This window comes from Pinus tabuliformis, chromosome X (assembly GCF_031772625.1).
Source record: "Pinus tabuliformis cultivar Carrire ecotype Pingquan chromosome X, CPIR1, whole genome shotgun sequence".
NCBI lineage: Eukaryota > Viridiplantae > Streptophyta > Pinopsida > Pinales > Pinaceae > Pinus > Pinus tabuliformis.
The window spans coordinates 454,043,831-454,188,009 of NC_142308.1; positions in this window are offsets into that span (position 1 = coordinate 454,043,831).

Below are 144,179 nucleotides of genomic sequence, written 5' to 3' on the forward strand. Positions count from 1 at the left end.
AAAAGGAAAAAATGAGGAGGATAGGCTTAGGTGGCTTGCTAAAGCTTCCTTGGCTCATTAGGACACTTGATGATGGTTCTTCTCATCAATTTTGGGCAATTTGGGAAGAATTTTTGTTACTTGCAAATTTTGAAATTTTACACACAGGAAATCTGCCTCCTAGTGGCGCTGCGCTTTTCCTAGGGGCACCCAATGGAGAAATGGTTTGAATTTTTGGATTTAGAGTGATGAGGACATGCACCATATGGATTTTCTAAGTTTTGGGGGCAGAATTGGTTCACCAAAAGGTCAAAAAAACACCTTAAAATGACATTTCTGCTATTTTTTGGACACACAGAAGCAGTCTTGGGAGCATCAAGGTTTGAGGGGTCAAATGAGCTTCAAATGCAGAAATTCTAGGTGTTTTGGAAACTAGACTTGAAGACCTTTCCAATGAGCTATCATGAGATCAATTGTGATGGCGGGAAGGCCTCCAAAAGGGACCTGAAAGTGGCATTTCATGTAGGGCAGTTTTTGCAGAGGATTGCTAGTTTTCCATTTTTTTGACTGTGTTCATGGATTTTCTCTCATGGAGGATGTTTTACCATTGTAAATGATGACTTGGCATGTAACTATGATGGATAAATAGTAGTTGAGGGTAGATTCATTACATTAGAAGTCAATTTGAGCTCAAATGAATAAGTTTTTCACTTTTAGAGGCAAGTTGTTAAGATGCTTATATTCTTGTTTCTTATTCAGTGTTGTTTATATTAGCTCCTCATCTTAGGGATTCAACCCCTGAGGATGGGAGGAGATTGAAGCCATGCCTATGTCTTCTTATTCTTTCTCATTGTGAAGGGTTGGACTCAACTGGATGCTCAGACTTTGATTGTACATCATTTTGTAGTAGTTTAGCAGGAGATTAATCAGAATTGCAGCTATTTTTATGGGATCCATGTGGTATGGAGTTTTAGTACAGTTTTTCCTTTTGTGATCATATGTTAGTATGTTTTGTGTATTCCATTAATCATTTCATTGCTTATAAGTGAATGCTTTCAAGTTTGATAGGCAGAATTCATTACATCAGTGCTCTGCTTTGGGAAAACATTCACCATTTCATGTTTTCTGCAGCCTAGGAAGGATCCATCATTTTCACATGCTCTTCTTAGCTTCTCACCAGTCTTAAACATCTCACCCCATCAAGCCCTAGAGTGCTAAAGCCTATTCCTACCTTGCCCCATTGAACACCCTGCAATTTCGACCTAATTCCCTAGACCTAAACTGTCCAGGTCCTCCTAATCCAGCAAAACCCTTTCAAAATTAAACCAAAAATTCATGCTACTATAACTAGCTTAAAATCCTTTTCCCGATCTAGTCATCTTGGCTGAGATCCTTACGGAGAGAGCCCTCTCTCAGCCTAGTAGGGCTAGCTACTTGGCTAAGCGTGGTTTGTGGTTACCCTGGCATTACCTTCCTTCAGCCTGAGGTTCAATCCAAGTGATAATAGGGTCACTGCCCGGTCAAGATCTCTGGTTGACCAATTGGAGGCTCGGTTGATGTGCTTGCGGGAAATCCATATTGAAATGAATTGTTGAGAAACTTTTGCATTGTTATGGGTAACAGTTAGTCGAGTCGATTTCAGGGTTGCGCAGTGCAGACTACCTAGGAGGCAGCCTCAAGATCTACACAATTCAGGGTAGCAGTACATAATCACTGAGAGATGAAACTATGCAATGCAACTCAGAGGATGTGTGGTTGTTGGAGGATGGTCCGGTCGACAAAACTTCAACAAAATGACCAAGTGTGTGAACAAGTGAACTTGTGCATGCATGACCTTGTGAACACACACTCGACATGACTCGATGACAAGACACCTCGAACCATCAAGACAAAAACACTTAGTGTGACTGACCGACAGTGCGAGCGACAAACACGACCCTTTCGATAGTTCGTTGAATGACTGTGATGACGCTTGCGCGAAAGTTCATACACCATCATGTGTGAGTGTGATAGATGTGTGCATAATGAACACAACTCAAACACAACCTTCTTCATCACGAGAATGAGGTGGAAAGCATGACATAGCAATCAACATGCCGAAGATGATAATTCGTCAAACAAGTGAAAAGGAAGCAAGACATGTAGAATAAATAGATGAGATGACTTTTAGTGTTTTTGCCCATGAATTTTACTGAGGACATGATTATATGATAGTGACAAGCAGTCCTGCAAACTCAACTAAGATATGTAATTCGAAATGTGTTCTTTACTTACCATACTTACCCTCAAGATGATCATGCATCCGACGGAGTTTGCATGTGGTCCCGATCTTTTCCATTGATTGGTTCGTTGGTCCCTCTCCTCAAATCCTTGGAAGTGGTTTCAGCATGTCACCCTTTGTTTTAGTCACTGAGAGGTAGATCTACACAATTTCAGCGAATAGTGACTGCTGCCGGAATGAGGCCCTAGGAGGCCTGTCTGCGTAGTTTCTGCATGCAATACAAACAAGAAAACTTGAACAACACTACGTAGTTTTGAGGCTTAGGGCACTACTATGAGACAAGTTTCCTGGGAGGACACCTCTCTGCAATTTCTATGTGAAGTGTAGCTAGACTGCTCTGCGCATTTCTGGAGAGAAGTGATGGCTACTTGACTGCTTTGTAGATATTTGGAGATCAGTGTTGGTTGCGGTCTCTGTGAGCTGTGGGGTTTCAACAGGCAAGGGAGGTTGGTGTCTCTATGCACTACGGGGTTTCAACATGCAAGGGAGGAAGCTTGATGTTTGCAAAAGCAAAGCACATAGTTCCAGGAAGCTAGATGACGCTAGTTTGCTTGGGAAAATGGCTAAGTGTGAAATCAATGAAACATATGTAAACATTGATAGGACTCAACTGTGATAACACACGGACACTTAGTGACACAACGTAGACCATCCACAATACATAAGGCATACTTTTCTTGATGAAACAACCTTTGTGATGTGAGTGTGTGTGAGGTGAGTGTGAAACATGTCTATGTGATGAAAACCACTCATATGCACAGAGTTCCCTTGAGGCAAGATGACATTCTCTCTACATGGCAAACAACAACTGATATGCCAAAATATGACACATGCTGCATGAAGATGTGAACACAGACAACTCTTAAGATCAAGGAGGGGAGCTTGAGATCATCAGCTTACCAACAAGTGACCAAGGATAATCAATCGCAAGATTCGAGGTAGGCTCTGAAATTTGCATGCGAGCCAAAATTTTGGAGGGTGGTTGTAGCCACTACAACAAGTTGTAACTCCTACAATCATGGTATGTTGGTCATATGGTTGAGTCTTTAAAGGTTAATCTGCTTTGACTTGGTATGCTCGCTACATTCAAGCATTTAAAAATCTACTATGCATTCATGTATAATGCTATGGGCTCATGTATAATGTTATGCGTTGGTCATTTTATTTAAATGTGTTGAATTGAAGAATTATATATACGTTGTATCAGTTTGGTCTCTGTTTGTCTCCATTCAAATTTGTTGAAGAAATTTGGGCTCAAATTATATATATGCAACATTTATTCATTGCATTTGTTGGTTCATATTCGAAGCATTGCTTTTGAGTTATTTTGAAGACAAGTTGTATAAAATTTTCAAAAGAAATGCATTCACTCATCTCCATAGTTTGAGTAGTTCTCTCTGGTAAAGAGAACTACCATGAATGGTCTAAAAAGATAAAGAAGACCCTTGATTTTAATGAACTTTGGAAATGATTTTGTGAAGGAGAAGTTGGGAATCCACCTGAATATCCCACATTAGACAAAGAGCTCACCATATGGGAGAACAAGAAAAGAAAGGCCTATGCCTTAATTGTATCATAAATCAATGAAGAAGCAAGTCATCATATTACGCCATTTATAAATGCCTCTGAATAAATAAAGAAGCTAAAATACTTATATGAATCACACTCTGAACTTGAAGTATTCCAATTAATGATCAAACTCTTAAATGTAGAATTGAAAGATGATGATTACATTTCCTTAACCTTTGAAATAAGAGCTATTATACATGATATAGAAGCTACTAGAGTTAAAATAGATGTTCCTCTCACAACTTTCATCAAGGCACTAGATCCCACATATTCTATTTATCTTGAGTCATTACAAGTCTATGGCAAACTTAAGGATATTTCCTTGGACTCTCTTGTGGAGAAGTATGCAGAAAGAGAGAAATCCTTTGAGAAGAAGAAGACAACTACTCATTTTTTTGAAGAAGTTGTGTGCCTTGCACAGAAAGAGAAGAACCAAGCACATGGTTCTTCTAAACGAAGAGGTGACCAAAGAGGACATGTACGGAAGAATAATAGAGGCAAGGGGGGTAAACATTACCTAGGAGAAAGACCTTATCTTCATTGTATACGGTGCAATAGGAATGGACATGATGCTTCCACATGCAAGCTCTCTTGGGACATAATCAAACATGAAAGGAATAAAGATAAAGGAAAATCACTAGATCAAGGGAAAGGTAAAGCACCTGAATCCGCTCATTATATAGTGGCACATTACAATATTGGAGTAACTGAAAACTTGTTTAATGCTTCACTTGCTTCATTGAAGGATTCATGGTTTCTTTATTTAGGAGTAACCTGCCACATGAACTTTCAAAGAGATTTATTTGAAGAATTCAATGACAATGTTGATGAAGTAGTCTACTTTGCAAACAAGTCAAAACTCAAGCCATATGGGCTTGGCACCATCAGGCTCAAACTGCATGGTCTCTCTGACATTCTTCAACATGATTTTCTCTACCTCCTAAACTTGTAGAGAAACTTGTTGTCCTTGGTTCACATCCGCCAGTAAGGAGACTCCATTCACATGTTTCATGGCAAGGTGGAGGTGAGAAAATCATAAGAAAACTCACTTGTCATGACTGGGATAGAAGACAAAAGACTCTTGACGCTGCAAGGACTCTGCTCATACAAAAAAAATTGCACACAATTCTTAATATGATGAAGCTACACTATCACCCAATATCTTATGGCATGCTATATTTGAGCATATGAACTATGATAGGTTTGCGTCTATTAAAGAGAAATGGTGTTACTAGTTTGCTCACAATTCTTAGGAAACTTAAGCAATGTGATGCTTGTATCTTAGGAAAACATGGAAAATAATATTTTCATGTTTCTCATTCCAAAGCACATAAAAAGCTTGAACTGAATCATTTTGAATTGTGTGGCATTATGCTTATTCCTTCTGTAAATGGTAATAAATACATGATGAATTTTATTGATGACTACACTAAAATGTGTTGGGTATATCTATTAAAGAACAAATATGAAGCTTTTGAAACTTTCAAAAACTTTCATGCATGGATTGAAAATGATACACAATCTCATATTGGCTCTATTCGTACTAATATTCGAAAAGAATATAATTCAAATGAATTTGAAAATTGTCTTCACCGGCATGGGATCAAACATAAAACAACAATTCCTTATAATCCTCAACAAAATAGTGTAGCTAAAAGAATGAAAAGGAAAATCTTAAATATGGTACATTCAGTGATGTTTTTCAAAACTGTTAAGTTGATGTTCTAGGCTGATGCAGTTCTATGTGCAATGTATATTAAGAATAGGTGTCCATCTCATCCTCTCAAAAACAATACTCCCTATGAAATGTGGTATGGCCACACTCCTTTGGTGAGGCATCTTAGGGTTTTTGGTTCCACTTGTTATGCCTTGATACCTAAGGAACAAAGAAACAAACTTGGTGTAAGGAGTTGAAAATGTATCTTCTTGGGGTACTTTAATACCTCCAAAGATATCGTCTCTATGATTAAGTAAATAAGAAGTTTATATTGTCTAGAGATGTAATTTTTCTTAAATCTTCCAAGACTGACAGTATTGTTGAGTAGCATCTTGATCACTTAGATATATTCAAACATGAAAAATATTTTCAAAAACTATATAATGAGATTCCACATATTAAATTGGGGATCCCTATCTTGGATAAATCTATGGAATCTCCTTTTGAAGCACTCTCTCCCCCTCATGAAGCTCCAACCACTGATCAAAAAGGCCAGAAATTTCTCTTATCTGATTTCTACCAAAAGACTTTGCTTAAGAACATTTGAGTGATGTGAATGAGAGAATTGAAAGGCTAAATATTGATTCAGCCCCATCTTAGTACACTGAACAACCTGGGACATCTTATAAAGGTCCTCCAAAATGGCTCTCCACGACACTTGAAAGTGTTCGTCTTGATGAAGTTGGAAAGACAAGAACAAGAAGATATACTAGAAAAAATGGGGGTGATGTGGACAATTTTGATTCACTTGTTGATCTGAATGTTTCTTATGATTTTATACAGATTTTGAACCAAGTTCCTTCAAATCAGTTTCTTCTCATAATGAAGGGAAAGAAGCAATGTAGAAAGAGTATGATGCTCTAATAAAGAATGGGTCCTGGAATTTGGTGGATCCTCCATTGGGAACCAAACCAAGTGGATGCAAGTAGGTATCAAGAACAGGTATAAAGAATATGTCTCACTTGAGAAGCATAAAGCTAGGCTTGTGGAAAAATGTTTTGCATAGAAGGAATGGGTCTATTATGAGGATACTTTTGACCCCCACAACAAAATGGGCTACCATCCGCACTCTCTTGTCCTTGGCAGCTCTGAACCATTGGAAATTCCAGCAAATGGATGTGAAAATTGCTTTCTCGAATGGATATCTGAAAGATAATGTTTTTATGTCTCAACCAGAAGGATCTGTTGTGAAGGGATAGGAGAGCAAAGTATGCAAGCCTGTCAAATCCTTGTATTGCCTCAAACAAGCACAGTGAGCCTGGTATGCGAAATTGACTGAGCATCTTCCAAAACTAAATTTCAAACACTATGATCTTGATGATGAAACTTGATTTGGCAAGAATGTTGGAAAAAATATTGTATATATTGTGGTGTATGTAGCTTATATACCAATGATAGGGAACAATGAAAATTACATTGCATCCATCAAGAAATAACTGAGGAAAGGTTTTGAAATGACAAATTTTGGATATGTTCACTACTATCTGGGCATTGAAATAACCTAACATCTGAAGTTTATATTCCTGTCTCAAAAGAAGTACATTAGAGATTTATTGAACAAATTTGGCATGGCTAAGTGAAATCTTTTGACCACTCTAATGGAACAAAATTTAAATCTCACATCCATGGAATGAATGAATTGTAGGATGAAACAAAGTACAAACAACACATAGGAAGTCTTAACTACTTGACTACTATTAGAACAAACAATTCATTTGTTGTTGGAATCCTCTCCAAGTTTATGCAAAAGTGTCATGAGGGTTATTGGTCTGCTGCAAAAAGAGTTCTAAGGTACTTGAAGGGAACTCAAGACTTTAGAATCAAGTATTGTAGTATACCTAGGGGTGATAATATGGGGTACAGAGGGAGGTACCTAAGGAAATAATGGAATAATGTGATATAATAATAAATGGACCATCTTTAATAAATAATGTGGTTAACCCACATTATGGAAGGGACCACAACAAGTTAGGGAATAATGTGATAAGCCCATTGTAATGGATGTATGGTATTGAGAGACCCATAGTATTGTATGTATGAAGCCTATATAGAGGCTAGAGACTCCCCATTGAGAGATGTCAAGGATTATTATATTGGCAATCTTATGTCTTGTGGAGTGATCTCCTTCCTTAAGGAGTAGTCCTATGGTGTTACCCTACCTTAAGGGTTTTTCTAAAGATATCAATAAGGAAAGCATTTTCATTCTAGCGATATCTTGTATTGGCTCTTGGGTTTATTTTATCAAAGAATTTATTATAATTGCAGGTCAGTTATAATAAATTATTTGATAAAATAAACCTAAGAGCCAATACAAGTTATTGCTGGAATGAAATTATTCTATATTGATATCTTTAGAAAAACCCTTGAGGTAGGGTAACACCATACGACTACTCCTTAAGGAAGGATATCACTCCACAAGCCATATGCTTGTCAATACAATAATCCTTGACATCTCTCAATGGGGACTCTCTAGCCTCTATATAGGCTTCATACATACAATACCATGGGTCTCTCAATACCATACATCCATTACAATGGGCTTATCACATTATTCCCTAACTACCTGTGGTCCCTTACATAATGTGGGTTAACCACTTTATTTATTAAATATGGCCCATTATATTATTACATTATTTCCTTAGGTACCTCCCTCTATACCCCATATTATCACCCCTAGGTATACTACAAGTATACATACGCGGATAACTTCAACTTGATTAGATACTCTGATTCAAATTTTGATGGAGATAAAGAAAACGAAGTATCTACTTCATTTTATTTTATGAGCCTTTGATCAGGAGCTATCTTCTAAAGACCATGCAAAAAATCAGCGCTAGTAGATTCCACAATAGAGGAAAAATATGTGGAAGCTACAAAAGCAAAGAAGAAAATTATGTGGCAGGGAAAATGATTGAAGATTTGCAGGACAAACAAATGCATTCCACTCCTCTTTTGATTGACAATACTTCTACAATAAAATTGGACAAGAACCCAAGTTCCCTGATCGAACGAAGCATATCAATACAAAGTATCATTTGATTTGACATCATGTTGAGGCCAAGACTATTCACCTACGACATTGTTCTAAAAATGAGGCAACTGCAGACATCTTCACCAAATAGCTTGGAAGAGAAAAGTTTGAAATATTCAGAATCATGCTCAGACTCACCAACATCCCTTCAAATTAAGGGGGGAATGTCGACACATAATCTTTGGGATTGGGAAAATTATAAATATTGTAAATAACAAAATGAGAAGGTGAAGAGACATTGGAATATGATTCCAAGTGTCTCCCTCTCAATGTATATATCAACAATTTATCTTAATGCAAATAATTCATTCGTGGAGTTACTTAAGACTGGATTGGAAAGGCAAACAAGGAAAATTATAGAATGACTACCATCAAAAGTGGTCCACATACTTGTAAAAGTTTCATCTCAATATCAAATATAAAACATGAAACGCGAATCATGTCATTGGTTGCCACAATCGACCTCTAGTTGCAACACTAACCACAATGCTCCACTCCTGTGGACATGCGTACTTCAGGTGGCGCCAACTTTATGAGAGTGATCCTGGCTTCCCTAGCACCTATAGTATGATTATCACATGAACAACTATCACTGAATTTCATGTTCAGAAAGGATTGTTATGCCATCTGGGCTATATTTGTGTTCCTTCAATTAAGTGTGCAAAGCTGATTTGGGAAGCTCACTACAATCAAATGGCAAGATCAATTGACATGGAAAATAAAGTGGCCATTCTACAAAAGTATTTCCATTGGCTAAAACTTTGACAGGATGTCTACAAGTATATCAGGTCATGCACTTATGTCATTACCAAACCAACCATTAAGAAGCAAGGTTTGCACACCCCTCTGCCTACACTTGATAGCCCATGGGAATCCATCTTGATGGACTACATGTCCAGTCTTCTTTGAACCAAGCAGGGAAATGATTGTGTCTTCATGGTTGTTGATCATTTTTTTAAGATGGTCATTCTAATAGCTTATAAGAAGAATATCAAAGTGAAGGTCATTTTAAAACTCTTCTTTGAATGGGTGTGGGTACCTTTTAGGATACCATAAACCATCGTATTAGATTTGGATGGTATATTCTTAAGAAAATTCTGGTCAATCCTTTTGTCACTGTCAGACACCAATATCACCAAATCCCCTACCTTCCACCCCCAAACTAATGGTCAGATAGAGGTCATCAATAAGATGATCATTCATATATTGTGCATTTACAACTCCAAGCATCCACACACATGGGATGAAAGTCTCCCTTATGTTAGGCACAACTACAACATAAACCTCCATAGTTTGACTGGCCATCATCATTTTTAAGTGGAATTAGGATTTCTACCATTGGGTCCTATTGATATAGCACTACTCCTTGCATCCACATGAGTGGAATCTTCCCATGCTCACTCTAAGGTCTAAAAAGCCACTAAATTCATTGAATTGTTTCAACACATTCATTAATAGGTCCATCATATTTTATAAAATTCCAGTACTAAGTATAAGAAACACCATGATAACATCAGGTGCCACATAAATTTAGGGTGGGAGACAAGGTTTGGTTGCATTTGCAGCAACATAACCTTATAGTACCCCATTAAAAGCTTCATCCACTTAGCTATGGAACTTACATCATCACTAAGTTTGTGTTATCTCCCCCTTCCTTGGCTTATACCTAATGTTCAACGTGAACCTCTTTTAACCATACTTTCCACCATTATTGGACACATCAGAGATAACAAAGCAATTGAAACCAATAGAGACTAACCCTGACTACATGGAATAAGAAATCATTAATCAGATCATGGACACATAGGTTAAGGGAACTTATCAACATATGATCCAATTTTATCGAGTTTTCAAAGCAGGAAAGCTCTTGCACCAAGGAAAGTGGTTCACCCAGGGCCAAGCTCAACAAAAGTTTCCCCATATGATGGGGGAACTCAATGTAATGGATACAATTCCTCCCTAGGGGGAAGGACTGATCCTAGTGGATATCGGTGGCCACCCACCTATTCCACTGGCTCAAAGCACAATTCTCCATCTTGGAAGTTTTTCTATAGTTCTGTGAGTCCTAAAAATTTTGGGATGTTTTGAGGCCTTAAATAGCATTTTTTTGATGTGGTGGGGCTAAAGTGATAGCCATAGACTCTTTTTAGGATTACTTGGAATGTGTACTTCTTGGCTAGACCTTTCCAATAGGGCATTAAGTGTGCCAAAGAGAGGTTATATGCAAAATTTACGACCCCAAGAAGTTAATGTACCAACTAAGCCCAATGGGTCCCACAAACCTTTTGATGTTTCATTTCCTAAGGTTAGGTTTTTGGATGTTTAGGGTTTCATCATTGCTAATTTATGTTAATAATGCTATTTAAACTTCATTGTAATGTGCTTTGGTGAATGCACGTGACCATCATATCTCTTCTCGAAGATAAACTACCATCATTTGAGTGAGTGTGTTACATTCCACATTTTTACAATTTTAGTACATTCCATTTATTAATAGAAGACGAATTTTATCGTATCTTTATGTTTTTGTTATAAATATGTATTTTGTTTACTTCCCTTCATAAATTCGGATCATATAGCTAATAAATGTGTCAGTCGTACCTAATCCATGGTTTTCCTAAGATCAGTGGGTGTTCGCCCAAATTTGTTTTAGGGACTAAAACCATAAAATAAACTAGGTATTCCCAAGAATCTAAGGAAACTAAAATATCTTCTAACCCTCCTTCTCGTTTAATTGTAGATCTATCCACCAATTGTAAAATAATAGGTGTGTAATGAAGATCATGGTGGCAGTATGGTTCAGGTTTGGCGCTATGGCACAGGTGTTGTACTTGATGGCAACTCACTCAAGTGGCAGATCTCTGTTCAGGCTCTCAAAATCATAGAAAATGAGATACCTGCAGGTGATATTAAGAGAAGTTGCGGACCTGCAGGTACGCCGACCAAGAAGTGCGGACATATCCGCAGGTGCTCCGTTCAGAAGGTGCGGACCCAAGTTCACTCACTCCAATGCAGAGAAGCGCACACACGTGGGGTTTCTTATGTTTGGCCCTTGGTATTTAGCCCGTCGATCATGATCCTATGGTTTTGGTCCGTGGTATAGGATCTAAAGTATTGAACCCTGGTTTGGATCCCTTGTATTGGTTTTTGATGGTTTTGTCCCATGGTGTGAATAAGGGCTTGCCTATAAAAAGGAAAGGAGATCACTTGGCTATAAACTTGTGAAAATTGAATATCTTAAGATCTGAAATTTTGGGTGATCGGTTTTAAAAGCTAGATCTAAATCAAGGTGAATTTTACGACGAATCTATTGATAGGTCGTGATCTCTCGAGCGCATGATCATATATGTGGATATGACTGTTTGTGGCACATTGGAGGACTATTAATTTGGTTCTATTCAAAGGTCCGCAGGTGATCGACAGCACAGGTGCGGAGGTCCGCAACGCAACAGAAGGCATAGGTGTGGGGATCCGTAGCGTAGCAGAAGGCGCAGGTGCGAGGTACGCAGCACAGAAGAAGGCACAGTGTGGAGGTACGTAGGGGAACAAAAGGACTAGATGCGGAGGTACGTTGTCTGGCAGACAGTGCAATTGCAAATCTGAGCAGAGGTATGCAGGGCAGCAGAAGGAGTAGGTGCGGGGGTACACAGAGCAGAAGAAGGACCAGGTGCGGATCTGTGCAGTTTAGACACAGAAGAGCTGCGGATATTCGCAGGCCTCTATTAGTGAAGTTGCGGAGCTTTCTTGAAACATTTGTTGGCTGTCTTTTATCTATTGCTGAATAGTTCTGGGTTTAGATTACTGGTATTGTTGATCTGGTCACTGCATTCTGAGAAGTTATTGGTTGATTCATTGGTTGATTGAAAAATTTGATTGGGTGAGTTACATGTACTTGATGATTATTTGATGTTCATGGATCTAGTTTGAAAATTTATGAAAAGTGGTCCTTGGAAGAAAAGAAGCAAGGGGGTTGTAGCTCCCTTCCAGGAGAGACTGGAAAACGAGAGAGGGTTGTAGCTCTCTGCAGGTTGCAGCCTGCGTACTAGTAAAGGACTGCACCAGTACAAAATCATTTTAAAAGAAGTTTCTAATTGAAAGAAGATAGAGACATATTGCAGTAGGTGGTTTTCACCCACATTGGGTTTCCACCTTATATCTGGTGTTCTTTGGTGTGATTATCTGTTTTTCCTGTTCTTGCTCATTATTATATGGTACTGACATACAAACTAATGATCAATATTTGAAGAATAACTTAAAGTATAAATCTGGATGATATATTGAAAAGAATTTGATAATACTGATTCACCCCCCCCCCCTCTCAGTATTATTTTCAACAATTGTTATTAGAGCAGATCCTTCGGAAGAAGCTTGATCGCTTAGAGGAAGATCCATCAGCATGAGAAACTACGAGAGAGAAGCATCTATTAGGCTACCGATTTTTGATGGGACAAACTTTGTATATTGGAAGGTAAGAGTTACTACCTATCTTCAATCACTTGGTACAGAAGTCTGGGATATCATAGATACAGGGTACACTTTTCCTTCAGCAACTCCTACAGATCCGGCTGAGAAGAAGAAATATGAAACAAATGCAAAAGCAGTCAATACTCTATTAGGATGCCTATCTCAATCAGAATTTGTCAAGGTAATGCAGTATAAATCCGCAAAAGAAATATGGGACAAGATTGTTCTGAGCTATGAAGGAGATGAACAGGTAAAACGAGCAAAACTTCAAACCCTCAGGATTCAGTATGAAAATCTCAGAATGCACAATGATGAAAGTGTGGCTAACTATTTCCTTCGTGTAGATGAGATTGTTAATTGTATGAAAAATTTGGGTGAAGAAATAAGAGAGGTTGTTGTGGTTGAAAAGGTTTTAAGATCTTTGTCCCCTAGGTTTGAATCTAAAATAGAAGAAAAGGAGAATCTTCGAAACCTTACCATGTCACAGCTACACGGGATTCTAATTACTTATGAAATGAGAAAGGGAGGACCATCAGACAGGAGAGAAGCAGCTTTCAAGGCTTCAGGCAAAGGAGACTACTATGAGTTAGGACATGCGTCAGAAGAGGAAGAAGAATCAAATTTTGTCAAAAACCTTCAACGGGGTACTGGAAGATTCAGAGGTAAGTTACCTTTCAGATGTTTTACTTGTGGAAGAGTCGGCCACTATGCTTCCGAATGTCCTCATAAGGATAAAACTGACAAAGGGAAGGAACCTGTTAGATGGAACAAGAAATAGAATGTAACTAAGAAAAGTTACTATACTCATGAAGATAGTGATGGTCTTTCAAATAGTGATGAAGATGAATGAGGTAATGACTATAAAATTTTAATGGCTTTTGAAGATGATGATTACATGGATGCTATAGATATGGATGGCTTTTATGAAGAGATTTCTAGACTCAAAACATGTTTAGAAGAAAAGAATGTGATCATTGATACTCTGCAATTACAACTTGATGAAAAAGAAAAATTTCTTGAGAAGTTAGAATGCGAAATTGTTGGCCTTAGAAAAGAAATTGAGAAAACAAAGGCTCTTAATCTTAAATTTGTTAAAGGATCTGAAACTCTGGATGAGATTATCAATGTACAGCGTTCTCCACTAATCAAGACAGGTCTGGGATATAATGGAGAAGCATCTCAAGCATCCACCTCAAAGAGTTATCTCGATGCAGCAAGGAGGAATGAGCAAAAGCCCAATGGAGATCACCAGGTAAAATAGGGACGAATTACATCAAGAATAAACAAAGAATACCAGGTAAATCAGGGGCAATCCACCTTAAGGATGAACAAAAGCTACAACCAACCACAGGTGAAATCTTCTCAATTTGCCTCAAGAATGGATGACAATAGAAACTACAATCATTTGGCCGGTAGATTTTATAATCGCAGAAGTTTCTTCAATGGCTAATGTTTCTCTTGCCATAACTTTGGCCACAAAGCAGCTAAATGTGTTGCCTATAAAACAATCATGACTAGAGAAGCTCAAAAACAAAGAAGTGTGACTGGGATCACGAAAAGGACCTATAACAACTTTTCGGCCCTTGAAAATGGAATTGAATGTTCTATTTGTAATAACTTTGGTCATGAAGATTCTGAATGCAAGAGCAGGTTTTGGCAGAAAAAGGAACAAGCCTCAAGTACCAGAACATGGAGAATAAAGGAACCACAACCAGAAAGATGTGGGATAGCTTTTTATGCAAAAGGACAGGAAAATCAATGGTACATCGACAACGGATGTTCGAAGCATATGACAGGTGATAAAGAAAAACTTGAACCATATAGTGTTTTAGAAAAAGGAAAGAAAGTTTCTTTTGGAAATGATACCCCTACAGTCATAAGAGGAAAAGGCACTGCTCAGTTGAAAGAAAAGGTCAAAGCTGGAAATGTTTTGTATGTTGATGGCTTGAAGCATAACCTTCTTAGTGTCAGTCAGATGTGCGATCAAGGAACCGAGGTAATATTTCGATAAAATGGATGTAGTGTTCGTGATCTTGATACAGGAAAAACAATGATCAAAGGCAGAAGAACTCCAAATAACTTATACATATTTGAAGAAGGACAACAACAATGCTATTTGAGCAAGGATGATGAACACTGGTTATGGCACCGTAGGTTGGGGCATCTAAGCTTTTCACAAATAAGGAAAGCATGCAAATACCAGGCAGTTCGTGGTCTTACAGATATCAAAATTCCAGACAACACCATATGCAAATCATGTCAGTTTGGTAAGCAAACCAGAACCAACTTCCCTAAGAAGGAAGGATCAGCCAGCAGGCCTCTTGAACTAGTCCATACAGATGTATGTGGTCCATTTAGGACAAGGTCACCTCGAGGAGAAGAATACATTATATTATTCATTGACGACTTCTCCAGGATGGTTTGGTTAGGACTTATGAAACACATGGACGAAGCATTCGAAAAATTCAAATCTTTCAAAGCCTTGGCTGAAAATGAATCAAATCACAAAATTAAGTGCCTCAGGTCTGATAGAGGTGGGGAGTTTACCTCAAATGAATTTTTCAATTTCTGTGAAGAACATGGAATAAAAAGGGAATCCTCTACAGCTAGGACTCCTCAGCAAAATGGAGTGGTGGAAAGGATGAACAGAACGGTTCAACAAATGGCTTGTGCTATGCTTGATGAGTCTGGAACTCCCGCAACCTTCTGGGGTGAAGCTGCATTTGTTGCGGTTGTTATTCTCAACAAAACAGATGTCTGAATGAACAGCACTCAAACTCCTCATGAGCTCTGGTATGGTGAGACTCCTTCGGTAAAGCATTTCAAAATTTTTGGAAGCAAATGCTATATTAAGAATAACGATGAGCAGCTTGGCAAACTTGAACCTAGAGCAGATGAAGGCATTCTCCTTGGTTATTCTCCTCACAGCAAAGCATATAAGTATTACAATAAAAGACTTGAAAGAATTGTTGACAGCATTGATGTGGTGGTTGATGAAAAAGGAAACATTCCTAGGCAAGTAAATCATGAAAATATCGAAGAGGATGAAGACTACCCTCCAAATCAGACTGAAGATGAAGAAGAACCTCAAGAGGCACAAGAGGAATAGACAAGGATAGAAGAGAAGACTCCATCCAGGTATTTTCAAAAGAATCATCCAGAATCTCAAATCTTGGGGCAAAAGGAGGCAGGCGTACAAACAAGAAGAACAATTGCAGAAGCTTCAAGCTATTTGGCATTACTCTCCTCCACTGAACCACAAAATGTAAGAGAGGCATGCAAAGATGAATGCTGGGTCAAGGCAATGGATGAAGAAATTGAGCAGATCGAAAAGAACAATACTTGGGAATTGGTTCCTAGACCAAAAGATAAGAATGTCATAGGGACAAAATGGGTCTTCAAAAATAAGTTGAATGAAAATGGGGAAGTAATTAGAAACAAGGCCAGACTTGTTTGTAAAGGGTATGCTCAACAAGAAGGAATAGACTTTGAAGAAACTTTTGCTCCTGTTACAAGACTTGAGGCCATCCGAATGTTCCTTGCTCTCTCAAGCTTTCAAAAGTTCAAAGTATTTCAAATGGACGTGAAATCAGCCTTTCTGAATGGAGACTTAGAAGAAGAAGTATACATTGAGCAGCCAGATGGTTTCATTCTTGGGAATGATGCAGACTGAAAAAGGCTCTCTATGGTCTTAAACAGGCTCCAAGGGCTTGGTACTACCATTTGGACAAATATCTTCATCAACAAGGTTTTTCAAAAGGATCAGCAAATAGCAATCTTTATATAAAAATTGAAAATGACAAATTGCTAATACTTGTTGTGTATGTAGATGATATTATCTTTGGTAGCAATGAAGAAGCTATGAGTCAAAGCTTTGCCTTGGTGATGCAGAAAGAATTCGAAATGTCTTTTCTTGGAGAACTGACATATTTTCTTGGTTTGCAAATCCAACAAAACGAAGATGGTATCTTTTTGTCTCAAACCAAGTATCTCAAGCAGATCTTGAAGAAATATGGCATGGAAGATGAAAAACTAGTATGTACCCCCATGGTTACAGGATGCAACCTCAGTGCAAATGATGAATCAGCAGCAGTGCATCAGCCAACCTATAGATCTATGATTGGAAGTCTACTTTATTTGAAAGGTACTCGACCAAACATCATGGATGTAGTGGGAATAGTTGGAAGATTTCAGGCAAATCCAAAGGAAACTCATCTTTAGGCAGTGAAGAGAATTTTCAAGTATCTTCAAGGAACTCAAAACTATGGCTTATGGTATCCTAGAAATACCGATCTCACTCTTCATGCTTATACAAATGCAGATTGGGCTGGAAGCGTGGATGACAGAAAGAGCACAAGTGGTGGTGCGTTCTTTATGGGTTCCAGATTAGTATCTTGGTTCAGCAAGAAACAGAGTTCGATTGCTTTATCTACAGCTGAAGTAGAATATGTGGCTGCGACATCTTGCTGCACTCAACTTCTTTGGATGATGCAGACCTTGCAGGATTTTCAAATCACTTGTAAACCACCTATCTCCATCTTATGTGATAATACAAGTGCAATCAGCATTTCAAAGAACCCAGTCATGCATTCAAAGACCAAGCACATACCGATCAAGTATCACTTTCTCCGGGAACAAGTGTTGGAACAAAAGGTCAAATTGGAGTATGTTCCTTCTAAGGAACAAGTTGCTGACATACTCACCAAACCATTGCCCAGGGAGACCTTTGAATACCTCAGGCAAAAGGTGGGGGTAGTTGGTGTATCATCTTGTTGTTGAATCTCATCTATTTCAGAGAGTGTTGGTTGTACGCGAGTTTCATATGGGGTATACGCGTACATTTGCTAGGTTATGGATTGGTCAAAGATCGAATGGCACAGGCTCAGGGGGAGCATATATTCTTCTAATAATGCATTGTTGGCATTATGGTAGAAGATCTTGGAGGAGAAAGTACAGAAGGAGAACATGGATGCTGATCTGAATTTTGCTACTAATATGTCTCTATCTCTTTTGTCAAAGTCATGTATGGTGTATGGTAGTTTATGGTTCTTCTTGAAGAATTTTTCTTTTGCAGATCTGGTCTATTGTCAGGGGGAGCTCATTCAGAAATTTCAGCAGGCACTCAGGGGGAGTATGGACAGCAAGGAAGAAAATATCTTGGTCTGCCCTTTGCCCTTGATGTCAAAGGGGGAGAATGACTTTGAGGATCCTGGGGTTGCCATCAAGTCCAAAGGGGGAGATTGTTGGCAGTATGGTTTAGGTTTGGCGCTATGGCACAGATGTTGTACTTGATGGCAACTCACTCAAGTGGCAGATCTCTATTCAGGCTCTCAAAATCATAGAAAATGAGATACCCGCAGGTGATCCTAAGAGAAGCTGCGGACCCGCAGGTACATCGACCAAGAAGTGTGGACATATCCGCAGGTGCTCCGTTCAGAAGGTGCGAACCCTAGTTCACTCACTCCAATGCAGAGAAGCGCACACACGTGGGGTTTCTTATGTTTGGCCCTTGGTATTTAGCCCGTCGATCATGATCCTATGGTTTTGGTCCGTGGTATAGGATCTAAAGTATTGAACCCCAGATTGGATCCCTTGTATTGGTTTTTGATGGTTTTTTCCCATGGTGTGAATAAGGGCTTGCCTATAAAAAGGAAAGGAGATCACTTGGCTATACACTTGTGAAAATTGAATATCTTAAGATCTGAAATTTTGGGTGATCAGATTTAAAATCTAGATCTAAATCAAGGTGAATTTTAAGGCGAATCTATTAATAGGTCGTGATCTCTCGGGCGCATGATCAGATCTGTGGATCTGACTGTCTGTGGCACATTGGAGGACTGTTAATTTGGCTCTATTCATATGTCCGCAGGTGATTGACAGCACAGGTGCGGAGGTCCGCGGCATAGCAGAAGGCGCAGGTGCGGGGATCCGCAACGCAGCAGAAGGTGCAGGTGCGAGGTACGTAGCACAGAAGAAGGCACAGTGCGGAGGTATGCAGGGGAACAGAAGGACCGGGTGCAGAGGTATGCTGTCTGGCAGACAGTGCAGTTGCGGATCTGAGCAGAGGTACGCAGGGCAGCAGAAGGAGTAGGTGCGGGGGTATGCAGAGAAAAAGAAGGACCAGGTGCAGATCTGCGTAGTTTAGACACAGAAGAGCTGCGGATATTCGCAGGCCTCTATTGGTGAAGTTGCGGACCTTTCTTGAAACATTTGTTGGCTGTCTTTTATCTATTGCTGAAGAGTTCTGGGTTTAGATTACTGGTATTGCTGATCTGGTTACTGCATTCTGAGAAGTTATTGGTTGATTCATTGGTTGATTGAAAAAGTTGATTGGGTGAGTTACATGTACTTGATGATTATTTGATGTTCATGGATCCAGTTTGAAAATTTATGAAAAGTGGTCCTTGGAAGAAAAGAAGTAGGGGGTTGTAGCTCCCTTCCAGGAGAGACTGGAAAACGAGAGAGGGTTGTAGCTCTCTGCAGGTTGCAGCCTGCGTACTAGTAAAGGACTGCACCAGTACAAAATCATTGTAAAAGAAGTTTCTAATTGAAAGAAGATAGAGACATATTGCAGCAGGTGGTTTTCACCCACATTGGGTTTCCACCTTATATCTGGTGTTCTTTGGTGTGATTATCTGTTTTTCATGTTCTTGCTCATTATTATATGGTACTGACATACAAACTAATGATCAATATTTGAATAATAACTTAAAGTATAAATTTGGATGATATATTGAAAAGAATTTGATAATACTGATTCACCCCCCCCCCCCCCCTCTCAGTATTATTTTCAACAGATCATTAATTATACCTTTTGTCACAATGTTTATTACTCGTCATAAACCTATAAGAGTATTAGAAATTGCAATATTGTTAATGTAAATTTTAACTATGGGACTTCCTCAATAAAGATATTTTTCAATACATGTTCTTCCCATTAATTTCATTTTCCCAATAAGGTGTACCATTGGTGGATATTTCTTCTTTCTTCCCGGTTTCTTTAAACGTAACTCCCTTACTATTTTTGCGTAAACTAGAATGTCCTTAATTGCTTGTAGTAAAGGAATTCAAATACATACATTCTTCATTCATATAATAAATCATAATGGCTTGGTACCATTTGCTTTTCGACATCCAACTTTTCTGGGAATGGAGGATTTGAGATGTGGATGGTTGATCTATTGAAGGAATAGAAGAAGTTTGTTTTATTATTGTATCATCAGTTGTTGGACTAGGACTTTCCTCCTCATATTATTCTTCAATCATAATAGGAGAATATTTAGGAAGTAATCTACATGATCTAATATGAATATCATTTAAATCAAGTAGAGTAATCATATAGGATATTTTTTTTATAACTCAGTATTATAAGTGGGCTGAGATAAATTATATTGGGATTTAGAATGGGTCATGCAGGTAATTTTGTATGCTTTTGAAGAGGTTGGGTGGAAGGTAATTGTAATTGTTGTGATCGTGGAATTAGTGGTTTTGGAGGAGGACGTTGATTAAGATAAGTTTGTTGGGATTGAGACAGATACTATGGAAATTGTTGTGGATATTAGGGAAATTATTATGGATATTGGGGTATTGTTAAGAATATTGAGGAAAATTTGGCATACCTCCATGGCTTTCCCCTCTCCATCCTTGTTGCCAAGGTTGGTTTTGGGTTTGTTGTGGATGCCATGTTTTCCAAGGTAAAGGTGTATTTCAAGTATGTTGTGGGTATTGTTGAAAAGGATTAAATTGTTCTGTGGGATCTCAAGCAATACACATTGTTGAGGTTTCCAAGGCCTCCTTGATACAACATAAGAAATTTGTTCTATAGCTTCATTATCTCCTTGAAAATTTGCTTTTAGTCCTAGGAAAGATGGGAAATCTCTTGTTGCATGATTTTCTGTGGATATAGCACAAGATTCAATTTAAAGGAAATTTATGCAAAGGATACTTCTTCCTACGCTTTAGACAAAAAAATTAATAATGTTGCATTTTCTGCTTTTTGCTTTTGAATTTGAATTTGATATATATATATATATATATATATATATATATATATATATATATATACATATATATATATATATATATATATATATACATATACATATACATATACATATACATATACATATACATATACATATATAATTTTCTCACTAAAATACCAAGAATATATATTTTAAAATTTCAAGAATATTTAAGAGTATTTGGAGTTATATTGTGTTGTTTATATCTATTAACATTATAAGAAACTTTTTTAAATATTCCTCAAAGGGTTCATCCTCTCTTTGAGACATCTTAAATATTTCTTCTCTAAGATCATGATTTATGCAATAATATTTATATTTATCAAGAAGATTTTCACGCATTTCATCCCAAGCTATTACAAAATGTGTACCTAACCCCATAAACCATCATAAATCTCCATTATTAAGTGTGGATGGAAACAAATTTAATTTTTCAGCATCAGGAGAATGATCATAACTACAACATAATACTTCAAATTCAAAAAGAAAGCTTCCAGGGTCTTTTGTTCTTAAACCATGGAAATTTGGCATTATTGATGGTGATATTTTTCATATTAACGTTTATTGTTGGATCTTGAATAATAAAACCAAATTTTTCTTCTTCTTCAAAATTCCATGCCTTCCTCCTTGCCTTGTTGTTCATGTTTCTCATCTTCCTTCATAGCTTTCAGTCCTAGCCATTGATTCTACTAATGGATGAGAATATTTTGGTTCTTCAAATAGATCTTCAATTGGATTATCAATAAATGGTACCTCCAAATCTTCTCCATTGAATTCGTCCCTTGTTTGATGAGAATAAAATATGACTACGTGTTGTGAAGGTTCCACAATTTCTTCTTCCTCTTCTTTAGCTTTCCCCCTGCAACATAGAAAATCCTCTAAATAACTTCTTCTACCTAGAAATGGTGCAGGAATTTGTGATGACATGGCTCTTACCGTACCATAAGTTGAAGTAGATGGAGTGATTGGTGGATGAATTCTACTTCTAATATATCTACCCCTAGAATCTATTTATCTATACATGCATCCCACTTACCAAGATTTTACCTATAATGCATTTATTTTCCTATATGCTTTGTAAACTAAATCCCTTTAATACTTCCCTGATAACAACGCCAAAATTGTCAATAAAGTCAATAGCTTTTAAATTCCAATATTTAATTATTGATTAGGGTTTGTACCCTTGTGAAGCATGCATACAATATATGTAGGAACTAGCAACTAAACTTAATATTAATTATATAAGAAAATATTTTGCATAAGTTGATTGAGTGGTTCATTAATTGGTTCAATGTCTCCAATCACAGTTTAACTTGAGCATGAAAATGCTAGTGTCTATAATTTGTGTGAAGAAATTACATAAAACTATGAGGACATATCTTAATTCCTAGAGCTCATCTACAACATCCAAGACAAAATGAAATTAACAATCTGCATAAATTAAACACACAAATAAAATAAAGGAAATGAAATTGTAATTGTAAATGACAATAAAAGTAAATAAATTCGAACATCTATAAAAATGAAATATGATTACTAAACAAAATGGTAACAAGTTATTGTGCAGTGGGGCCTTATTTCTCAGGTTCTAGTCACCGAGAAGAGTTGTAGTATCGTGATTAAGTTAAAACTAAATGAAATATAGGCAATCCAAATAAACTACATTGAATTGATTAAAGGCACATAACAAATACAATTACTCTATAATCATATAATAATTACATTAAGTCCCCAATACTTCTACTCAACCTATTTATATAAGAGAAATACATATAACAAATGCACTGAATCTATGGCTACAATATTGGATCTCAAAACAAGGTTCCCAAATTTGAAATCAAAGTATTTGTGTTTAATCAGAGGATCTGAGACTTCTAAATATAGAATCTCAATATCCCTCATTTGTTTCTTTCTTCTAAGTCATATTTTGATGAAAATACATATCGGAAGCAAATCCATGGTGGTTTCTGACTCAGCCACATCTCGCCACACATGGAACCTTAATCATTTACTTCTACGTTGATTGTGTATGCCACATGTCCTTCTTATGTAGTTTTGTATTTTGATGAACATGAAACCATCTCCATCAAGATGGCCACCTTCTCTAACTTGCACTTTTCCCCTTAGTTGACCGCAACCATCTCAATCAATGGCCCTTGTTTCTATTTAAGCTACAAATTTATGGTCACTATATAATCATATATTCTTGTATTGACCTATTAGAGAATAATTTTTAATGAAAATTGCTAATCTATAAATATAAAGAATACACAAAACTAACATTTTACCTTATAATTCACTTTGACATATGATCTTGAGATAATGGATTGTTTTTTACAAAGATTGTGTAGAATTTCTCAGAATGGATTTTTAGTGTAGGCTTCCCCTCTCTTTTTAAGGGGATTAAGAAACCATGTTTGGGTCCCCTACACATACCTTTTTAGAAAGGAGATGGGTCTCTGAAAAGTATTAGTGATTCCCAACATTATTTTCTATCTATGTAGTAATGTAAAGCACATATATTAAACATTTGTACCCAATTGACAAGTGTGATTTCATTGAAGGTTGAGAAGATGTGGTGGGAAGCTTTCTTGCTTGTGAGGAGTTCAATTTCTTTACTATCCCAACTGGAAGTTATCCTTCAAAAGGCTCCTTTGGGATGGATACATAGTCTTTTACTATTTCTCCATGGCATGCCGAGTCCTTTATTGTTTTTCCTTACCTTGTTTAGGATTGTAAGAAAACTTTCCTCTCTCACTTTTGTTTATAGGAGGAGAATTAGTGATTTTTTATTTCTAACTAAGGTGTAGATAATTTCCTATTTTTGTTTACTTCCCATCCCTTTGTAGTTATAGGACACCATTTTCATTTCTCGAATTGAGAGGGTTGACCATTGATACTAAAATCTTCTTAGAAGGTTACTTGGCTCCTAGAGATTTTGCTTTGTTTGCTTCTTATTAGTTTCTTTCCTTGTTATATTTCTTACTCGATTTCTTGGCACCCTTAGGATTTGTCTTCTCTTCTTATTTTGAGATTTGTTGGGCCATTTGGTGAGTGCTAATGGTTGGAAAATAAGGGGTGAGTTAGATTTTGAAGCGAATTCAAAGCATAAGGGGTCTATGGTAGCTACTATGAGGGTGATGGTTAATGTTTCCAATGCAAAAATGATGGTAGAGGAAGGTGGTCCATGCTATTATGTTGGGCATTGGGTGGGATTTTAAAGGTTAGATGGGTGGGATTTTGGGAGTTGGAAATTTCCCTAGCTTTTGAATAAGAGAGGATTGCATTACTATTTGGGAGGTGTTGGATTGAAATCGTATTGTTGGGGGCTATGCTTTGCTTTGTAACTATGGTTATTTGGCATTTGTTGAGCACTTATATTCAAATGCCTATAGGGAGACTATTTTTTCATTTTTTAATAGGCTTTCGCAAAAAGGTTGTATGCATGACAAGCATTACATTTAAACATGTAAGGTTTGGATGTATTACCAACTTGCTATATCAGCCTTTACTACTTCTAGAAGGCCTTTCTCAAGACCTACTTCTACACAAGCCATGGTACATGAGAACTATCCATCCTTCATTTTCACTCAATCTATGTATTTCCCAAAAGAGTCCATTTGTTGAGATACTAGTGGCCTCATGAAGTATGGCCAATTTCTAAAGATTAGGTATGTATCCTCCATTTGGAAGAGAAAACATAGAACCCTTTTCCATAGAAGAAGGTTCACATTTGTCCTTTAATCAAAGGGTACTAGTTCATTTGCAGTCATGTTTCCATTAAAAGGGGATGGGGGTATGCAACCATTACCCTTTTAGAGAAAAATATATCATGTGTTTTTTATTAGTTATGATATTAGAATTTGGCATACAAGATTTCATCAAATTTCTTAATAGATTGCATGGGGACTAATTCTAATGAGACAACCTTATTTGTTATAAGATTTGTGATAGATTTGAATACTCAAGCAGGAAAGGTGAAAGAAGAAAAAAATGAGAAAAAAGAAAAAAAGAAAAAAGAAAAAAAAGGAAAATGTTGATAATGCCCTATAATCTTATTGCAACCCTGCCATAACCTATAACATATTAGAAAAATCCGAAAGAGATTCTTAAAAATTCTAATAAATTAAAAAAAAAAAAATACAATATAATACTTTAATAATAATAATCTAATAATCTAAGTCCTTTATGAGACATAAATCGTTAATAATAATTATATTGCAATTTTAACATTTGCATTATTCGAAATAGACCAATAAAATATCCTTACCCATGATTCAAAAATCATGAATAATGTTTAAATTTGAAGTCCGATTTGGCTCCTGGAATGGTGATGGAGACCAGACAATGAGATCCTTGCCCTGATTCAAAAACCATGAATAATATATAAATTTTGAAGTCCGATTTGGGTTCTGGAATGATGATGGAGACAACACAATTTGATTGGGGTGTAGGCTGAGCCAGGTATCTCCATATCACGCCACACTATTCACGCAGCCTGTCCAGTCCATCATATTTCTCAGTCAACCCATAAATTTCAATCTCACCTCTTCTATAGGACGCGGAGAGTACAGTTCGTGCTTCTCGGGAGAAGAGAGAATGGGAAGAAGAGCACGGTGTCTGTAATTAATTCCTATCAAAGTCAGGGTCAGATTATATATCACTTTCCTTCAAAGCAAGCTGTATGATGTAATCTGGTCAGTAGCACATGGCGATGGGCACCAGCTCTCTTCTCGGTGCTGAACATCTGGATTTCATTTTCAACGTCCTGTGGGGGCAGTAGAGTACTTACAAGCTACACATTTACGGACTAATCAGCTCCTGGCAGCAGCCTTTCAATAATGGATGGCCTGGTCATTCCATGGCTACCACCAGCGCAGGCGTGCCGTGCACTTTAATAATGCTGACAAACTTTTCAACATAATGTCATGCAACCACTTAAAAACACAATATTGCAGTTTCCTGTTTGCACATGGAAACTAGAAATTACAAGAAATGAGAATTCTTGTGACTGGGTTGCTTCTGACTAGTGTTATTAAGAGGTCAATATCAAAGACCCCTTTACACATTGTTTCAAATTTGCTCTTAAAAATCTTGATTATGGGCAGGGCATCGTCTTGTGTTACTTGGATTCTTTTCGAGGCTTGAGATACTATGCTCTTGATCAACCAATATGTTTTAGCAATTTTAGAAATTCTTGTTTCGTGAGTTTAGTAATGTACGGGGCCAAAAACCAAATATTGAATTTCTCGAAGGATTTGGTCTTCCATCAATTTCTTTCTCTTTTCTTCCATCCTCCTTTTCCATCTATCTTCGAGCTCTCTCTAACCATTAGTTGTACTAATTTTTTCTTACTTCTAGCGAATTAGGAAGGATGATTAGGACGTTTAAAGGAGGCAACTTTATTGACTTAAATATTATTATTCTACTTCCTCCCTCGTCTAGTTCGCCTATCACCACTTGTTATTCTTCTATGTTAGCCAGAAACCTTTCTAGTGACAACACCCCAATTGCACAATTCCTCTACCATGATCAAAAACATATAGAGGAACCCATAAAATAAATGTAACCAAATAGCCTTAGGCTTTCCCAAACTAGAACCCTGGTTGTTGAGAGCCTTTTTTGTTTTCAGGCCTCTATCCCTCTCCAAAAAAACCACAAAGAGCTGAGAACTCACAAACAAGACAACATGTAGATTGTGCAAAAGAAAGATAGTGTAATAAAACAAACAAAGGACTAACAGAGGACAAGGAGAGTGTGTACCCTCATCAACATAACAACCTGCCTAGGAGAGAGTTTCCTCCTGATCCTTAAGGTCATCATAGCCTTTAGTCAATTGATACCCCTCACCTAGCTGTCATGCCTACCCCTAAGTGTGGTCATCATTCACCTTACTTTCCAAAGATCCCAATCTCTCATTATCAAGTGTTCGTAGGACATCATTCTAGAGACTTCCAGGATTATAATGGAGTTAAAACTAGTTGGGGAGGAGTTCACACTCTTCCCCATCATTTCCTCTTACATCAAGGTACAAATGTGTGACCTCCACTTGCCTCAACAATGTTGGCTTGGTGTTGTCATGCGGGGAGGAAAACACAAGGCACACGAGAGCGGTCATGCCCCGCTCCATGGACACACAATCTGGGTGATGATAATAACTTTATTAATAAAAAAACATACTTATTTTATTTCTTTAAAATTTAATTTTACCGTGTTTTGGTTTCACGAGATTTTGGGACATGGTGTATAATTTTTCCTTGGATGGTTTGTGATGGATTTGCACATTGAAAATAGCTTGCTCAGTGAAAATTTGACATTAATCGAGTGATTTCTTAGCTAGGTCATTAGAGTTCTATTGACAACTTGGGGACATCCTTCACAATGGCCACATGGAAAGGTTCACTTGCTTAGATAACACCCTAAATAGGAGGAGGAGTGTTATGCATCTTGGAGGAGGACATTAAGACTTAGATAGAACAAGATGGCTTGGATTCCTAACTCGATGCTTGAAGTTGGCTTGAGGATGCCTAAGCTATGTCAATGTTCATGTAGGGGGAGTGGACTCAACAGAGTGCATGGCTTAGGAAGATCAATGGAGGGGGGAGTGGACCCAATGGAGGACATGGCTTATAAGAAGTAATGGAATCTTGTGTTCTTGTGATAGAGGGGTATTGACATGCTTTGTGTAGCTACACCATTTTGGAGTCCTTATTGTGTATAATGTTACCTTGGGGTATGACATGTGTACCATTGGAGTAACGTGCTTCCCTTGTGTTAGCCTACAAGTGTTTATTATAAGTTTCTTGTTCGGGCCTAGGCTCACATTATATTGTTGGTCTTCATTGCTTCTAAAATATCTAGAGGAAGGAGGGAAGGAGAGAATTCTTTCATTCATCATCATTGTAATCTTTCATTTTGTATTTGAGCTTCTTGGAGGAAGTTTCCAAATTTTATAACGAAACCCTAGGAGGAATTATGAAGTCTAAATAAGATGGCTTGATTTGGAGCTTGATCCTTGTGAGATATTAGGATTCTTTTGTGAATAAAACATTGGAAATGATCACTCTACTCTCTCTCTCTCTCTCATGCCTTGATTTTCTCTGGGTCTCTTTCTTTCTTGGAGTTGCCAAGGTCTCATAATCTTATAAGAGCATCCTGAGTATAGGGATAATATTTCATCCTTGTAGGTTTTAGATTTAGGTTTTGTGGTCAAAATCTAAGGTATATTTGGTGAAGAAGAATAATAGAATATTTCCTTGGAGGGCTTGTTTTAGCTCATACATGTTGGAGCTCCTTGGTCGAGCTAGGGTTTTTAAGAGATAGTGGATTATCATATCCTTGTCATAAAGCTATGATATGCACAAGAACTTCATCTTGTATATATTATTGAAGTTTTTAGTTATCCATAACTTGTGTAAATTTCATATTTTAATCTCAACCATTATATTTTTCATGGATTGTTATGTACAACTATATGTGTTTTTTGATATTGCATATTAGTAAAGGACAATTATGTTAAGCTATTTAACATCATAATTGAAGAAGTTAATCCTTATTTTACTATTATTATAGCCACTATAAAAGTGATCGTTCAGATTTGGTTTAAACATGATATGGTTTCCCTAAAGGGTTGGAACTTCTCAAGTCGCTTTGATATATGTTGATCTCATTGGATTGCCTAGAAGATTGGATGGTTAAGAGTTGAAATAATGTTCACTTTCCATTGTTATTTTATTATATATTTCATAACAATAATATTATTCACTTTCCATCGTTTTTATTATTAGATATTTTGTAACAATAATATTGTTCCCTTCCCATTGTTGTTTTATTATATATTTCATAACAACCCCAACGCTAATAATTTGTAAGGTTAAGTTTTTGGAAACCTCTAGTTAAGATGTGAAATATTTGTTTTGCATTAGTCTTGAGCATTTGAGAAATTTATACACGGTTTCAGAGCTTTTATGGATAAAATCACTTTAGTTGTAAGAGGGAGCTTGGATTTTAGTTGAATATTGCTCAGGAGAGGTACTAGACCTTGTTTGAGGTTGTTAGATGTGAAACCATAATGTGCTTGAGATGAGCACTTACACATGTGAGAGGTTTTGATAGGTTTTCCTTATGATGAGAGGTGATGGTTATACTACATTTATTATTGTTGTGGGTGTATTTTTAGTATGGGATCTTGACTTAGTCAACCTGTGTCATAGCACCTACGTTCATGGGATATTAAAGAATACCACTTATCTCACTAGATATTAGTAAAAGACTCCCATAATTCTTTGTTAAACCCCTTCCCAATATAACTTTCTAAAAAAAATAACCCATGTTTTTACTGAATACCTATTTTTATGCCCCCTAATACATATAATTCCCCCCTACCGCATGATCCCACCCTAAATATCTATAATAGATTGACTTTATTTTTCATAATTTAAAACCCTCCTCTATGAATGAACATGGTAAGATATTGGTCAACAAGGTGAAGCCCCTGTTATCTTTAGTCGGTGTGAAGCCTAGAAGGACCTATGATAGGTGGATGATGTGTTCTAGGGTTATTAACATGTTTTCATCTATGATGGATGGTAGATAAATGTGATTATTGTCCAAAGGTTTTATTTTGAGTAAATGGGATGAGTAGGAGGAACTACAATAGGTGGTTTATTTATTCCAATAGATGCCATTTTTTTCACTTGATATAGGTGGAGGATCCTCGTCACATTATAGATTTTCTATGATAGATATGGCTACAATGTCTTTCTTGCATTTAATTTTGTCTCTAATATTGGAGAATATATGGACACTGGATATTGAAGAAATATGACATTCAATTGACTTTCTTGAGTTGGATCATGTTTTGTTTGTTCTTATATTTAGTAAGAATCTTCTTTCAATGTATTTTATGATATATGTATAATATATAGTTTCAATTGAGGGAAAATGGTGCACCGTTAATGATTGTAATCTAGCTAGTCTAAGGAGATTGACCAGAGGAGTAAGATAGGGTGGTGTTTTCAAGTTATGTGTAACCCAATGACACTTATCCATTACGATGGGAGTTTGGAAGGGACTTCTATCTTTGAGGTGGCATATGCATGGAGGGATGTCATGGAGATAAGTTTAAAACCTCTTACAGATGTTGTGATGGCATCTTGTGTTGATGGATATAGTGACATGTATAAGTCTACATGATTGAAATGCCAAAATAATGAGAGATTGTGGTGAGTAGAGATGTAATATTTGATGGGGATGTGAAATCTTGTAGTTCATAGGATTCTCCTTTGGTGATTGAAGAGAAAATGGAGGTTATGATTGAAGAGAACATGCAGGTTGTTGATCTAGAGACTAATTTGAAGACTTGAGATAAGTTACATTTAGAGTGAGATGATATGAGATTAGTGTTGGATAAGCCCTCACCTTCTAACTTAGCACACAAGAGGCCAATATGTATTACCTAGACATTACAAGAGCATATATGAATGCCTATATCTCCACTTAGGTCAAGTATACCTCCTAAAAGGGTATATCTTCATTCAGGTTGGGTATACCTCCTAGAAGATATGCTAGTCATGTTGCATAAGTTTCTTCCATCCATGAGTCTACTAATCATCTTAAGGAGGAGAGGTGTGATTACTTGATGCAATATGATTCTAGGATTGAGCTTTTTGGAGTATCATAAAGTACATAAACAATGTTGTTGGATTCTGTTAGATAAGGGAGTTGATCATGATGCTAGTCGTCCTTAAGGATTATCTTGGGATGAGGAATTTGATCTAACTATGATTGTTTTAATTGCTCGAGGATTGGAGGTACATGGAGAGATTATCATGTTCATAGGTTTTTGATGGGCTTACATAGGTTTTTACATATACCATGAGCTTTGTAATTTAGGATCGATGAGTTGACATGTGCATATTTTTATCTTTGTGACTTTGATATATATGATGCACTTCTCTTGATATTATAGGGATATATGATTATTTTTACAATATATATTGAACAACTAATGATGCAGTGTCCATTAATGTTGGCCAGTGATGTTGACTTGGAGGGTGATGAATTTTGGTAGGTTATTTTGGTTCTAGGGCTATGTTCCTTCATATTCACAAGTGGGGAAAAATATTTAAATTGATATGTTGTGATAGTATGGGTGACAAGTTCTTTATAGGAAATAATGGTTCATTTTTGGAATATAGTAAATGCATATTTTGAAGTAGCAATATTGGTGGAGATATGGAGGAATTTAACATGTGTAAGTTTAAATACTTTTCTCGTAGAAAGGGAGTGTTAGATTTTGGTTTGCTTTGAAAATGTTTATACCATGTTTGGGGGTGCTTCATGAGAATTGGCTACATGGTGTATATTTATTTCCTAGATGGCATGAGATTAATTGGCACATGTCAGATAGTCCATGATGGATTTATGCATAGGAAATAACTTTCTCAATTCTTGCTTGACCTTACTAGGGTGTTTTCTAACATTCTTCCCTAGGGTGTTTTCTTAATATCTTCATGATGTCAATCATGATAGCCAAATGGATAGGCTCACTTACTTGGAGAATATCCTAATTAGGAGGATCATTGTGAATCTTAGAGGAGGAAATTAGGCCCTAAACAACATGGTGTTGTTTGGATTCAAGGATGGAGGCTTCAAGTTGGCTTGGGGATTCCTAGGTTGCAATAATGTTCATATAAATCAAGTGGACTCAATGGAGCATATGTCTTATGAGGAGTGATGGAATCCATGTTGGCTTGTGATGTAGGGTTGTTGACATATATTGTATATGTATATCATATTGGAACCCTTATTGTGTATGCAATCACCTTTGAGCATGAGACGTGTATTGTTAGAGTGGGGAACTTCACTAGTGTTTATCGTAGATTTCCTATAAGGGCTCAACCCCACATTTGGAATCCTTTACCTCTCTCTCTCTCTCTCTCTCTCTCTCTCTCTCTATATATATATATATATATATAGAGAGAGAGAGAGAGAGAGAGAGAGAGAGTCCCTTCATTGACCATCATTATTGTATTATTTTCAATGTACTTAAGCTTCTTATACAAAATCACTAGGGTTCATGAGAAAACAATAGGAGGAGTTATGAAGTCTAGAAAGGAAATATTGGCTTCAAGCTTGATCCTTATGAGATACTCAAGCTTACTCGTGAAGAAGACATTGATGATGATCTCTCTCTATCTCTCTTTAAGTCATAGGGACTTCATGATCTCTTGAAGCATTTTTGGGTCTAAAGTTGGGGTTTTAGCTCTTGGAGGTTTGAAATTAGGGTTTTGTTATAAAACCACAGGGTTTATTTGATTAATAAGAGGACATCTTGCCTTAGCTGACTTGTTTGATTAATTCATGCATGGTGAAGCTATTTGGTTGAGTTAGGATTTTTCATTCTTTTCCCTATATAGGGTTTTGGAGAGTTGATCGATTGTACTAGCCTTGTCATTTAACGTTATGACATGTGACAACTCAGATCTTATGGATACTAATTAAGTTTTTAGTAGGCCATAACTTGTGTTAACTGTAGATTTGAATTTATGCCATGTTTATACTTAATGAATTATTATTTGTAGCTATGCATGTCATGTTGATTTTACATAAGTAAAATTCAATTTTGTTAAGTGATTTATCATCAACATTGGTGAAGTTAATGGTCGTTTCAATATTGTATAACTGCTATAAAAGTGAGTTTTTAAATCTAGTTTATGCATGCAATATTTTCATAAAGAGATGAACCTTATGAAGTCACTTTAGAATCTTTTCTCCTTCGGGGTGTCTGGAATATTGCATTGTTAAGAGTTAAACTATTTTTCACTTTCCACTATTATTTTATTCTATATTGGATAACAATTCATAGAGTTAAGATAGATTAAACCTTTAGTCAAAGGGGTGAACTTTATGTGTTTCATTAACCTTGAGAATCCACAAAATTTTCTTCACTTTTTAAATTCATTTACTACTTTTACTCTTTTTATTTTCTATATCTTTTTATTAATCCAAAACATATTAGATATGTGGTTGTCTAACATTTATATAAAAAAATCAAAAGAAATTGAAAATGAACATTTTGTTTTTTAGTGAACCAAGTTGGTTCAAAATTTTGTGTCAAATAGTAATTCTTAACTAAATTATTTTTTTAATTGGGGGGTTTATATTATATAAATTTCATCTTATATATATCATTTGGTAAAATACCCAGTACTTCATGTAGTTATACAATCTAAAGAAGACACTTAGTATTATAATAACTTTAAAGAACATAAACTTAATGAAACACATGACAATTGATACCCTCATCCAAGCCCACTTTTGATGAAATAGAGTCTTCCTTCCTTATCTCCATACCCTCAATCATTTGATATATCATGTCCTCTTCCTTTAACTACCAATGGGATGAATTCATTGACATTCTTTGATTGGAAGCCCATAACTAACCCCCTTTAACTCAAATTCACAACTAAATTTCTCAATAAGTTGCATTCTACTCCCGGGGTAGTTATCTATTACTTTTTTTGTACTAGAGTTCCCACAATTAATGTACATTGAGAAATGACTTGACGTTCATTCTCATGTGCATTTGTAATGGATTAAATGATGTAGGTTTCATTGCAATGGATTGACTCCTTATGATTTTCTGGCACATACCTAATTTCTTACAATTCCCAATAATCCATTACAATGAGGAAGAGACTAGGGTAAAAAAAAAATAGCATACTAGAACACCAAAATATAGCCAATATCAATCAATAAACTAAAACACCAAAATAGGGCTAAGAAAAAATAATATACCATAAACTAGAAAAGGAGCCTTTTGGCCGATAGAACCATCAATTAAAACTTTCTAAGATTTTTTTTTATCATCATTCCTTGATTAAATTGTATATATGGAAGTAAAAAATTTTGTCTATAATGTTTCAAATGATCCTCATGAATACCTAACAAGTCTAAGAATTTAAAATCAATTTTAATATTGCAGTATTTCCTCACACAAGGGAAACATGTATGGTTTCTCTTTTTAAAATAAAAAGGACACTAAAAATAAATAAATTAGCAATGTTCGTCCTCTCAAATGATATTCCTATGTGTCAGCTACATCTAACACACTACAAAATAAAAAATGAGGGTCATATGCTTGGGACTCCTCACTTCACTTCACCTCATCTCACCTCATCTCGACACCATTATTATAGACTTAGTTCACTTACTTTCCATACTTAGTATTACTTAGCCTCCTCACTTCACTTCACTTCACCTTATCAAATTCCATACTTGGCATTTCCACTCTCCATTTTCCACACCCTGAACACTTAGAGAACTTAGTAAATTTTATGTTGCCATGATTATGGGACTTCTCACTTCCTTTCACCTCAGCTCACCTCATCTCATCCTGACAACCTGACACCACATTTAGTCAACTTACTTTCCACACTTTCCATACTTAGTATTGCTTGGCCATTTCTTGAGATCATTTGCAATAATGGATTGGACATGAATGATTGGGAAATGAATTAGCATGATAACTAGGCATTGAGGCGGTGACCAAAATTTTATACCACACACAAACTACACAATGTTTCATTGTTCTTTCTACTTCAAACAAAAATAGTATGGGGAGTCTATTTATTTATAAATTGTTACAAATTACTTCCCAAAATGCAAGTGGGATAAATATGGTGAATTTATAAATAAAAGGCCAAGATTCATGTGGAGCATATCAACTATTTCCAAGTCACTAACTTCTAAAGGCCATTGCATGAGTTCTTGATGTTTGAATTGAGAAAATGGGAGCTCATTGGAAAGCTAGAGAAATGAGAGATCACTGGAAAGAAAAAGATGTGAAGAATAGCTTGGAAATTGTTTCTGTGGTTGAAATGGAATGTATAATGTCCAAAAAATTAAATTACATTCATGGCTATTTTTGACAAATTAATTTTAAAAATTGGTTTATAAAATATAATTTTTGAATGTCTAAAGTGAACCCAAATTTGGAGTAAAAATATCAAAGTTCGAAGGGATTAATTTGATCAACACAAGGACGTAGAAACCATAGCCATCAAACAATTGCAAGAATATGAAGAGGATATTATTAAAAAAGGAAAAATACATTCAGAAAGAAATAAGAAGAAAAAATTCCTTCCAACATAACAAGTAAAAAAATCCTTTGTGTTGAGTCTTATTTCATTTTCTTCTTAGTTAGTTGTCATCCAACATTTCATATCATAGTCTTTTGACTATTTAGAGCATATTCCTGCTTGTTGCTTCTCTTCACTTCCAAGTATTTTAATTTACATGGTTTGCAAGAGCCCAATCCTAGTCTATTCAGATGAATGCATTTTTTTTTGGAAACTAGATAAACTCTTAAATATTTATATTTTGAGGTTTCATAGAGAAATCCCAAGAACAAAAATTTACTAAGATATTAGGATTAGAGTTTTAAGCTAACGTTTCAATTGTTTGTTACCTTTTGAACCCTATGATTCTAATGAAATATCATTTTAAGCTCAAGCTACAAATGCGGTGTCATCTTCCCTTTCATTATGATCCAATGATATTGTTTATTTCACTTATTGGTATGCTAGAAAAAAATTATTTTGAAAACTTCTTCATTCTATTTTAGAATTATATGCTATAAATATCATTCTTCATACCATCTCCATTTTAGAAAATATTCTATTCATGTTTGCACATTTTTTTGTGCTTTTATATATTCTTATTTTCTCAATAAAGAGGAGTACCACATCTATAAAATAAAATGGTGAACACCTCTTTATTATTGTCATTCTGATGGTATTGACATTTTGAATATTCCATGTATCATATGTTGATTATTTTCCCTTGTCAGGAAAAGGTGATCAATAACATTCCTACTTAGGAACCCTAAACCCAACAAAATACTGGACCAACCATGAAAGAAAAGAATACCTCCTAAACATAATGGCGCAAAGAAAAAGATAAAATCCTCTACAAGTGGGTGGAATCCTAGTACATATTAAGGTTCAAAATCCCCATGCCTCCATATTATGTCTTCCTCTCCATGCCTCCATAATCCCACCTTGACAATGAAAAACTCTAGACATCAATTCAAATTTTTATCTTTCCTTCCAATCATGCAAGGGGTGTACTATAGTCCCATCAATTTACTTTTATTCTTTTATAATGAGGCATTTAGGTGCATGAAACAAGGATATTTAATTGATCGTTTCATGCCTTGGGATTTATTAATAATGGCACTCCTTCCTTTTCATGCTTCCATAATCACACCTTGACAATGATAATTATTAGACAATAATTCAAATTTCTCTGGGAGGTTTCATATGATAAAACTTGGATGATATTAAGGATACATATTTATTAATATTTTATTCAAAATTCAAATCTTGGTTCACTATAAACCCATATACATGGTCTAAGGAAGTTTGCATTCTTGAATGCTTCTGAAATTAATTTCAAACATGTCAGTTTGTAATTTTATTTATTTATTTTGTGATGTTTCAAACAAAAAGGCTTGGACCATATTAAGGAGAAAGCTTAGGGAACATCTGGTTCAAAATTTATAATTTGGTTTGCTACACTTTCATATTTATACCTTGTGGAAGTTAGGGTTTGTAAACAGTCCTGAAATAAATTTCAAATAGTTCAACTTGGTATTTTTTCTATATCTTCTTTTCTGGGAATTTTTAGACTGTAAATATTTAGGGATTTCAAGAGAAATGTAGAAGTACCCAGGTAAAAATTAAGGAATTATATTTGAATAATTGTACTTGTGGCACACAATACAAGTTTGTTTGTGGGAAGAGGCAAAAAATAAACAAGTTTTGGGAAAATTACCATAACTTTCACTTGGCACATAATATTCCTGTCACACCTATGGAATTGTAGAAAAGACATATGAGACTATTACAAAAAAAGTTTTAGATACTAAAGGACTCAAATATTAGAGATATATCAAATAAAAAAAATTATTCATTCAAATGTTCTCCAAATTAAGGTTTTAAAGGTATGTAACTTACAAGTGACCTAACTATTGATTAAGATGCAATTTTTTTTGTGACTAAAAGTTGTAATAAAGAGGATCACTATTATTATTTTCCAACATGCCTCCAAAGAAGGCCACTACACCAATTAAATCTATTGAAGGCTCATCCTTGACTCAAGAAGAAACTAAAGACTTAGAATTTATATTAATATTAATTAGAGAAGAAAGCTAATGAAATGGATGGCAATATGTTGAAAAAGGTGGATTTGTCGGGTTATCAAGAAAAACTTAAAATTTAAATGGAAAAGAAGATGAATGAAAATAAGGAAGGAATATAAAAGAATACGAATGAAAATAAGGAATCAATGCAAAACCCATGAATGCATGGAAAATCTTTTCTTGGAGAGGCTTCCTAAAAGAGATATTGAGATCCAAGGAAATAATGAAAACATGGAGAACCATTATGCTAAAAATCAATCACCTATGGGAAATATTTTATCACAATTAGAGATCACATATATTGAAACACAGAACTGTAATCTTGAATTTTCAATCCAAGATCCATACTATCAGGGCTTCAAGTCAGCACAAAGGAACTGTTGCATTTTGAAGATCGATATGAGGAAGTTTGATGGTAATGATCCTACAACATGATATTTCAAATAGAGTAATACTTTGATCTACACCAAGTAGCAACTTTACAAAAGGTAAATATTGCATCCATGTTTTTACAACAAAACCAACATGTATTGTATCAATGGCCTTGTGAAAAGAAAAAGGATTAAGTTACATCTTGGTCCATACTTATAGAGGAATTGATATATTATGGGGATATTAATAGAAATATATTCTTTAGTCAATTGGTAAATATTTGACAAAATGGTCCTATTATAGAACACATTCAACAATTACAAATAGTCTAAGGATAAGGAATATTTCAGAGGAAATTTTGTTAGACCTATTTATGGGGACATTAAAAGATATTATCCAACATGAGGTGTTTCTCTCTGAAACTAAATCTCTAGAGAATGCTTTTAGTCTAGCAAGAAAAATCGAAAGTAAAAATATAGTCACTAGTAAATTGGTCCCTAATAACTATAGAGAAAATCATGCCCCCTCTCCTAAACCAACATGGTTGACCCCTCAACAAATGGATGAAAGAAGAGAAAAAGGACTATGTTTCAACTATGTGAGCAAGTATAGTAACGAGTATAAATGTAGTGAGAAGAAATTATTCTACGTAGACTATGAATATTAAGGAAATCAAGAAGTGGAAAATTCACAAGAACTAGAGCTATAAGAGACTATTCCAACAACATCCTGTCATGCAATTTGGCCAACATTAGTATCCCACACACCCTCAAAATAAAAGGATGCGTCAAAAAGAAAAAGGTATCATACTTATTGATTTAGGTCTTACCTATAACTTCATCTATTTAAAATTGCATAACTTCTTAATTTGTTTGTATATCCAACACCATAATTCCAAGAAATTATTCTAGATGGAGGTACCACAAATTGTTCAAGGAAGTGCCATAATATTAAGTTGAATATGGAGGAGTATTTGTTGGTTATTCCCATTTTAAATCCAAATTTGTGGTGTTAATGTTATATTAGGGGTCCGATGGTTACAATAAATGGGAACAATGGCCCTTAATTTTCAAGATCCTTTCATAAGATTTTTCTTAGAAGGAAAGGAAATTTAGCTTAGATGTATCTAAGGGAAACCTAATAAAGTGATAAGCTCTAGTAGCATGACAAAATTACCAAAAAAATAATGCCAAGGTTTAATTTCACATTTGTGTTCACTAGATGTTCAAACATCTATATCCTTTCTCGAGTGGAAGTCCAAAAACTTATCAACAATCATCCTAAGGTATTTGGAAAGATGCCTAAGGGTCTTCCACCTATTCAATGTCATGATCATGCTATTCATTTACAACATGGAAATGTACCACCTAACAATAGGCCTTATAGGTATCAACATGCATAAAAGAGTGAGATTAAACATATGGTTCAAGAACTGTTAAAGGTGGGCATCCTTCAACCTAGCTAGAGAACTCCCTCTTCACCAATGGTGATGGTTATGAAAAAGGATGGTTCATGGATTGTGAGTTCACATTACAAAAAACTCAACAAAATGACAATTAAATAAAAGTTTCCTATTCCTATCATTAATGAATTATTAAATGAATTGCATGCAACAAATTTTTTTACTAGGTTGGATCTTCATTCTAAATATCATCAAATAAGAATATGCCAAGAATACATTCCCAAAACAACCTTTAGAACACATTAAGGTCATTATGAGCTTTTCGTTATGTGATTTGGACTTACAAATGGACCTTCAACATTCCAAAGTTTGATGAATTGTATTTTCAAACCCTTCCTTAGAAAACTCGTGTTAGTATTTTTTGATGACATACTAATCTACAAAAAATATTGGGAAGGTCACGAATAACATGTCTACAGGGTCTTAACACTATTGAGGAAGAAACAACTATATGAAAATCCTTACAAGTGTTCCTTTGGGGTTCAAAAATTGGAATATTTTGGTCATATTATATCACATGAGGGTGTCAATGTGGATCCCAAAAAAATAAAATATACAAGGGAATGGACCATCCCCATTACCACAAGTTTGTCAATCAGTATGGTCATAGTAGCACCTCTAAAAATATTATTGAATAAAGAAGCATTTTCTTGGACTAAAGAAGCAACCAAATATTTTGAACTAATTAAAGAGGCTATTTGTACAACTCTCGTCTTGGTGACACCTGACCTCACAAAAACCTTCATTGTGGAGTTTGATGCCTCAGGCCATGGCATTTGTGTAGTTTTGATACTAAGGAAGTTCCCTTTCCTTTGAAAGTAGTGAACTTAAAGGAAAGAAATTACTTAGACCCATATATGAAAAATAAATGTTGGCTATACTAAATGTAATTAAGAAATGGTATCCATGCCTAATAGGGAGACACTTCAAAGTAAAAACATATCATTATAGTATTATGTACTTCTTGAAGAAAAGACTATCTTAAGAAGAGAAAAAAAAATAGGTCACAAGCATGTTGTGTTATCAATTTGAAATTATCTTCAAAAAGGGAAAACAAAATATTATGGTATATGCACTCAAAGGAAATAGAAGACACCAATGGTTTAATATGTATTATTTCCATTCCACAATCTTATTGGGTAGAAGAAGAATGGGAGAAAGATGAGAAGATATGCTAGATCATTCAACAACTACAGGAGGAACCTGGTGTAGTAGACAAATTTATGTGGAAAAGTGACTTATTATGGTATCAAGATCAATCACTTATGTAAGAATTCTCATCTCAAATAGAAGGCCCTTTTAGAGCTACACACTTCTATAATAGGACATTCAAGGTTCTCGAAAACATACCATAGGATCAATATTTTTTTTTTTTCTAAAGGTCTTGAAGCTTATGTGTAAAATTTTGTGGTAGAATGTATGGTATGCCAAAAAAATAAGGGATAGACAATAAAGAACCTAGGGCTTCTTCAACCATTAGTCATACCAAGCTAGTGCTAGGAAGACATTTCAATGAACTTTATTATAGATTTACTGAAATTTGAAGGAAACAGTGTCATTATGGTAGTGGTAGATTGAATGACAAATTATGCCCAATTTTTCTCTCTTTCTCATCCTTTTAAAGAAATTGCAGTGGCAAGAGCATTTATGGAAATAGTCTAAAAGCTGCATGGAATACCACAAATTATTGTTAGTGATAAAGATCCAATTTAACTACAAATTCTTGGACTGAATCATTTTCTTGTTTGGGTACTCAATTGGATCTCAACTCATCTTACCATCCTCAATTTTATGGGAAAATTGAGATTGTTGATAAATGTTTAGAAGGATATCTTTGTTGATTTGCATATGATAAATAGATACAATGGGTCAAATGCTTTCCCTTAGTATAATGGTGGGACAATGCATCTTTTTGTACCTCATAAAAAATGTCACCATTTATGGAATTTTATGGATATCATCCTCCATCCACCACATCACCCTTGAAAGGGACAATAAAGGCTAAAGAAGTAGAGGACCACATATGGCACCAACAAGAGGATTATACTGACAATAGGTTCTCAAAATATTGAAGGACAACTTGGTTATGGCCTAAAATAGGATTAAACAAAAATAAAAGCAAATCAACATCATAATGAAAGAGAATTTGAAGTGGGGGATTGGGTATTTGTGAGACTACAACCATTTAAATAGATGCTTCTCAAGCAAGAAAAGAAGAAAAATAAATTAACACCAACGTATTATGGCCTTGTTGTCATTGTGACAACACCCTCCAAAATTTTGCCTACACTCGAATTTTGAAGCCTATTGTATATCTTACGATCAATCGTTCCATAGTCACTTGTTGGTTAGTTTATGCTTTTGAGCTCCCTTCTTGGATTAGAAGTGTCAAGGGTATTTTCTCACATATGCTCAGTCATCAACAAGTTCATGAACACATTCTTTTACGCAATCTTGAACAAGCATAACATGGCCCAGCAAGACTATGTTTGTGTAACGTCTAATCCATGTTGATAGTTAGTGCACACTGACATCAACAATTTATTCTATTTAGATGAGTTTTGCAAATTGTCACTTTCACGCACCTTTGTCTTCATGAGTGTCATTTTTATGTTTTCGGTTGTCACTTTTATTTGCTTTCACTCTAATTAGTGCCATTTTCATGTTATCTTTGCTCTGGCATGTGTTGCTTTCACTGTCATTCGCATATCGCAAGTGTCGTTTGCACTTTAGCACTTGTCATCTTCTGGCATGTTAAGTTTCGTACAATGTACATAAGCTTGTTTTGGTGGTTTCAACAGGTTCTCCTTGTGTAAATGAGTTGATCTGACCATGTAAACCTCTGTCGCACTCATTTATAATGTTTTAAGCATTGCTTCACAACTGACGTCACGGTCATCGTAAAGTGTATCTTTAGTATCGCACTTGTCATGAAGGTTATTGCATTGAGGGAAGTGTGTTTTTAATGTATTCCAGATGATCTATGTTGTGTTGTTAAGCACTCTAAGTGTGTGATCATAGTCAAGTCCTATCATTATTCAAATCAGTTACACTGATCCCACACTTAGCCAAATTTAAGAAAATTCCCAGCCACTTAGCCTCATTAGGCCTTCCTCAACTGTGCATTACGTAGCCCTAGCCCTCAAGCTAGAACCCTGCCTCTAGACACTGTGTAATGCATAGTTATTTCCTTCTAGGACTACGCACTGTGCAGTTTCAGTGCTTAAGCCCAAGCCTTGGTCTCTGAAATTGCGCAATTCATCCCTCCAGCCTGGCCCTAACTGCGCATTACGCAATCTCTAAGCTAAAGCCCAAAACTTGAGCTCCTGAACTATGAAACTACACAATCACAAGTCTGCTCTATCTCCCAGAACTACGTAGTTGAAAAAAAATGCAAAACCCTGCATCTTAATTCACTGAACCTCAAAACTGTGAAATTTTCCTACACAATCAAGCTTGAACTGTGTATTGTGTAGTATCAAGGCTCAAGCCTCAGCCTTGAGCTCTTGAACTACGTAATTGCACAATCACCTAGGCTCCTCGATCTTCTAGAACTGTACAATGGGAAAAATTAGTGTTCAAGCCCTTAGTCCGGTTCCCTGAGCTCCCCAAATGCACAATCTTTTTGCTTGGTCCAAGCTTGAACTGCGCGTTGTGAAGTTTAAAGGCTTAAGCTTGATCCTTGACTGCATGGGATGTGCAATTGTGAAATCACTGATCATCTCCCTCGGCCTGCCACCTAGTTCCAGCTAAGTCAGTGGATTATCATGCAACATCTTAAACTAGGGCTTTATCAGACTGATGTCATCTTGTCAGGAGTGGATTCTAGATGTAGCAAATCTATTATTCTATGGAAATATGATGAAGGAGGAGATTGAGAAGGAGGAAATGCTAGAAGACACTTATGGAGATAAAGATATAAGAATATCATCAGACAAGAATATGAAGGAACACTAGGCTACAACAGAAGATCAAATATTAGGTCCGCATGAAGACTCCATCTAGTTTATAACCCTTTGGAGGGTATGTTATAGACATATTTGGGCACTGCAACCCCAATCGCATATGTCGATAAACCAAGGGCTCTTAAACCCCTAAAAGTGTTGTTTCAAACCCTAAAGGATCATGGTCAACTGATTACATCATTTCCCAGAAGTTTTCCCTAAAAAAACCACTCAAAACTGGTCAAAACTGGACCATACAAACTGCTCAGTGCTAAGGGTGCGATGCATACTGGTTGTTACACTGGCTAGGTGCGATGCATACTGAAAGAGCCTTCTATAGGGTGTGATGGGTGAGAGTAGACAAATGGCAAAGACAGTTTGCTAAGTGGAACCCCAAAGAATCTTCTAGAAACTTCTCATATGACACTTGCCTCTCTGAATTCGCACAGGGATGAGTAAGAGATCATGAAATCTCCAAGTGAAACCAAGAAGTATCAGTGAAATGACACTAATCAAAAACCCAGAAGCTAACTCACCCCTCTACAAATATCTATATATGGATCCATCAGCTGAGAGATCTAGAGGTTGGAATTTTGTAATTTTTAAGGAAGTGTTGTTGGTTTCTCTTTGAGAAGAACATTGTATTTGTTGGGTGATCTTGCTTTTCATGAGGTGAAGAGGGCTTTCATGCTAGGAGGATGATGCTGGATTAGACAGCTAGGTTATAATCCTCTCTTCTACTTCTACTATCAATAATGTTATTTGAGTTTTCCTCCATATACTTGTGTATTTGTGAATCTTGTATTTATGAATGCAATTGTATGGTTAATGTACTTTTGATTCTGCATTGTTTATGGTATTATAGATCTCTATGCTTTGATGGTGTTTTGTTGCTTTGCCTCTACAGGTGTTCATTAAAGTGGGACGAGTGAGAAAGGAGTGGCAAATTCTATCAAAGGAGAGAGGAAACAAGCAAGGTGCCAAGCGAAAGATTAAAGTTGGTGCTCTCTGCTTCTCTCTTATCTATCATACATAAAGGAAAACACAAGTTACTTTGAATTGTTTGTTTCTAAGATAGCTACCCATCTTAGTGGGACTAGCAGATTGAATAGACACTAGTTTTCTGAAACAAAATGGCGAATCCGCTGGGGAGCGAATAGTTTGCTTATTTGTTACTGTTGTTTACTTTACAAACTACAGACGGAGCCTAAAGTTAAGCCAGCTAGCCTTCGAACTGCTTTTGCTATGCAACTGCAAAGTAGATCAATGCTGCTTAGTCAATCTCCGGGTTGGTTTATGAACTGAACATCTGACTTGCAAACATCCTAAGTGCCCTTGTGGTAGCTCATTAACCTCATAAGATCATAACCCCATACTTTATTTTTACTGTCTATCATAGCTCAGCCTAAATCACTAAACTTAGCTGCAAATTTTGAGTGAAAACCAAGCTCAGTTTCGATCTGTGGTCCATCGAACTATCTCTAACTGGAAATCTGGATGCATCGCACCTCCTGTGTGTTGCAGGTGAGATGCATCCCTGTTTCCCTTAAGGACAGGTGCGATGATTGAATGAGACTGTTTCCCTCTCTAGAATTTGGTTTTTTCTTCATTGTTTTCAGCTCTATTCAGTAGTTTTGCTGCATATGATCAGTATATCATTGTTGAAGCCTTCTTCCTTTACATTATTCAGCCTCCACCGATAAGGAATTGTGAATGTTTTTTTATGTATTTTTCATCATTTACAGTCCTCCTTTGCAAATAGTAGCTTAATCAAACTGTCGTATTTTGATTCAAAAGTGTCGCAACTGTCATTGTGAGTCGAAAAGAAGAGTGTCGTAAAGTCTTCCTCTTCTAGATAGTTGATTGTACTTTTGCCATTGTATTTGATTTTAATTGTCAATATTTGAAGTGTCGAAAGTGGTTTTCCATTCAAAATTGAAAGTGTCGTCTTACTCTTCCTTTCGTTTTGAAAATAAATTGCTAAAGTGTCGCTTTGAAGATAAGTAGTTCAGATATGTACTTAATTTTCCTTTTTGGCATTCTCACATTAAGGAAACGGAAAAAAAATACATGCACGTGCATTTGCATTTAGACTACATGCGGAAAATGATTTAGGAAAAGTTCATTTAGTGTGTGCTCTCTACTCTTTGTTGAAAGAATCGTACTCTTCTTTCCTTAGTAGCTAGGATTTTCATTGCTAAAAGAAAACAAACGACTGTTTATCATTTTAGATTGAATATTTAGGAATTTTACATCTACATCACGCGGTGAACCTTGAAAGGAAAACTTCTTAAAAAATATCAACTCTAAAATAAACCTCAATGAACATAAAAATGCTTTGGAACCTAACGCACAACATCTAGAAGTCTAGGCTAGAGACGTATTCCAATGTCGTAAAGCCTACTAACTATCATTTTCATTGAAGGTTGGGCGATTCCTCCTCTTTGATACGACAAGTGCCAGTACGAAATTGTGCTTCCTGTACCGTCGAGTATATATTGGGAGACCACAATAGGCTGATATCATTTATCCTTAGGAAGCCATGTCTGCCACCCTATCAATCGCAATGCACTGAACATAGCATTCAAGAAGATTGACTGCCGTACGTAAAGTCCTTGGTGATTTCTCATTAATTTACCACCAAGGTGTATATTGCAGTTTTGCAATTGGTTTGGCAATCCCTCTGTCTAGATTTCCAGAGTAGTCACTTTCGTTCCTTTTCAACTCCCTAAAAGAAAAGGTCCATCTGAGCACTTGTCACTTTAGCCTCATTAAAAATCGAAGGCAACTAGAGTCACCTTTAGCTTTTTCTCGACTCTTAAAAATTGAAAAATCAAGTTGTGTCAAAGCGTCATAAAATTTATTTAATTCGGAATAACATCCCTATTCCTTTGTTGATCTTAGGTTGAGGTAATGGAGTCCACCAATCAAGGATTTCCCCTTGGGGGGAATCCTAGTCCTTTCTCTTCTTGGGGAGATATTGGTGCTCCATACATGGCTACATTGTCCCTTCCAGGAATCACAATTGGCCTGCCGGTATGGCTATTCTCAACCTCTGTCGTTCAAAACACCGTAATTCCTCAGCAATCGAATCAGTAACCAGATGATACTGGAGTTGCTCCCTCACCTTCTACTTCATTTGTTTCTCCCTCTCCTTCTTCCTCTTCGCTTGGTGAAACTAGTGATACTGAAAACCAAGTAACTGAGAAGAAGAAGAAAGGGAAGGAGAAGAAGAAGAAGAAGTCAGTTAAGCAAGGGGGCAACCATGCATCGTCCAGCAAAAATCCGCACACCACACCTTCCAAACTCAAATCTCCATGCATAATTTGCAAATAAAACCACTTTCATTGAGATTGCCATTGCATTCTGCGGATCTTGAGAGACTAGTCTCCCCGCTTGCACCATCTGGTGTCATCAACCTCCATCGATCATGTTGAGTACTCACCATCGACTAGTGGAAGTGAAGTCAATGGACAAAAAGGAAGATCTAGATTTCCTTATAGATTGTGTGAAGGCGATCATGCCCTCCACCATTGTCCTTTTTTGGACGAAGCTAAAAGTGTCTTGGATAACCATCCTGCTTCACCACAGCGACTTCTGCCTGGATACAAGAAACTCTCGCCAAGTCCATCGCTAGTTGAAAATCCAACTGACACACCTCAGTTGTCGGTTGAAACGCCTATCATTGAAGATAAAACCTCTGAGTCCATACCAAACCAAAGTCAATAGGTTGAGATGGCAGTCGACCCAGTTTTGCCTTCAGAAGGGCCACCTTTAGATGATACAGTCTCCAAAGAGAATGAGAACGACACCGTTCAAATTATTTTTGTTAACACAGAGTCTGATGAACATGGGGGAAATCTACTCGTTCCTTTACCTCAAGAGGGTTCTCCCCATTTCAGGAGATTCATCTGGCCGTTTATTTGGTCCCTCCTCCAAGAAATCTAGTCGTTTCCTTTGATTGGAATCTACTAGTAGGACCCCGCCTTCCATCTAATGTACCATTCTGAATCATAGTACAAGTTTACAGAATGATCATGGTTGGCACTATCATAGATGAAGGGGCTTCCGTGATTATCATTTCCTCAACTACTTGGAAAGCGCTTGGTTCGCCATTTCTTCTGCCCGAGAATCGAAATTTTTCAAGGTTTAACAAATGAACCAGTTGACCGTTAGGGATCCTTCCAAATTTGCCTATAACTTTGAGAAGGAAAACCGTTCACTTGAACGTGATGGTAGTCCAAGGGCCACTAGATTACAATCTACTCCTTGGGCATGACTACGTTTACAGCATGGGAGCTATTGTTTCCTCACTCTTTCAGGTGATGTGTTTCCCGTATGAAGGAAGAATGGTACAGTTTGTTGACCAGCTTTCGTTTCCCGGTTCAAACACAACTACGAGTCAAACACCATCCTTAAATGGTCTCTTTGCTCAAGGAATGTCTCTTCAACCTCCAGTTCATCCACCTAATTACTGTGAGTGATTCGGTGAATGTAACGAAGCTTTGGGGGCATGCACCCTGGTCTGCTTCAGTAAGCAAACCCAGATGAAAAAACAGGTTTCCTTGTAGGTTATATGATTAGTATGAAATGCCATTTCTGCGTAGGATATGGGATCAATCTGAAATAGGATCTCCTCGCACATTATGTGATTAGAAGCTCACACCATTCACCTTTGTCTATTTCGATGGACAGAGCCAAGGAAGTGTTTTGTCTGCTCCGCAGACAAAATGATCCTGCTTAAATGCAGGAACTTTCACAAGGTAATTGGAAATTCTCAGTTTCTCAACACTTAGGGGCATGCAAACCTTTTTTATGCAAGTGAAAAGCGACCAGCGTAACTCTAACCCTATAGTTTTTAGCTTAACTTTTAGTTCAACTGCGTAGGTTAGGTGATTGGTATGATCCACCATTCACCTTTGTCGGCGGCCCCGACAAAGCAAAGGAAATGTTTTTTCTAAATTATCCTACCTAACCTTAGTAGTTCATTAACTCTTAGTGTAGTTAGTTCTGTAATTGGTCATTTCTAGCCTGCATACAAAAGGAAATGAGCAAAGTTTCGCATGGGGCAAGCTCACTAAAAAATTAACCTACTAATAAAGAGATATCTTTAAAAGACGACTGGAACGAGCAGTGTTACCGCAGGGTTCAAGCTCATTAAAAAATAAACCCGTCACTGAGTATAGTTTCTAAGGATTCAATCTCATTAAAAAATGAACCCACCCTCGGTAAATAACCTTTGTGATTGCATTGCTATCAGCCTTTTGAGCCTTGGTCATGTTCTTACCATCACCTCCACTCTTTTAGCCGATCATACACCTCCACTTAATTGTTTACCCTTTTGACGAACAGCTGCGATGAGTGATTCTATTAGCCACCCTCATCACACTGCCATGTTTGAGAAGTTCCAAACTTACTTGGAACCAGTTTCTACCCAGATACATCACTTGTTCCTCAAAACAAGTCTCTTTTAAGCTCTTTTTAGACTTGTAAAATATGAAAATATTGCCAAGCTATTGGCCTTTCCGGCTCGTTAAAGTAAAGGGAAGCACCGTCCCTCCTCTACATTTTAATCTTCTTGGACCTGAGGGATCATTACACAAAAAGATCGAGTTCTTGTCTTTTTCGGCTCGCTAAAACTATTGAAAAGTCATCCCTTTCGTATTATTTTATACTTTTTCGGACTTAAGGGATTATGCCACGAAAAAGGACTGCTAGAGTTTCCTTTCTGTCTCTTTTCAGATTCTCTAAATATGAAAAGGACCGAGTTATCTTTGTCATTAAACTTGTTAAAGCAATAGCAACAAACTTGTCCATCTGGACAAGAGCAAGTTTCACTGTCTCTAGGCTCACTAAAACATAGTGATGGGTTTGCCCGAAGGGAAAATTATAGACCAAGCATATGTTATCCTCCTCAAGCTTGACAAAAATAAAGAGGTACTGGTCAGCAATGACTGGGAAAAAAGGGAAAAAAACTTGAGGAACTTCATTGGTAGCAGGTCGCTCTTGAACATGACACTTTCACTGCATCACCATGATTGAGTCGGGTTGGGTTATTCCGTTCACCGGTCACATCACCATTGATCCTCCATACCATCCATTTTTGGGATTAACACTACCAACCCATCTAAGTGTCCCCGATATGTTAAAGAGAAGTCATTCAAAGAATTCACCAACCCAGCTAACGCCTCATCCACTGCAATACCTTCACTCTCCATTTTTCATGACCGCCATTCCTGAACCTTGTATCATCAGATCGTTTTCACCTCCAGAAAATCATTTGCTTCATTTTGTGTTTTAGATGTGCGATTCATTAAGGCCCTCCTATGACGGGTCACTTCTTGTCAACATTAGCTCATTATCCAAGAAGTTGACTTAGGAACAACCCTTTCATTACTTTGAAGCTTGCATGCCTCAATGGCAAGTTTCTCACTTCCAGCGACAGGTTTACATCAATGGCCTTCGACTGAAAGATTTCGTGTGGTGTTCGACATCGACTCATACATTCACACCACGTGAATTGTATTGTAGTACCTTGAGGGTCATTATCATTATCGGTGATTCCTCTCATGCCTGTTAATAAGTCACATCATTGGCTCGTAATCAGGTAATGTCTTTCCATGTTTGACTTCAGAATATCTTTTCACATGGATCGACTTCTACATCGGGCGAAGATTGAACAAGTTTGAAGACCCCGGATCTAGTTTCATCCATCTGAGCTGCGATATATTTAGGAAAAATAAAGACATCAAATGTACTCCATAGTTGCATAGATGATCATCCAAGCTAAGGGATGATGGCTCTACAAGAATCACTAGTCTGCAACACAAACGGTTGTCTGTCCTATGTACATGAAAATGAATTTATAAAGATGATCATGGGAATGCCCGCCTCAGCTCGATCATGGAAATAATATGAAGATAATGTATTGTATTGTATTTTATACAGGTCACCTTCTAGTTCGAGAGACCTCAGATCCTCATGATAAAGCATTTCACCCGACATCAGAAGATTTACGACCTCATGCTTTAGGGGGCAACTGTTATAGACATATTTGGGCACCACAATCCCAATCACATATGTTGATAAACCAAGGGCTCTTAAACCCATAAAAGTGTTTTTTCAAACCCTAAAGGATCATGGTCAACTGATTATATCATTTCCCAGAAGTTCTCCCTAAAAAAACCACTCAGAACTGGTCAAAACTGGACCATACACACTGCTCAGTGCTAAGGGTGCGATGCATACTGGTTGTTACACTGGCCAAGTGCGATGCATACTGAAAGAGCCTTCTGTAGGGTGTGATGGGCGAGAGTAGACAAATGGAAGAGACAGTTTGCTAAGTGGAAACCCAAAGAATCTTCTAGAAACTTCTCATATGACACTTGCCTCTTTAAATTCACCCAGGGATGAGTAAGAGAGCATGAAATCTCCAAGTGGAACCAAGAACTATCAGTGAAATCACACTAATCAAAAATCGAGAAGCTGACTCACCCCTCTGCAAATATCTATATATGGATCCCTCAGCTGAGAGATCTAGAGGCTGGAATTTTTTAATTTGTAAGGAACTGTTGTTGGTTTCTCTTTGAGAAGAACATTGTGTTTGTTGGGTGATCTTGCTTTTCATGAGGTGAAGAGGGCTTTCATGCTGGGATGATGATGTTGGATCAGACAGTTGGGTTGTAATCCTCTCTTCTACTTCTACTATCAATAAAGTTCTTTGAGTTTTCCTCCATATACTTGTGTATTTGTGAATCTTGTATTTGTGAATGCAATTGTATGGTTAATGTACTTCTGATTCTACATTGTTTATGGTATTATAGATCTCTATGCTTTGATGGTGTTTTGTTGCTTTTCCCTTACAGGTGTTCTATAAAGTGGGACGAGTGAGAAAGGAGTGGCAAATTCTATCAAAGGAGAGAGGAAACAAGCAAAGAACCAAGCGAAAGATTAAGGTTGGTGCTCTCTGCTTCTCTCTTATCTATCATACATAAAGGAAAACACAAGTTACTTTGAATTGTTTGTTTCTAAGATAGCTACTCATCTTAGTGGGACTAGCAGATCAAATAGACACTAGTTTTCCTAGAAACAGGGTAGATATGAAGAACAAAGCATATCTCTCATGAAGGTGAAGCATTGGACACATCTCTTATTAAAGACAGAAAGAAATAAGTAGCAAGAAGGACAGCTTGGCATAGCCACATCATGTCTGGATTATGTAATTCTATATTGGAAAAATTATTGTAAAGTGGAAGTCCAAGGGACACATTCAGAATATGAATAGTCATGTATGTTTCTTATAAATTATAGGATCTCAAGGTGATTGAGTATTTTGCATTTGTAATTTCATATTGTACATAATTTCAATATTCAAATGATTTCCAATGGAATAAAAAAAAAAACTAAAGAGGGTATGTTAAAAAATAAATAAATAAAAAAGGAAATAAGAACCCCACGAAAGAAAAAATAGAAAATAATACGGAAAGTGTTGCAAGTCTAAATGCCACTACTGATAAGTTAGTTCTTTTAGTTCGTTATCAAATGAGGTTGTGTGTAAGTTGTTTTTGAATGCCACAATGACTAAAGTTCTGTTCAAATCATAAAATTTAATCATGATTGAACTCATTTAAATTTCTGTTGAATAGGTTAGTGAATAAAGATTTACCAAACAGTTTTATCTTGGAAAATCAATAGCTAGGTAGAAATAAATTTGATTCAATAGTTTAATATGAATCAACAATGATATAAGTGATAGGATAAGGTATATTTTCATTAAAAAAAGTGATCTGGCTCTGCTAGTTTAAATGCACCCTTCAAAGCAAGAAGAAAAAGTGTTAGCTTAGAAAAAGAATTGAAATGAGAGGGTAGGTAGAAATAGAATGATGATTTCATAATAAGAATGAAAATTTTATCCTAAGTCAAATGTTAAAGATTATTTTCATGTGTAGGAGAAAAGCAAAGGGATAAAGGTTTTTTTCTAAGGTTCGGTATATCAAATGATATTTGGTACATTATCCCACTATTCCTAAGTTTCACCACCCGAAAATCACTCCTCCGCTTATATTTCATTCATTCACCTCCCTCACCACGTATCCAATCATATTCCATTAAATTCGTTTCCCTACCCCACCATACACCCATCATGTCACGATAAATCTTCCCCACCTTTCACCTCATTCAAACTCTGCATTTGATATCTAATGACTTATATTATGTTTCAGCCCTCCCCTCACCATTCGAACTTTACCATCAGGGGGCTGGGAGGTATTGAAGCCCGGACACACCGCGATGTGGTGCCATTCTATGTTTTCACACCCTCCTTTGCCAAAACGGTTAACCACCTCCCTCCCTCCAAAAATTGTTTTCTCCACCATACGAAACCACTGCTCTATCCATTACACTCCCGCCAATCCCCCTCGCCACCTCATCTATCCGTTGCTCCCTCCAATTACATCCTTTCCCTCCAAATCAACCCATTAAATAATTTAATTACTTAACCATTAATATAACGGATTTGTGCCATCATCGACGGGAAAGCACGAAATCTATAAAATCTCTCTTTTCGCCTATTCACAAGTTACCAACACCACACTCTGCTAATAATTTTTCCCTTGATAGGTTTGCCAATTCAATCTCTACGCCCTATAAACTGACATAATCAAGATTCCATCAGTGTTCTTAGCCTTATCCAATCATGCCTCCTAAAGATAAGGGATAGGAGCAACCTGTAAGTCCTCTGATCCACCCTTCGATTGATTTTCATCATATACCTTTGGCGAACAGGGACTACAAAATCCATGAAACCCTGTGTGAATTTGATTTATTTGAAATGTACTGTTGGCTTGAAGACAAATTCATTGATAAGTCTGACGATATTGGATTGTGGGAATCCAATTTTCCCCATTATATCTTTCCCCGTACCCACAATGCCCCTGAATTCATCAGGAAATGTCATTCTTGTTATCTACCCAGTGAAAGAGCGATTATTGCCCCTATAAGAGAAATTTCATTCACTATAAGTACCCAATCAATAGATCAAATGCTGCAAGAACCTATTACAGAGAATGCCACTCCTTTCTCTCATGAAGAACTCACTGAATTGTATCGAAAAGTGGACTTTACAAAAAGAGCCAAAACCCTTGAGCTTTTCTTGACTAAAGATGCCCCATTACCCAAGAAAAATCCTCCCTATCCATCCTCCATTTTCCCTGAGAGAGCCAAGAAAATCATTACAGTCATCTCCTACCTCCTTGGTTATTACTCAGATCAGTGGGTAGATGAGGCTATTGAGGTTTCCTTTCTATTTTCTCTGTAGATTCCAAGCCTTCCATCTTATTCAACTTCAACCAATTCCTTGCATATTCCATCCATGAACAGTTTGTCAAATTCCAAACTGAGGAAGTATTTAAATATGCTTCTGTGTTAGTATATATGTTTTTGTATTTTCAGGGAGACAACCTCAAGCTTGCATTACAAAAGTTGGATGAAGAGGGAAATCAACAATTAGTCATCTTCTGGACTACACTAGTAATGAAGGAGAAAAAAGAATACTCATACAAACAATTCATAGAAATGTTTGTACATCCAGCACTTAGTCTCCTAAGCAACAATCTAGAGCCAAGAATCAGTGAAGAAATTAGGAAATTTTTGCAGTTATCAGACCAAGTCAAAACAGGAGATTGGTATCTTTACCAAAATTACACAGAGCTAAGGATATATGGGTGTGAACTTGCTCCTTACAAACTGCCAAAATTCCTCCCAATGAGGATTTTTTCCCTAGAATACATCAGGAAAATGCTCAATGTTGATGAGATTCATTTTGTATCTGCCAAGAAGAAATCTCAATTCAAGATCAAAACCCAAATAGGACCTTTCATTTGTAACAATAGGGAAGTAGGGGAAGAAGTAGACAAATTGTTGAAAGAAATGCAATTCAGCCTCAGCTTCACATGGTCATATGATCCATTAGGGGTCATCTCCAAGTTAAGGGTAGAGAACAAATCTATAACTTATTTTCATACATCCAGACCAGAGATTGAGAGATACAAGAACCAGCTAGAATGGATTGAAAACAATCTACAAGAGGTAGAGGATCAATTGGTGTTAACTTCAACATTATAGACTATTGTTACATAGGAGAAAATAGGAAAAAGGAACAGAGAAGAAGAGTCACCTCTAGTGATTGATACTCCCAGTGAAGACTTCAAAATCATGTACAGGAAGAGGACCAAGCTCAATTCCAAACTGAGCCTAAGCAAGGATTCAGATCAAGAGGATATTATCACCACCAAAGAGACACTTGTTTCCTCACTAGTAGGTGATCAAACTACACTTTATCCTACCACCTCGACAACTTCACAGGATCAACAACAAGTTATGCAAACCAGTACATCTACCATAGAGGAGAAAGAAAAGAGCATATTTGATATATTCAAGGAAATTAAAGTGAGAAATGAATCTTTGAAGATCAACACTTATAATTAGTTCTAGAAGCAGACTTCCAGTTCTCAAAGTAGACTACTATCAGCCTTTGACTCAGAGAAAGGAAAAATGAAGGTGGACTTCCTCCAAGCACAGATCCCACAGCCTAAGGCAACATCAGATTACAAAAAGACTTCATTTGAATTTGATATAAAGGACACACATCCCATTGAAAAAATGGAGATGCACAAACAAACTGGTCATATGATTTCATCCATGCTCACTAACACTGCTATGAGTTTTTCCAAATTGTAGGTTACTTTAGCTAATGTTTAGTCACAATTAAATATGGAGAAAGTCTTTTCACTTGCTAAAGACACAAGAATCAAATCTTTGGAGGACTTGGTAATCAAGATAGGATATTATCATTCAATCATCAATGCAACATAAGAGATCATAAGAAAGAAGAATACCGACATAGCAACATTGAGAAAATAGTTGAAATTACTAGCCACAGAAGATCCTCTAGCCAAAGACATCGAAGAAACATAATCACAAAAGGTAGACATGATGAAGCTCATCATGGAACAAAATCTATAGTTGAAACAAATGGAAACAGAGTTGGAGAAAATAATCAGAGAAAAGGAGAAAGCTGCAAGAATGTCTATTGTCCCTTTGGGAGCTGTACCTCTTACAACAGTTCCTACATCTACATCTTCTATAGCAAACATATGGAATACTGCAGATCAACTGGTTAGTGCAGTGGAGAATATGTTTCTTCAAACACACGAAATTAAAATATTTCAGGCTCAAGTTAATATTCTGCAAGACCAGAAGGCAAAGACTAAGACTTTCCATGTAGTAGAGCTACAAAGAGCTCAAAAGAAGATAGAAGCATGGAGGAAACTTGCAATTAAATCCTCCATTAGCCACACAATGAGTCAAGTTAAGGAAATTATATGGAACAATATTATTGAAGCCATGGATGAAATCTGACCATGTATTTAGATTATATTTGAATAGAAAGAGTTGATTGAGAGAGCCAATCAAGCCATTTCCACTATTAACAATGAGTTTGGATATATGTTTGCCACAACTAATAACATCATCAAATTTCTCAATTCCAAAAACACATATGAGTTGGATGATTTGGGAGTGGATGATAGGACAGAAACAATCTTGGAAGTGAAGAAAGTTCTTACAAAGAAAAATTTGATTGTGCAGCTTACAAAAAAATGTCACAGTTTGGAAATAGCAGTCAACAGGTTTTTCAGCAAAATAGAGGCATTGAAAAAGAAGGGCTTGCCTTCTTTATTTTTTATTAATGACAAACTAATGACCAGGGAATATTATATGAAGAAGCTTAAAGACATTGCAAAGGATACTGCTAAATATTCCCACATTAAAGGTGCTATGACAGGGAGAGATTTTTTCGAAGCTATCAACAACATTATTTTCATTCAGCATGAGATAAAGCATATTTTCATGGTAAAGCCCACATTTTCTTGATATACCGAGGTAGATGAGATCTACCGCAAGGAAAAAAAAATCACCATCCTGGATGAAGAGCAGTGGGATAAATTATGCGAATTTCAAGAGTAAAGAAAGAGATCAGCTCCACTAGTGCAACACCCAAATCGTGGCAACTCAGCAACTGTTCTCCACAAAAATAGTGCCAGACATCCAGATCACTTCACCAAATTCACCTCTTTTGGTCACATTAGTCATTCTGTTATTTTTTAGTTAATAATAGATTGCCATGTCGATGTGGCATTCATTGTAATCTTTTTGGAAATTTTGTTTAAATACTTCATTCATTCAAAGTATTGGGGGTCGGTTCCTGATCATTGTAATTCTTCTTATTAAGCATTGTACTTTTCCACGCTGCTGGAGTGTCATTAATAAAAAAGCTTTTGTAGGATTCTTGTGCTGCAATTTACTGGTGATGTTTTTCTTATTGTAATTGTTGTTTTCACTGTTGTTCCCTGCATAATAACCATCTCAAAATCTAATTGTAAAACGTGAAATGTGAAAAATAAGATTTGGTAATCGAACACCTTATTTGGATTGTTTTTACAATCTGTATGTTTTTTTCTAAAGTATAATTGAAAAGTTAGTAAATTCTTTTCGGTCATTACTAAATACACCTATTCCCCATTTCATAATTCACTTTAAAGATCCAATAAATGCAACTATATTTCCCTGTGATTATTCTTTTAAACATTTGATGCAATATCCAACATTATTTGACTCCATATCCCAATGGAAAGTAAGTAATTTGATCAGATCAACCAACCAAACCAATCAACCAAATTCAAACAAACCATCAAGCATAATTATAACTAGCCTAAGATCAACTTAAAAACCAAGTTAAATCATAAAGAGAGATCCCTCTTTGAAGTTGGCAGGGCTAGATCCCAGCTTCAAAATTGGTTTGATGTTGTTCAATATATTTAATCCTTCAACCTAAATACAAAACGTTAATAGAATTTCGACCATACTGGGGACGAATACATTTTAATCCAAAACGTTATTTTTCCTTGGTTTAAAATTAGTATTTCAATAAGAAATTGTGTGTATCATTATGAAATACATGATCTGAGGTTGTTATTTTGTATATATTTGTTGTATCATTGATTTTTATTTTGATTTTTGTGTGATGATTTTTCATAGCCCTGGCTCCCAAAAGAATTTACACTAGATCTCACCCTGATCCCAATCCTTCTGAAATTGTAGATAACCCTGAGAAACTGGTGAGAAAGAAAATCTTTACCGAGAGTCAAGGTAGTAATAGTCCTCTGTCTAGATTCAATTCTCCTATGGAAAATACTCCTTTGTCAAGGTCTAATTCTCTTCCAGAAAAATTTGAAACTTTACAAGACATAGAATTTGATTTGTCTTTCCAGCAAAGTTTGTTTAGATCAAAGTTTGAAGCTTTTGTAGATAAAATTGTCATAGATAAAGCCATACTGCAACCATATGTACCCCAAACCAAATTCCTTGAAACAAATCCTGATCTCGAATCTTTACAACAATTTGACAAATTACAAAGCCTAGTTTCAGTGTTGGACCAAGCTATTGAAGAAGCTTTTATTCAGAAATCTATTGAATTCTCAGCTTTAACTATTGCAACAACCTCTTTGTCTAGTCAGTCTTCCCAGTCTATACATCTAGATTCTACAGCCTCCCAGTTCTACTAATTCCATAGTTTCAACTTCCCTACTTGTGACCTCTCAAACTACTATACCTACTATCCCTATATTTGTCAAAACTTCATCTCCATTAGTTCCATCCTCAAGTAAATCTACAAGGACAATTATGGTAGGAAGGTATGCACCCTTGGTGCTACCAGGCCAGCTAAATGCTATGCCTGCATATTATCCATCCAAAATTGTGACCTTTGATAATACTGGTGCTAATACTTCCCAACAACATGTGGATAGGATGAATGATATGTTTAATCTCCAATAAGTAGATGAAGATGATGTTAAAATGAGATTGTTTGCCCAAAGCTTAGGAGGTGATGTCAAGAAATGGTTTAGGGGTTTACTTGCAGGAAGTATAGCCAAACTTGATGCTTTCCATCAAACTTTTTTAGCTAGACGGGAGATCAAGAAGAACCCACTTCAGCTCCTAAATGAATATAAAAGGTTGAAAATAAAACCCAATGAAGTTGTGGAAGACTATTGTGAATGATTCAATATTGTTTAAAACACCCTTCCAAAAGACATCAAGCCCTATCGTGGTCTAGCTCTGATTGATTTTCTTGATGGTTTCAATGTAGATATGGAATATCAAATTAGAGAAAGAGACTCAACAACTTTGGAAGAAATGCGATTAAAGTTGAAGCCAACATCTTGGCCAAAAAAGCCAATCTGAAGTCTGAATGCAGAGTAACCATAAAAGAAGAACCTTCTACTTCTGTTGTTGAGCATAAGATTGATAATTTAGTTAGATTAGTGAATCAAATGATGCAAAGAGTGAACATTAATGACCAAACTCAAGCAAGAGAAAACCAAAATGTCCCTCAAAATTGAAACCAAAACTTTAGAAGGAATGTTCCCCAAATTAAACAAATAGAACAAAGGGGACCAGATCAGAAGGTCCATCCTCCTTTTCAGGAAAATTACAAAGATGATGAGGGGAATATTGTGGAATATTTGGATGATAATCAGATAAATTTGTTAGGGATAAGTGATGATGAAACATTTTTCCTCACTCAAGAGGAGCAAGAAAATTTTCTTTTAGCCCAGTCTGAAATGGATTTTGAAGAGTCAAATGAATACAAACAAGGATTTGAAAATGCCATAATGGAAGTCCATAGGCAGCATAATCTTAGAAGTAAGAAAAATCAAGACACTGCCAATAAAAAGAATGCTGAAAATCCTGTTAAGAAGGTCTTTGATTCTGATTCCAAGAAAACAATAGAAAATCTTCCTAAGAAAACCACTGAAAATCTTGGAAAGAAGCCAACAGAAGCTACTATGAAAACGACAATTGATACTCCTTCCAGAACTACTCAAACTTATCTCCCTTCTACCAGCCAACAAACAAAAGCGGCCACAAAAATAATTGTCGATAATTCTGATTTTTCAACTCTACTTAAGAATCAAACACCATTCAATATAGAAAATTAAATTTCCAAGTTGAAAATTTCTATCCCTTTAACTGAATTAATGAACAAAAATACATACAAGACTTAGGTCATGAAAGCATTAAACATTGGGAAGAAAACTAACGATGTAAATTTGAATGATGATCATCCTGAACTCTTATTTGGGCCAGAAGTTGAAGGCAAACCACAAGAAGGAGGAGTCCCTCCATTTTATGTTAGTTTGAATATTCATGATAAAATTCTCCATAATGCTATGCTAGATTCAGGTGCATCCCATAATTTATTTCCCAAAGCTATCATGGAAAAATTATGACTTGACATTACTAGACAACACACAGATTTGTATTCCTTTGATTCTAGCAAAGTTAGATTCCTAGGTCTTATCAAAGACCTTTGTGTTACTTTAGCCCAAATCCCTACTAAAATTCTAGTGATGGATATAGTGGTTGTAGACATTCTCCCCAAGTATGGCATGTTGTTGTCACACTCATGGGGACAAAAATTACAAGGGACCCTACAAATGGACATGAATTACACCACTATACCAGTGTTTGGTAAACAAAGAAGACTGTATAGGGAAATTTTAATGAAGTATATGGTCAGTAGTCAAGAGAGACCACATAACTATCCTCTTTACTCTGTTCATTCTGACCTGGACTCTTTAATTCTTTATAATGACGGGGACATTGATGCACAAGTTACTAAAGCAAAAAATGACATTGATGAAAAACATGAAAATCAAACACAAATTGTGCAACAAAAAACTAAAACTGGACCTTTTTGGAACATGAGCTTTGATGTCTCTTGTAGGAAAGCAGGTTTAGGGGTAGGTTTTTGGGTGTCCAATTCAAGGAACAATCATGCAGAAGGTCATTCCTATAAACTCAACTTTCATTGCACCAATAATATAGTAGAATACGAGGCACTTCTCTTAGGATTGCAATTATTGAAAAGGTTAGGTGCTAAAATAATTTCAGTTTAAGAGGATTCTGAATTAATTCTAAAACAGATCAAAGGAGAATATGCTACAAAATACCCTAGGTTGAGAGCCTGCAGAAATGTTGTGATTGAATTTCTAGGAACTTTTGTAGAATATGATCTTGCTGTCATGCCCAGAAATTAGAATGTCTTGGCTAATGGTTTAGCTTTTTCAGCTAGCACGCGCAAAATGCCTCACCCAAACAGGTAGTATATAGTGGAAGTTAAACACCATCCAACTGTACCCAATAATATGAGATATTGGCAGGTATTTGGAAGTGACAAACAGATTGAATTTTTTTTTCAATCCAAGGATGAGTATGAAGACAATAGCATAGATTTAGAGTGTGAAGTAGAAAATTAGATTGTTGAATATGTTAGTGTAGATAAGCAGTTTGATGATTTTGATGTAAATATTCTAGTCAGTAAAGATGTACATAAATTAGAATTGCATGAAATAGATCCAAAAAAAGAAGAATTTGAAGTACTTCAGCTTAAGGATAATTTTCTGCCGGGGTCTAGTTCTATTATAAGAACGTTTTGATTTTAATGATGTAGCAAAAAAGCCAAAAATGGAACCCACGGGGGAAAACATAGAAGAATGCAATATAGGTAGTGAGAAGAATCCCAAAAAGATAAAACTATCAAAATCACTTCCCTTGTCACAAAACAACGATACATATCTATTTTCAAAGAGTTCATAGATGTATTTGCCTGGAGTTATGAGGATCTAAAAGCATATGACACTAGTATCATACAACATAAAATCCCAGTCAAGGAAGATAAAAAACCATTCAAACAAAATCTTCGTAGGATAAATCCTGTCTTGATGCCTTTGGTTGAGAAAGAAGTGAAAAGGATGCATGATGCTAAAATTATACTTCCTGTTAGATACTCTAAATGGATGTCTAACATTGTACCCACTATATAGAAAACCAAAGAAATCAGATTGTGTATTGATTTCAGAAATCTTAGTAAGGTATCCATTAAAGATAAGTACCCCTTACCTAAAATGGATCATATATTGCAAAGGGTAGTAGGGTCTAGTAGAATTTCCTTATTAGATGCTTTCTTAGGCTATAACCAAGTCTTAGTGCATCCTGATGATCAGGATAAAACTGCCTTCACTACTCCATGGGTAACTTTCATGTATGTGAAAATTCCCTTTGGGTTAATGAATGCTGGAGCCACTTTCCAAAGAGAAATGGATATTGCATTTGCTGATTAAATTGACCATTTTATTGTGATTTATCTAGATGACATTACTATTTATTCTAAAACTAATGAGGAACATTTAGCACATATGAGAAGAGTGTTTGAAAAATGTAGAAGGTTTGGCATCTCACTAAATCCTAAGAAGACACTATTTGGTCTTGAGGAAGGAAAACTTATGGGTCACATTATTTCCAAGGATGAAATTAGGATTGATCCCAGTAGAATTAAAGCAATATTAAAAATCAGTCATCCAAGAAACATTAAAGAGCTTCAGTCTTTTATTGGCAAAATCAATTTCTTAAGGAGATTCATTCCTAACTTTGCAGCACTTCTTAGAAACATAACAAAAATGCTTAGAAAGGATTCAGAAATCAAGTGGAATATTGAGGCTAAACAATCCTTTGACTTAGTTAAATAGGCATTGACCAAAGCACCAGTGTTGATTAACCCAGATTTTACAAATCATTCATAATATTCTCTTTTGCTTCTGAACACACTATTGTAGCCATCTTACTATAGAAAAACAATGAAGGTTTTGAACAACCTATTACATTCTTTAGTAAATCTTTAAGAGATGCATCTTTGAAACACAACATTATGGAAAAACATGCCTTTGCATTGGTTAAAGCAATAAAATATTTTAGAGTATACATTTTACATTCCCATATTATTGCTTATGTACCTAATTCAGTGGTCAATTAAATTTTGACACAGAATGGACCTGATGGAAAATGAGGCAAATTGATTGTTGTCATTCTTGAGTATGACTTAGAAATCAAGCCCACCAAGTTAATCAAAGGTCAAGGAATAGCCAAATTGATGGCTCAGTTAAATTTCCATGCATTAGACATTAACTTAGTTGATTCATTAGATAATCAAGAGGAACATGCAACTCCACAAATTGATGAGGCATTTTTGAACTCACCATGGTATGCAGACTTGCTTTATGTTTTATTTAATTTAAATTATCCTCTTGGTTTGACAAAAACAAAGGCAAGATTTCTCAAGTTAAAAATAGTTAAATTTTGCATTATAGAAAATGTTTTGTATTGGAAAGACGCTGGGGTTATTTTACTTAAATGCTTGTTAAAGGATGATGCAAAAAAAGTTATGCAGGAATTCCATGAAGGAGATTACGGTGAACATATTTATTGGAAAACCACTGCCAGTAAAATCCTTAGAGTTGGTTTCTACTGGGCTACTCCTTTCCCTGACATTCATAAACAAGTCACTTCATGCCATAAATTCCAGATTTTTGAGGGAAAGAGAAAATTGTTTCCCCTGCCATTAAATCCTATCTTTATTGAAAGCCCGTGCCAGCAATGGGGATTGATTTCATTGTTGAAATTAATCCCTCTTCCTCTACCAAGCATAAGTGGATTCTTACAGCCACTGACTACTTTACCAAATGGATAGAGGGCACCCCTTGTTTCCGAGAAAACTACTGTCTTTTTGATATGCTAGTCCCACTAAGACGTGTAGCTATCTTAGAAACAAACAATTCAAAGCGCTTCAAGAATTCCTTTATGTATGATGGATAAGAGAGAAGCAAAAAGAACCAACCTGTATCTTCTGCTTGGCTCCTTGCTTGTTTCCTCTCTCCCTTGATAGAGCTTGCAACTCTTCTCCTGCTTGTTCTGCTTTAGAGAATACCTGTAGAGGCAAAGCAACAAAACACCATCAAAGCATCTCGATCTATGATATCATAAACAATGCAGAATCATAAATACATTAACCATACAATTGCATCTACAAATAACAAGATTCACAAATACATGATTGTATGGAGGAAAACTCAAAGAACTTTATTAATAGTAGAAATAGAAGAGAGGATTACAACCTAGCTGTCTAATCCAGCATCATCCTCCCAGCATGAAAGCCTCCTTCACCTCATGAAAAGAAAGATCACCCAACAATATAATGTCTCTTCTCAAAGAGAAACCAACAACACTTCTTTACAAATTACAAAATTCTAGCCTTTGGATCTCTCAGATGAGGGATCCATTTATAGATATTTGTAGAGGGTAAGTTAGCTTCTAAGTTTTTTATTAGTGTCATTTCACTGATAGTTCTTGGTTCCACTTGGAGATTTCGTTGATCTCTTACTCATCCTTGGGCGAATTCAGAGAGGCAGGTGTCATATGAGAAGTTTCTAGAAGATTCTCTGGGTTTCCACTTAGCAAACTTCCTCTGCCATTTGTCTACTCTCACCCATCTCACCCTATAGAAGGCTCTTTCAGTATGCATCACACCTGGCCAATGTAGCAGCCAGTATGCATCACACCCTAAGCATGGAGCAGTTTGTATGGTCCAGTTTTGGCCAGTTCTGAGTGGTTTTTCAGCTGGAACTTTTGGGAAATGATGTAATCAGTTGACCATGATCCTTTAGGGTATGAAACAAAACTTGTAGGGGTTTAAGATCCCTTGGTCTATCGACATATGTGATTGGGGTTGCAGTGCCCAAATATGTCTATAACAATTGCCCCCTAAAGCATGAGGTCGTAAATCTTCTGATGTCGAGTGAAATGCTTTATCATGAGGATCCAAGGTATTCGAACTAGAAGGTGATTTGTATAAAATAAAATACAATACATCATCTTCATATTATTTTCATGATCTAGCTGAGGCAGGCATTCCCATGCTCAAATTTATAAATTCATTTTCATGTACATAGGATAGATAATCATCCACTGTTGCAGACTGGCGATTCTTGTAGAGCCATCATCCCTTAGCTTGGATGATCATCTGTGTAGCTATTGTGTACATTTGATATATTTATCTTCCTAAATATATCGCAGCCTGGATGGATGAAACTAGATTCAGGGTCTTCAAAACTCGTTCAATCTTCGCCCGATGTACAAGTTGATCCATGTGAAAATATGTTCTGAAGTCGAACATGGAAAGACATCACCTAATTACCAGCCAATGATTTAAGTTGTTAACAAGCGCGAGAGGAATCATCGATAATGATAATGATCCTCAAGGTACTACAGTAAAATTCACGTGGTGTGAATATATGAGTCGATGTCGAACACAACCCAAAATCTTTCGGTCGAAGGCCATTGATGTAAACCTATCGTCGGAAGTGAGAAACTTGCCATTGAGGCATGCAAGCTTCAAAGGACTGGAAGGGTTGTTCCTAAGTCAACTTCTTGGATAATGAGCTGATGTCAACAAGAAGTGACCCATCGTAGGAGGGCCTTAATGAATCCCACATCTACAACATGAAACAAAGCAAATGATTTTCTCGAAGTGAAAATGATCTGATGATACAAGGTTCGGGAATGGTGGTCATGAAAAATTGAGGGTGAAGGTATTGCAGTGGATGAGGCGTTAGCTGGGTGGTGAATTCTCTGAATGACTTCTCTTGAACATATCGGCGACACTGAGATGGATTGGTAGCGTTAACCCCAAAAATGGATTGTACGGAGGACCAATGGTGATGTGACCGGTGAATGGAATAACCCAACCCGACTCAATCATGGCGATGGAGTGAAAGTGTCATGTTCAAGAGCAACCTACTACCAATGAAGTTCTTCAAGTTTTCTTCCCTTTTTCCCCAGTCATTGCTAACTAGTACCTCTTTATTTTTGTCAAGCTTGAGGAGGCTAACATATGCTTGTTCTATAATTATCCCTTCGGGCAAACCTGTCTCTATGTTTTATCGAGCCTAGCGACAGTGAAACTTGCTCTTTTTCGGATGGAAAAGTTTGTCGCTATTGTTTTAATGAGTTTAGCGACAAAGATAACTCGATTCATTTGATGTTTAGAGAGTTTGAAAAGAGACGAAAAGGAAACTCCAGCAGTCCTTTTTCGTGGCATAATCCCTTAAGTCCGAAAAAGTATAAAATAATACGAAAGGGATGACCTCTCGATCGCTTTAGCGAGCCGAAAGAGACAAGCGCTCGATTTTTTTGTAGACTAATTCCTCAGGTCCAAAAAGATTAAAATGTAGAGGAGGGATGGTGCTTCCCTTTACTTTAACGAGCTGGAAAGGCCAGTAGCTCAGTAATCTTTTCATATTTTACGAGTCTAAAAAGAGCTTAAAAGAAACTTGTTTTTGAGGAACGAGTGATGTTTTCGGGTAGCAACTGGTTCCAGGTAAGTTTGGAACTTCTCAAACATGACAGTGTAAAAAAGGTGGCTAACATAATCACTCGTCGCAGCTGTTCCTCAAAAGGGTAAACAATCAAGTGGAAGCGTATGATCGGCCAAAAGAATGGAGATGACAGTAAGAACACAACCAAGGCTCAAAAGGCTGATAGCAAGGCAATCACAAAGGTTATTCATCGATGGTTGATTCATTTTTTAATGAGCTTGCATCGAAAGAAACTATGCTCAGTGGCAGGTTTATTTTTTAACGAACTTGAACCTTGCTGAAACATTGCTCGTAGCGGGTTTATTTTTTAACGAGTTTGAACCTTGCGGAAACATTGTTAAGTTATGGTATGTTCTATGCTTATAACAGTTTAATTATTTTTATTATTATATTCCATAGATTAGCAATCACATGTACATAAATTAAAGTGCAGATAGAACATTAAACGATCGATAGAAAACAAGCCAAGACAAGAGACACAAGATGTGGCGGCTAGCCAGGGACAAACCCCACAATGTGTGGGGAAACCCTTTGATCAAATCTTCTTTTATCTTCAATAATCTAGCAGAGAGAAATAGTACAATAAATCTGATTCATATCAGCAGTAGCAAACCCTAGATCAACAGCATCAGTATTAGCGGCTTCATTATCAAACTAGGGCAGACGATATCTCACAAACCGACCGTCGGATTGACTTCATTCTACCACCAAAAGTTGTGACTTCCAGAGGAGGTTCAGATGAACCTATAGTGTCGTTCAGATGAGGATATCTTCTAGGCCACGCAGGTCAATCTTTACTTCTCTAGTTGCAGCTTCAGTTTCAACAGTTTCCGGCGTCAAACTAGGGCAGTCGATATCTTGCAAACCATTCGTCGGATTGACTTAATTCCACCACCAAAAGTTGCGGCTTTCAGAGGAGATCTAGATGGACCTACAGTGTAGTTCCAAAGAGGAGATATTCTAGGCCACGTAGGTCAATATTTTCTTCTGTAGTTGCAGCTTCAGGTTCAACAGTTTCTAGCTTCAAACTAGGGCAGTCGATATCTTGCAAACCGTTCGTCGGATTGACTTCATTCCACCACCAAAAGTTGTGGCTTTCAGAGGAGATCCAGATGGACCTACTACGCAATTTCAAAGAGGAGATATTCTAGGCCAGTCAGGTCAATATTTGCTTCTGCAGTTGCAGGTTCAGGTTCAACAGCTTCCGGCTTCACATGTGTGAGAGAGAGACCCATTTCTGCCAATAGAGAAGAAACTCATTTCTACGCAGTAGAGAGAGAGAGATGTGATGAGAAGAGTGAGTGAAAATGAGGAAAAGTCCTCTTATATTTATACACAACGTTGGTGTTTGAATAGATGCGACTGTTGGGCTTCTGAGCCTACATGAGTTGTCGGTCAGCTTGATAATAATTTCATAATCAAAATAAATTCATATCTCCATGAATACTTATCGGAATTGGATTGTCTTTATATCAATCATACACCTCTCGATGACAGGAATCTAATAAAAATATTATCAGCCATGAATAAGATGACCCACATGAAGTTTTGCCCTGGGTGCCAATTTTAACATTCCCTCTCAACCAGGGAGAACTTCATCTGCAATCTGTGTATTGGTCATTACTATTAATCCATCAAATGCACTACCCTGTACAGCCTGACCCTTGCCCTTCTCTGCTCTATTCTTCCTGTTCTACTTTGTCTTGTTCTGCCCTGTACTGATTGGTACTATTTTGCTCTGTTCTGCTCTGCTTTTGTACGAATTATGAAGAAGAAGAAATGATCGAGGATGTATCATACTGACTCAAAGTCAGTCTCATAGTATGTACCACTAGTCCCAAACCAGTCTCAACCAACCCGAAGTCAGCGTCATAGTGAGTACAACTCCACTGGTCTTAGATCAGTATCATCCTCCACTGACTCAAAGTCAGTCTCAGAGTGTATACCACTGGTCCCAGACCAATCTCAGCTGACCCGAAGTTAGATTCATAGTAAGTACCACTCCTACCACTGATCCCAGACTAGTATCACAGTCTCAGAGAGTGTACCATTGGTCCCAGACTAGTCTCAACCAACCCAAAGTTAGCGTCATTGTATGTACCACTCTCACTGGTCCCAGACCAGTACTGCATTGACACGAAGTCAGTCTCGGAGTATGTAACACTGGTCCCAGACCAATCTCAACCAACTCGAAGTCAACGTCATAGTATGGTACAACTCCTACCACTGGTCCCAGACCAGTATCGCAGTCTCAAAGAGTGTACCACTGGTCCTAGACCAGTCTCAACCGACCTAAAGTCAGTGTCATAGTATGTACCACTCTCACTGGTCCCAGACTAGTACTGCACTAACATGAAGTCAGTCTTGGAGTATGTACCATTGGTCCCAAACCAGTCTCAACCGACCCGAAGTCAGCGTCATAGTATGATACAACTCCTAGCACTAGTTCCAAACCAGTATCATTGATCCCAGATCAATGGAGGTCATCCTAGCGTAGGGAGTATGGTAGATACAACGATGCGTCCATCAGTACTACTATGGTCCCTAACTTCATTTCCCTGCTCATTGATCAGATGAGAGGTATTTCCCATGAGTCCCAGACTGCATGGGTAGGATGCCTCGACAGGAGAACTAATCAATCTTGTCCTCACAGGAGAACACATCAATCCTGCTACAATTGCCATGGAGAACACATCAATCCAGGCTGCCATGGAGAACACATCAATCCAGGCCTCACAGGAGAACACATCAATCTTGCTACACAGGAGAGCGAATCATCTTGTTCCACAAGAGATCGAATCATCTTGTCCCACAAGAGAGCAAGTCATCTTGTTCCAGTGCACACCACCAGGGGAGGGTGAGTCACCCTGTGGCCCTATGTTGCTCCAGTAAGAACCGCAAGCCCTCAGACCTCCTAGAGCTCAATGTATGCAACATGCAGGACCCTTGTACAAGGGTTTCTTGATGACTCCAAGTCGTTTGGGAAAATCACAAATTAGATCTTTTCTCAGGGCTTTGACAAGGTGTATCGACCTGTACATCATCTTAATGCGATGGAGCCTCCTTTCTCATCGACTTACCGTACCCCAGATGATGTCTATCTGCTGGAGCAATCGACGAATACAGGATTCCTCAATAATCGAATCCCACCTCTGGTTGTTACAGAGAATCACAGTGGTATCCAATGTAAATCCAAACAGCTCACTAAAGAGCTTTCACAACCAGACTGCCTCACAGGAGGCCATGATAGCAGCAATATATTCTGCTTCGGTGGTGCTCAAAGCCACCGACTTCTGCTTCCTGCTCATCCAGGAGATCGAAGCATATCCCAAGGTGAAATAGCACCCGAAAGTGCTGTTATGGTCCACCATACTGCCTGCCCAATCAGCATCAGTATATCCAATTAGTCGCACATCTCTGACAGTGTATCTTAACCCATTAGTAATTGTGCCACGAAGATATCTCAGAAGATTCTTGGCATCAATCCAGTGAGGCTCAACCAAATATGAGCTCACAATGCTAACTACAAAACATATGTTTAGACGGAGGTTCACCAAGAACATCAATACGAATGAGTTTATGAAACTCAAAGGCATTTCCTAAATCTGGTCCGACATCACTACCATATAACTTCTAAAAGTTAAGATCCTCTAGGTAGTCACAGGCTTGCAGTCCATCATACCAAATATTTCCAATGTCTTTACCACATATTTTCCTTGAGATAGGAAAATTTCCCTTGACTTCTGCCATACTTCAAGTCCTTGGTCCTTCATTTCAATTCAGAAGCCAACTCCCTCTTACATTTGTGAATGAGAGGGTCTGCACCTGTTAGAAAGAGGTCATCCACATACAACACCAGTATGAGAGGCTTGTCATCTTCAACCTTAAAGTAAAGGTTAGGATCAGTGTCACTCCTAGTGAATCCCAGCTTCATCAAGTAGTTGTCAATCCTCTCATACCATGCTCGGGGTGCTTGCTTCAGCCCATAGAGAGCCTTCTTCAACCTGCATACATGATATTTTCAATCATAAATTTCAAATCCTTCGGGTTGCTCCATATAGACCACTTCTTTGATCGAGCCGTGTAAGAAAACACTCTTGACATCCATCTGATGTAGGTTCCATTCTTGTGAAGCGGTAAGGGCTATGATCGAGCGGATGGTCGTATATCTGGAAACAGGTGCAAATATCACATCATAGTATATACCTTCCTTCTGGGAGAAACCACGAGCAACAAAACGAGCCTTATACTTTTCCATACTTCCATCTGCTGCATGCTTTATCTTGTAAAGCCATTTGGAAGTAACAACTGTCTTGTCGTGGGGTCTGGGAACTACTTCCCAGACATCATTCTTCATGATAGACTCATATTCTTCGATCATAGCATCCTTCCATACTTGATGCTTGACGGTGTATGAGAATGATGAAGGCTTATTTTGTATGATCGTGCTCATGATGGTCAGGTATCCTTGATACCTATTAGGTTTCTTACTTTCACGAAAGGTTCTTCGGGGTGCAGCATGGCCTTCAACATCATCAAGTAGTCCCCTAAGCCATGAAGGCCTCTTCCTAGAAGAGGAAGGCTCATGTGGAGGAGGATCAATCAGATCCATGGGTTCTTCTACATCAGGCGTTGATTCATCATCCTTTTCTTTCGGTTCCCTGGTGTCGGCTTCTTGAGAGCTCCTCAAAGTCAGAAGATTGTTCACCTTGATGAGAGCCATATCTTCGTCAAAGGTGACATCATGACTAATTATGACTTCCCTTTGACTGGCTACATAGATTCTATATCCTTTAGTATTTTCACCATAGCCCACGAAAATTCCCTTCTTTCCAGATGCACCCAATTTATTTCTTTTCTCTTTCGGCACATGAAAATATACAGGGCTTCCAAAAATTCTAAAATGAGAAACATCAGGTTTCTTACCAGTGAACTTTTCTTTAGGAGTCTTGAAACCGAATGCTTGATGAGGGCATCGATTTTGTACATATGCGGCAGTGTTTGCAGTTTCAGCCCATAGAAACTTCGGAAGTATTTGATCATGTAGCATGGCCCGGACAGCTTCCACAATCGTGTGGTTCTTCCTTCCCGCCACAACATTATGCTCAGGAGTACGTGGTGTAGTAGTCTCCCTCTTAATGCCAGCCTCAAATATGCCTAAGTGAACCAACTGTAACATATCAGAGGTCTTGCTTTGGCTTGAGGGGAATGGTCCCCTTTTGAGCTTTCCTTCGGCAAATCCCTGACATACACCTTATTTCTCTACTTGGAATTCGAGGATCCCTGTTACCATCTATCTTACATCGGGTAGAGCTTTGTAATGAAGGTGGGAAAACCTTCGATGCCAAAGTTCAGAATGAAGAGTTGCGTCACAAGACATGACACCTAGCGAACTTCCATCGACCTGATATAATGAATCAACACTAAACCTAAGAGTAAAGGCATCTTTAACATTATTTTTCCATGTACATACCTTGCCATTACTGAAGGTTACCTTGTAGCCTTTCTCTTCTATCACCGAGATGGACACCAAGTTCTTTTTGAGGTTAGGTGCATTTAATACATCCTGGAATTTCTAGCCTTCTTGAATGCTTGTCTTGTTCCTTGATTCCCAACTCTCCTCTTACCTTTGCTATTGAATTTGTCATTCCTTTGATTGCCATCAAAAGGATTTTGATCATCGTCCCAGTGTGAGTCCTTGCTATCAGGGCACTCCCTTGCATAGTGACCTGCTTTATTTCAGATGTAACATCATCCTTTTCTTCCACCCTTAGGTCTAGCCTTTCCTTTTGATTTAGTCCCGGAATTATTTCTTTTCTTAGCATGAGAAGAAAAGGCAGTAGGAGGACCTTTAGGCATGGGCATTTCTTGCTCTTCTTCCCTTGTTTCTTCTTGAATGCATCTAGCAATTAACTCCTCGAAACCAGGAATTACATTATAGTTCAGAAGAGTAGTCCTGAATACGTACCATTCGGATGGTAATCCTCCAAGAGTCGTGAGTGCCATTTCCCAGTCTATTGTAGATTTCCTTGTAGGTGTCCAGTTCAGAGATGTAGGCCACCAAGTGCTAGTCGATAGAGTCCCAGATGATCTTCTATTTTGACTTCTCCATTTTTCCATTTATTCCAGGTAGCAGTGGATGCATTTGATGGAGGCTCAACAATATTACCTCTTACATGGTCCAGCACTCCTTGATCTTCAAGGGTTAGATCGATAAACATCTTCCATCCATGATAGTTAGCTTTCTCATGGATCTTGTCTTCAGCAGGAAAGAGTGTTGAGGACCCCATAGTTCTTTTAGGATAGCCTTTCCAATCTTCTCTTCAGTGATTGCTCTTGCTCTTGCTTGGGCTTTGTCTTCACCTCAGCTCTGATACCATGTTAAGTTATGGTATGTTCTATGCTTATAACAGTTTACTTATTTTTATTATTATATTCCACAGATTAGCAATCACATGTACATAAAGTAAAGTGCAGATAGAACATTAAACGATTGACAGAAAACAAGCCAAGACAAGAGACACAAGATGTGGCGGCTAGCTAGGGAAAAACCCCACAATGTGTGGGGAAACCCTTTGATCAAATCTTCTTTTATATTCAATAATTTATCAGAGAGAAATAGTACAAAAAATCTGATTCATTTCAGTAGTAGCAAACCCTAGATCAGCAGCATCAGTATTAGCGGCTTCATTATCAAACTAGGGCAGACGATATCTCACAAACCGACCGTCGGATTGACTTCATTCCACCACCAAAAGTTGCAGCTTCCAGAGGAGGTTCAGATGAAACTATAGTGTAGTTCAGATGAGGAGATCTTCTAGGCCACGTAGGTCAATCCTTACTTCTGTAATTGCAGCTTCAGTTTCAGCAGTTTCCGGCTTCAAACTAGGGCAGTCGATATCTTGCAAACCGTTCGTCAGATTGACTTCATTCCACCACCAAAAGTTGCGGCTTTCAGAGGAGATCCAGATGGATCTATAGTGCAGTTCCAAAGAGGAGATCTTCTAGGCCACGCAGGTCAATCTTTTCTTCTGCAGTTGCAGCTTCAGGTTCAACAGTTTCCAGCTTCAAACTAGGGCAGTCGATATCTTGCAAACTGTTCGTCAGATTGACTTCATTTCACCACCAAAAGTTGCAACTTTCAGAGGACATCCAGATGGACCTATAACGCAGTTCCAAAGAGGAGGTCTTCTAGGCCACGTAGGTCAATCTTTGCTTTTGTAGTTGCAGCTTCAGGTTCAACAACTTCTGGCTTCACATGTGTGAGAGAGAGACCCATTTCTGCGCAGTAGAGAAGAGACTCATTTCTGCGTAGTAGAGAGAGAGAGATGTGATGAGAAGAGTGAGTGAAAATGAGGAAAAGTCCTCTTATATTTATACACAACGTTGGTGTTTGAATAGATGCAACTGTTGGGCTTCTGAGCCTACATGAGTTGTAGGTCGGCTTGATAATAATTCCATAATCAAAATAAATTCATATCTCCATGAATACTTATCAGAATCAGATGATCTTTATATCAATCCTACACCTCTTAATGAGAGGAATCTAATAAAAATATTATCAGCCATGAATAAGATGACCCACATGAAGTTTTTCCCTGGTTGCCAATTTTAACAAACATTTCTCATGCCAGTCATTTAAAGATGTCTCTTGTTAGTAGGTTCATTTTTTAACGAGCTTGCACCATGCGAAACTTTTCTCATAGCGGATTTATTTTTTAATGATCTTGAACCTTGCGGAAACATTTCTCATGCTAGTCGTTTAAAGATGTCTCTTGTTAGTAGGTTCATTTTTTAACGAGCTTGCACCATGCGAAACTTTTCTCATTACCTTTTTATGTAAGCTAGAGACGACCAAACTACAGATCTAACTACAGTAACTGCTAAAGAACTACTGAGGTTAGGTAGGATAGTTTTGTCTTTCACCTAGATAAAACATTTCCTTTGCTTTGCCTGCGTGCCGCCGACAAAGGTGAATGGTGGATCAGACCAATCACCTAACCAAAGCAGTTGAACTAAAAGCTACGCTGAAACACTACAAGGCTAGAATGAAACTGGTTACTTTTCACTTGCATAAAAAGGTTTGCATGCCCCCAGGTGTTGAGAAAATGAGAATTTGCAGGTTACCTTATGGAAGTCCCTGCATTTAAGTAGGGTTGTTTCATCTGCGGAATAGACAAGACACTTCCTCTGCTCTGTCTATTGAAATAGATAAAGGTGAATGCTGTGAGCTTCTAATCACATAACGTGTGAGGAGATAAATGTTTCGGACTGATCCCATATCTTACACGGAAATGGTGTTTCAGACTGGTCATATAACCTACAAGGAAATCTGTTTTTTCAGCTAGGTTCACCTGCTGAGTCAGACTAGGGTGTATGCCCCCTAAGCTTCATTACATTCACCGAACTACTCGCGGTAATTAGGTGGATGAACTAGAGGTTGAAGAGACATTCTTGATGTAAAGAGACCATTTATGGATGATGTTTGACTCGTAGCTGTGTTTGAACTGGGAAATGAAAGCTGGTTGATGAGTTGCACCATTCTGCCTTCATATGGGAAACACATCACTCGACAGAGTGTGGAAACAATAGCTCCCATGTTGTAAACATAGTCTTGCCCAAGGAGTAGATTGTAATCTAGTGGCCCTTGGACTACCATTACGTTCAAGTGAACGGTTTTCCTTTTCAAAGTTATAGGCAACTTTGGAAGGATCCCTAATGGTTGACTGGTTCCTTTGTTGAAGCCTCACAAATTTTGATTCTCAGGCAAAATCGATGGTGAACCAAGCACTTTCCAAGTAGTTGAGGAAAAGATACTCATGGAAGCCCCTTCATCTATGATAGCACCAGACATGATCATTTTGTAAACTTGTACTATGATTCAGAATGGTACATTAGATGGAAGGCGGGGTCCCACTAGTTGATTCCAATCGAAGGAAACAACTAGATTGCTTGGAGGGGGGACCGAATAAACGGCTGGATGAATATCTTGAAATGGGAAACTTTCCTCTTGTTGTAAAGGAACGAGTAGATTTCCCCCATGTTCATCAAACTCTGTGTTAACAAAAAGAATTTGAATGGTGTCGTTCTTATTCTCTTTGGATATTATATCATCTGAAGGTGTACCTTCTGAAGGTAAGACTAGGTCAACTGCCGTCTCGACCTGTTGACTTTGGTCTGGTATGGACTCAGAGGGTTTACCTTCAACGATGGGCATTTCAACTGACAACAAAATTATGTCAGTTGAATTTTCAACTAGCGATGGACTTGCCAAGAGTTTCTTGTATCCAGGTGGAAGTTATTGCTGTGAAGCAGGATGGTTATCCAAGACACTTTTGGCTTCGTCAAGAAAAGGAAAACGGTGAAGGGCATGATCACCTTCACACAACCTACAAGGAAATCTGAACTTTCCTTTTTGTCCATTGATTTCATTTTCACTAGTCGATGGTGTGCTCTCAACATGATCGATAGAGGTTGATGACACTGGACGGTGCAAATGGGGAGACCAGTCTCTCAAGATCTGCGAAATGCAAGGAAAATCTCGATGAAAGTGGTTTCCTTTGCAAATTATGCATGGAGATTTGGGTTTGGAAGGTTCGGTGTGTGGATTTTCACCGAATGATGCACGATTGCCCTCTTGTTTTACTGACTTCTTCTTCTTCTTCTCAGCTACTTGGTTTGTAGCATCACTAGTTTCACCAAGCGAAGAGGAAGAAGGAGAGGGAGACACAAACAAAGTAGAAGGTGAAGGGACAACTTCAGTATCATATGGTTGCTGATTCAATTGCTGAGGAATTACAATGTTTTGAATGACAGAGGTTGAGAATAGCCATACCGGCAGACCAATTGTGATTCTTGGAAGGGACAATATAGCCATATATGGAGCGCCAATATCTCCCCACGAAGAGAAAGGATTAGGATTTCCCCCAAGGGGAATTCCTTGATTGGTGGATTCCACTACCTCAACCTAAGATCAATGAAGGAATAGGGATGTTATTTTGAATTAAATAAATTTTATGATGCTTTGACACAACTTTGCTTTTCAATTTTTAAGAGTCGAGAGAAAGCTAAAGATGACTCTAGTCACCTTCGATTTTTAATGATCCTGAAGTGACAAGTGCTCAGATGGACCTTTTCTTTTAAGGAGTCGAAAAGGAACGAAAGTGACTACTCTGGAAATCTAGACAGAGGGATTACCAAACCAATCGCAAAACTGCAATATACACCTTGGTGGTAAATTAAAGAGAAATTACCAAGGACTTTACTTATGGCAGTCAATCTTCCCGAATGCTGTGTTTAGTGCATTGCAATCGATAGGGTGGCAGACACGGGTTCCTAAGGATAAAGGATATCAGCCTATTGTGGTCTCCCAATATATACTCAACAGTACGGGGAGCACAAGTCCGTATTGGCACTTGTCGTAACAAAGAGGAATCACCCAACCTTCGATGAAAATGATAGTTACCAAGTTTTACGACGCCAGAACACGTCTCTAGCCTATACTTCTAGATGTTGTGCGTTAGGTTCCAAATCGTTTTTATGTTAATTGAGATTTATTTTAGAGTTGATCTTTTTTAGAAGTTTTTCTTTCAAGGTTCACTGTGTGATGTAGATGTAAAAATTTTAAATTTGTAATATAAAATGATAAACAGTCATTTGTTTTCTTTTAGCAATGAAAATCCTAGCTACTAAGGAAAGAAGAGTATGATTCTTTCAATAGAGAGCATAGATCACACACTAAATGCACTTTTCCTAAATCATTTTCCGCATGCAGTCTAAATGCAATTGCACATGCATGTATTTGTTTTTTCGTTTCCTTAATATGAGAATTCTAAAAAGGAAAACTAATTATAGATCTGAACTATTTTCTTCAAAGCAACACTTCAACAATTTCTTTTCAAAATGAAAGGAAGACTAAGACGACACTTTCGATTTCGAATGGAAAACTACTTTTGACACTTCAAATATTGACAATTCAAATCAAATACAATGGAAAAAGTACAATCGACTATCTAGAAGAGGGATACTTTATGACACTCTTCTTTTCGACTCACAATAACAGTTACGACACTTCTGAATCAAAAACGACAATTCAATTAAGTTACTTTTGACAAAGAAGGACTGTAAATGATGAAAAATACATAAAAAAAATTCACAAATCCTAATCAATGGAGGCTGAATAATGTGAAGGAAGCAGGCTTCAACAATGATATACTGATCATAAGCAGCAAAACTACTAAATAGAACTGAAAACAAGGAGGAAAAACCAAATTCCAGAGAGGAAAACAGTATCACTCAATCATCGCACCTGTCCTTAAGGGAAACAGGGATGCATCTCACTTGCAACACACGGGAGGTGCAATGCATACAGGCTGCCAGTTATAGACAGTGCGATGGACCAGGGAATGAAACTGAGCTTAGTTTTCACTCAAAATTTGCAGCTAAGTTCAATGATTTAGGCTAAGTTATGATAGAGAATAAAAACAAAGTACAGGGGTATGATCTTATGAGGTTATTGAGCTACCACAAGGGCACTTAGGATGTTTGCAAGTCAAATTTTCAGTTCATAAACCAACCTGGAGATTGACTAAAGCAGCGCTGATCTACTTTGCACTTGCATAGCAAGGGTAGTTCGAAGGCTAGCTGACTTAACTTCAGGCTCTGTTTGTAGTTTATAAAGCAAACAACAGTAACAAACAAACAAACTATTCGTTCCCTAGTGGAGTCGCCATTTTGTTTCTGGGAAAACTAATGTCTTTTCGATCTGCTAGTCCCACTAAGATGGGTAGCTATCTTAGAAACAAACAATTCAAAGTGCTTCAAGAATTCCTTTATGTATGATAGATAAGAGAGAAGAAAAGAGGACCAACCTGTATCTTTCGCTTGGCTCCTTTCTTGTTTCGTCTGTCCTTTGATAGAGCTCGCCACTCTTATCCTACTTGTCCCGCTTTAGAGAATACCTGTAGAGGCAAAGCAACAAAATACCATCAAAGCATCTCGATCTATGATATCATAAACAATGCAGAATCAGAAATACATTAACCATACAATTGCATCTACAAATAACAAGATTCACAAATACATGATTATATGGAGGAAAACTCAAAGAACTTTATTGATAGTAGAAATAGAAGAGAGGATTACAACCCAACTGTCTGATCCAGCATCATCCTCCCAGCATGAAAGCCCTCTTCACCTCATGAAAAGCAAGATCACCCAACAATACAATGTCTCTTCTCAAAGAGAAACCAACAACACTTCCTTACAAATTACAAAATTCCAGCCTTTGGATCTCTCAGATGAGGGATCCATTTATAGATATTTGTAGAGGGGTGAGTCAGCTTCTGGGTTTTTGATTAGTGTCATTTCACTGATAGTTCTTGGTTCCACTTGGAGATTTCATTGATCTCTTACTCATCCTTGGGCGAATTCAGAGAGGCAAGTGTCATATGAGAAGTTTCTAGAAGATTCTTTGGGTTTCCACTTAGCAAACTGCCTCTACCATTTGTCTACTCTCGCCCATCGCACCCTACAGAAGGCTCTTTCAGTATGCATCACACCTGGCTAGTGTAGCAACTAGTATGCATTGCACCCTAAGCATGGAGCAGTCCATATGGTCCAGTTTTGGCTAGTTCTGAGTGGTTTTTCAGGTGGAACTTCTGGGAAATTATGTAATCAGTTGACCATGATCCTTTAGGGTATGAAACAACACTTTTAGGGGTTTAAGAGCCCTTGGTTTATCGACATATGTGAGTGGGGTTGCAGTGCCAAAATATGTCTATAACACCCCTTCTAGAGTTTCCACTGATGTTATAATTATTAAATTCCTTGAGACTAATATCCTCTCCAGATTTGGCTGTCATGGAAAACTCATCACTGATAATGTTGCAGCCTTTAAATTTAAAAAAATGGTTGAATTTTTCCATAAATACCACATTACTTTGGGACATTCAATAGATTATTACCCTCGGGGTAATGGGTTGGCTGAATCCTCAAATAAAAGTTTGGTGAACATCATCAAAAAGCTGTTAGAAGACAACAAAAAATCATGGCATAACAAGTTGGTCAATGCACTTTGGGCTAACAGACTTACTACTAAAAAATCAATTGGCATGTCACCATACCAATTGGTCTATGGAATGGATGCAATTTTTCCATCATCTTTAGGAGTTCCAGTCATGAAGATCATTCAAGAAGTGCAAGATGAACCTAATGATGTACAGAGAAGGATCAATCAAACTATCCAGTTGCAGCAATCTAGGGAGGAAGTATACAATAGGACCCAAGTTATTCAAGAAAACGTTAAAAATATCTTTGATAGAAGAACAAAAGATGATGAATTTAACATTAGGGACCAATTTTTGAGATGGGATTCTAGGTGAGAAGACAAAGGTAAACATGGAAAGTTTGATAATCTTTGGAAAGGGCCATATATTGTTCATGCTTTCAAGGGAAATAATGCATTCTTCCTTACAGAGCTAGATGGATCTGAGATACCTAGAGGTCCTATCAATGGCAGGATGTTGAAGCACTACTTTTCTTAGCCTACAAATTTTCTTACATCATTGTAAATATCATAGTCTTTATGGTTTTGATTGGGTAACTTATTAACAAAGGTTGAAGACCGCAGTGAAGGCCCTAAGCCTGGATTGATGAGCTACCAAAAGTATCTTTAAACAACAAAGAAATCAAATGAAGGCATCATAGACATGGAATACTCAAGGCTACTGATCATATGTTCTTGACACTTCACTTGGAGAAGTGTCATCCCCAGCTGGAGCCACTGTTAGGGTCCTATAAATTATAGGATCTCAAGGTGATTGAGTATTTTGTATTTGTAATTTCATATTGTACATAATTTCAATATTCAAATTATTTCCAAATATATATATATATATATATATATATATATATATATAGAAAATGTAAAGAGGGTATCTTAAAAAAAACAGGAAACAAGAACCCCACAAAGTAAAAAATAGAAAATAATATGGAAAGTGCTCAAAGTCTAAATGCCACTACTGATAAGTTAGTTCTTTTAGTTCATTATCAAATGAGGTTGTGCGCAAGTTGTTTTTGAATGCCACAATGACTAAAGTTCTATTCAAATCATATAGTTTAATCATGATTGAACTCATTTAAATTTCTATTGAATAGGTTAGTGAATAAAGATTTACCAAATGGTTTAATCTTGGTAAATCAATAGCTAGGTAGAAATAAAATTGATTCAATAGTTTAATCTGAATCAATGGTGAGATAAGTGATACGATAAGGTAGATTTTCATTAAAAAAAGTGATCTAGGTTTGCTAGTTTAAATGCACCCTGCAAATAAAGAATAAAAAATGTTATCTTAGAAAAAGAATTGAAATGAGAGGGTAGGTAGAAATAGAATTATGATTTCATAATAAGCAAGAAAATTTTATCCTAAGTCAAATGTTAAATATTATTTTAATGTGCACGAGAAAAGCAAAGGGATAAAGGTTTTGTTCTAAGGTTCAGTATATCAAATGATATTTGGTACATTATCCCACTATTCCTAAGTTTCACCACCCGAAAATCACTCCTCCACTTATATTTCATTCATTCGCCTCCCTCACCACGTATCCAATCATATTCCATTAAATTTGTTTCCCTACCCCACCATATGCCCATCACGTCACGATAAATCCTCCCCACCTTTCACCTCATCCGAACTCTGCATTTGATATCCAACGGCTTATATTATGTTCCCCCCCCCCCCCTCACCATTCTTACTTTAACGTCGGGTGGGGCGGCAGGTGGATCCGAAATGGGTGGTATTGAAGCCTAGACCCACCACGACGTGGCACCATTCTATGTTTTCGCATCCCCCTTTTCCAAAACCGTTAACCGCCTCCCCCGACCCCCTTATGAAAAATATTTTCTCCACCATACGAAACCACTGCTATATCCGTTACACTCTTGCCAATCCACCCTTTCCACCTCATCTATATGTTTCTCCCGCCAATTACATCCGCTCCCTCCAAATCAACCTGTTAAGTAATTTAATTACTTAACAGTTAATATAACGGAACCACACCATCATCGATGGGAAAGACCAAAATCCAGAAACTCTGTCTTTTTGCCTATTCATAGGTTAGAAACACCACACTCTGCTAATACTTTTTCACTTGATAGGTTTTCCAATTCAATCTCTGCACCTTGTAAACCGACATAATCAAGATTCCATCAATGTTCTTAGCCTTATCCAATCATGCCTCCTAAGGATAAGGGACAGGAGCAACCTGTATGTCCTATGATCCACCCTCCAATTGATTTTCATCATATACCTTTGGCGGATAGGGACTACAAAATCCATGAAACCCTGTGTGAATTTGATTTATTTGAAATGAACTGCTACCTTTAAGGTAAATTCATTGATAAGTCTGATGATATTGAGCTGTGGGAATCCAATTTTCTGCATTATATCTTTCCCTGTACCCACAGTAACCCTGAATTCGTTAGGAAGTGTCATGCTTGTTATCTACCCAGTCAAAGAGTGGTTATTTCCCCTACAGGAGGAATTTTATTCACTATAACTGCCCAATAAATAGATCAAATGATGCAAGAACCTATTACAGAGAATGCCATTCCTTTCTCTCATGAAGCACACACTGAGTTGTATCAGAAATTGGACTTTGCAAAAGAGACAAAACCCTTGAGATTTTCTTGATTGAAGATGCCCCATTACCCAAGAAAAATCCTCCCTATCCATCCTCTATTTTCCCTGAGAGAGCTAAGAAAATCATTACAGTCATCTCCTACCTCCTCAAGTCTCTCAAACCAAGTCAAAATAGTAGATTGGTATCTTTACCAAAATTACACAAAGCTAAGGATATATGGGTGTGAACTTGCTCCTTACAAGCTGCCAAAATTACTCCCAATGAGGATTTTTTCCCTATAATGCATCAAGAAAATGCTCAATGTTGATGAGATTCATTTTGTATTTTCCAAGAAGAAATATCAATTCAAGATCAAAACCCAAATAGGACCTTTCATTTGTAACAACAGGGAAGTAGGGGAAGAAGTAGACAAATTGCTGAAAGAAATGAAATTTAGCCTCAACTTCACATGGTCATATGATCCACTAGGGGTCATCTCCAAGTTAAGGGTAGAGAAAAAATCTATAGCGTATTTTCATACATCCAGACCAGAGATTGAGAGATACAAGAACCAACTAGAATGTATTCAAAACATTGTACAGGAGACAGAGGAGAAATTGGTGTCAACTTCAACATTACAGACTCCTGTTACACAGGAGAAAACAAGAAAAAGGAACAGAGAAGAAGAGTCACCTCCAGTGACTGATACTCCCAGTGAAGACTTCAAAATCATGTACAGGAAGAGGACTAAGCTCAATTCCAAACTGAGCCTAAGAAAGGATTTAGATCAAGAGGATATTATCACCACCAAAGAGGCACTTATTTCCTCACCAGTAGGTGATTAGACTACACTTTCTCCTACCACCTCGATGACCTCACAGGATCAGAAGCAAGTTATGCAAACCAATACATCTACCAAAGAGGAGAAAGAAAAGAGAATATTTGATATATTAAAGGAAATTAAAGTGAGAAATGAAGCTTTGAAGATCAATACCTATAATTAGTTTTGGTAGCAGACTTCTATTTCTCAAAGTAGACTGCTATCAGCGTTTGACTCAGAGAAAGGCAAAATGCAGATGGCCTTCCTCCAAGCACAGATCCCACAGCCCAAGGCAGCATCATATTACAAAAAGACTTCATTTGAATTTGATATAAAGGACATACATCCCATTGATCAAATGGATATGCACAAACAAACTAGTCAAATGATTTCATCTACACTCACTAACACTGCTATGAGTTTGTCCAAATTGCAAGTTACTTTAGCTAATGTTTAGTCACAATTAAAGATGGAGAAAGTCTCTTCACTTGCTAAAGACACAAGAATCAAAACTTTGGAGGACTTGGTAATCAAGATAGGATATGATCCTTCAAACATCAATGCAACAAAAGAGATCATAAGAAACAATAATATCAACATAGCAGCATTGAGAAAACAATTGAAATTACCAGCCACAGAAAATCCTCTGGCCAAAGACACTAAAGAAACATAATCACAAGAGGAAGACATGATGAAACTCATCATGGAATAGAATGTATAATTGAAACAAATGGAAACAAATATGGAAAAAATAATTAGAGAAAAGGAGCAAGATACAAGAATGTCTATTGTCCTTTTGGAAGTTACAACAGTTCCTACATCTATATCTTCTATAGCAAACACAGGGAATACTGCAGGTCAACTAGCTAGTCTAGTGGAGAATATGTCTCTTCAAACAAAAGAAATTGAAAGATTACGCATTCAAGTTAATATTTTGCAGGACCAAAAGGAAAAGACTAAGACTTTCCATGCAACAAAGCTACAGAGAGCTCAAAAGAAGATAGAACCATGGAAGAAATCCACAATCAAATCCTCCATTAGCCACACACTGAGTCAAGTTAAGGAAATTATATTGAACAATATTATTGAAGCCATGGATGAAATCTGGCCATGTATTTAGATTATATTTAAACAGAAAGAGTTGATTGAGAGAGCCAATTAGGCCATTTCCACTATTAATAATGAGTTGGAGATATGCTTGCCACAGCCAAAAACATCATCAAGTTTCTCAATTCCAAAAAAATATATGAGTTGGATGATTCGGGACTGGATGACAGGATAGAAATAACTACAAGCATGGATTTTAGTTTAGACATTAATGTATGTTTTAATATAGTTTAGATTTTAAATATAGAATGAATTTAGAATTTAATATAGAATGAATATAGAATTTAGGTTATATTAATATTAATTTATTTAGATATTGTTATAGATATTAGGTTTTATTGATATTAATACTATTATATATATTAAGTTATATAGGTTTTTTAGGTTAAAATTTTTTAGTTATATAGGGTTCAAGTTTTATAAAAACATTAAGTTATATAGTCATTAAGTTATATAAATATTAATATTATATTAATATTATATAGATAATAGGATTTATGATATCAATACTAATATATATATTAGTTTTTTAGATATTAATATTAATATAGATTTTATGTTATATATAAAGAATTATGATATTAATATTTATATTAGTTTTAGATATTGATATAGATAATAGGCTTTATTGATATTAATTCTATTATATATATTAAGTTATATAGATTTTAGGTTATACAATTATTAAGTTATATAGTAATCATATTTCATAAATATGAAGTTATATAAAAAAATTAATTTTAATGATATATATTAGGATTTATGATATTAATATTAACATATATTTTAGTTTTAGATATCATTATCATTATAGATTTTAGGTTATTTAATGTTTTATGATATTAATATTAATATATATATTAGTTTTTAATATTAATATTAATTTAGATTTTAGTTTAAAGTTTTTGTTTTATAGATATTAAATGAATGATATTATTTTAAAATTAAAATTAAAATTAGGTTTCATTATAAATCTCTCTGGCCGACCTGTGCTGTTCCTTTAACATTCATCCCTCATGAGTATTTATTTCCTTCATCTGGCTCTTCTTTCTATCATCTTTCTCTTTTCCCTGATGATGGATCCCATTTGGGATTCGAAACGTTGGTGTAAAAATTCCATTACTGTGGATTCTCCGGTCAAAAATTCAAAAAGCACAAACCACAGATCTCTGAAATCCAATATCTTATCCCTGTACGGAGGGGATACTTGGAGTGAAATCCTTGCACTCGAAAGTATTAGAGTAAGGATAAAAAGAAGAGCTTCAGATCTACATTTCCTCAAAAATTGTCGAGACAGCAATCTCATTCCTCCATTTGCACAGGTTAAACATAAGTTACATAACAAATACAACAGTAAAGCGTTTCTCCATCTTAGTTTCTCTCTAATCCGGTCAGAAATCAGAAGAATTAGAGCTTCCCTGGAGCATCTTGGTCGTTTGGCCCTCTCTTCCCACCTTAAACTCGCCAGCAGCATCGATAAAAACCTGTGGGCCATTATAGATGGCAGGACCGCACTGAAAGCAGAGAAGGAATGGCAGACTGCACAGACTAGACAGCACAATAAGCTAACCAAGCTTCTAAAGGTTAAACACGCAGATTCGAACGTTCGGACAAAGCTGGTTCAAAATCCTGGTAACTGCGCAGATGGCCCCAATGTCTGCTCATATAAATTCAGGCCCAATAAGCATATATGTTCAAATAACAGTGGAAGTGAATGCGATAATTCAGATCCAGATTCAAGTAGCAGTTACGTTTTTATGGATAACGCAGAAGTAATAACTCCTCGGATTCACCACGCTGAAGACAGCGGAAATACCCTTGAAAGTTGGTCTGTCAGCTCGGGTCCAAACGCAGATGCTCCAGTTACCGAATTAAATAGATGCAGCACAAATACCGAATCAAATAGATGCAACTCGATTAATAAAAATAACGGAAGCGGAATGGATAATAACAGAAAGGAAATTGTTAGCGTAGAAATGATGGTGGAGAACATCGAAAACAACCGGTTTAATAATAATAATTCGATCAACATTATAGATATTGAAAACGCAGAGGAGATAGGTGTCAGCTCCGATGATAATGGTATTAAGAACAGCTGTTTCAGTGAAAACGCAGAAGTAATGAATCCAAGAAATTTAAGTGAAAATAAAAATTTAAATGGAAATTCTAATAAATACAATGAGTGTGACAATAAAAGCGCAGAGGTATTTTTGTGTGATGAGTCTAAAATGAATAGGATCATCATAGAAAGTGATAACTCCCTGGGCAGGGCCGGAAATGATAAATGTATCGAGAGGGTGCAGGTCTCCAGAAAAGATGCGCATGGCAGAGTCAGAAATTTCGATGAGGATGTGAAAAGGCTAGAATTAAACGCTAATAATGACAATTTTATCCAAAAAGTTGTGGCAAAATGCAATGTGCTGAGCAAGGGTGACAAGGAGGCTGGCGAAAACTCTTATGGATCAACATCAACATCTAAAAGAAAAGTAGTTAACCTGTCTTCCGAGGTTCTTGACCAGGTAGCCGTTAATGTTCTCAGCAAGGGGATGGGGTTTGCAATGGCCCCTAAAAGCCTCCCCATTGAAAAGATGATTTGTAACATTGAAGATGGGATTAGCAACCTCCCTCTTGAAGACAAAGAGGCATTAAGGCAAGAGTTTTCTCTCATCATGAGAAAAGCCAAGGCTCCCAAAAGCAACTTGAGTAAGGAAGAGCAAAAGGCTTTCAGATCCTTACGAAATAATGACAAGATAGTTGTTCTTAAAGCAGATAAAGGAGGAGCAGCGGTTATCCTTGATAAAGAAGACTATGTTAAGAAAATGAATGATCACCTAAATTGTGGCAGTTATAAGAAGCTGAACAGTAATCCCATGGCCAAGATTATGAAGGATGTAAAAAAGATTATCTCAGATTCCAACCTTGACGAAAAATTGAAGAAGAAATTAACCCCCTCTTGTGAAACCATTCCTAGAATCTATGAATTACCCAAGATCCATAAGGAGGGGGTCCCCCTTAGACCGATAGTCAATACTATTGGCTCCCCAACCTATGAACTTGCTAAATATGTCGCCAAGATTCTAAAGCCCCTGGTTGGAAATACTGACTCCTTCATTAAGGACTCGCACGACTTTGTGAATCTTATTAAAAAGGAAAGAATGGAAAAGGATGACATCCTTGTGAGCTTTGACGTGGTTTCCTTATTCACGAAGATTCCTCTTGATGAAGCCATTCAGGTTATAAGAAGTGTCACTGATCCAGAGACCGCAAAGCTGGCTGAAGTCTGCCTAAGGTCAACTGTATTCACATTCCAAGGAACATTTTATGAACAGACCTCTGGTGTAGCAATGGGATCACCCCTCTCGCCAATTGTGGCCAACTTATACATGGAATATTTTGAGAAGAAGGCCTTGGAATCTTATCCTTTGAAACCAGCTTGGTGGAAGCGTTTTGTCGATGACACCAATATAAAATGGACCCATGGTAAAACAGAACTCGACAGGTTTTTCAATCACCTTAACTCCATTTCCCCTGATATAAAATTCACTATGGAGCTTGAAGAAAATATGAGCATCCCTTTCTTGGACATTCTTATCATCAGAAAAGAGGATGGCTCTTTGGGCCATAAGGTTTTCAGGAAATCAACTCACACAGAAAGCTACCTTCATGCGGATTCCCACCATCACCCAACCCAAAAGCTTGGCGTTCTGAACACTCTTGCCATTAGAGCCCTCCGAGTTTCTGACTCAAAACATATAAATGAAGAGAAGAGGCATTTAGTTTCAACTTTCAAGAATATAGGCTACAAGGATCATGAGATTAAAAAAGCTATAAAGAAAGCTGAAAAGAGGTTGTCATCTCCCAAACCTAAAGAGGAGGATCAACCTCATGGTGGTAAGGTTTTTCTACCTTATATCCATGGGGTCACAGATAAAATGGCAAAGATCCTAAGAAAGAAAAACATAACTCAATTCTCAGCTCCTGGTACCATCAGACAAAGTTTAAAATCTGTTAAGGATGATATTGACAGGCAGCAGCTTAAAGGAGTCTATAAAATAGACTGTTCGTGTGGGAAAAGCTACATAGGTGAATCTGGTCGCTCCCTCCAGACAAGACTGAAAGAACATGGCGCTGACATCAAGAATGGAAGATCACGTACCTCAGCCTTGGCAGAGCACTCCTCGAAGACTAAACACCACATCTGCTTAGAAAACGCATCAATTATCGCGAGAGAAGAGCAGCATCAGAAACGGAAAATCAGAGAAGCCCTCGAAATCTTGAAGCATCCTTGTAATCTGAACAGAGACAGCGGTTTGGAGATTAGCGGAAGCTGGCTTCCCCTCATCAGTGAAATCAAGAAACGTCAGCCCGGCCCCAGGTAAGTTGTCGATCAGGTAAGATAGTTATTAATATAGATATTAACATAAGTTTACATATTATTATAGATATTAACATAGTTTTGATTTTAATATTAAGTTTGTCATTAGGTTATTTATATTCTATTAAAGCTCTAATTATTAAAATAACTACAAGCATGGATTTTAATTTAGACATTAATGTATGTTTTAATATAGTTTAGATTTTAAATATAGAATGAATTTAGAATTTAATATAGAATGAATATAGAATTTAGGTTATATTAATATTAATTTATTTAGATATTGTTATAGATATTAGGTTTTATTGATATTAATACTATTATATATATTAAGTTATATAGGTTTTTTAGGTTAAAATTTTTTAGTTATATAGGGTTCAAGTTTTATAAAAACATTAAGTTATATAGTCATTAAGTTATATAAATATTAATATTATATATTATATAGATAATAGGATTTATGATATCAATACTAATATATATATTAGTTTTTTAGATATTAATATTAATATAGATTTTATGTTATATATAAAGAATTATGATATTAATATTTATATTAGTTTTAGATATTGATATAGATAATAGGCTTTATTGATATTAATTCTATTATATATATTAAGTTATATAGATTTTAGGTTATACAATTATTAAGTTATATAGTAATCATATTTCATAAATACGAAGTTATATAAATTTTTTAATTTTAATGATATATATTAGGATTTATGATATTAATATTAACATAAATTTTAGTTTTAGATATCATTATCATTATAGATTTTAGGTTATTTAATGTTTTATGATATTAATATTAATATATATATTAGTTTTTAATATTAATATTAATTTAGATTTTAGTTTAAAGTTTTTGTTTTATAGATATTAAATGAATGATATTATTTTAAAATTAAAATTAAAATTAGGTTTCATTATAAATCTCTCTAGCCGACCTGTGCTGTTCCTTTAACATTCATCCCTAATGAGTATTTATTTCCTTCATCTGGCTCTTCTTTCTATCATCTTTCTCTTTTCCCTGATGATGGATCCCATTTGGGATTCGAAACGTTGGTGTAAAAATTCCATTACTGTGGATTCTCCGGTCAAAAATTCAAAAAGGATAGAAATAATCTTGGAAGTGAAGAAAGTTATTACAAAGAAAAATTTGATTGTGCAACTTTTAGAAAAATGTCACAATTTGGAAATAACAGTCAACGGGTTTTTCAGCAAAATAGAGGCATTGACAAAGAGGGGGCTGCCTTTTTTATTTGTAATTAATGACAAACTAATGACAAGGGAAGATTATATGAAAAATCTTAAAGACATTGCAAAGGATACTACTAAATCTTCCCACATTAAAGGTGCTATGATAGGGAGAGCTTTTTTCGAAGCTATCAACAACATTATTTTCATTCAGCATGAGATAAAGCATATTTTCGTGGTAAAGCCCACATTTGCTCGATATACCGAGGTAGATGAGATCTACCGCAAGGCAACAAAAATCACCATCTTGGATGAAGAGAAGTGGGATAAATTGTGTGAATTTCAAGAGTAAAGAAAGAGATCAGCTCCACCAGCGCAACACCCAAATCGTGGCAACTCAACAACTGTTCTCCACAAAAATAGTGCCAGACATCCATATCACTTCACCAAATTCACCTCTTTTGGTCACATTAGTCATTCTGTTATTTTTTAGTTAATAATAGATTTCCATGTTGATGTGGAATTCACTGTAATCTTTTTGGAAATTTTGTTTAAATACTTCATTCATTAGAAGTATTGGGGGTCGGTTCCTAATAATTTTAATTCTTCTAATTAAGCTTTGTACTTTTTCCACACTGCTGGAGCATCATTAATACAAAAAATTTCGCAAGATTCTTGTGCTACAATTCACTGGTGATGTTTTTCTTATTTCACTATTGTTCCTTGCATAATAACCATCTCAAAATCTAATGGTAAAACAAGAAATGTGAAAAATAAGTTTTGTTAATAGAACACCTTATTTGTACTGATTTTACAATCTGTATGTTTTTCTTCTAAAGTCTGATTGAAAAATTATTAAATTCTTTTCGGTCATTACTAAATACACATGTTCCCCATTTCATAATTCACTTTAAATATCCAGTAAATGCAACTAGATTTCCCTATGATTATTCTTTTAAACATTTGATGTAATATCTAGCATTATTTGACTCCATGGCCCAATGGAAAGTAAGTAATTGGATCAGATCAACCAACCAAACCAATCAACCAAATTCAAAAAAACCATCAAGCATAGTTATAACTAGCCTAAGATCAACTTAAAAACCAAGTTAAATCATAAAGAGAGATCTCTCTCTGAAGCTGACAGGGCTAGATCCCAACTTCAAAAGTGGTTTGATGTTGTCCAATGTATTTACTCCCTCAACCTAAAAAATAAAGAACGATAACATTGTAAAGTCAAAAATTCATAGGAAGTCAAACAGTCATAGGGGCAGTCAAAGAGTCACAAGGAAGGTGAAGCATCACCTCTTGGTTATATGCACCCTCATTGTATGAGCAAAGAATTTTTCACCTTGGCTCCTCTCACAACACATTAGAGAGATAGGCTAGTTCTTTTGGGGAGCAAGGAGTTCCTCCAATGCTCAATTGTTGGAGCTAGTGGTGTTCATTGTATACATGGGCCTTGGAAGTTTTACTTAATATCAGAATCCTTATGGATGACACGTTCTTCATGCATGGATTATGAATATTTGTAAGACTATTCTGTGAATGTTTTTAATTCATGATTGCTTTCATTTGTGCTAAAATAATTGAACTATTTTGGTTATTTTGGTACTTATCATATTGAGAATGTATTGTAATGGTAATTATCATTATCGTATTTTTATGGACTATTCTCGTGAATATTAGACATACCTTTCTTGTTGTAATGGTTGTAATGACCATCACATATTTGGGACTATTTTGCTGAATGTTGAATGGATTCTTCTTGTTTATGTGTGTCCCTACTAGGGTGCTACTATTTCCTCTATTTTAGAGGCTCACTTCCCTTCCCCATCTGTAGTAAAATAAATTTGACATGCATATGACCGAACATTCACCAGGCACACCCCCTTGTTTTTTCAAAGGCACATTTTCACTCCTCTCTCTTGTTGATAGTTAGAGCTAAGGAAAATCTGTAAGAATATATGGCAGCTAGGCTAATACCCCGGATGGGGCTCCAATTCCAAATGGTGTGAGGTCTAATTGGGACTTCACATCGAGGAGACCCCCTTGGTTTACAGATTTCTAGCATTGTCAACAAAAAGGAGCTAGAAGGAGGGCCAGATGAAAATCTATGCTCGTTGAATATATTTTGAATCTCATATCATAAATGGCTCTTTCCCAAATCAAAATATTGGAGTATTTTTCTACATACCTCCTGGAAAACTTTCAATCTCCATGGAACATTTTCATGCCTTGTATAAATTTAAGTTTAATGGCAAGGGTGGTATATTTTTATCCAGAGACATACATAATTTTCTTCGGTTTTATAATACTTTTGAAATAAACAATGAAGATGTTATGTGTATTCTATTCACCCTCACTCTTGCAGGTCATTTTAAGCATTGGTGTCATACCTTACCATCTTCTTCCATTCATTCTCTTCATCTTTTTACTAAGGAGATTCATCAAGCTTTTGATGGGTATGATTACCGAGATGTTTATAAAATGATGAATCAACTTAGAATGGAGCATGATGAATCAGTTGAGGATTTTGCTAATAGGTTCCTTCACCTATGTTGTGAGTTTCCTGAAGAAGATGTGGATGGGGATTTCTTTAAAAAAAAGTTTGAATTTTGGTTCAGATCTCTTTGAACCAGTTTGAATCTAAGCCTTCTCATGTTTATACATCCCCAACTCTTGTAAATAACGAGACACATCTAATTCAGAAGGAGGAACCTACTATTCATTTTTTTCCTCGTCCTCCTCCTTTCCTGGTTCCAATGAGGGTGCCTCCTTGCAATAATAATAAAGTCGGGAAGTTTTCACATCAAATTCCTAATCCATCTTCTCATCCTCCTTCCACCTTTCATGATTCAAACCCAATGGAAGAAATATTATAATGTCTCATGAAGCCTATGGTGAAGACTAACTCATCCATTCTATAATATGATGTTACTATTCATAACTCTAGTCTTGGGTCTGATATGGATTTTGTTATCTTCTATAATTTACGTGCCATGACTCTTTGTACGGTGATCCACCGGATCAATCCACTCCTCATCTAGTTTTTCACACTCGATTTTCAAGATCTTGGTTCAAATTGCGATAAGGTTTTAAGTAATCACATTACATAGGTAGAGGAGAAGGAAGGTGAGGATTATTTCAATCTTTTTCAAAATCCTCTGTGTGAAGATGGTGTCTCCTCATTCTTGGCTAATATCGAATCTGTTAATCTCTGTAGTGAATCTAATGAAATATTTTTTTTTAGATCCACAGTCTTTCGCAACAATCATTCTGATGATGATGATTTTTTTGATGTATGTGATGACAAATGCCCAAGTGCATCAACTAATATTTCAATTTCTCATGAAGATTTTAATTTAGATCTAAATTTGATTCTGTCAAAGAAGATGTTCTTATTAAAACTTCCTTTTCATTTCAATATCCCTTATGCCCTCAATTTTGTGATGTATCTACTTGCGAAATAGATACCTCATGCTTCACAAGTTCTTCATCCAATGATTTATCTTCCTAATTGACACAAGGTGGTGAGATTATCCATGATGAAAATGAAAGTAGTAAAATCTTTGAGTACTATTTCCATCCCTCATTATCTCTTCTCTTGCATGAAGACAACTCTTCAAATCAGGTTGCTCATGAAATTTCTCTGATTCATAAATCTTCGGATTGATGATCAAAAGAATCTTTCAAGTTGAGTAATCTGGTTGTTGAAGTTGAAAAATTTGGTCAAAGGAGTGACAAAGATGGTTGTCATCCAGTGAGCAGTGGTCTTATTGAAACCAACAGTAGAAACTATTCTCAAACCATGCATGATCTAGTTCAATCTTCAAAATGAAATTTTAAAAACTTTAAAAATTATGGGACTTGTCAAGAAGTCGAGGCACTCCAACTTCCATTAACGATTATGTCAGGATCTAGAAACTCTTGTAATCCCCCTGAACTAACTCAAATCTAGTTTCTTTTGCACAATCCTTGTCTTTGCATGGTTTCACTCATTGCAAATCTCTTTCTAAAAGATATTTGGTATTTAAGATGTAATCTTTCAAACTTTTGAGATTTGGTCTCTGATCGGATTCAGGAAACTTCTTCAGTTGATCCATCTTCATGCAAATATCTCGTATTGAACTCGGATTTGGAATGTGTATCTCTCATAAAGTCATGGAACTACAAAGTTGATCATTTTGAAGACTATCTTTGGCCAAAGGAATCATGCTTATTAGATTCATCTCTTAACAATCAACTCCCAATTTTTCTTGTGAATGTTATATTGCAAATATTTCCCTTCATCGCACCTAAAATCCTCTTGAGTAATAATGAATGCACAAGTTATTGCACGAATCAAATTCTTCTCAATTGACTATGTCTTGACTGGTATCATGTGTTTGTTGTGCTAGCATCCCTTTAAATTATTTTGATGATTACGATGCTTGTACAATTTGTCACTAGTTATAGGAAAATGGTTTGTCACATTTGGCCTATGAGGAAGTTGGTTTGATTTTTCAGAGCATTCAGAGAGCTATTCAAATTGATTTATATTAGTTAATTACAAGCTGGGAATCCAATGCTTTAATCAACCCATCTGATCATTATTCTATCTCTGATGAGTGTCATTCAACTTATCATTTTCCCACTAGCACTTCCAATGATATTTGTTTTACATCCTCTGTGTATGGTTCAACATTTCATTATTTGGATATTTGTTGAGAAGTTGAGGCACTTTAGCCTTCACCAATGGTTATCTCAAGTCCTAATTGTATTAGCATGCTTGCTAAATATGATCAGATGTATTTTTCCTCACAATATTCTCATCGTAATCTCGTGCCTCTAATTGAAAAGTCATATTTTCAAATATTTCAGGGTTTTCAAGAGCTTTATCATGAATTTTATGATCCAAACATTGAATGTTTGGAACAATCTTACCTGGTAAGCTCTGTCGCAAATAACAAGTTTCTATATTTCCTTGCACTTTCTAAGGAGTTCAGTGTATAAGGAGACACATGTGCAAGAAGCTTCTAAGGTTTTTTGAATGATGGTTCTCGTGGAAAGGGTAAGAATGTGAATTGGTTACAATTATTTACTATCACATATATTTCTGATGAGAGTTAAGACCTTCAATTTTTTGTGCAAGTTATATAAGCTATTATATTTTCCATTGCACATTATTTTATATTTGTTTTAATCAATCACATCTCTGTGATTGCAGGTCGAGAACAATTACAGTGGATACATTGGAAATTCCATTATACGTGACCCTGATCTTCTAGTTGGTTAGATTAGGAGTAGGTATAGCTACATTTTAGTTTACCTACACATTCATCTTGCATTTGTTTCCTGTAGTTTGTCTTGTGTTTTCTCATTTTGGTTTCACATCATATTTTTCTTTATGCATTTTATGTCTTGTCTTCTTGTTTTGTTTCCTTGTTAGGTGTTTTATTTCCTTTTGTGTTGTGAGACCTTACATGCAGATGCCTTATTGGCTCAAAAAGGAATATGAAAAATAGAAAAGGACTTTGTGACTACAACATTTGGCTAATTCTTTGTCCTTCTTCCTTGTCTTGGTGACATATTTTAGTCGATGATGTTCCAACGGAAAATATGATCCCTCTATTAAGAAAGCCTTGTGTCGAACCATGATCTCCATGTATATTCTTGAAACCTCATGTCTGCACTCGGATTTTTATGTTTCAGTGTTTTTAGGATGATCCAATTAAGTAGAGGAGGACAAGGGAAAAATCTAAACGAGCAAACCAAAATCAAAGGTCTTTATATGCTTCTCTGAAGGAACAACCTATCTTGCTCTCAATAATTCGAGATCCCTCTTCTACCCACAAATAAATAAATTCCAATGCACAATCCTCTTTAAATAAATAGATAAGGGTGAAAGAATATAAATGCTTCTTTCACAGAGAGGCGAAGCAAGCAACTCCGTCGAGGTACTATCCAGGGTCGCTGGAAGTAGAGCAATGTTTTTGTTCCTGAAGTGACTCTATTGGGGCATCGTCTTGACCTGTTGACAGTGGAGAAACACCAGAGATGAAAAATATACTCTAAAAATCTAAAGCTCGTGAACTTCATTACCTTATCCTGATTTGAAACATTGTGTGATCAATTATCTTATGTTTGTGTTTAGCCGAGTAAAGGAATGAAAGGGACTATGTTTATGCATGGGGTAAGTGGGAAAGCCATGGTAATTTGAAAAGTGAACCAATACTTCCTGAAGAACTAGACCCTGCATGAAATAATTGACCAAGGCATAGAAGCTGGAGTTCTAGCAGTGTGTCGCCAAGTGTTGTCGTTGCAACAAACACCCTCCAAAATTTTTCCTACACTCAAATTTTGGAGTCTACTATAGATATTGCAATCGATCGTTTCATAGTCACTTCTTGGTTAGTTGATGCTTTTTAGCTCCCTTCTTGGATTGGAAGCATCGAGGGTACTTTATCACATATGCACAGTCCAGAACAAGTTCATGATCACATTTAATTACGCAAGCTTGAACAAGCATAACACTATCCATCAAGACTATTCCTACAAGCTGTCCAATCCATGTCAACAGTTAGTGCACACTAACATTGATATTTTCTCACTTCTAGCTATGTTTGTTCTTCTATTTCGATGAGTTTTGCAAACTGTCTCTTTCACACACCTTTTCTTTTCACGAGTGTCATTTTCATGTTTTTGGTTGTCCTTTTTTCTTGCTTTCACTCTAATTAGTGTCATTTTCATGTTATCTTCACTCTGGCATGTGTTTCTTTCATTGTCGTCCACACTTTATCACTTGTCTTCTCACATGTTAAGTGTCGCACAATGTACATAATCTTGGTTTGGTGGTTTCAAGAGGTTTTCATTATGTAAATGAGTTGATCTTACCATGTAAACCTCTGTCACACTCATTTCCAAAGTTTTAAGCACTATCACACAAGTGTTGTCACGGTCATCGTAAAGTGTATCTTTAGTGTCACACTTGTTGTAAGTTTTCGTGAAGGTTGTCACACTGAGGGCAGTATGTTGTTAATGTTTTCTAGATGATCTAAGTTGTGTCATCAAGCACTCTAAGTGTGTGATCACAGTCAAGTCCTATCACTATTCACATCATTTTCACTGATCCTACACTTAGAAAATTTCAAAAGATTCCTAGCAACTTAGCCTCATCCAACCTTCCTGAACTGTGCATTGCATAGCCCCAGCCCTCAAGTTGTAACCCTGCCTCTCGACATTGCACAATGCACAGTTCTTTCCTTCTAGGACTAAACACTGTGTAGTTTTAGTGCTCAAGCCTGAGCCTTGGCCTCCAAAATTATGCAATTCAACCCTCCAACTTAGCCCCAACGGTGAATTGCAGAGTCTTTCAGATCAAGCCAAAAATTTGAGTTCCTAAACTACGCAAATGTGCAATCACCAAGTCTTCTTTGTCCCCTAGAATTGTGCAGTTGACAAAAATAGTGCAAAACCTTGCAGCCTGACTCATGGAGCCTAAAAAATGCTCAATCTGTTTGTGCTATCCAGCCTAAATTGCACATTGCATAGTCTCAAGGCTCAAGCCACAACCCTGATCTCTTGAACATCAAAATTGCGTAATCACCTGGGCTCTTCGATCTTCCAGAATTGTGGAGTGGGAAAAATCAGTGTTCAAGCCCTCAAGCTGGCTCCCTGAGCTCCCCAAATATGCAATCTTTTTGCTCAGTCCAATCCTAAACTGAACATAGCATGGTTTCAAGGCTTTAGCCTGACCATTTACTTCATGAGTTGCACAATTGTGGAGTCACTATGCCTCTCCCTCAACCTGCCATCCAACTCTGGCTCAGTAAGTGGATTATCATGGAGCATCTTAGACTAGGGGTTTATCGGATTGATGTCGTCTTGTCATGAGTGGATTGTAGATGTAGGAACTCTATCATGTTATGTAAAGATGATGAAGAAGGACATGGAGAAGGAGGACATGCTAGAAGACACATATGGAGCTGAATATATAAGACGATCATCAAACAAGAATATGAAGGAACACTAGGCTACAACAAAAGGTCAATTATTAGGTCCGCATGAATACTCCATATGATTTACAACCCTTTGGAGGGTAGATATGAATAACGAAGCATATCTCTCATGAAGACAAAGCATTTGACACATATTTTATTGAAGATAGAAGGAAAGAAGTAGCAAGAAGGATAGATTGACACTGCCACATCATCATGTAATCCATGTCATCAATGTCATGTCATGTCCTATCACGAGTCATCATGTGCCACATGCTTTGTGGATTATGTAATTCTATATTGGAAAATTTATTATAAAGTGGAAGTCGAAAGGACACATTTAGAATATGGAGAGCCATGTAAAATCGAAAATTCATAAGAAGTGATGACGCTCATCAATAGGTAAATTATATGGACCTTAATGCCACTGTCTAGCTTATTAAAATCAACTTTTCTCACATTTCTTACATATTTTATTATATTTTTCTTAGTGAGAAGGGTAAAGATGAGATGTTATGTCATGTGGCCTAATGTGCATTAATTGCAGGATTTGGAGAAATTTTGGCTAATTTAAGTGTAGGAACTCGAAGTAGACAAGCAAGAGGGATTTTAGGAGATTTTATCTCCCCCCTTAACTCCTCAATCACTCGAAGATTCCTCCACCATATCTCATCAGGTTGAAGTTACAAGCAACCAAGCCCACCAAGGTCATTGGTAGCCAACCTAGTGATAGTTGAAGACAAGTTGATATCGAGTTGGGAGCCAAGCCTCCCTAAATTTAAGGAAGTTGTTAGTAGCTTCAGTTGTATAAATAAGAAGGCCTAGGACCTCATTAGTATTTGATTTTTTTTGTTGTAGCCAAGAGGCATTTTCAAGCTAAGACATTGTGATATATAACTCTTATGTATTTTTGATATTTTGATAAAAATGAAAAGAATTCCCTTGATCCAACACTGAGTTGAATTAGAGGGCTGAAGCTCTTGGGTTAGGGCCCAACCCTAGCAGCAGAGGTTCCTCTTTCTGTACATGTATGCTTAGATTACATTCATATTTAATTGTTGAAGTGATTTTGGTTTTGTTTAATTTGCAAGTATTTGGATGATTACTTAGTTTGATTCCATTTGTGCATAGATAGATAAGTGGTATAATAGTGAAAGCAAACACTTCAAAAAATCTTGTGGTAGTGGCATCTGCCTCATCTCCCTTATGGGATCATGGTTTGAGGGTTCCATTCACACAGCCCAAAACAAATTTTTTGTTTGACCACTGCATAACTTAGGATTTCTCATTGCATAGATCATTGTTTCCAAATTTCTTAGAAGTACCTGCAATTGTCATTTTGGTCTCTTAAGTTTCTGGTTTAGAAGCACTTCTATTGATAAACTTAGGCATTAGCTATTAATAACTCTATTTTTCCTAAATACAACTCATCTTTTCCAGATATAAATGAAGTTGTGCATAAATGAAGAAAAGAATGTATGTTGTTGCGGGAGTTTCTGATATACAGGGAGACCTCATCTCACCAACCTAATCCAAGTATTCTTCACCTACGCTGCCAAAGCCCACCAAACCCTAATCCGAATTTCTGTTTTGTAACAAAGTGGACATTTTCCTTGAGCAAGTCCAACCATCTTGAAGCCTTGGACTGAGCCTTGGATAGTGTGCACCTCCTTTGTGCCTTAGTTCCCCATTAGACACCTTTCCCACACTTCATTCTACCTTTCCTACCTCCCTATAATATTTCATCCTATTTCTTGTAGTAAAACAAGGCATCTTGTAGTAGAACTAGGACATCCTGTAATACTATAGGAAACCTTGTAACAACCTATTTTAAGCCCAAATTGAGAATAAATGGCCATCTGAGCTTAGGTTAGGCCTCCACTTGGCTTCCATACCCTCGAAACCATACCAGATGTGTTTCCCTATACCTGTCTCCCCTGCCAAAAGAAAAAATTGGTTAAATTAGCATTTGCATTCATAAAACTGAAAAGCAAAAAGGCATTTTCTATAATTTCTAGTTAGCACATGCATGAAATAGGCACAATATTTGATAGATAAATTTCCATTCTCATTTAGTCCATATAACTAGATGTTATATGCAAGGTTAAGTTAGGTCTCTTTTGCAAGCAATGTGTGTGTTTGGAACGTGTCGCCTAGGGTCAATTTTGGGGTTAAAAGCCCAAGTTTTGGGGCTAAAGGCCTACGTTTTGTATAAAGAATGTAAAGTATTTGCATTTTGTGGTCACGGAGCGTGAAGATGTAAAGATTCATCAAGGGTTTCTGCCCTTAGTTTAGGTAACTTGTGTCGGCTTTATGAGATCCACCCTTGGTCTGTGGACCATGGGAATGTATAAAAAGGAGAGTCTTAGAAGAGTCTAAGCAATTCTTAGCAGCTTTTGGAAGTTGATTGATGTAATGGGTCAGTGCGGGCTAAAAGTGAAGAGTATTAGTGTAGGAAAGAGGGTATGCAGGTGAGTGCATAGAGGCCCAGGGTAGAAGTCCGTAGCTGAGCGCATAGACCCCTGCAGCTGTGTGTGCAGGGTAGTCAGAGTTTGTAAAGGAGCTCTAAACATCAATAAAGAAAATTATTATAGAAATACCTGTGTATGAGCTATTTTACTTCTACTATGAATGTATGCACTTATGTTATGTTGAATATTGGCTTTATGATTTAAAGTTGTATTTATGTGTGAATCTATGTGTTTTACTTTGTTATATGAACGTAAGTAAGAATATCTGTTTATGCAAAGATAATCATAATGCATGTTGAAGTTATCCACCACATAAGCTAATCTGGGTAAATACAACAGTAAGAGTAGTCACATAGGTGCATAAGTGTTTGAGTTTCCTATTTAGAGTACGCGAAGGATGATCGCAAACCTTCGTGAAGGTCTCAAAGCTGAATAAGAGAAGTATATCGATAAGACCTAAAGGGCTTATCAGTCTGTGCAAAGGAAGGGTTAGGGTATAAAACAACATCACTACCATCTCAGGGTGTAGAAACTTGGTTCCTGCATCCCCCCATACTTCTTCGAGTGAGACTTCAATCCACATTCCATGGATTGATGCCAAAAGGGCCAGTAGTGTAAGGATTTGCTTGGCTAATTAATGTTGAACCTGGGTTAGGGCCCATTAAGCCAACAAATAGTTCCATTGCTAGGACTGGGATCTGCATAAAGAGATGTGTGATGTCGCATCACTGAAATCTAGCTAAGAAAGAGATCGAAGACTGGTTGGATAGAAAGATCCATGAATTCACGGCACAAGAGAACAGGAATCTGCGATTGATGAAAGAATAGTGGTTGGACAGATACTTGTACATAGAGATACATGAGATCTTCTTCTGTTCCTTCTCTGTCGAGTTGTACGAGTGGATCGCGAGATTGGCAGATGGCTAAGGAAGGTGGAGGCTTGATGGTCCAATAGTCTGGACCCTGGAGTTAGTGTGGAGATTAGAAGCCTATGAAGATAATATTGCATGCATTGTCAATCATTGGCTTGATCATATCATAGGAGGGTTCGTGACAAAATTTCAGTCGATACCTCTGTCAGTTACAGCGAAGCACAGTGCCGTTTCTTCAAAGGGTCGCGAGGTAAGTACTTAAAGTCCTTAAATACCTGGATTAAGATGCGCTTGTGTGAAAAGCGGGTTATACAACTACCTTGATGTTTGGTGCTACACGAAGTGGAAGGAAATTCAAGAACAAAGGGAAAATAGGCCCTGAATATAGCTCGCTAATTGAACCTCCTCTAAGTGACGACGAGGAAGCAGCACAGGCTTCTCCACAAAGCATTGTTCAGTTGATAAAGCAAGGGTTCCCATGAATACCTCATCCACCCACACTACCTCCATCTTCACCTCTGCTACATACACCTTCGCCTACACCACCGCCACCTCCATCGCTGTTCAATATGGCGAACTCAGTAAAGCTACCTATGTTCAAGGGCTTGGGAAATGAAGATCCGGACCAGTTTTGGTTCGTCGCGAAGGCTATATGGGAAGCTCAGGGTATCACAGATGATCAAATGAAGAAATCAACATTGGTTAGTGCTTTGCAGGATCGCGTGTTAATGTGGTACATTAAGTACTACACTGATAACCCGACATCTGTGTTGGCAGATATCCAGACTGTGCTGAATAAGGAATTCATTAGTCCTAAGTCTGAAGTGCAATCAATTGTGGGATTCAAAGAGATCATGATGAAGTCTGGTGAGACACCCTGGGATCTGGATGAGAGATTGAATTGTACAATTTGTGAAACTAACATGAATCTTACTGATGGGTAGCACCGCGAATGGTTTGTGGCTTCACTCCTGCCTCATCTAAGGGTTGTGCTATCACAGCAAAAGATTGGGACCTAGGAGGAAGCCCTAGAAATTGTGATGAGATTGCATGAGACACCGATGCAACATGCTAATTTGGGGGTTTAGTAGATTCATGCATAGTCACAGAACCTTTTCCTAGAAATGAAGAGTCTGAAGAAAGAGAGAACAACTCGGCCTGAGGTGCGTGAACAAGTTTTGTGCCTGAAGTGCAAAGGCCAAGGGCATGACAAAGATCATTGTCCAGTCTTCACAAATTATGTTGCAACAGGGGGACCAATGCCTCTGAGGTTGGAAGCTCCATCAGGGCCAAGTATAGGGCCAGCGCTATGGTGTGTTATCTGCTAGGTAGTTGGAAAACATGCGACAAACAATTTCCATTTGCTGCAGAAATTCGTACAAACACCGCAACAGCTCTTCCACAACTTCTATCAATCAATAGGTCATGATGAGCACAATTACCGTAGCTACTAATTAATGATGGATAGAATGCCTACATATAGGGTGCAAGCAGAAACCTAGCCTATGGAACAAGGTGCTTGGGGAATGCGAGGAAAATATCAGGGGCACAGATGAGGCCAAGGTGGAGGAGTACCTGGTAGGGGCTGGGGGCAGGTCATTTGTTACAACTTTGGAGGACCAGGACACTACACATGAGACTACTTGAATCTGACGTGTGTGTCATGCCGATATTGTACTCAGTTTGACCATGCAACTGAGGATTGCCTGGTGTTGCTAGCTAAGATACGTGAAAAGGGGGCACAACCTCCACAGCCAACTTATAACCTACAAATGATGAGGGTTGAGCCTCATGAAGAGAACCCCAAGGTAAATATTATGTTGTGGAGTGAGATGACGATTGCCATAGATAAGGGGAAATAGCCTGAAGAAAGTGAATGGGTCTACAAAGCTCCAGAAAGGAGGTCGAGATTGATATGAAATTCACACGGGAAACATTCATGGAAGAAAAGAAGAGCTTTGCTGAGGCATCTACCTCAAGAAGTCAGGACGAGCAGTGGAAGAGATGACCTATCCATGCTTACTACCTTCTTAGAGACCTGTATGAAGTTTCTACACTATAGCAAGGCTGCGAAAGGGCTATAGGAACTGATAAATAAGTGTGCAGGAAATAAGATGCTCCAGATGGACCATGCGTAGTAAGGAATATTGGTAAGTATAAGGAAAGAATGGGGTGTGAGATGAGGCTCATTGCGCATATAAGAGAATATGAGATGGATCAAGTAATTTTGGATCTGGGGTTGGATGTGAATGTCTTGCCTAAATAGACCTGGGAGAGGATGGGGAGACCTGCATTGCAGTGGTCTCTGATTCAGTTAAGAATGGAAAATCAACATAAAATTATCCACATGGGAAGATTTTAGGGAGTGATAGTTAATATTGAGGGAGCGAGCACATTGGTTGACTTCAAAGTGATAGAGATTGTGGATGACAACAATCCATGCCTTGCATTCCTTGGGATCGATTGGGCCACTAACTTGAATGGGGTAATCAACTTGAGGAAGTGGAAGATGATATTTGATAAGAAATCACTTCATGTAGTGGTGCCCTTGGACCTTGCAGAAGGACCGCGCTGTACTGAACTGATCCGCAATTATGAAAGTGATGAGGATTTGGACCAAATTTACAAGATAAGGACACAAGATCAGGTTTGGGTGAATCCGACAACTGATGGACGTATCGCATGGGACCGCGAAAGATCCTGCACTTGAGATTCAAATGAGGAGTTGGAACATTAACATAACTGACTGCATGAAGTATCTACGCTACGTTGTAATATGATGACCAAGTCATTGTGTTGTGTATTGTCAGAGGTAAGGAATATGGCTTACTATGATGGTTTAACTGATGTTGATAAAATTTTGGATGCATTCAAGAGAGAAGTACCAGAGAAGCATTGCTTCCAAGCCTTGGATTGGGCATTGCGCACTATGCATGCGAGATGGTGGGGCATGCACAAGGACAGTTTTGATGATTGGCGCGTGTACAAAACGATGATGAGAGTGTGGTTTGGTCACCCACAAGTGTGGCTAACAGAGAAATATGATGGAAGGAATGACTTGCACGATCACCTGGCCAAATGGACTAAGGTTTATGGAATGGAGACTCAGCCTGAATGGGTGCATTTGTTTTTTCATACCTTGGATGTAACACTGATGAATTGGTACTTAGAACAAAGCTCCACCATGGCACAGAAGAATGGGATGTTTTGCAACAGGGATTCTTGCTGACATTTAGCTTTAAGGATGGGTTTAAGGGTATTAATGAGGCATTGCAGGAAGATAAGGCAACAATTTTCAAAGTACCGCAGGATCCCTTGGACATAATTCAACCAGATTAGACCACCCAGCTGAGCCACACATTGGAGTGCTACAATGTGATTGTCGAAGAAGAGGTTGAGAACCTGAGGAACATTAACATCCCAAAGACTAAAGGTCATTGTGAAGTTGAAGGACTGCAAATTGAAAATCTAGATATCACCGTGCCACTGAAAACAAAACAAGTGAACATTGGGACAAAGGTGGAGCCGAAGTTTGCAAAGATTGTGGACTACTGGGATGATGCAATAGTAGATCAGGTTGCTGGATTGCTTCGCAAATACCAGGACTTATTCCCTATGAAGTTCTCAGACCTAAAGGGGATAATAGGAGACCTGGGGGTGATGAAAATTATGCTGAAACCGGACACGAAGCCAATCAAGTAGAGACCTTACTGCCTCAATCCGAAGTATAAAGAAATGGTTCGCTTAGAGTTGGATAAAATGCTTATGGTAGGCATCATTGAACTAGTAGAAGAGTCTGATTTGGTAAGCCCAATGGGAGTTCAGGACAAGAAACAGAAGGATGAAATAAGGATATGCGTAGATCTCAGGAAGTTGAATGACGCCTGTGTACATGATCCCTTTCCAAGTCCGTTCACTGACAAGGTGTTGGATAATGTACGAGGATAGGAGGCATATTCTTTCACGGATGGATTATCGAGGTACCATCAGATCAAGATCACATTGGAGGATAGAAGTAAGATGACCTTCACCACAGAGTGGGGGTGCTTCTAGTATACAATAATGCCTTTTGGGTTGAAGAATGCACTGACAATCTTTTCATGCGTGGTCATTGTGGTGTTCAAGGACTTCATCCACAAATTTTTGGAGGTATACTTCGACAGTGTTTGGGTTGGTAAAGCGCCACATAGCTAGTTTATGCTTGATGTTGGATACATGCCAGAGGTACCGAATCATGCTCAATTTGAAGAAATGCTTGTTCTATGTCCCTTTTGGGATCTTGATGGGTCATGTGGTATGCAAACAAGGCTTGATGGTAAACCCTGCTAAGATCGTGGTTATAATCAATTTGGAGACACTAAGGAGTGTGAAACAGTTGCGCGCAACATTGGGGCATACAGGGTACTATAGAAAGTTCATCAAAAGCTATGCCTAGATTACCGCATCGATGGAGAAGCTGCTAAAGAAGGATGCCACATTCTGTTGGAATGAAGAATGTCATCAAAGCTTAGATGTGTTGAAGGAAAATATGGTCATCATGTTGATCCAAGTCTTCCCCGATTAGAAGAAGGAATTTCACATGCATGTGTACGTGTCATGTATTATGCTTGGGGCAGTACTGACACAGGCCAATGAAGGAGAATTGGATCATCCTATAGCGTTTGCAAGTAGGAAGTTGTCTAAAGCCAAGAAGAATTATTCAACATTAGAGCACGAAGGGTTGGCCATGGTGTACGTGCTCCAGAAGTTTAGACACTACTTGCTAGGCGAACACTTTAGGATGTATACAGACCATTCAACATTGAAGTACTTGGTGAACAAGCTTGTGTTGGGGGAGAAGATATGCATATGGTTGTTGTTGTTTCAGGAATATGATTTCGAAGTTATTGTGAAGGTAGGACAATTGAATGTTGAACCAGATCATCTGTCGCGCATTGAAACAAGAGAGGAGCCCTAACTAATTTGGAGGAAGGACTACCTGATGTGCATGTCTTTGCAGTGCGTGTCACAGAAAATCACTTTGCAGATATTATACACTTCCTGACGACGGGGATGGCTCCAGAAGTGTATACTAGTCAACAAAAGAAGGAGCTAGTGGTGCGCGTCGTAGACTTTTCTTTCATTGTAGGGCATTTATATAAAATGGGCCGAGATGAAATTCTACGACGTTATGCACCTGACTCTGAATGGAACATCCTTGCTAAAGCTCATGGAGGAGTTGCAGGAGGATATTATGCAAGGAAAGCTACAACGTAGAAGATTTTATGCTCTGGGCTATGGTGGCTGACGCTTCATAAGGATTCAAAGGCTTATTGTAAGGCATGTGATGCATGTCAAAGGATGGGTAGGTCATCACGGAGGGATGAGCTGCCCCTGAATCCATAGATGTTGTTATAGTCATTCAAAAAGCGGGTGATTGACTTTGTAGGACCAATTCAACCTCTAGGAAAGAAGACAAGTGCGTGGTACATCATCACCACGACTAAGTATTTGACCAGATGGGTGGAGGCGCAACCTGTAAAAGACTGTACAAGGGGTAGCAACAACAAAATTCCTCTTTGAGTATGTGTTGACTAGATTTGGTTGCTTGAAGATTTTGATGAGTGATCGTAGTACACATTTCCTTATTGAGATGATTAGCGCGCTGACAGAGGAGTTCCAGGTTTATCATCAGAAGAGTATGCCATATCACCTGCAGGCTAATGGGACGGTGGAAGCATTTAATAAGATATTGGAGAACACACTGACAAAGGTATGCAATGCAAAAGGAAATGAATGGGATGTGCGCATACCTGCGGTGCTATGGGCTTACAGGATGACTTGCAAAAAGCTAACTGGACAAACGCATTTTAGGCTAGTTTATGGCATAGAAGTTGTGATTCCGATGGAGTACATTGTACCTAGCCTTCGCATAGTGACATTCACAGGAATGGAAGATTATGGAGCCTTGGAAGAAAGGCTTGCACAACTGACAGAACTGGAAGAAGATAGGTTTGTGGATGGATTCCATCAGCAAGTTCAATAGGAGTGTGAAAAGGCATGGCACGATCGGCATATCAAACTATTTGTTGGAAATAATATTGAGAAGGGGGGGGGGGGGGGGGGGTGAATCAGTATTAGCAATTTAACAATTTTTCATTTCCATAAACAAATTGATATACGCTACTTCTGTTATTTAAACCTACGTATATATGTAACTGTGTTTAGAGCAAACCGCGTATATCTTGCAGACTTCTAATTTAGTTAGCTGATCTTAATCTGTGTATCAAAACCATAAAACAGTAATCAAGTGTAGTAAATAGTATAGGAAATCACACACATGAACACAAGATATAAGGTGGAAACCCAATGTGGGTGAAAACCACCTGCTGCAATTCGTCTTTATCTTCCTTTAATAAGAAACTTCTTTTACAATATTTATGTACTAGTGTAGTCTTATACCAGTATGCAGGCTTCTACCTACAGAAGGCTGCAACCTTCTCTCGTTCTCCAGCTTCTCATGGAAGGGAGCTACAACCCCCTTAGCTTTTGTACTAGCTGATGTACTAGTACATAGGTGCTGACCTACAGAAGGCTACAACCTTCTCTTTTCTTCTAAGGACCACGTTTCATAAATTTTCAAACTGGATCCATCAATAACATCAATCAAACATCAAATATATCTGCATCAATCAATATGCGTGCATACGCTGTTATATTAAGGCAAACTTGAGTATATGCCATTCTGAATTACCGAACCAGTGTGTATACACGCCTTTGCTATGCTGAACCTGCGTACAGATTGATACAAGATAATTTACCCTTTTCAACTATTCAGACATCAGTTATACCCAAATCTTCAGATTTATAGATCAAGTCATGTGCCAAATATAACAGATCAAAATCACACAAAGATACTTCTCTTCAAGCCTTAAGATCTTGACCCATCATTATAACTCATCCTTCTTCTAGTGCTCAGGTTCCTCCTTGATTCAGATCCAGCTATGCACCATAACCCAATGACTAGTATTCTATATCTTGCTCTTCATAAGATATTCAATCCTTGAGTACATTTGCCTAATGATCTCCTTCCCCTTTTATAGTCTTAAGCCTTAATACCATGGTCCAAAACCACTTAGAACCAATACCTAGGTCCAAATACCTGGGTTCAACACTTTAGACGAGATACCATGGTCCAAAACCATAGGTCCAAATACCAAGGACCAAAAACCAAGTTTTCCAAATTGTACACATTTTTTTGTGCATGAAAGTGCGTGTATACGCATACACACCTTTTGGTCGGTTATCCCATGTGTATACGTGGCTTGGTTAAGTGGAACCTGCATATATCTCTTTTTCCTTCATTCTGAGAGCCTGAACTGTGATTTGTCATCTGAGTGAGTTGCCATCAAGGACAACACCTATGTCATAGTGCAAAACCTGTGTCATAATGCCAGCAATCTCCCCCTTTGGACTTGATGGCAACCCCAAGTCACTCTCCCCCTTTGTCATCAAGGGAAAAGGGTTATGCTCCCCCTGAGTACATGCTGAATTTTCTGATCTGTTGAAGAGTGTTGTCCATGCTCCCCCTGACTGTAAGCAAGGTTTGCAAAAATATGTTCTACAAGAAGAACATGACTCTATACATCATAAATGACCTTCCTATCACCAAAGACTTATACATACATCCATCTCCCAACCAAGTGGGGATATACCAAAAGCAAGAACATTACATCATTCATCCCATGCATAGTGGGGAAACCAAAATAGGCCGTTACATGACCTTGATAATAAAAGATATACATGACATAGAGACAAAATATCTAAAACAAGACTATGATAGTCATCAACAACTATCATCAACAAAATCTATCAATCATCATCCAAACCAACAATCATGATCTCCTTCTACACCTGTTCCACCTGAAACAAAAATAGTTGTGAAATTGTACCAAGATCTTCTAAGATAATGCCAACAATGCATTATTAGAAGTATATGCTCCCCCTGAACCTATGCCAAATTGTCTCTGTCAGACCCATATCAGACTCTTTTCATCCTGAGTCTAGCCCACTGTTTTTCTTCAAACCAACTTATACGCGACTATATCCACAGAAACAGGCATATGTACATGGATGTGCTTCATGAAACTCATGTAAAACCACTTTTCTCTGAAACAGATAAGTGTCAATAGCAAGATGATGTATCAACTACTCCCAGCTTCTGTATGAGGTATTCAAATGTCTCCCTGGGCAGTGGTTTGGTGAATATATCAGCAACTTGTTCCTTAGAGGGAACATACTCCAATTTGACCTTTTGTTCAAGCACTTGTTCCCAAAGAAAATGATATTTGATAGGTATGTGCTTGGTCTTTGAATGCATGACTAGATTCTTTGAAATACTGATTGCACTTGTATTATCACATAAAATGGAGATAGGTGGAGTACTAGTGATTTGAACGTCTTGCAATGTTTGCATCATCCAAAGGAGTTGCGTGCAGTAAGATGCAGCAGCCACATATTCTGCTTTAGTTGTAGATTATGCAATTTAACTTTGTTTCTTGCTGAACCAAGATACTAATCTGGAACCTATAAAGAATGCACCACCACTAGTGCTTTTTCTGTCATCCACACTTCCTGCCTAATCTGCATCTATATATGCATGAAGTGTGAGATTTGTATCTCTAGGATACCATAAGCCATAGTTTTGTGTTCCTTAAAGATATTTGAATATCCTTTTAACTGCCTGAACGTGTGCCTCTTTTGGATTGGCCTGGAATCTTCCAACTATTCCCACTGCATGCATGATGTCCGGTCGGGTACCGGTCAGATAGAGTAGAATACCAATCATGGATCTATAGGTTGGTTGATGTACTGCTGTCGATTCATCATTTGCGCTGAGGCTGCATCTTGTTACCATAGGGGTACATACTGGTTTCAAATCTTCCATGCCATATTTCTTCAAGATCTGCTTGAGGTACTTGGTTTGTGATAGAAAGATACTGTCTTTGTTTTGTTGGACTTGTAAACCAAGAAAATATGTGAGCTCACCAAGCAAGGACATTCCAAATTCTTTCTGCATCACCAAGGAAAAAATTTTACTCATGGCTTCTTCATTGCTACCAAAGGTGATATCATCAACATACACCACAAGTATTAGCAATTTATCATTGTCAATTTTCATATATAGATTGCTATCTGCCGATCCTTTTGAAAAACCTTGTTGATGGAGGTATTTTTCCAGACGATAATACCAAGCCCTTGGAGCCTGTTTAAGACCATATAGAGCCTTTCTGAGTCTGCATACAAGTTTTGGATCATTTCCAAGGATAAATCCATCTGGTTGCTCAATATACACTTCTTCTTCTAAGTCTCCATTTAGAAAGGAAGATTTCACATCCTTTTGATATACTTTGAACTTCTGAAAGCTAGAAAGAGCAACGAACATTCTTATGGCTTCAAGTCTGGCAACTGGTGCAAAAGTTTCTTCAAAGTCTATACCTTCTTGTTGAGCATACCCTTTACACACAAGTCTGGCCTTGTTTCTAATAACATCTCCATTTTCATTCAGCTTGTTTTTGAATATCCATTTGGTCCCTATGACATTCTTATCATTAGGTCTAGGAACCAATTCCCAAGTGTTATTCTTTTCAATCTGCTCAAGTTCTTCATTCATGGCCTTGATCCAGTATTCATCTTTGCATGCTTCACTTATATTTCATGGTTCGATGGAGGAGAGCAATGCTAGATAGCTTGAATCTTCTGTAATAGTTCTTCTTGTTTGTACGCCTGCCTCTTTCTACCCCAAAATTTGAGTCTCTGGATGGTTCTTCTAGACGTACCTGGATGGAGTCTTTTCTTCTACCCTTATCTGTTCTTCTGGTGCCTCATAAATTTCTTCTTCAACATTAGTTTGATTTGATGTTGAAGGATAGTCCTCATCATCTTCAAACTCTTCAGTTTTTATCTGATTTGGATTGTTGTCTGCTTCATCAACCACCACATCAATACTTTCAACAATTTTTCCAAGTCTTTTATTGTAACACTTATATCCTTTACTTCGGGAAGAGTAACCAAGGAGAATGCCTTCATCTGCTCTAGGTTCAAACTTGCCAAGCTTTTCATCAGTTCTTTTGATGTAACATTTTCTTCCAAAAACTTTGAAGTATTTTACAATAGGAGTCTTACCATACCAAAGTTCATGAGGATTTTGAGTGCTATTTACCCGGACGTTTGCTTTGTTGAGAATAGTAACAACAGCATATGTAGCTTCACCCAAAAGGTTGCAAGAGTTCCAGACTCATCAAGCATAGCATGAGCCATTTGTTGAACCATTTTGTTCATCCTTTCTACCAATCCTTTTTGCTGAGGAGTCCTTGCAGTAGAGAATTCCCTTCTTATTCCATGTTCTTCACAAAAGTCGAAAAATTCATCCGAGGTAAATTCCCCTCCTCAATCAGACCTGAGGCATTTGATTTTGTGATCTGATTCATTTTCAACCAAGGCTTTGAAAGATTTGAACCTTTCGAAAGCTTCGTCTTTATGCTTCAGAAGTCCTATCCAACACATCTTGGAAACGTCGTCAATGAACAATATAAAGTATTCTTCTCCACGAGGTGACTTTTTCCTTGATGGACCACATAAATCAGTATGGACAAGTTCAAGTGGCTTACTCGTTGATCCTTGCTTACCAAACTGACATGATTTTCATATTGTATTGTCTGGAATTCTGATGTCAGGAAGATCGCGAACAGCCTGATATTTGCATGCTTTCCTTATCTGAAGGAAGCTTAGATGCCCCAATATTTTGTGCCATAGCCAGTGTTCATCATTTTTGCGTAGATAGCATTGTTGCTATCCTCCCTTGAGTATGTATAAATTATTTGGAGTTTTTATGCCTTTGATCACTCTTTCTCCTGTATCAAGCTCACGAAAAATACATCTATTTGATCGAAATACTACCTCATTTCCTTGATCACACATTTGACTAACACTCAAAAGATTATGATTTAACCCATCAACATACATAACATTTCTAGCTTTGACCTTTTCTTTTAAAAGAACAAAGCCTCTACCTTTTATGAGTGTAGGGATGTCATTTCCAAATGAGACCTTCCTTTCCTTTTCTAAGGCACTATATGACTGAAGTTTTTCTTTATCACCTATCATATGTTTTGAGCATCCATTGTCGATGTACCACTGATTTTCCTGTCCTTCCGCAGATAAGGCTATACCACATCTTTCTGGTTGCGGTTCTTTCTTTCTCCATTTTTTGGGACCCAATGAAGCTTGCTCCTTGTGGGATGTTTGCCGAAACTTACTCTTGCATTCAAAATGTTCATGACCAAAGTTGTTACAAATAGAGCATTCTATTTCATTTTCAAGAGAAGAAAAGTTATTGTAGGACCTCTTCATGATCCCAGTCACACTTCTTTGATTTTTTGCTTCTCTAGTCATGATGGTCTTGTAAGCAACACATTGAGCAACTTTGTGTCCAAATTTATGACATGAGAAACATTGGCCATTAAAGAAATTCCTGCGATTATCAAATCTACTGACCAGGTGATTGTAGTTTCCATTGACATTCATTCTTGAGGCAAATTGAGAATGATTTACCTGTGGTTGGTTGTAGCTTCTGTTCATCCTTGAAGTAGATTGACCCTGATTTACCTGGTGATCTTCTTTATGCCTTTGTTGACGATTGTCAACCTGTTCACTTCTCCTTGCTACATCGAGATAACTTTTGGAGGTGGATGGCTTCTGTGCTTGAGATGCTTCTTCAGTATATCCAAGACCTGTCTTGATTAGAGGAGAATGCTGCACTTTGATAATCTCATCTAAAGTTTCAGTTCCTTTAGCAAATCTAAGATTAAGAGCTTTTGTTTTCTCAATATCTTTTCTAAGTCCCACAATTTCACATTCTAACTTTTCATTGTGTTTTTCCCTTTTAGCAAGTTGGAATGTCAGAGTATCTATAATCATACTCTTTTCTTCTAAACAAATTTTAAGTTTAGAAATTCCTTCATAGAGACCATCTTCATCTATAGCATCCAAGAAATCATCATCTTCAAAAGCCATCAAAAGTATATAATCATTACCATGTTCATGTTCATCAATATTTGAAAATCCATCGTTGTCTTCATGTGTATAATAGCTCTTCTTACTTATGTTCTATTTTCTGTTCCATTTAACTGGTTCCTTACCTTTATCAAGCTTATCTTTATGAGGAAATTTGGCTACATAGTGACCGACTCTTCCACAAGCAAAGCATTTGAAAAGTAGCTTACCTCTGAATCTTCCAGAACCCCGTTGAAGGTTCTTGACAAAGTTTGATTCTTCCTCTCCTTCTGATGTATGTCTTGACTCATTGTATTCTCCTTTTCCTGAAGCTTTGAATGTGGCTTCTCTCATGTCTGATGGACCCCCTTTTCTCATTTCGAAAGCAGTTAGGATTTCGTGCAGCTGTGACATGGTAATACTCTGAAGATTCTGCTTTTCTTCTATGGTAGAAACTTTTGATTCAAACTTAGAAGACAAAGATCTTAGAACCTTTTCAACTAAAGTAACTTCTTTTATCTCTTCACCCAAGTTTTTCATGCGATTAACAATCTCATCTATACGTAAGAAATAATTAGCCACACTTTCATCATTTTGCATTCTGAGAGTTTCATATTGAATTCTGAGAGATTGTAGTTTTGCACGTTTTACCTGATCGTCTCCTTCATAGCTTAGAATGATCTTGTCCCATATTTCTTTGGTATTTTTGAGCTGCATAACCTTGACGAATTCTAATTGAGATAGACTCCCCAATAGAGTATTGATAGCCTTTGCATTTGTTTCATACTGCATTTTACCAGTCGTATCTATAGGAGTCGCTGATGGAAATGTGTATCCTACTTCCACGATATCCCAAACTTCTGTACCAAGAGATTGAAGATAGGTTGTGGTTCTTACCTTCCAATAGAAGAATTTGCTTCCATCAAACATTGGTGGCCTAATGGATGCCGCTTTTTCGTAGTTGCTCATGATGATAGATCTTCCTTCAAGCGATCAAGCTTCTTCTGAAGGACCTGCTCTGATTCCAATTGTTGGAAATAATACTGAGGGGGGGGGGGTGAATCAGTATTAGCAATTTAACAATTTTTCATTTACATAAACAAATTGATATATGCTACTTCTGTTATTTAAACTTGCATATATACACAACTGTGTTTAGAGAAAACTGCATATATCTTACAAACTTCTAATTTAGTTAGCTAATCCTAATTTTTGTATCAGAACCATAAAATAGTAATCAAGTGTAGTAAATAGGACAGGAAATCACACACATGAACACAAGATATAAGGTGGAAACCCAATGTGGGTGAAAACCACCTGCTGCAATTCATCTCTATCTTCCTTTAATAAGAAACTTCTTTTACAATATTTCTGTACCGGTGCAGTCTTATACCAATACATAGGCTTCTACCTGCACAAGGCTACAACCTTCTCTCGTTCTCCAGCTTCTCCTAGAAGGGAGCTACAACCCCCTCAGCTCTTGTACTAGCTGATGTACTAGTATGTAGGTGCTGACCTACAGAAGGATACAACCTTCTCTTTTCTTCTAGGGACAATGTTTTATAAATTTTCAGACTGGATCCATCAATAACATCAATCAAACATCAAATATATATGCATCAATCAATCTGCATGCATACACTGTTATATTAAGGAAAAACTACATATACACCGTTTTGAATTACCAAACCAGCATGTATACGCGCCTTTGCTATGTTGAACCTGTGTACAGATCTATACAAGATAATTTACCCTTTTCAACTATTCAGACATCAGTTATACCCAGATCATCAGATTTATAGATCAAGTCATGCGCCAAATATAACAGATCAAAATCACACAAAGATACTTCTCTTCAAGCCTTAAGATCTTGACCCATCAATAGAACTTATCCTTCTTCTAGCACTCGGGTTCCTCCTTGATTCAGATCTAACCATGCACCATAACCGAATGACCAGTATTCTAGATCTTTCTCTTCATAAGATATTCAATCCTTGAGTACATTTGCCTAATGATCTCCTTCCCATTTTATAGTCCTAGGCCTTACTTAATACCATGGTCCAAAACCACTTAGAACCAATACCTAGGTCCAAATACCTGGGTTCAACACTTCGGACGAGATACCATGGTCCGAAACCAAAGGTCTAAATACCAAGGACCAAAAACCAAGCTTTCCAAACTATACGTGCTTTTAGGTGCATGAAATTGCATGTATATGCATACGCTCCTTTTGGTCGGTTATCCCGCGTGTATACGCAGCTTGGTTAAGTGGAACCTGCGTATATCTCTTTTTCCTTCATCCTGAGAGCCTGAACTGTGATCTGTCATTTGAGTGAGTTGCCATCACGGACAACACTTGTGTCATAGTGCCAAACCTGTGTCATAATGCCAACACTATGCACCTTCAAGGTACATGATTTAGTGTTATTATATGACAACAAGTTTGATAAATTTCCATGAAAATTTCGGATGCATTGGCTGGGGCCTTATGTCATCAAGGAGATCACCGATGGTGGAGCAGTTCAGTTGGTGAAGTCGATTAGAGAGCCATTTCCAGGGAAGGTGAATGGCAGCCAATTGATGGAATACACTGGGGATCTGACTCAATGACTATATGGTGGAAGCACAGTCTTAGCGCTCTAGGTAGCTGAAAGGAGGCACGGGACTATAAAATACACTATCTGGGTTGTAGAGCTTTGCGATTGGGGAATTGCGTGGAAGGAAGGAATGTCACAGTATCGGAAGAAGTGCAAAGGGAGCTACGCTATAGGAGGAGAGACCGTGTAGGGCAGCCAAAAAGTGACCGTTATGGTCACTGTTCATGAAGTGACAGTGGGAAAACAGCTAAATGGAGCAGGGGGGCAACATTTGAGTTGGAATTTATGAGCAAGATCTGTGAAAATTTGTTGCCAATCTAGCATTTATGAGTGGATTTTGGGGGGAAAGGTCGGATTCAAATTCGAATTTGCCTATAAATTACAAATGGTTGCCCAACGAAAAACACTTTGCATTCTGAGAATTGAGGTGTTGAGATATCAGATGCACATGAAACCTGACTATTTCGAGGCTTTGGTGGCTAGTTCAATATTTGACAAGTTTCCTAAAGCAACCCATGAGCTTGTTACTGGATTCATGTCGGCGCCCATGGAAACCACAAGTGCTGGACGATCAATGGCATCTAAGGGAGCTTCCCCTGAGGTTGTGAGCGCAAAAATGCCTACGGAAGTGCCAAAATCATAGAGGTCGCCTAGGCTGAGGCCTACGCCACCCAAAGAGGGTCCCAAGACAAAGAAGGATAAGTAGAAAGCAACAAGTCGATGTGTGAGTCGTCAAGGAAACACCAAAAGAAGGAAAAGGCCACCATGCAGGAGAAAGGAAAGGTGGTATATTTATAATCAAAGGAGGGTGCCAAAGATGTGGATATGGGCGCAAAGACATTGACATAGAGGGTGTAGACCCTATCTCAAATCTGCCCGAGTACATCCCTCCCCGCCAAGGTAAGGTGAAGGTCCCCAAGTACCCAAATGTGGGGAAATTTCTACTAAATACCCTGTTGTTGCTCGACCATATCACGTTTGAAGGGCCGCGCTTGGCGCGCATTCCCAAACTTAAGCTAGAGGATTGGGACTTGGTAGGCATAGAGAGATTCCCCCACATGGCAACTGAAACCTTTATGACCCATTTGTTTTATAAGGATTCTGGTGTCACCGTGCTGGAGCCGCGGTGGTGGATAAAGGGGGTGGACAAGGCAGGATTGTTAAACCTGATATGGGTGGCACATTACCACCATGCGCCCATAACCCTGATGGGGATCAAGCAGTTGCTATGCTTAGTGCACAATGGCTGCCTATGGTTAGGAGAACTGATACCCATCAAATATATGTTGATCCATAGGGTCATGTCGTTACCACGTTTAGGGTTGAATCTGGCAATGGAATTTGGCAGAAAGAAGGGAGAACGCGACCTCGTCCTAAGAATGAAGGAAAAATTCAAGCTCACCAAGAAACCACGCGGGTACTCAATTTCCAGCATAGCTGACCCTGTGGTTAAGGTCACCATCAAGATTTTGGCTAGGAAAATCATGAGGAAGTGTCGTGCAAATGAAGTGTCAGCACCTGTTGTGTCATTAGCGGCCCACTGTGCGGAGGGCATACAATTTAATTGGGCACGCTACCTTGGCCGAGAATTCCTTGTGAACTATATAGATGCACAAGATGAGAGTAATACCTTCCATTACGCCTGGCTCTTACTCTCAATTATGTTGGTCTCATGGGAATTACTAGAGGACAGCCAGTTTCCTCTGGTCGCGTCAGATCTACTAGAAGCAGCGAAGTTCACTTCACTATGGGCCACTAAAGATGCCGCGAGGGTCAGGGACAGGAAAATATTTTGGGTGCTGATGGAGGCAAGCATCCGCGCCACGATCAACCACAAGCTGAGGCTATCCCTAACTGTCTTTGAGCAATTGTCAGGATGTGTGGAGTTCAAAGAAAAATTCCACTGTGTCTTCATCCAGGCGTGGAAGGACCCTGAGAAAAAATGGTATGATCTTCCATATCTAGCAACGGATGATGCAATTGCAGTGGTCCTGGAGAGTTGGCCATCAGAGTGGCACACGACATTAGACTTGTCAACTGGTTCTAGTAAGTTCGCCGCAAAGTAGAAGAAGGAAGAGGCCCGACTGAAGATGCAATAGTTGGCTAACAGGAGGAAAAGAGAAGCTGAAGAAAAAGGCAAGGTAGAGCACGTTGCTAAGAAGCAGGTTGAAGAGGAGGAAGAAGAAGAGGAAGACTATGACTTTGATAGAAGTCAGAAGTCTCCTTCGTCACAGACGAAGGAAGATGAGCAGCAGTCAAGACTGGGAGGTGTAGACCTGGAGACTACAACATTTCGGGTTAAGTGCACTAGGGAGCAAGAAAAAGTAGGGCCGCGAAGGAAATCCAAGGCCAAGAAATCATCACTTGACTTGATTACTTTGACTGAAGCTGATCTAAATGATATTGGGGACACGACCGTGAAACTTCTATAGTTGTTTGAGCAGCAGCAGAAGCAAGCCTTGGTCACCATTCAGACGGGTTTGCACGAGCTACAGATCCAAGCCACTCAAGTGCAGACCAGTATGGGATAGTGTAGCATGGCACCAACTAGCTTGGCACTTGGGACCTTAGACACAGCGGAGCTGGTTCGCTCCTTGGATCCTCGGGCCATCGTGCTGCCGGAAAAAGCATTGACTATAGAAGTGGAAGCTGACAAGGCCACTGTCAGTGCCCTCAAGAAGGTTGGGTTGAACTTGGCCGCGCTACCAAGTGAAGCCCTTTACACCCTACAAGACGGTGTGATCATGGAACTTTTGGCCAGAGAGAAGCGCGTGTTGAATGTGATCAGTGAGCATAAGGACAAAAACACCCAGATTTTCATAGAAAAGACTTACGCGCTTGATCTCCTTAAGAAGATCACGGAGAAGAATGAGCGCACCACAGCTGTGGTAGCTGAGGCCTTCAAAACCATTCTAAAGCTGAATATCCCAAAGGATGCACCAATCGACGCAAGAATTTAGAAGCTTGCTGCGGGTGTGTGCAATGTAAGGATGGAGATGGATAAGGTTCAATTTGAGTTGAACCTTAAGATCATGGAGCTCGAGTTGAGGGCCCATTGTTCTACTCCATCGGAAGTCAGAGAGCAGCGCGAGGTAGCTGTTAAGGATGCAGCTGCCGCAGTAGAGGCCACAGTGAAGGAGTGCACTTCGCTCTTCGAGCAGTCCCTCGAAATAGTTACCAGCCTGCAAGAAGATCTCAACGTACAACGGCTAGAAATAGAATCAAGGGAACTACAGTAGAAATATGATGAGGTCAAAGCAACAATGCCCACTGTCGCCATCACGGAAAGGTTGGAAAAGCTACAGGAAGCAAAGGAACTAAAGGAACAAGTGGACACAGCATAGCGCAAGGAGGCAGTACTGAAGGCCAGTTTGGGTCCTTGGCTAGATGAAGCCTATGTGCTCATGGCCTCCATTGAAGGGAAATTGGCTAGTTTGCTAGAAATATAGTAGAAAATACAGGCAGATAGCGCAAGACCAAGGACGGAGCAGATGGTCGAGAAGGCTAAGCAGGTGGCGACACAGTGTACCGCTGAGGTTGTAATAGTGCAAGTAGAGCTGGGAGGCCTTCATGACAAGATCTCCACGCCAATAGAGTGACTCAAGGGTGAGTCTCCAGATTTGTGTTGGGGGCCTGCTGGGAACGGGTCCCCTAGGGTTAATTTTGGGGTTAAAAGCCCAAGTTTTGGGGCTAAAGGCCCATGTTTTGTATAAAGAATGTAAAGTCTCCACATTTTTTGGTCATGGAGCACGAAGATGTAAAGATTCATCGAGTGTTTCCACCCTTAGTTTAGGTAACTTGTGTTAGCTTTATGAGATCCACCCTTGGTCAGCAGACAATGGGAATGTATAAAAGGAGAGTCTTAGAAGAGGCTAAGCAGTTCTTAGTAGTTTTTGGAAATTGATTGATGTAATGGGTCTGTGAGGGCTAAGAGAGAAGAGTCTTAGTGTAGGAAAGAGGATCTACAGCTGAGTATGCAAAGGCCTAGGGTAGAAGTCCGCAGCTGAGTGCGCGGACCCCTGCAGCTGTGTGCACAGGGTAGTTAGAGTCTATAAAAGAGATTTGAACATCAATAAAGAGAATTATTCTAGAAATACCTATGTATGAGATATTTTACTTCTTTTATGAATGTATTCGCTTATGTTATGTTGAATAGTGGTTTTATGATTTAATGTTGTATTTATGCATGAATCTATGTGTTTTACTTTGTTATATGAATGCAAGTAAGAATATTTATTTATGTGAAGATGATCATAATGCATGTTGAAGTTATCCACCAATTAATCTAATCTGGGTAAATACTGCAGTAAGAGTAGTCACAGAGGCGCATAAGTGTATGAGTTACCAATTTAGAGTACGTGAAGGACGATTGTAGACCTTTGCGAAGGTCTCGAATCCGAATAAGAGAAGTATATCGATAAGCCCTAAAGGGCTTATCAGCCTACGCGAAGTAAGGGTTAGGGTATAAAACAACATCACTACCATCTCAGGGTGCAGAAACGTGGTTCCTTCATCCCCTCATACTGCTTCAGGTGAGACTTTAGTCCATGTTCCGCGGATTGATGCCGAAAGGGCTAGTAGTGTAGGGATTTGCTTGGCTAATTAATGTTGAACCTGATTCAGGGTCCATCAAGCCAACAATGTGTATATGCTTAGCTAGATGATTTCAATTCAACTTATAGAACCTTCCAATTCAACACTTTCATTTCCTAGAGTAGGCAACATTTCCTTTCTCCATTAAGAGTAATTTTCCCTTTTCTATTTGGTAGTCAGACTCCTTATATCCAATCGAAGACTGGTTTGAAAAACCCTAGTGTTCCATCGCCCTAGTTGAAAAGTGACAAGAGTAGACCATTTCATCTACTGTGTATACAACACTATCACCTCCAAGTTTGTATGAACCTGGTGATGATGAGGCTCATCATTAGGTAAATTATATGGACCTTAATGCCACTCTCTAGCTTATTAAAATAATACTTTCTCACATTTATTTACATATTTTATTATATTTTTCTTAGTGAGAAGGGTAAATATGAGATGTTATTGCATGTGGCCTAATGTGCATTAATTGCAAGATTTGGAGCAATTTTGGCTAATTTAAGTGTAGGAACTCAAAGTAGACAAGAAAGAGGTATTTTAGGAGATTAGATCTCCCTCCTTAACTCCTCAATCACTTGAATATTCCTCCACCAAATCTCATCAGCTCGGAGTTACAAGAAGCCAAGCCTACTGAGGTCATTGGTAGCCAAGCCAGTGATAGTTGAAGAAAAATTTCACTTACTTGGCGAAAATTTGAAATTGTCACAGTTTAGTCAATATTGCTTAGAATTTGTATCATGACCTGTTTTCAGAAACGGAACAAACATTCTTATCTGCCCATGTGATAGAAATCTTGATACAGGCACTAGAATTTCAGATCTGTGCTGCAACTCTCCCGCCGTCACCAAAATTTCTGCAAAAAGAGCTGATTTTAAATCAGCGATATCTCCCTCATCCTGACTCCGATTCGACTAATTTTTTTTTTGAAATTAGGTATTTTTTCACAAAGATTCCATATCTACCATTATATTTGGCAGAGCGTGCACCAGGATGTCCAGATCTGTGCCACAAACTCTCTGCCCTGAAAAATTGTCTACAACCCCACTGATTTTTAGATCAGCGATATCTCCTTCATCCGGACTCCGATTCAACTGATTTTTTTTTTGAAATCGGATATTTTTTCACAAATAATATAGATATACAATTATATTTTGTAGATATTGCACCAAAAAATACATATCTGATCTGCAAACTCGCCGCCTCCAAAATCCTGCAAAAAACAAAAATAAAAATAAAAATAAAAAATAAAAAAATTCTCCACTGTTTGCCCAAGAAAGTGCTCTGATACCACTTGTTATTGATCTAACCCAGAAATATATGATAATAGAATTAACCCAAGAAATAACAAGATAGAAATAGATAGAAATGCTTCTTTATTGATGAAAACCCTTAAGGTAGGGCGACACCATACATTCACTCCTTAAGGAAGGAGAACACTCCACATGCCATATGCCTGTTCATACAATAATCCTTGACACCCCTTGACGTGGAGTCTCTAGCCTCTATATAGGCCTCATACATACAATACCATGGGTCATTACCATGGTTCCCTCATACCATCAACTAATACCATGGGCCCATTACATTATTACTAACTACTTGTGGTCCCTTACATGATATGGGTTAACCACCTTATTTATTACTATGGCCCATCCCATTATTACATTATTACCTTGGGTACCTCCCTTGGTACCCCATATTATCCCCCCTAGGTATATAATAATTGACAACCGCTAAGACAAATGTTTTGTGTAGCAGAATATAATGGTGAAGCCATTGGATAGCATGGACAACTTCCAAGGCTAATTTCTCAATCAGAGAATAGCGTAGTTTAGGGCCTACCAAGCTTTGACTCAAGTATTAAATCACATGATCTGTGAGAGAATCATCTTCCTGAACCAGAACCATACTTATGGTTGATTCTGCGGCTGCAAGAAAATCTCTACCATAATCTGGTGGACTCAAAAGCGGGGCAAAGATTAATGCCTACTTCAAGGCATCAAAAGATTGTTGTGCAAAGTCATCCCATAAAAATGGAACTCCTTTCCTGAGCAGACGCATAAATCCTTTAGTTATCTCAGCATAATTTGCTGTAAACCGTCTCAAGAAATTTGCCTTCCCATGAAGACTTTGAAGTTGTCAGATGGAAGATGGGGGAGGCAACTGAACTATTGCCTCTACCTTGAAGGGATCAACTCAAATCCCATTAGTTGAAACAATGAACCCTAACAATCGACCAGATGTAACCGCGAAAACACACTTATTTGGATTCAACCGGATCTTGTAAAATCGACATCTCTCAAAAACCAACTGAAGGTGACTAGGATGATCGATTCTCTTTTGAGAACGAGTAGCTAAATCATACAAGTATGCTTCGATGACATGCTTGATGTCGTGGAAAGCGTATGACATGGCCCATTGAAACGTGGCTCTAGCATTTTTAAGACCAAAAGGCATCTTTTTGTATGGAAAGGTACCCCAGGGACATATGAAAGTTGTCTTATGTTGGTCTTCTAGATGGATAGATATCTTATTATAACCGAAGAATTCGTCCATGAAGGAAAACTTCTCATTACCCACACATTCATCAATTATCTGATCAATAAATGGTGTGGGGTAATTATTTTTCAGACAAGCTTTGTTCAAATCCCTAAAGTCAATGCACACTCAAATTGTTCCTTGTTTTTTATCAACCGAGACTGGATTAGAAACCTAATTCGTTAGAGGAACGGGGTATATGAAACCTGCCTTGAGCAGGGTTTCTACTTCAACTTTAATAGCTGCTACTTTCCTAGGATTGACCAGCCGAAGCTTCTGACGAATCAGCTTAGCATTTTCATACATCTTGATCTCATGCTGAATGATGGATGGATCAATACTAGGCATTTCTTCATAAGACCAAGCAAATATATCTCGAAACTCTTTAAAGGGGTCGGTGTAAATTTGAATCTCTTCAAGGGAACACTCGGCTCCGATGAAGACATTTTCTATCACATTAGGGTTCCTAGAGATGTTTATTGGTACAGTTTTTGAAATGACTGGCATATTACCTTCGGCACGGATGTGTGTTAGAGCCAAAGGGTTTGAAACTGTATAAACATCGCTAGTAAGCAGATTGGAGAAACTGGATTCGACTTCCTAAAATGGGGGAAGAAAGTATGAACGATGGTGTAAATCTTCCCAAGGTCGATCTACACCTGTCATTGCTTCTAAGATTTCTTCCTCGGATGGTAAGACCGTATCTAAGCAATCCATAGCAGAAGTAGAGTCAAGGGTCCAAGCTGGGGCCACATCATCATCTAACTCTTCCTCTGAAAAAGGAGTAGGATGGTCGTTTGCAGAGTTAACGATAGATTGATATCTAAGCTCTCTTGTAGACATAGGGAATGCCATTCCAACGACTTTTCCTTCATCTAATGTGGTTTTAGGCAAAGGCAAGGTCCAAGGGTTTGAAAAGTAATGAGTCCATAAGAACTCTTCCCGTGAAGACTCTTTGGAGGACTAAATGGCATTGATTCTAGCTATAGGAGTGGGAAGATCAAATGTACCCATCAATGAAGAATACATCCCAACTCCTAGATTCTCAATAATTTGACGGAGGTTATCCACCAGTGGAACAATAGAATTCAAAGTTGCTCGAGGGTCAGCTGGAGAATAATCCAATTGATCAACCTTAACAATTTTCCCCTCATGAGGAAAAAAAAAGGACTTGAAACAGAGTCGAAATGATGACATCCATTTCATAAATCCAATTCCGTCCTAAGAGAAGATTGTAATCTAGGTTGGCATCAACGATTTCTACTTTGATATTTACAACCTTTCCTCCAACATATATAGTGTAGAAATTTTGAATAATTTAACACATATTCAACAGAGATTATCCTGATCATGTACTATTGCAGAATACATACACAATACATAAGCTCCTCTACATTGATCATCAATATAGCAGCATCAATAACAATAAAACATCAAGAGCATTCACACATTAACATAGTATGTAACCCGGGGAAAGCATCTCGCTAAAAACCCCAACTATCTGTATATTAATGATTGAGACCATGTAACATTACAAAGTACAATGCTTATCACAAGCAATCCAGTTCCAGCTCCACCTGTTACACACAATACAGCTAAGATCTGATCTCCAAATCTATTCCACTGCTTGCCTACCTCCACTGCTCAATACCTGCTCAAGAATTAATGAGAATGGTTTACCAAACTCGTATTTCACCTCCAAAGAATCACTCACACTGTGTTATATGTGAGCAAAGGCTATAATACTGGGAAAATACATGAGCAAACTCATTGGCATACTCAATCCCTTGATTATGCAAGATCTGATGCACAACTATAGTCACAACTGATAGCAATCTGATTCTCTAACACCTGTCCCTGCTGAACTGAACATGCATTGGCATGCAACTGAGTTAACTGATGTATTCTATAGTTGTATTATGAGTTAATAATTAGTTTAACAACTCATCATTAGTCTATTTGCAGTTAGACTAACTACAACTAGTTTAACCAAGTCAAACTGAACACAACTCCATCAACTCCACAATCAATTCCACCAAACTCAACTGATTGAGTTCTAACTGAAGTCATGCATGCAACAACTCAACTGACTCATAAAAAAGCGTACTTCCTTCTGACAGCTGCATGGGCCACATCTGTAGCTCAAACTAAAGTGCTCCAAGAGAATAAGATCAAGTTTATAGTCCAAATATTATTATGAGACAATAATATTTGACTTTTCTATTTTGGACAGCCAGTCTAAAAATAGACTTTGATCACTCCTGCTGTGATCACTCCTGCTGTGGTCATTCATACTATGATCACTCTTGCTGTGGTCACTCTTGCTGTGATCATCCCTGCTGTGGTCACTCCTGCTGTGATCATCCCTGCTGGGATCCAAAAATAGAACTTGCGCCATAACTTGCCTGCGGGCCCACTTAGTGAAGGCGACTCTTTTCACTAAGCTCCATCATCTTGTTGCAATCTCAACACTCCCTCTCGACAAGATATGGATTATCAACAACCCCTATCCTGCCTCGGTGGTACTCGAATTTGCTCCTGGTGAGAGCCTTCGTCAGAATATCAGCATCCTGATCCTCCGTTGGAATGTATGAAAGCAACATGATCCTCCGTTGAGCTCCCTGCCCAATCTGCATCCTCCTGTCTGTACCAATATCCATATCCCGATGTGCCTCTCAAGTAACACAATACATGCTTGCCCGCCTTCCAAAAGAGCTTGGTAGGCTTAACCATAGCTTGTGAAAGCTGGTTAACTGCATAGCATATATCAAGTCGTGTGTTGACCAAATACATCAGCGACCCCACCAACTGTCGATAAATAGTGGAATCCACTTCTTCTCCCGAAGTGGCATCCTCCTTCCTCCAACCTCTAGGAAGAGGAGTATCAACAGGCTTGCAGCCATGCATGTTGAACTTCTCCAGTATCTCCCAAGCATACTTGCCCTGAGAAACAAACAGTGCACCACTGCGCTGCCATATTTCCAATCCTAGGAAATAGTGAAGGAGGCCCAAATCCTTCATCTCAAACTCTGTAGCAAGATCCTTCTTGCATGACAGTATCAACAACTCATCACCCGTTAGAATCAAATCATCAACATACAGTACAATGATAAGCAACTTACCCTCCACCACAATCTGGTATAGGTTAGGATCCTCCTCGCTCTTGGAGAATCCAAGTCCTGTGAAATAGCTGTCTATCGTGTGTACCAAGCATGTGGTGCTTGCTTCAACCCATACAACGCTCTCTTGAGCCTGCACACATGCGACTCACTGTTGAAGACCTCAAAGCCTTCTGGTTGCTCAATGTACACCTCCTCCTAAATGACTCCATTGAGGAACGTAGTCTTCACATCCATTTGATGAATGTGCCATCCCATCTGTGCTGAGAGAGCAAGAATCGTCCGTTTGGAAGAATACCTTGCGACAGGTGCAAAGGTCTCCTCATAATCGATCCCCTCGATCTGTGAAAAGCCTTGGGCAACAAATCTTGCCTTGTACTTCTCTACACTCTCGTCAGCAGCCTGCTTAACTTTGTAGATCGATCTCGAACCCACCACTGATTTCCCTTCCGGTCTAGGAACAATCTCCCATGCACTGTTTCTGACAATAGAATCATACTCTTCCACCATGGCGTCTACCCATGCGGGATCCTCCACAGCTTCCTTGAAAGAGGATGGCTCAGTCACAACACACTTGCTCATAAGAGCCATGTATCCAGTGTACCAATCAGGTGACTGTCTCTGCCTGCGTTGGGTTGTAGGTGGTCCTACAACTTTCTCTGCATCTTGAGCCAGTCGCTCAGCTTCTGTCAAGCGCTTTCGCCCTCTGATGGTTGGCGCTGCATGAGTGGTCTCTTCCACTCCATGAACCTCATCTTGTGGCTGATAAACGTCCTGAAGCTCATCCTTAGGAACTAATAGCTCCTCATCTGCATGCAAGTGTAGCTCCCTCTCAAGCGAACACTTCATGGCTTTCTCCTCCTGAAATTTTATATCCCGTCGCACGACAATTTTACCACTGTCTGGCAAATACACACGATAGTTGTGGGGCGTATCAGTGTACCCCACAAATATCCCAACCTCTGCGGTCGGCTCCAACTTCTTCCTGGCATCCTTTGTCACATGCATGTAAACGTTAGCACCAAAAATCCTCAAATGAGAAAGATCAGGCTTCTTACCAGAATAAGCCTCCTCGGGTTTACTCATGCCAAGTATCCTACGAGGACAACGGTTCTGCACATAAATTGATGTATTGCATGCTTTTGCCCACAAGTGAAGGGGTAGGCCCTGATCATGCAACATTGCCCGTGCAGCACCCACAATCGTTCTGTTCTTTCGCTCAGCTACCCCGTTCTGCTGTGGGTTATGGGGAGCTATGAGCTCTCTACAAATCCCTTCTGCCTTGTAGAAATCCTTGAACTCGTCCGAGATGTATTCACCACCATTATCGCTCCTAAGAGCCTTCACCTTCTTCCCTGACTCCTTTTCGACCAGTGCTTTGAATTCACAGAACTTTGAATATGTCTCGCTCTTCTTTTGCATGAAGAAGATCCAACACTTACGAGAGAAATCATCAACAAAAATCACATAATACCTGTGTTTTGCTGTCGAAGCAACTGAGAAAGGTCCACACACATCTGTGTGAATTCTCTCAAGGATCGTTGTGGCACGACTATCCTTCTCGTGAAAGGTGGCTTTCACAAACTTCCCCAAGGTACACCCCTTGCACTGATCTAACTGTGCAAGTGTGCCTTTAGGAAGCCCTGTAGTGATCTGCTGCAGTATCTTCAAGGCTCCATGGTGAAGGTGACCCAATCTCCTGTGCCACAACTCGCCATCATCCCGGCTCACCAATCCTTCTGCCTTGCCCACCATTGCTGCACATCCATCTACATGCAACTGATAAAGGTTCCTCACTCGAACCCCTATCTTTCGGGTCTCACCAGTTGTCTTGCTACGCAGGAAGGCCTTTCCCTCGCTGAAAACAATGTCATACCCCTTGTCTTATAACATCGCCACTGAGATGAGATTCTTCTTAAATCCTGGAACATGCATGACTTCCTTCAATACCAAGGGTTTACCATACTCCCTCTCAAAGGAAATGGTACCGATACCGGTCGCACTGTATCTACAATCATCGCCCATCTCGATGTGCACTCCAAGATCTTTGTCCTCCAGATCAGAGAACAAATCTCTATCTCCCTTCATGTGAAAAGATGCACCACTGTCCAAGAACCACATCGATCCCATCACACTTGAAACCAAGCATGCGATCAATGAAAAATCAAGCTCAAACTGTGAGGCTAGATCCTCTCCTGCTGAAGATCCAGCAGCCTGCTTGTTCTTCTTCTTCTGCGGACAATTAGTGGCATAGTGTCCGTGCTGGTGACAGTGAAAACACTTCACCTTGGACATGTCCTGCTTCTTGCCTTTCGCACCAGACTGAGAAGCTTTCTTGCTCTTCCCTTTCTTTGCTTTGGCATCCAAAGCGCAATTCTCTTCATCAGCTCCCTTTGACGAAGATCCGTCCCTGGTACTCCGCCTGATCTCCTCCTGCACAAGATCTGACCATAGCCTTTCCCATCCTGGCAATTTCTCCAGACCATTGACAGAGTCCTGATAGGAATGCCAACTCTTCGGAAGACCAAGGAGAGCCAAGCTCACCAAGTCCTCATCATCGACAGTAACCCCCACACTTCCCAGCTCATCTCTACACTGAGTGAACTTCATGAGATACTTGGGCATACTGTCACCCTTCTCGCATTTGATGTTTCTGAGTTTATCTTTGAGTGCCAGCTTCCTCTGATCTCTCTTGCTTTGGAATAATTCTGTTAATGATTTCCACATCAAATATGGAGTAGCCTTTCCATGGAGGCTGGACACAATGTGATCCTTCACGCCCTCCAACAGAATCCTTCGACATTTTCGGTCTTCTTTTGCCAAGCATCAGCTTGAGTAGCATCAGTAGGCTTTGGGAAATCCATATCTATGAACTCCTTCAGCCCATTATCATCCAATACTGCCTCCATCCTGTCCTTCCATGCAATATAGTTTGAGCTACCCTCAAGAGCATACTCCAATCGCAATCCGTTGAAAGACATTGTTGCGTTGCCACCAAGAAAACACTGCTGCAAATTCGAATTCCACCAGCAACCAACTCAACCGCCTCGGATCTAAGATTCGTGAGAACACAATATTTCTCATATAGAGATTGACTGTATGGGCATTCACCGGATATCTCACCTTCCAAAGGAAGGATGAATCCAGAGGCTACCTGGCCCAATTACAGACTCTGCCTGAAGAAATAGAATGTAAACACTTCCTGAATAGTAGATCTGATGATCAACAGCTCTGATACCATGTAGAAATTTTGAATAATTTAACACATATTCAACAGAGGTTATCCTGATCATGTACTATTGTGGAATACATACACAATACATAAGCTCCTCTATGTTGATCATCAACATAGCAGCATCAATAACAATAAAACATCAAGAGCATTCACACATTAACACAGTATGTAACCCGGGGAAAGCATCTCGCTAAAAACCCCAACTATCTATATATTAATGATTGAGAGCATGTAACATTACATAGTACAATGCTTATCACAAGAAATCCAGTACCAGCTCCACCTGTTACACACAATACAACTAAGATCTGATCTCCAAATCTATTCCACTGCTTGCGTGCCTCCACTGCTCAATACCTGCTCAAGAATTAATGAGAATGGTTTACCAAACTCGTATTTCACCTCCAAAGAATCACTCACACTGTGTTAGACGTGAGCAGAGGCTATAATACTGGGCAAATACATGAGAAAACTCATTGGCATACTCAATCCCTTGATTGTGCAAGATCTGATGCACAACTATAGTCACAACTGATAGCAATCTGATTCTCTAACACCTATCCCTGCTGAATTGAACATGCATTGTCATGCAACTGAGTTAACTGATGTATTCTATAGTTGTATTATGAGTTAATAATTAGTTTAACAACTCATCATTAGTCTATTTGTAGTTAGACTAACTACAACTAGTTTAACCAAGTCAAATTGAACACAACTCCATCAACTCCACAATCGACTCCACCAAACTCAACTGATTGAGTTCTAACTGAAGTCATGCATGCAACAACTCAATTGACTCATAAGAAAAGCATACTTCCTTCTGACAGCTGCATGGGCCAAATTTGTAGCTCAAACTGAAGTGCTCCAAGAGAACAAGATCAAGTTTATAGTCCAAATATTATTATGAGACAATAATATTTGACTTTTCTATTTTGGACAGCCAGTCTAAAATAGACTTTGATCACTCCTGCTGTGATCACTCCTGCTGTGATCACTCCTGCTGTGGTCACTCATACTGTGATCACTCTTACTGTGGTCACTCCTGCTGTGATCATCCCTGCTGTGGTCACTCCTGCTGTGATCATCCTTGCTGGGATCCAAAAATAGAACTTGCGCCATAATTTTCCTGCGGGCCCACTTAGTGAAGGCGACTCTTTTCACTAAGCTCCATCATCTTGTTGCAATCTCAAAATATAGGAAATGCCGAGATAATCCCGTGTGGCCTATGAGAATGCCCGTCAAATGTTGTCGAGTGGGTGAAGGAACAGCCGCAGGCGATCCAATGGCCTTCCAACATGACATAGACATTACGCATGTGGAAGCTTCCTCATCTATAACTGTTCGAAAAATATTAGTTTTCCAGTAAGTATACTTTATTTGAAAAGCCATATGATGAGGAAGTCTCTTTTTGACATTGAGCATGTCAAAAGTGAGCACTAAAGAATTGTTTGGATCAATTGCCCTGATTGCTGAAAGCAAAGTACTTCATTGAGCTGGACATGACTAGAGTACCTCTAAAGCAGACATAGCGCATGGAATTTGAGCCAGATATTCTACAATGGAGTAGTTATGGGCTGCCCTAGCATTAGGGTTGATAGTCGCGCATTTGGCGAAACCTTTCGGTATCCGAGGTATAGACTCGACAGAGGGTCACTCAATATGAAGTGGATCCGTAGTTTCGAGAACAGATTTATCCTTAGATGTTTCTACTTCACCATAATCCCGTGAACGTGTAGCCACATTGACATTAGAACTCATCATGAAAACATTTGAGGAATTGTCCCCCTCCTGGTTTCCCATTGCAGAGGTACCAGGGTTTGAATTCGTGCTAGCAAGCAACTGCTGCCCCTGGGGGAAAGCGTTAGTTAAGACAACTTGGGAGCTAGAATACCCTTGTTGCACTAACAAGCGCCAAGCATCTTGAATTTTTGGGCAGAGATGAGTCAAATGGTCTCCACTGCATAACTTGCATGGAAACTTAACTTTCTTCTTAGACTCTTTTCCACCTTCACTAGCATTATTACCGGATTTGTTCGCATTACTCTTCCCATCCTGATTCTTCTTTTTACCTCGTCCCCTCTTCTTCCCATCGGAATTTTGATTTCCTTTGGGGTTAGAAGCCTGAATGGCATTTACGGAAGAAGGCTGAGAAGGTGTAGGAGTAGATGGTGCAGCATAATTGGAAGAAGCAGTTTGTATAGACAACTGTTGCAATTGGCTCAGAAGGTTCACCATATTCACATCAATTGATCCAACAATACCATCAGCATGAGGGCATAGCTTTGGTTTGGCTATATCAACTGTGGATCTAGGAGCATCAGGCAAGACCTTCTGAAGAGTCCCAGACTGAGAATATATCAGTTCTAACTGTTGGGTGCGAAAAATAGCCTACTCTTCGGAATAAACTCTGGACATAGAAACATCCTTGGAGATCTCGGGTTGTAATGATTTTAAAAACCATTCAAGATGGAATTCAGGTGGAATTTTGGCTTTAATGGGCCTCTTTCTCCGTCTCCATTCCTGGATATGATCCAAAATGTGAGTAGCTGTGTCTTGATGAAAATTGGCTAGAAGTTCAGTTCTGGCTTCGTAATGGAGAGGCAACTAAAAATGGTTTAAGAAAATGTTAGCCAAATCGGTGAAAGACGTAAAGGTTACCCCTGGCAACTCTATATACCACTTAGCTGCATTCCCAATTAAGGTGTGCTGAAATAGTCTCAACCTAATCGAATCATCGATTAGGGAGTTAGATGAGCACCATAAATGGAACGTGGTTACGTGGTCACCTGGGTCTTCACCACTCTTCCCTTCGAATTTTGGAATATCCGGTGGAAGTTTGGTTGGGACCAGAGGCCAAGCCGAATTGTATCTAATTGGATCATTTGTCAACTTAGTCAAGTCTGGCAGATTAAGCATGGCCAGAAAAGGAAGTCCCAGAGGACCTTGGGGATTCCACCCAAATTAGGCGGGGTTCCTGAAAGTCTAAAAGGAATGACTTCGATTTTGAAAGGCACTAGGTTGCCCGAAGTAACTGGTAGAACCTACTGAACCAAAAGGTGAACCTTGTGGTCCAGCAAAACTCAAAGTTTGACCAACTCCAGCCGAAAAACCTCCGTAACAAGTAAAGTTCCCCCCTAACGAATTATTGTAAGGAGCTGACAGCCCCTAGTAAGGGTTCCAAGCATTAGCTAAGGGTGGAAAACTTCGAAATGAATTGACTGAGGAATATGACACATTCCCTTGTTGGCTGAAAAACTGATTCCCAGTTTCTATCCCACTAATTGCAGGGTTTGTCCAACTCTGAAAAGGATTAGTACCTTGACCTGTGAAAGGAAAAGGCATAGACCCTACCGTTGAATTGGAATGTGGTATATGACCATTTCCAAAGGGGAAACCCTGAAAAGAAGCTGATCCACTCATCATGTATGTGGAGGCAGTTAATGGTACACTTAATGGAATTGAAGGAATACCTTGAGAGGGCATTCCAAAATGGAAGAATCCAAAACTGGATGCATGAACTTTGAAACTTCAACTCGTCGAAGGAATGGAAGTAGACCCAAACAAGGATGTGCTAGTAGTAGACCCAAATAAAGATGTAGAAGGGATGGAAATAGTTCCTCCCCCTTGTACTGATATAGGAGTTTGCATACTCATAACACTCGTGGTGGATGCCATGCTTCCAGCAATGGTCATCGAAGGGATGTATGTGTGTGGACCTGGGTTTGAAGGCTTGTGTGTTAGAGTTCCAACATATAAAAATATGTTCGGATGATTTGAAGGGAGAGGAGAATTCGGAACCGTAATTGACTCTGAGAGCTCTTCTACCTCGATATTATCTTCCGACTGAAAGAGTACTCGAGAAAGAAATGGTGTGTTCCTCTCTAGCTCTGTGGTGGTACCAAGTCTACCTTGTACACTGATGCCCCCAAGCGGAGCATCAATCTCTGATGTGCCAGCTGCCACTGGTTGAAAACCATTGGCAGAATCGCTCCTACGCCTTCTAGGAGAAGGCTCTGGACTCACAGGTGAAAGCCCACGAAGTCCACGGGACTGTCTAAGTGATCGGTTAGCCACTTTGAATTATTTTAATAAGTTCTACTTAAAGACTCAAGAAAATTGAAAGCTAGGTCGACTAGGAGCACATAACACACACTAAAAAAATGTCCCTAAAGAATTCAGCTGTCAAACAACTTCCAAGTATTTCCACTCCGGGTGATTAGGACCGGACACCAAAATTCAAGAAAGTGAATAGAAAGGGCCTCCCGAAAATAGACTAAGGTAATTACGCCCCAGGTCTATTAGCGAAGGTAACAAAGGTAGTTACGCTAACCTCTAGACAACAGCCTTTACTGATGCAAGCCCCTAAGCTTCACAAGGGTGCCCTCTAGAAGTATCGTTGAACATGATGCAATGTCAACCTCAAGTGCCACGAGATTCCCCTCCACAGCCACCTGTGTAGATCCCTAGGATTAGCAACTAAAGACACCAACTTGTATCAGAAGTCGGGCGGAATAGTCGTGAGGTAAGATCCGACAAGTAAGAGAGGGGGTATCTCTCGTCCTTATCTTCACAAACCCTCGTGCTTAACTCCCAGTCACAGAGCTTTCCTGGTCTCCCTAATGCTATTGGATTTCACTCTTTATTCAGACTTATATGTTTCACAATTTAGAGTGGCCTTGGAGAGTTTACTCTCCTCTTGCCTATTCCAAGGCCCTAAATAAACCTAAAACTTGTTGGTGTATACTGATTGACAATATAAAAAGTTCTGGTTTATTTTATTAAGCGCTTGATTTTAAGTGGCTGTTCTTTTTAAGTCAAAGGGACAATACGGAAGTGAAACTGATGGTGTTCTTATGACACAAAAGAAATTAATGAAAAACTAACTGATTGCAATGCACTTGTTTTTTCTTCGATGAAAAGCAACTTCTATATGGGTTCCAAGAAACTTCTATAAAGCAAAAAAAAATTTCTTTTTCTTTTCTTGTAGCAGACTTCACATTCACAAAAACTAAAAAACTATTAATGCTTTAATAATGCAAAACTACCCTAATGCAAAGTGTACATGATAATGAAAAATTCTAGATTACTCTAAAAAGAAATGAAAGCAATTTGTTTATAAGCCAACTTAAGTGTTTGAAAGGAATAAGAATTTTGAACACAAAATCTTTCCCAAAACAAGAAGGACTAATCAAAAAGATCACAAATCACTCTCAAAAACCAAAAGAAACCAAACTCAAATTCGGCAAAGAAAGCAAAAACAATGTTTTTGAAGGACTTTTCTTTTTCAAGAAACAATAAAAACAACTTTTCAAAAGCACTCAAAATTCCACCAAAGACTCAAAGACCGAAATCAAATCACAAGGAAACCTTGCAAGTTATCAATTCAACACGAATGAAAACTTGAACAAAATAGGTGTTTCAACTTGCACTAAACAATCCAAAATCAGCGAAAAGAGCTTTGAGAAAACTGATCAAGAAATCAAGAAAGACACACTTTCAAATTCATCAACAAGAAACTTTCGAAAAGAAAGAAAAAGTGAATGGCCACAAAATTGACGGGAAGCAAAGCAAGCAAACCATAAAAATGAAGTTTGACACTAATATTGCAGACAATATTCTGTTCTGGAAGACCAGAACGATCAAGAACCTCTATAAGAAGCCTTGTGTGTTCAAACACAAATCATAAAACTCACTATAAAGCAAACTGAGGCCAAAAACTTTTCAAATCAGGAGAGAATGTATAACAGTAAGCTTACTAAAAATTAAATTCTGAAAATAGAAACTGACCACTCAGAAACCACACAGACCAAGAAACAAATCTTTCTAGAAAGAAAGATTTGAGAAAATCATGCAAAAAATTGTATACGCGACTGTGTCTCTACACAGCTGCGTGTACACGCGCTTCTGCCAAAAGAAACTCACGTATACACGATTTTAGTTCATAGAAACAAGCGTGTGTATGCTTCTGTAAACAGAAAAAGATGCGTATATGAAGTTTTACAAGAAAAATGAAAAATGAGGCATGATGAAAAAGATCAGACTTGAAGTCTGAGTTCCTACAATAGCAGGCAGTACAATGACAGCAAGCAAACTAAGAATTGAACCTTGATTGGCACTAAATAACACAAACTAGGAATAACAAGATTGTTATCCCCAATGGAGTCGCCAATTCTGTTGAGGGAATAGGTTCCCTAGGGCTTTGGGTCAGAAACCTAGCAGAGCAGGAGTAATCTATAGTAAGAAACAAGCATTCAACTCAGGCAACATGCTTAAACAAACTAACTATGCGAGGATGAACATACCTGGATATCCTCGAGGTCTGTCGAGTCCCAGTCTTCAACAACCTCCTTCCATAACCAATACCATGATATCTCCAAGCATATGAGAGAACATCAAAACTCAAGGAAACAAGGGTTTCCTGAACTTGGGGAAGTGCTTGAAGCACAGGTATTCTTCAGACTTGATCATGGGATAATCTCAGTACAGTAATTCTATCATTTCTCTCCTCCTTAAGGCCTTCCCATTGAAGTCTTTTTATACTTCTCCCAAATTAGTTTTTTAGTCGGGAAACAGTTGGGAACAGTTGGGCCATAGGCACTAATAGGTAATCAATAGGTAAAACTCATGATCTCCGCCCATAGTTAAGGAAATTTATTTTTTAAGTGTTTTAACACATATACGCAGGTTGGGTATAGATTGACCCACGTGTACACGCTTTTAACACAGAGAAAAGTAGTGTACATGGAGTAAAAAACTGTTTTTAAAATATTTGGGCCAAGTCTGGAAGGAGGGGTTACGCTAGGCCATAAACCAAGCATCACAAATACAAAGGGTGATATTTGGAGCTATAACAGATGGGAAAATTGAGATAGTAAACAAATGTTTGGAAGGATATCTTCGTTTCTTTATATCTGATAAACAGGCACAATGGGTCAAATGGTTGCCTCTGGTTAAATGGTGGTATAACACTTCCTTCCATACTGCAATAAAAATGACCCCATTTATGTCACTTTATGGATATCATCCACCATCCATCACATCATATTTAAGAGAAAATTCTAAGGTTCAAGCAGTGGAAGATCACATCGAGCATCAGCAACAAGTTCTCCAACTCTTAAAGGATAACCTCACCTTGGCGCAGAATAGAATGAAACCGCACGCAGATCAACATCGCAACGAAATAAGTTTTGATGTAGGTGATTGGGTATTCCTACGGCTATAATCATATACACAAATGTCCCTCAAGCAAGCTAAGAAGGATAATAAATTATCACCAAAGTATTATGGTTCATACAAGGTGTTGCAAAAGATAGGTACTATGGCATACAAATTGGAGCTTCTTGCAGCTTCTCGAGTGCACCTAGTTTTCCATGTTTCATGCTTAAAGAAGGTTATAGGTGACAAGATTCCAATTCAAACAATATTGCCAGAACTTGATGAGGAAGGAAAAATCATATTGGAACTTGAAGCAGTCAAAGAAACAAGAACTCGATAACTACGAAATCGATCAATTTCAGAGTATCTCATAAAGTGGAAGAACTTACCTATTGAAGATTCCACATGGGAGGATGAGAATTTTATACAGAAGCATTTAGAACTACTCAAGCATTGAGGACACCACCTTTTTGAAGGAGAGGGGCATGTTAGGTCCCTATAATACTAGTGATTCCCCCATTACTATTGTCATTGTATCCCTTATTGTTATTGTTGTGCCCCTATTGTCCCCATATTGTTATTATTGCACCCCATCGAATCCCTCTATTGTTATTTTTGTGTCTTTATATTATTATTTCTAGGTCAGTTTGGTTATATTGTGACCCCTTAGACTCCTATATATAAAAAGGAGGTTTTTACATTTGAATCATCCAAGAATTGTTCATTTGTGTAACGTAAAGGAGGTTTCCCTCTCGAAGAGGCTTATTTCTAAGACGTTCATCTATCTTTTCTATCTTTTTGTGAGCTGGTTTCATAACATGGACTTTTCAATTTATGTAATTTAGTTAACCTATATTATTTTTTTCATATTAATAAGAAAATAATACTTTATTGTTAGACATAAAATATATATATATATATATATATATATATATATATATATATATATATATATATATATAAACGTTCCCCACACATATATACTTTCCACAAAGAATAAGATATGTGGCATTTAAAAATATTAGTAACAAAACTAATTTTATTATGTGTTATGAACAAGGGTTACATAGTAGCTAGTACCTACTGTTTAGCTTAAATATAGCTTAATTAAACTAAAAAATAATAAAGACAGATTTCATCACAAAAATAAAACAACTAATAAAATATTGTATTATTGAATGTCATCACCAAAAATTAAGAAATATAATTAACTAATATTGTTTATATTAAGACATACACATATTATATTTATGTGTTTTATTTTTTATTAATATATAATTTTTTATAATTAAATTAATTAAAATATGTTTTTAATATAATAATGAGTCATCTTAAACGGAAAATAAAAATAAAAATAAATAAAACAAAAAATAATAACTGATAGAAATTGAAGTTACTAAACAACCCCTAATAAGACCTCAACCAATCACCTTACAAATAAATAATAATAAAAAATTAAAAAAAAATACAATGTTAGGCAGGGATAATAGCATGTATGCCCCAATTATAATAATAAGATATATGGCATTTAAAAATATTAGTCACAAAACTTATTTTATTATTTATTATAATTAACATCCAAAATTTTAAATAAGTGTAATATGCGGCCTCGCTATTAGTACCTGCGTCTTATGAAAAAAGTAATTGATAGCAATTATTGAATGTATGAACAAATTCACAAATCTAATAATGAAACACATTTGAATAAAGGAAGTAATTAATGGACTAGATAACTTTGGATAAAAATAAAGATAGGTGAGTAGATAATTTTGGATGAAACATTCGCCCCAACATCATCATTTATTACAAAAGTTAAGATTTTATTAAAATGTGCTTGTGCAAATTTTATTGCATGTTTAGGTTATAGGACCAAATAAGGAGCAGAAATTACAATGTCTAATATATATATATATATTAAAAATGGTAATAAACTATTTATTTTACTTTAAATTTATACTCATCCTAATTAAGGGGAAAATACAAATATTCCTATGTTGAAAAGATGAAATTGATATAAAGTATAAAGTGTTATCTTAATGTCAAGCACCAAATTCATATGTAGTAAAATATCTAACGTAAAAAATTTACAATGTTTAGTATATTAAAATAAAAAATTTAGTTACACAAAGGCTTAAGTGCGAATATTGAATGGTGAGAATATATGATATAGGTAAGGTTTATTGAAGAAAATTATTGAATCAAGTCCATTTAATAATAAAAATCAATGGAAAAATATGAAGAAAATCTGGAAAAATCAGTGTAGCTTGTTGCTTTGTTTTTTTAGATGGGCTAGTTTTCACAGTTAGTAAAAGCAAAAAATGTAATGGAAACTATTTTTTTTTGGAGAAATCAAATATTAATTGTGAAAAAATCCATAAGTTGGATTTTTTGGATAATTAATTTATAAAGACACTTAACTATTATACATTTTTTTTTAAACAATTTTTAATTTTGAAAATTTAATTTTAAACAATAAAATTAGACAACCTCAATAATAAATTAGAAATTAAAGAAAAAAAAATCAATTTTTAAATTTAATATTTAATTTTAAAAAAAATCAATAAATGTTAAAACTAAAAATTTACAAATTAATTAATGTTAAAAATATATTAACCCAAATTAATTACAATATACTCTATTACTTTAAATTGCTATAAAAATATCAATAACAAAAAAAAATATATATATAAATATCTATCTATTTATGTAGAAAGAAAAAGCAACTCTCTCAGTATCATATAAAGCACTGTATACACTGTATACCTTACATTTCATTTCTAGTATTTCAGAGCAAGCGATGCATACTGTGCCACTGTTCAAATCAATGATGAATTCAACGTATTGAAAAAGTTCAAACTTTCCTCCGATTATATTCAGTGAATATCTCATAAAGCTTTGGTGTTTGTATCTGATTTCGCTCTTTCTTTGTATTGATACTGACCTTGTCAGAATCCAACTGGATACCTTTCAAGTGAACGTGCCAAAATTCAATCAAATCAAAAAGCTGGCGAGGGAGCTTTTCCAAATTTCCAGCGCTGGTAGCTGTACAGTGAATTCGCCTGTACCACTCCTTTAAACCACACCACCTTTAATGGCAAACTTGACCATGTGAGGGGTTGAAAGTTTAAGGTCGCAGTTTAATGGGTTATGGTGATGTTATAAAGTATTATTTAAATTATGAAGTTCTAAATATTTTATGGATCAAATCAATTAAAAAAATAAAACAAAATTAAAAAAATAAAAAAATTTGAGACTTACATCAGTAATCAAATTAAAATGATACAATTTTCTAGCGATATGGTCCTTAAAAATAATTAGATTAAAACTAATTATTTCACTTTATCAGATTTCAAAATATTCTTAAAATATTTTCAAAATTTACAATCAATACAAAAATACTCAATTGAACTCATCTAATTTAAAACTAAAATATCTCCTAAATAACAACAACCAGACAAACTCATCTAATTTAAAACTAAAATATCTCCGAATGACAACCAGACAGGGCAGTGTGAGAATCAAAAGTTTGACCCTTTAAGACCCAGATCAGATATACTGCAGTTGCAGTCTACAGATCATAATAATAAGAGAGGGTGGGGTACTGCTATGACCAGTATAATCACGTACTGTCACGGGTTTTAGGGTTTATTCATGTCATTTAGACGTTTCAAAAGGGAATATTGAAATTGACTAAATGTCGTTTATTCATTTCAATTGGACACATTTTATTCATTTGGCCAAACTTTCTGAACATCTGTATTGGTGGTTGGTTTCATAGGACTTATGTCGTTGTATAAGTTAATATTAAATTTGGGATAAAAAAGGGAAAAAAAAGTAAATAATGGTGATAGTGGTAGTTATTTTTTTGTGATTATAATATTTCAAAATCAAGATTTTTACTAATCATGAATGTATAATTCAATGATTTTAGATAAATTTTTTTACTTAATCAAAATAATTTACAAAGATAATTTAACTTTCATATCAAAAAATAATGGGTAAAGTTGATGAAGATTTTTGGTAATTATCTAATTGCAAACTGTAACTATTGTTTCAAGTGCAAAGTAATTTATGTAGAGATAAACCCTATCTTATGATGCCTCATCATAATAACAATTATAACTTGTTCATATATCAAATATCACATATTATAAGTAGGAAAAATTAATTCCAACACTCTCCCTAATTAGTTCTTGTTTCAATCTTTGTTAGGATGTAAGGTCTTCATCATCATCTGGCCCTCCACAACATATGCTCTTTTAATCATTTAAGATGTTCCTTATCATCAAACTCTTCTCTTTTGTTCAACCAAGGCCCATTTGTTTCTTTTACATATCACGAATTTGTAGAAGTTCATGTAAAGTAACAACCATCCATGTGAATACATGGTACCTAATTGTTGCAAGTGCCAATCTAGTATGAGCTCCTTAAGTATATGGCTCATTTAACTTTGTGATGCACATCCCCCACTAGATTCCATAAACAATTCTTAGAGCTAACTAATGCAATAGATGCATCCACTCTTTACTAGCACATGCTCTTTGAGTTCTACCTTATATTCTAACACAAAAAACAACTTTTATACAAGTTTTTGGTTCCATAACATCACCCAAAGTCCATAACCAACATATGGTCCACTCATGCAACATTGAGCTAACACATAATCCACTCTTCCAAGTGTTAACAACTCCTTATATGGATGAACAACCTGACCTTTTAGAGAAATAAAATAGGTGCTTACCTCAAGCACTCAACTCAACTATGTCATGTGGATGTGCATCACTTGCCCTCATGCTCGAGCAAGATTGAATTCACATGTTCAATTTATGTGTCCATGGATGACAATGCACATGCAAATGTCATAGCTAATCTGAACTCACATATTCATCATAGAGGCCAAACCTTGCATATTGGACACACTATAATTGGGGCCATCTAGTTCTTGTCTAAAACACGTAAGGCATCCTTTGTTCAGGTTCAACACACTAAGCTAACCATATCATCTTGGACACACCAAGCAAGCCATCAAATTGGACATATTAAGCAATCTTCATACCACTTGTATCAAAACAAGTGAATCTTTTAACATTGTCATTCAATATGGCACACATAGCAATGGTTCTATGCATCAAGCTCCATTTTCCAATCCTTATCACATGTACGGAAAATAGAGATGTTATATCAATGTATAACCATTCATTCTATGAAACACAAAAAATCTTAGCATCCAATCTTTACAACACTATAGTCCTTGATCCAACTATGGTTTCATCATCCAATAACATTACAAATTCTATAACCCACCAACCCAATATTTGTTCCAATACATGGATATCCAACACACAAGTAATCACATTTCACTTCATCATAACCTCTCTCTTGATAATCTTTATGGACCTCTTACCTTAAACTTGAAAGTGAAAGTGTCAAGTAACATTGAGCAAGCCATCTCAACCCTCCTTGCAATTATTTTGCCCCATTAGCAAGTATAAAACAAGATCATGCTAGAAGATAAGTCGCTTGTGAGTCGTAGCAAAATATTAAAGATCACATATTATTTGAGGAATAAGATATTCAAGATTACACTAAACACCAAAACACATTTACTCAATCATGCATTTTACTATAGTGAACTATCCACTCTCATTTATGCTCATCCTATTTGTGTTTTTCCTCCCTATCCACACTATTAGAGTTGCACTTTATAGTAATTACTAGAGCTTGACTATGTTTCCTTTATGCAATTCTTTGATAACTTTTCTTGATGGAAATGAATTGTTCACTAGATTTCACACATGTCATGCTTTAGCAATTCAATACTTGTAGATTGGACATTCAAAAAAGCAACAAGGACCTTTGTTTTGCATGTTTGAAATGCTCATGCTATCTAGATCCACCATTGATCTAATAGCTACCCTTATGCAATGTGATCAACCCTTTCAAACATGATTACACCTCCATTTGAATCATTGCATTGGTGCAAGTAAACAAAAATTCTAATTTTCCCATAAAACACCCTTACAAAAACATTGATCCCATAAAAAAAACAATGTGTTGTAGTGGCTACAACCATCCTCCAAAATTTTGGCCTGCACCCAATTTCAGAGCCTCCCTGTAGAGTTTCACTTAATTCTTGCACACACTCAGGTTCACTCCATGAGCCTATGTGAGTCTTCGCACCCACCTTGCTTGGTCATTTCACCCAATATTTTGCATGTTGAGGTCAATGTCATGCTTGTGAAAATTTTAAGGATGGAAAATTTTCTTGAAGTTTAAAAACATTGGCGAATCTCACTAATCCCTAATATGCAAACTATAAAATGTGTATTGATATATTTGTAAAATTATTCAAATCTATAATGATTTTATATATAGTCTCTATATAATGTTGGCGATTTTTGAGGTAAAATAATTTTATATTCTAAAATTTGGGCGAATCGTCTTTTATAAAAATTGGTAATTGGCGAACCTTTTTTTGGAAAAATCAAGGAAAATTAGCCCACTGGGCGAACATTAGCCCCTAAAATTTTCCATGGCTCAAGGTCTTCACTTTGTGTGTACATGTTGTGTTCGCTATGAAAACATCTGTCGCACTCACACAGGGAGTTACATACATTGTCAAGAAATTGACATTACGGTAGATCAATGATCAATCACAAGTGTCTAGCTTGTCCCTCACACCGTCAATCAGTCATGTTGAGCATGTGTGTCTAGACGGTTTGAGTCATCTCATCTTCAAGTCATGTAAGTGTGTGTTTGCAAGATCACATATCCATCTTTCACTCATTCACACACTTAGTCATTTTGTTGAAATTCTAATGACCGGACTCCCCTCTGCCAGCTGAACAATCACCCCGCCATCAACTCGATCGACTATCACCCAGAACAACACAGAAGCACCAAGCAAGCCATTTAAGGTTGCGCTGCCTCAAGTAAATTAATCAACCTTCATGCTGGTCAACCAGAGAGTTTGACTCGGCAGCCACCCTGGGACTGACTCCCCTAAAAAATTATGCAGAGGCTGCAAACCTTGCTCACTTTGATGACTGAGAAAATTGTGCAGACAGGCCAGACAGACACTTAGTACCCATCCCTGTCTCCCTCAAAAAAAATTTCAGTTTTTCCAGCAAGCCCTCCCAATAGTCGACCAATGCTCACCAAGAAAATTGCGCAGTTTTCATGAGCAAGTCCTCTACTTCCCAGCAATCCGCTCAGCCCAAAAACTACGCATATGTGATCAGCAAGCTAGCCTCCCAACATCAATGTAGTTTTTCCTGCCAGCAGCTGACTGCTAGTTCCCTCCAGGAATTGTGTAGTTTTGGCTACCAAGCTCTAGCAGCTCACTGCCAGTTCCCCTCAGGAATTGCACAATTTTTGGCTACCAAGATCCCACTGCCTGCTCGTTCAGGAAATTGCGTAGATTTTTCCAACCCAGCCTTCCCGCAGCTTGAATTGTTCCTCCCAAAAACTGCGTAGTTTTGTCTTCTCGCTAAGACAGACCATGTGAACAGTCACTGTCAATTCGGATTGTCCATCTTCATCACCCAGTGACTCTTGAATAGTTTTCATCAGCAGTGCTTAGAGCCTCCATCCCACCTCACAACCTGTTACCTCTTTCAGTCACATGCGTCCGAAACGAGCATGCATCATGGTAGACTAGGAGGTTTTTGGATTTGATGTCGTCTCGTCATGAATGACTGCAGGTATAGGTACATAAAAAGCATGGCACGACGACAGATGGGATGAACGAAGGGAGCACATGCAGAAGGACAGGTTCACCAAAGGACGAACAGACGATGCATGCAAAGAGATGTGTTCACGAATGGATGATCATGCAAAGATGTGTTCGCGAATGGACGAACGAGCAAACATGCAAGATGTGTTCACAGACGAATGGACAGATGAACATGCACCTTTTGTCAACGGATGAACCTATCAAGTTTACCAACATACAAGCAAGGAGCAACGTGTGAACGCAAGATCAAGCTAACCACTGACCATCGAAGACTCATCACACTTTGTGATCTAGGAGGATCTCGTCAAATCAGTTGCACAATTTCAATTTCATTATTAGCATTCAGTCCAGTGTCATTCAACTTTGATAGTATTGTTTATGGTTCAAGTTATTCAGGATATGTCAATGGTTTTCATGGTGATATGGTTTAAAACCTGGTTGTCGTCAGTTCTGCCAGAGTTTAGTTTTCGACATATGGTTATCGTCCTCCTTCACAGGATTTGGGTGTCGACAAAGGTTTGTCGTCGCAAATGTAGCTTTCTGTCGACGATATTTATGTGGGCTGAATGTCAGTTTGTTCTAGAAATTCCCACTGTAGATCAACAGATTATGCAATATACTAAAGCAAAATACAAGATCTACTTCTACAACAAACTTTGTAGAAGCTTAATCGAATATGAGCAAGATCAAATAGAACACATATAACTGAGAATGAGAAATCAATCACACATGAACACAGAAGAATAACCCGGGGAAAGCCTCAGCCTAAAACCCCAATCTCTGTATTATCATACAAGTGGAAATATGTTCAAGTTACAAAAAGAATCAACTCACAAGCTATCCTGCTCTCTCTGCAATCAAACTATACATCTCATAGACTCCAAGCCTCCTATTTCTTTGTGTAGTTTTTCTTGGGGTCCAATGATGCCACCTGTGTGATTGGACTCATCACACACTCACTAAACTGAAGAAGTAACTGCGCAATCTCCAAGGAATGAATTCCTTTTGCATGCAAGAGATATTCACAATGGAATATTCCTACAACTGATAGTACATTGTCCCTCCATCTGATCTCAACTGGGTCTCTGTCTAAACTAACATGCATGCGTTATTTATGAAAGAATATTCAGTTATCTGGAGTGCAGCAGTTACATGCATGCATGCATTAACTAACTGAACTCACAATTAATTCAACAAACTATTTGAACTAATCTAACTTGACTTGACTCAGTTGACTGAGCCAACTAATTACAACTCAATATTATAACTCATCCTTCTCTCTTTAAATGATGGATAAATTCCTCAATCAATGGAGAAACTGTTGCATGTCCCCACATAGACTTCA